The sequence below is a fragment of the Oryctolagus cuniculus genome, chromosome 16 (assembly GCF_964237555.1).
Source record: "Oryctolagus cuniculus chromosome 16, mOryCun1.1, whole genome shotgun sequence".
NCBI classification, from domain to species: domain Eukaryota; kingdom Metazoa; phylum Chordata; class Mammalia; order Lagomorpha; family Leporidae; genus Oryctolagus; species Oryctolagus cuniculus.
Window position 1 is genome coordinate 14884215 of NC_091447.1, and position 144179 is coordinate 15028393.

Below are 144179 nucleotides of genomic sequence, written 5' to 3' on the forward strand. Positions count from 1 at the left end.
TGATGGAAATGTAATTCAATTATGGTGCTTAGATAAGACCTGGTCAGGAGAGTCCACACAATGCAATCCTGATGACTTTATAAGAAGAGGGAGGAACCAGGCAGACCCTGCACCACCTTGGGACTCTGCCAGCAAGGCCATCACCAAGGTCAAGCCAGTGAGGTCCATCCAATCTTAGTCTGTGAATCACCAAAACTGTCAAAGTAAATGTTTCCTTTGTAATACAGGCTGCCTCACATATTTCATTATAGCAGCAGAAAGCTGACTAACATCTGGGAACAGGTAAGCCCCCACCCCAAGGAGAAGACACTGTATAAATGGACCCCTGGAGGAAGCTGTAGTTTTAATGGTGTAACTCGGGCACTATGAGGTGAAAGGGGTTGGAATTTTAAGTGGAAACTTTTTATCCAGAGCCCCTCAAATTTCGCCACAGTGTCCTGCTAATAGAAATCCATTATTCTCAGAGTTCCCTGAATTTCTATTTTTGTACTCAGAACTTGCAGGCTGAAATCGGGAAAGGAATTTGCCCTGTGCCTACACTTCAGCAAGTAGAACTAACAATGAGATGTAAATGATCCTTGTGCAAAGACATTTAATTAAGTCAATTGAAACTGGATTATATAGGCACTTTGTCAAAAAAAAAAATACTCTGGACTGTTCAGAGCAGTCACTAAAGCTACTGTATCAGTGTTAGTGACGTTCTCAAAAATATTCCGTGTAGATTGCCATATACACAGGCACACCTTTTCTTTTTTAAAGAAATTATTTTGAAAGACAGAGTGACAGAGAGAGAGAGAGAGAGACAGAGGGAGAGAGGGAGAGAGGGAGACGGAAAGAGAGATTTTTCATGTGCTGGCTCACTCCCCAAATAGCTGCAGCAACTGGGGCTGGGCCAGGAGCCTAGAATTTCATCCGGGTCTCCCAAGTGGGTGGCAGGCACTTGGGCCACCTTCCACTGCCTTCCCAGGCACATGAGCAGGGAGCTGGATTGGAAGCACAGCACCCAGGACTTGAACCAGCGCCCTTACATGGGATGCTGGCTTGACCCACCGCACTACCACACCAGCCCCACACTCTCCTTTCCTAAAGAACCATTGCATTTACATTAATCCGATGTCTGAAACAGCTTTGAACGGCCTACTCTTGGAATCTCCCTTTTAAATAAAGATGCTAGAGTTGTCTAAGACAAACCTCATTTTGGATAAGAGTTAAAAAGTCACATATCTATATATGGTACACATGTGTTGTGTGTGCACACATGTGTGTTTGCTGAACTAGCTTCTTTGGAATTGGAATTTGTTGCCCCTGTGGCTAAGACCATTCTCTGAATGTTGGAAAGATGAAGAAACGAAATTAAAACAAGTGTAACTTACTTTTTTTTTTTCTGATTGTCTTTCACTTGGAAATCATCCCTATAGTACTAGGTTAAGTTACAATTTAATTCTGCTGGAATTCTACTTTAGTTCTACTTGAATTTTCCTCCAAATTAATTAGCAAAAATTACAGAAATGTGGGGCCAGTTCTTGGGGACAGCAGGTTAAGCCTCCACTTGGCACGACCCTGTCCCATTGCAGAGGGCCTGGGACAAGTCCTGGCTATTCTGTTTCCAATCCAGCTTCCTGCTAATGCACACCCTGGGACGGGGTGGGGATGAGCCGATGAGCACCACAGAAATCATCTGGTCTGGCCCTGCCAGGCAGCCGCAGGGGAGACTTGAAATTAGGTAAATATATATCAGGCTAACCTTTCAGTTGCGCACCTTGTGTGGCCAGTGGATGACGTGATAAATCGCCAGATGGCCCCTTGCAGCAAAAGGGTCCCCGCCCTGCAAGGCAGGTGATGCCACCCACGTGGGAGACCCTGAGGGCTCCTGGCTCCAGGCTTGGCTCAGCCCTGGCTGTTGCAGGGATCTGGGGGAGCGAACCAGTGGGCAATCTCTCTCTCTCTCCCTCTATTTTTGTCACTCTGCCTTTCAAATGAATAAATGTAAAAAAAAAAAAAAAAAAAAACCAACAACAACAAAGTACAGAAATGTGAGAGCTGTGCAAGTGGTCAATGGGAAAGACCCAGTGCATGCTGGGAACCACGGGGCCACCCTCTGGGAGCCCAGCGCCGTGTGGGGTTGAAAGCCGACCTTGTGTCCCTGCTTTCAAACAGTGTTGAATTTCAACATCACCAGTGGCTCCCAGACATATTCTCACAATGTGTGTGTGTGTTGGGGGGTCCCTCACATAAACCTTGTTTGCCCAATAACCTGGAAAAGGTTCGTTTGGAGGCAGCCCTTCCATTCTGCAAGTCACACACAGCATCTGCCCAAATCTCCGCTGCTTCTGAACTGGCTGTCACAAGTCAGCTTCCCGCACTGTGGGAGTCTTGTGAGCTCTGCTATCTTTCTAACCGAAAACATGCAAAAAAAAAAAAAAAAAAAAATGATGTAGGCCAAGAAAGCACCCAGGGCCAGCAAGGCAGGGACGAGGGACACTGTCTTTATTACGATGATGTCCTTACATTGTACAGACCGCGACAGCCAGCGAGACAGGCTCTGTGGGTAATAATACATTTGAAGCCACAAAGATGTCGAGGGCTCCAAACTTGGCGTTCTCAAAGGCTGGCTTCCTCAATGTCTCTGCTTTAAAAAACAATCTTCTGACAATTAAGGTCATACTTAAATCGGCTTTGCAAATTCCAGCACGAAACAGTGTCCATATCACTCGCGGATCTATTCTGTCGGCTTCCCTTGCTTCCTCCTAGCCGAAAAGATAAGCCAGTTTTTAAAATGGTGTAGTTACTTTTTTTGTTGTTGTTGTTAATGTGTGAGGATTTAACATACAACTTGCTGGACTCACTGGAAGTTATGGTGCAGGAGAAAGTGACAAAAGGGACACAGTGACAAACCCTGCAAGGGGGAAACCGATGCACTGACTACGGCCGCAAAGCAATGGGAGAAGGCAAATTTTGCTGGGTGGACTACAATGCTGGCTGCTCCAGGGACTTCTGCTAGTTCTGAACTAACTTGGAATTAAATGTGTTCAAAATGACCCCCACAGAGCCGCTGTGCCGTGGCACGGATTCCTCTTAGACAACAATTAGGTAGCAAGGCCAAAGCATGGAGTTTGTCTATAGCCATGGCCTAGCCCAGGAAGAGGTGTGGGCTTTGCTTCCAGTCTGAGAGTTCAGGGTGCGAATCCAGCCCCGTGAGCTCTGAACCCTGGGGAGCCACGTGCATGTGGTGGCTGCTTCTTGAGCTCCCGCTGGCCAAGCGGTTCCCTGAGAGGCAGGACAAAGCCCTCCCTTCATAAGCTCCCGCTGTCAAGAAAGGAGGAAGGGTGGGTGGGAGGGGCAGAGGCAGCTGACAGAGTGGGAGGCAGCACCCGGAAAGGAAAGGAAAGGAAAGCAGGGAGACACGAAGAGGCGGGAGACGGAGGCTGTTTGCTCTCAGCCGCCAAGGACGTGTCTGCGGGTAGCAGGCTCTGATCAGAGACCCAGTGTGGTGAGCAGCTGAGTCCCACCTTGGGGAGAGCCAGCGATTTCAGGCTCCGGGGTTGCAACAAGCGAGAGCTGCTCTGAGAAGGCCACAGGGGGTCAGTGGGGGCCAGAGGAGGAGCAGCCCAGGCTGGGGAGGTGCACTGGGCCAGCTGGGCCAGGCACGTGTGCCCTGCACACCCCCAGGCACTTATTCAGTGCCAGGAAGCAGCGGGAGGGTTCTGGCAGAGGATGGACGTGATCTGATTTCATTTTGTAAAAATGACTCAGGTCGATTTTTCTTTTTTGTGCATGTGGGAATGGGCCCCATGGAGTAAACATGGAAGCAGAAAGACCGGGAAGGTGGTTACAATGAGGGCAGAGGCAAGGGATGAGGGCAGTTCACTAATGTGGGAAAACAATGGGAGCCATGATTGCCTGGCACCATTGGGGCAATCAGGGAAATGATAGGAGCATCCTTCAAAATGTTCGTGGAAAATGGAATGAAAGATAAATGTGACTGGGGCCAGCGCCATGGCGTAGTGGGTGAAGCCACCACCTACAGTGCCAGCATTCCACACGGGCGCCGGTTCGAGCCCCGGCTACTCCACTTCTGATCCAGCTCCCTGCAAATGTGCCTAGGAAAGCAGCAGAAGATGGCCCAAGTGCTTGGGCCCCCACACCCTGGTAGGGGACCTGGAAGAAGGTCCTGGCCCTTGGCTTCGGCTTGCCCCAGTCCCAGCCATTGTGGCCATTTCAGGAGTGAACCAGTGAGTGGACGGTCTCTCTGCTTCTGCCTCCGCCTCTCTGTAACTCTGCCTTTCGAATAAATAAATAGATATATCTTTTTTGAAAAAAAAAAAAAAGATAAACATTACTGCAAAATAATGTGGAATCCATGCATCCGAGGGGTCTTCAAAAGACCATGGGAAATGTGCATTATGGAAAAATCATGCTGATCAGTTTCAGAATTTTCTTGAACAGAAGAACTATTATTTTTAAATTAAACTTTTTTTTTTAAGTTTTATTCATCTGTTTGAAAGGCAGAGTGAGAGGGAAACAGTCAGAAAGAAATTTTTCATCTGCTAATTTACTACCCAAAAACAACTGGCAGGGCTGTTGGACCAGCTGAAGCCAGGTGTCTGGAACTCAACCCAGACCCCTGACACATGCAGCAGGAACCCTACCTGAGCCATCATCTGGTGCCCCCCAGGGTGCACACTGGCAGGAAACTGAATCGGAATTCTAGGAGCCGAGACTAGAGCCAGTCTACTATGGGATGTGGGTATCCCAAGTGGCGGCCCAGCTGTTATCTTTGAAGTCCATTTTCCACCTTTTTGGAAATCCCTTTATAAGTAAGTGTCTGCATAAGTGACTTTAAACAGTAAGAACTCGGTGTTAGCATTGTGGCTGCTATCATCCTGTTTATGATTTTGGGGGTGATTCTTCTACCCCTAACACGGCTCCTTCTCTAAGCTTGGCCACTCCCATTGCTTGAGGGTTTCTGAATACTCCTTATTCTCCCTCCAAACTCTTCTTGTGTCTGGAGAGCCTGGCTCGCCTAAAGGTCTATGTGTTGAGTCAAAAATGTTCCAAGTACCTTGTCAGGACGACTCTGATCCGCTGTGGTTGCAAATCCTGCCATTTATGACATCCCCGAAGCAGCCTGATGGCAAGTACTGATACAGCACCACTTCCCAGGGCATCTGGCCACAGCCCAAGAAGTCACTTTTGAATGCCACATGTCAGTGGTGCAGTGCTGGTGCTTAGTAGGCTAGGTCTGGAGGTGCTAGGTGGAATAGCCCTGCATGATGAATGATTTGCCCACCCAAATTTCCCTCTGGGAAACACGCAGATGACAAGGAAGTCTCCATGCAGGCTGCACACTGTCCAACTCCAGGGTGGTAAGTTGTACAACATGGGGGACCTGGGGACACTGGAACAGAAAAAGAGCAGGGGCTGCGGGTCGGATTCCAGCCTCGATTCTTACTCAGGTACTAAGCCAGTGACTTTAGATCTTTGCTCCGTTGTTGCTGTGTCTTAGCTGGCTTATCGGTAAAATGGGAGACTTTTTGCTCGCTGCAAATCTCTCGGGAGGTTAAGGGAGTTCAGTGAGATGCTGTGGATGTGTGCGCGTGTGTTAAATCACAACCCATGCTAAGGCTGGGTAGCCTGGTGCTCTGCACACACCAGCTGCTAATGGGATGGAAAATGGATTCTGTGCCCTGCGGATTTTCTAATCCAATCATCAGGAATGCAGGGCTGCAAGCTCCCGTTAGAGAGGAAAGGAGGAACCACGTTTTCAGAATCACGGGCCTGGCTGCTGCGAACTGAACATCTACACGGAAGCAAGCTTCACAAATGCCTCCCCTGGTTATGAGGACATTTGCCAGCCATATCCAGATTGTGTTAAAGCCCGTTAAGTCAAAGGTACTCAGGATACTACGTAGGCTTCTCAAAGCAAAATTGCAAGTAACACTGTTTATACCACCTACCTTCTCTCAAAAATGAGAAAGTGAACAGCGAATTAATTTTTTTTTCTGTTTTGCTCTTTTTTTAAAAAAAAATCGTCTTTGTCTCCTTTATGACAAAATAATATCATTGAGAGAAATTTGGTCTGCTAGGATGAAATTGAACCGAGTCCATGAAATTTCATTGCCATAGTCAGAAAATAGCTACTTCCGGGCATTCTTGTGTCATTCCCTTACTCACTAAGACACAGTCGTTACTGCCTACCATAGGTCAGCTTTGTATAAACTCAAAAATTTATTCTAAAGAACATCCCATCCCTGGTCCAAATAAGAAAATGAGAATAACAGGCCTAAAGACAACAGATATTAATATTTCATACTGCTCTTTAAAAAATACAGTTTTACTATTTTATAAATATAAATATTATTCAACTGAGACAACAGCAAAAATCAAGAATTATGTTGAAATGTGCTGAGGTTACAAATCTGGCAAACTAAGCCTATCAGATGGATAAATTCCTGTGGCACACGCTGACTGCTGTTTACCCTAAACTCACTCACCTCCCTGCTAACAAACCTCAGCTCTTTCAGGAAGCAAATGGAGACCCTTCTGTTTCAGTGTGGGTGGAGTCTTCCTTCAATCCCAGAATAGGAATCTTAATTTGCCTGACCCAGTGACTGCTTCGGGATAACGATTAGTCTAAAAGTGGTGAAAAGCCCAGCTATGGCCAAGCAGATGTGAACAGCCACCAGTGCGTGGGCTCCCAGGGTAGCCTTTGCTGAACTATATTAACAAGGCAAGCTCTGGTTAGGGATGCATATTGCAACTCCTAGAACAGCCACTGAAACGCTAATGTAAACAGTTATGACTAAAAAGCCAACAGATACAATGCAATATGCAAAATTTGCTTAAAGAGAAGTCATGTGAGAACCAAAAGGCAGAAGGTACAGACCGTGAAAGGATGGATGGTCGACCTCAATGCAGTCGTATCAATAATCGCATGAAATGTTAATGACCTAAAACAACATCATTTAAAAGGCAGACCTCATCAGAGTGGATAAAAAAGCAGGATTCAATTCTATATTTTCCAAAAGAGACAGAACTTTATTAAGAAAACACAGGTTTGAAAGTATATGGAATAAAAAAAATCATGAATTCTAAAAAGAAATGCTTAAACAACACCCATGAGGTCAGGAAAAAAACAAATGAACAAAAATGGAAACAGACAGAAAATAAAACACGAAATGAAAGCACTTAACCACCTATATGTCAATAATTATACTAATTATAAACACTGCAAACTCAGTCATTGGAAGACAAAGCCTGGTAGGGTAGATAAAGCACATGACCTAAACTACACGCCGTCTACAAGTCATGCATGTTACAGACTCAAAGCTTCTGTCCCCCCAGCATTCCATGTCGAAGCTCTAAGCCTCACTGAGATTTGGAGAAATCAATGAGACTAAGAAGGCTAGAGAGGCTATATTAATATCAGATAAATACTCAATATGCAAAGTATATTACCATGATGAAAGGGCACACGTCATAAGCATGAAAGGGGCAATTCATCAGGAAGAGAGGTCATTATTAATATGTACGTGTTAATTTGTGCTTAATAACAGAACCTCAAAACACTTGAGAGGGGCTAGTGCTGTGGTGTAGCAGGAAAAGCCACCGCCTGCAATTCCAGCATCCTGTATGGGCACCAGTTCGAGTCCCAGCTGCTCCTCTTCTGATCCAGCTCTCTGCTATGGCCTGGGAAAGCAGTGGAAGATGGCCCAAGTCCTTGGGCTCCTGCACCCCCATGGGAGACCTGGAAGAAGCTCCTGGCTCCTGGCTTTGGATTGGTGCAGCTCCAGCCATTGCAGCCATTTGGGGAGTGAACCAGAAGATGGAAGACCTCTCTCTCTCTCTGCCTCTCCTTCTATGTCTAACTCTGACTTTCAAATAAATAATCTTTAAAAAAAAAAACCACATTTTAAAAAAAAAAGCACAGACACAGTCAAGGAGAAAAAGGAGAAAAAGATAATCCCACAATCATAGCAAGAGATTTTAACAAACTGCCTTTAGCAACAGAACAACTAGTGAAAAAAATCAGGGAAGAATAGAAGATTTGAATAATATTATAAACTATCTTGATAAAATCAGTGTTTATGATAGTATGTCCAACAACTGCAAAATACACATGCTCTTCAAGTTCATTTACCAAGATAGACCATATGCTGAGCCATGAAACAAATTCCAACAACTCTTAAGGAACTGACAGCAGACAGAGTATAAATTCTGACCAAAATAGAACTAAATTAGCAGAAAATAAAAATAAGATATCTGGGAAACCTCAAATGTTTTCTAAATAATTGTTTTGTCAAAGAAAAAATTAGAAGTAAATTTAGAAATTATTTTGAACAGCATGACAAAAATATAACACATGAAATATATGAAATTCAGGTAAAGTAGTTCGGCACATGCTCAATCGGACTTACCCCTAATGTAGAGTTAGAAACGTGCCAGGGGATTCCAATTCAATCCCATCAAGGTGGCATGTACCAATGCCATCTCACTAGTCAAAGTGATCAGTTTCAGTTCATAACTGATCATAATGATAGGATTAAGAGTCAAAGGGATCACATAAACAAGACTAGTGTCTGCTAATACTAACTGATAGAATTAAAAAGGAGAGAACAATCCAACATGGGAAGCGGGATACACAGCAGACTCATAGAATGGCAGATGTCCTAAACAGCACTCTGGCCTCAGAATCAGCCCTTAAGGCATTCAGATCTGGCTGAAGAGCCCATGAGAGTATTTTAGGCATGGAAAGCCAAGACACTCTCGCAAAAAAAAAAAAAAAAAAAAAAAAAAAAAAAAAAAAAAAAAAAAAAAAAAAAAAAAACACCAAACCTAAATGAAAGATCTCTGTGAGTGAGATCCCAGTGGAAAGAACAGGCCATCAAAGAAGGAGGCACCTTTTCTGAAGGGAGGAGAGAAATTCCACTTTGAATATTGACCTTGTCTAAATAAGATCAGATATGGCAAACTCAAAAGGCTTCTATAGCCTTGGCAGCTCATGACAAGAGCCTAGGGTGATTACTGACGCCATAAATAAGAGTGTCAATTGTTAAATCAACAACAAGAGTCACCGTGCACTTACTCCTCATGTGGGATCTCTGTCCTTGATGTGTTGTACAATGTGAATTAATGCTATAACTAGAACTCAAACAGTACTTTATACTTTGTGTTTCTGTGTGGGTGCAAACTGTTGACATCTTTACTTAGTATATACTAAATGGATCTTCTGTATATAAAGGTAATTGAAAATGAATCTTGATGTGAATGGGATGGGAGAGGGAGCAGGAGATGGGATGGTTGCAGGTGGGAGGGAGGTTATGGGGTAAAAAACTGCTATAATCCAAAATTTGTACTTTAGAAATTTATATTTATTAAATAAAAGTTAAAAAAAAGAAATTCAGGTAAAGTAATGCTTAGAGGGAATATATACTTTAAATGATTGTATTAGAAAAGAATCGATCTAGAAGAAAGCTTAGAAGTCTTTGTGACCTGGGAATGAATGGAGTTTCTTAGATAGGAACATTAAAACGTGGACCATAAAAGGAAAAAAATGGCAAATGACTTCAGTAGTTACAAAAGATGCAGCAATAGTCAATAAGCACAGACAAATTTATAACATCGTCAGTCGTTAGAGAAATGCAAATCAGAACCACAGAAAGAGATCATCTGACAGAACAGAGAGGACAGCATAAAGGAAAGTCAGTTCGGAGGCACAGTGCTCCCACACTACCGCAGCCGCCGTGGGACCAATTCTGAGGTTCCCCAAAGACAGAACCGCGGGCTGCCGTGTAACTCAGCAGTTCCATTCCTAGGCGTCTAGCCAGGAGAAATGAAAACACATGTCCATGTAAAACTTAAACCCAAACGTTCGCAGCCGCTTGGAAACAAGCCAAAATAGACAAATGCCTTATAGAATCAACAAGAAAAAAGTGAGAGAAACCAAATGTCAAGAATTAGAAAGGGATTATAACTACAGATAAAACAGGCATTAGTAAGATGGTAAAAAGAATGTTATGGTGGGGCTAGCATTGTGGCACAGCAGGTCAAGCTGCCACCGGTATCCCCTGGCTTCTTCCTACATCAGAGCGTTGGTTCAAGACCAGCTGTTCCTCTTACAATCCAGCTCCCTGCTAATGCATCTGGCAAGGCAGTGGAAGATGGTGCAAGCATCTGGGCCCCTGCAACTCACATGGGAGACCCGGATGGAAATCCAGGCTCCTGGTTTTGGCTTGAGCCAGCCCTGGTGGCTGCAGCATTCTGGGGAGTGAACCAATAGATGGAAGTTATCTCTTTCATTTACTGGTTCACTCCCCAGATGGCCACATGACCGAGGCTGGGCCAGGCTGAAACAAGGAGCCAGGAATGCCATCTGAGTCTTCCACATGGGTGGCAGGGGCCCAAGCACTTGGGCCATCCTCCGCTGCTTTTCCCAGGCCGTCAACAGGGAGCTGGATCAGAAGTGGAGCAGCCAGGACATGAACCAGCGCCCATATGGGATGCTGGTGTCACAGGTGGCAGCTTTACCTTCTATGCCAAAAGAAGCCTCTCAAATAAATAATTTTTTAATATAAAACAAACTTTAAAAAAAGAATATTATGGGAATTTTTATGGCAAAAAACTTAGATGAGATAAATAAATTCCTAGAAAATACAACTAAAGATGATGAAAAACAAAAACAAAAAAACACCAGAATCTGAACAGCTTCAACTCTGTCAAGGGGACTGAATTTCTCATCAACAATCTTTCCACAAAGTAAACTTCACGTCATTTACTTTCACTGACGAACTGTATCAAACAAAGAAGAAATAACACTGATCTCATGTGAATTTTTTTTCAGAAAACAAAGCAGGGGGAAGCAGTGTCCACTTGTTTTATGAGACCATTGTAATTCTGACATCAAACTCTTAGCAAAACATCACAAAAGGAGCGAATTACATCACCATCCTCATCAATAGTGGCTCATGATTCTGCCTTCCTAGGCAATGTGTACCAGACTTTTTTGTTGTTGTTGTTTTTTAACCACCATCATTTACAGGGAGTGAGAGCCACTGAAAAATGATGAGCAAAGCACGAGGAACCAACATTTCTGTGATGGCTGAAAGTTTTAGTTATAAAATGTTGGAGGAAAAATCGTAGGACTATAATTTTCTTATACTCCAAAAAATTTCACTTTTACCTAGAAGTAGACAGCTACAACAATACTATAAGCATAATATTAAAGTTGATTAAACAAAAGTGAGATAATATCACAGCAAGACCGATGAGACAGAAATGTAAAAATTATCCAATCCTAGAGACCACTTAGTAATTGAAACCTTAATGAACACTGTCTAAGGGAATCCCTTAGGGCTTACTCTTGGAAAGCAAGGTAGAATAGAGCCTTACCCATCATACTTTCAAGAGGAGAGGGGCATAAGTCACATCTAAGAGGTAAGATTGGTATCAGCTCCCCAGGATGTATTTTGCAGCGCTGTTCACAATAGCCAAGATACAGAATCAACCAAGGCGTCCATCATCAGATGAATGGATAAAGAATACGTTATATACACAATGAACCATTATTCAGTCATAAAAGGAATGAAATCCTGACATTTGCAGCAAAACAGATGGAACTGGAAGACATCATGCTAAGTGAAATAAGCCCAACACAGAAAGACAAATAGCACAGGTTCTCCTTTGTGTTTTGGAAGCTAAAAAAAAAAAAAAAAAAAAAAAACAAAAAACACCTCACTGTGAGTACTGAATGGGGATTCCCAGAGGCTGGGAAGAGAATCGGGGAGCCCAATCCGAGTCAGATGGCAGGAGTGAGTTCCAAGTGTTACCCAACACAGTGAGAGACTACAGTTCACAATAACCTCGCATATATTTTATGGACAAACAGAAGATAGAAGCTCAAATCCTGCAATCAGAGAGCACAGCTAAAGAGGAGAGATGTTGGTTACTCTAATACGATCAGTACACACTGGGTACATGTGTGAAATGTGACATTGGAGCTCATAAAGATGCACGATTATTAATAAAAAAAGCCTTAAGACTTTATAAAAGTCATCCTGTTTACTTAATTTTTCTAAGAACTTAATAATATCTTTAAAGAAGAAATGTGCCAAAAAGGTGAAGAATATTACAATCTCCTAAGTCCGTCTTTTTGGATGTATAATTATTTCCCATCTTTCCTCAAATATGGATATATCTTTATATGGTCTCATGCATTCTGGCTTTTCACATAGATTAGCAGATATTTGTGCCTACTTAAGCTGTCCAATAAAAACGAAATTATTTTTGAGGATTTATTTAATATGGTCAACACTTTCATAATATAATAGGAAGTTTTTATTTACTGGAAAATATGATACTCTAATAAGAGGGGGGAAATAAACTTAGGAAGACATGTGCCTGTTCTTATGTGAAAGGAGTAAGGAAAAATATTAATAAGCTTGCTAAGTTAGATCACATTAATTGCCGGCTGCAGTCTCCAGCACACTGTCTTATCAAATTTATCGTCAGTTTATCTGGAAAGATGAGCAATGGTAACAGCATTACCATCTTAATGCTGGCAGCTGCTTTTCCAGAGCGGCAATGAACTCGGATCTGTCAATGTTTCCATGGCGATCGGCTTCTCAGCCACAAAGAGAAGATGTCACACAGCAATGTCAACATAGTAGTGGGGTAGGACTATTCAAGAGGAGGGATGGGAGGTATTTTACTTGATCAAGAACTGGTGTGCTAAAGCAGAAAGCAATTCCAAACAGGTAGCATTAAATCTTAAAAGCTACTCTGGAAAAAAAAAATGGATGGGTATATTTATTTCAGCTATGGGAAAAGGATATGTGACAAAACAGAGACCATTTTCAGCTTTTATAAAACATAAAATTTCTGTACTAATATGAAGCATTAAAAGATAAACAAAGAAATACGTCATACAGGACAATGTCAAACATGTAAGGCTAGTGCTTGATTCTGCTTATCTGTAGTCAGTGTGCACAAGTGATTTACATGTGCCGACCTAGCAAACTGTCAAATGAGAAAAGCAGCAACTTCCTGGGTTCTTTAATAAACAGATGGTCTAGGTCACAGGTTCACATCCATCAACAAGTGAAAGCACTTGTTGATGAGCGCCCGTGTACAGCAATGCAAATTCAATTGAAATCAGGAAATCTAGCAATGACACATGGAAGAGCGAATATCCTTTAACTTGCTAATTCCACCCAGGGGACTACACAAGTGATGATGTGAGCTGGTACACTCCTAGTTCTGCTACAACCCTGCACAAACTTCACTGCCCCTGGGTTTGTTGCTCTGTCTGCATTTTAAGGTTTGGCTAACATGCTGGTCATCACGTGCAGGACGCAAATCAAACATCTAGCCCCAGCTGGTCCAGGCTTCCATCAAAGAATAGAGGCATCTAGCAGGTGTGTGGACGCTCCTTTTCTCCTTATCTAAAAGCTCAGGTAAAATGCAGGTGGGTTTTTAAAAATAAACTTTTATTATAAAATAAAGATAAAGCATTAGCTCCTGGTCACATCTAGCACGAGGCTGGCGCATTACCTAAGATGCCTGAGTGACCTCAGCACAGACTCCCTCAGCCCCTCCATGTAGAACCTGGGATCTAAGCGATCTGCCAACAGGAGCGGGACAATCATCCACGAGCATTCACAGAGGCTTTCTTACACTTCACTGAGCCAAGTGCTTTCCCGGGGGCTTATTTCCACAATCATCAGAAGGAAATCATGACAAGCATGCAAACTATCCAAAAGGACTTTTTGGTGATGCAGATTGAGAGGTTTATGAAAGCACAGACTTGGCTGTTGAATCAGAGTCTCTGTTGATGGGACTGAGAAATCTACAGTTGGCCTGGAAATTTCCCTTAAATAAAACATGCACTTACAGGAGCCTTAAGCTCTCTCTCAGCAGGTAAAGCAGCAGCCTCCAGGCCGGCATCCCATATGGGCGCTGGTTCAACTCCCAGCTGCTCCATTTCCAATCCAGCTCTCTGCTGTGGCCTGGGAAAGCAGTGGAAGATGGCCCAAGTCCTTGGGCCCCTGCACCCATGTGGGAGGACCAGAAGAAGCTCCTGGCTCCTGGCTTCAGATCTGTGCAGCTCCGGCCACTGCAGCCATTTGGGGAGTGAACCAGCACATGGAAGTCCTCTCTCTTTTTCTCTCTGCGTCTCTGTAACCCTGCCTTTCAAATAAGAATAAATAAATCTTTTTTTAATCTCTCGTGTCCCTAAGTTCTCTGAATCTATGATTTTGTTTTTATAACCTAAAATAAATTGTTCAAGTGATGAAAAACAGGGAAATGCATATGGCACAGTGGTAGGAAGGTCCAGTCGACAAATCCCATTGGGAGAACCTCGTTGCTCTTCTGCTGGGTTAGAGCTGAAGAGCCCTTAGATTCCTTTCTGCACCAACTTCCATTGTACACTCAACTAAAGGGCCTGTCCGTGGTTAGATTCTTTCCTGGCCTGGCACTGCTGTGAAACACACACCCCACGGGCTCCAGCACACAAACACAATGTGGCTACTCTTTCACTTCCTCTTGTAGTTTTATTACTTCTATTACCTCTTTATGGCACTATGTGGAGGGGAAAAGTGATGAAATCCACACTCCTCAAATACACCTGTTAACACCATGCTTGTCTCTGGTCCGTGTCTTCCATTAATGACATCCACCGCACCTCCATCCAAAACTCCATCAGTGATTCTCCATCTGACCCTGTTCTCTCAAGCCTGGTATGCATTCTGCACTCCTGCCAGTCTGGACTCCCTAGAGCTTATGCAGTACAGAATGGATACTACGATAAGAGATGGCTGGCTTTGCCCTCGGCTCCTGGAAACAGGATGATCCCTAAGCCCCTGGGTGTCTTTCCTGAGAAAAGTCTCTTTTTTTACCTGAGGGCCTTGGGCCACTCCAGGTAATCTAGCAATGGAGCGTATGGTGGGGGTTCCTGGACGTGCAGTTTCATCTTGCCCTGCTGTGCGACTGGAGACCGAGAGTAAGGCTGTCAGCTCCTCTGTGTGACCTGCCCTGAGGGTGTGGGTGAGCTTTCCTGGGCCAATATTCCAAGCTCATTGTCTCACATCCTTGCTGGCAGAAGTCCCCGCTGACCGGGACTCCCCCGGCAGAGGATACCTGCAAACTTCCCAGTGGTGTCCCCTGAACTGTGCCCCAGGCATCTCTTCCAAGGTTCCTTTTAATCTGTATCTTTTCATTGTAATAAGCCATAGCCATGACTGGGGGTTATGCCAGTCCTGCTAGTGAATTTTGATGGGACCCGAAGCTGGCCCTGGGAACACCCCTAACTTTGCATGCCTTTCATTCTGCTCGGCTTTTCTGTCTGTGGTTTGTCCTAAGAGTCCTCTCTCCATGGCTCTCCTCCCCCACCCACCTGGCTGACTCCCGTGCTTACACCCAGCATGGTTTCACAGCACCTCGCCTGTGAGTCCTCACCACGTCCCTTTCAGACAAAATCCGTCACACCCTCCTCGTGCTTCCACGGTTCTCTCGGGACATCCGTAGCCACAACACCGTGTCCTTCTCGCCCTTACACTCCCTGTACCCGGCAGGGGGCTCCGCCCACAGCACATCATCCATACACACGTGTGCATGAATGAATTACAGATATGGGGACTTGAAATAAAAGGGGAGAACCAGATGAGAAAGTATGCACCAGTCAAACGCAATTCAGTGACAAATACGGAAGGCCATAAAAAAGCACCAGCAATCAATGCCACTATTCTCTACCGAACATTTAATGCAGCTTTTTGAAGCTGAAAAAGTCAGTATTCTTTGAACCTGAAAAATCAGGAAAAGATAGCGACAATATAAATTACTTGCTAAAGAGATTTGTGTATAATTGCAAGGTTAGGAATGTTAGAATACGGTGTTAAATGTTATTTAAATTGGTAATTTTTCATATTTTAAACTCATGAGCAGATCTTCTTCAGTGATCCAGTTACTTTTGGCAATAAAGTATATCATTACACTTTCCTCTTTTTTCCAGGCCAACTAATTTCAATTAACTTCTAGTGAGTTACTGTAAGAATGAATTTCAAGAACATTCTTACTAAGAAAAAAAAACTCTAAAAATCCACAGAAATTATGTTACTGTCATTATTTTATGTTAATGTTGAAATTTTATCACGTTAAAATACCTGGTTAATTAGGGCTTACCTTTTTGGACTTCTGCGTGTTTGACCACTTGAGCTTCAGTCTAAAAAGCCTATAGCCAATAAAATTTCATGACAAGGCCAAAGCACTAATTATGCAAAGTGCTCATTCATATGGATTTTGGCTTTAGGATCAGAGAGGGACACTCTCCTGACCTTCTGCCTTTGATTGATAGTATTTGTATGATAGTAAAATTGATAAAACCCAATCGTAGTGATTGTCCTAACCCTAAGAGATGAAGGGAATGAGGGCAGCCTTGTGTGAGTTGGGTTTGTTTCCTTTTTGCTTGCTTGTTTCTTGCTGATCACAAGCAATTGATCTGTAATAGATTTCTGCCTAGATGATCAGTCATGATATTCAAGGAGAAAACTTCAGCAAGGTAACTCACCCCGACCGGGGAGTTGGAGAGACCTAGCATTTATTATTCTCACACCTCCTAACTTCTTTGAAGTGTTGATAATTCCAGTACTGCACCTCTGAAGAGTATTCCAAGTAATGTCTCTCTGATCATGCGGCCCAGCTTAGCAAAGCAACACTACCTCCCTTTTGCAAAAGAGAATAATCAGTGAGATGCAAAGAGACAAAGCTATTTGAAGATGGGCCCTTGATTTGTTCACGAAGTGCAGGTTCCTCTGCTGGGGGAGGGGCAGGTCATAAGAAAAGAGAGTCCCTAGGTTTCCTCAAAGCAAATGAGCTTGTTTCAAACAGTGTGGGAGCATTCAAGGCCAAGGTTACTCAAGAAAATGACTCCTCTTAATTGATTATATCACACACACACACACACACACACCTCCAGGAAATGATTCAGAAAGAAGTAAGGGAGTTACGATGATGACAGAGAATATCAACAAAGACAGAAATACTAAAAGGAAGAGGATGAAAATTCTGCTGTTGAAAAGTAGAGTAACTGAAATGAAAATTCTATTAGAGGGGCTCAATTCAGTGGAAGAATTGTCAAACATGAGCATAGGCTGATAGAGATTATATGATCTGAAGAACAGAGGAAAAACAGAATGAAGAAAAATGAAGAGTTGCAGAGATATACAGAGAATCTTCAAGTCCAGCAACACATTCACACCACTGGGGGAGACAGAAAAGAAGGCAGTATTTCATGAGATTATCTGGAGAAGTAACAGCACGAAATGTCCCAGATACATTGAGAAAACCTTAATCTATACATCCAGGAAACTCAATGAACATGTGGAATAGATGCAGAGAAAGTCAAACAATACATGGTAGGAGAAAAGCTGAAAGACAAAGATAAAAAGAAAATCCCGAGAGCAGCACAGAAAAATATCTGTCACAGGCAAAGGAACCCCAGTAAGATGAAGAAACTCTCAGCAACCACAATCAAGACCAGAGGTGTTGGGAGAACATATTCTAGGAGTTTAAAGGAAAAATACATCTACTAATAACCTTATATTCAGCAAAAATGTCTTTCGAAAATGAAGGTGAAATCAAGGCATTCCCAGATAAATTAAACTTGGCAACATTCATTGCTTGCAGACACACCTTACAAGAAATACTAGAGAAAGTTCTTCAGGCTAAACACAAACCCAAATGGAAATTTGGAACTACTTAAAAAAAAAGTAGGAAAGCAGTAGAAGATGGCCCAAGTCCTTGGGCCCCTGCACCACAGGGGAGACCCAGAAGCAGCTCTTGGCTCCTGGCCTCAGATTGGCACAGCTCTGGCCATTATGACAACTTGGGAGTGAACCAGCAGATGGAAGACCTCTCTCTCTCTCTCTCTCTCTTTCTCTCTTTGTGCCTCTCTGTAACTCCACCTTTCAAATAAATAAGTAAAGCTTTATAAAAAAAACCCCTACAGTAAGTATGTTGGCACGCATGTATTGTTGAACCTGTACCATACAGAAATGTTATATGCTTGGCAGCAGCAGTACAAGGGGGTAGATTGGAACAAACTATGGGAAGAGGAGATGACACCAGATGGTAACTGAAACCCACAAAAACAAGTGAAAAGTAGCAAAATGGTAAACAAGAAGCTAAATATAACAAACACTATAAATGTATACCTTATTTTCTTTTTCATCTTCAATAATTATAAAATTATATAAACTAATTATAACAATTGTAGAATATAAACATTAAGTATGTATAACAAGAATAGCACAGAACGGGGAAAGATAGAATGATGTGGCCTTTTTATATCTAGTGGAATTAACTTAGTATAAATCTGAAGCGGATTCTGATTAGATCATATGCAGATGGTGAGCTCTGGAGCCAGCACAAACACTCAAAAGCCTTTAATGAAAAAAAAAAAAAAACCTTTAAATGAGTTAAGCATTTTGCACTAGACAATATTCACATACTAGAAAAAATGAGAAAAAAGGAATAGAGATGCAAAGAACTCGCGAGTTACATGGAAAACAAAAAGTAAAACGGCAAGTATAAATTCACTGTGGCGGTAAAACACGAAATGTGAGCAAGCTGACCAATGCAATCGCCTACTCTTCCACATTAAGACATGGAAATTCTGTCAAGAAGAATTTGTCCTGGTCTTTTGCAAGCTCTTTGGAAACGCAGATGTAGACACTCACTCCTTGAGGCCAGTATTATCCTGAAATACCACCAGAAAAAGCTATAACAAGAAATGAAAAAATGTACAGTAATTCCTTCATGAGTAGAGATACAAAAACCCTCAACAAAATACTAGACCAAATCCAGACACATAGAATTTTACACCGTAACCAAGTAGGTTTTACCCCAAGTTGGCAAGGTTGGTTTAACATTAAAAAAATAAATTAACATATTATGCCACTTTAGTAGAATAAGTGAAAAAAAATCAAATACATACAGAAAAACACTTGAAAAAAAACCAACATATTTTCATGATTTAAAAAGCTCAATAAATTATGGATATCAGGGAGTTTCTGATAAGGAACATGTATGAACCTCCAACACAACTTTATTTGGAAATGAGGTCCTTGGTGAAGAGAAGTCACACTGAATTAGTGTCAGCCCCAGATCCAACTACTGGGACACTTCTAAGACGGTGGCGTGATGACGGATGCAGAGACTGCAATGAGGCAGCCAGGAGACAGGGAATGCCAAGGGCTACAGGAGCCACCGGATGCTAGGAAGACAAGGAAAGGATTCCCCCCTCACTGCTCTAAAGGGAGTGCAGCCCTCCTACACTGCCATATTAGAGAGCCTGGGTTTGATTTGCAGCTCTAGCTCCTGACTCCAGCTACATGCTATTGCAGACCCTGGGAGGTAACAGTGATAACTCAAGGGACTGTGTTCCTGCCACCCATGTCGGAGATCTGGATTGAGCTGGCTTTGGCCCCAGCTAGGGGTCGTTGTGGATGTTTGGAGGGATGAACCAGTAGATAGATGGGACAGGTGTGTGTATGTGTCTGTCTCCCTCTCAAATCAGTTTATTTTTTAAAGATTTTATTTATTTACTTGAGAGGTAGAACTACAGACAGTGAAAGGGAGAGACAGAGAGAAAGGTCTTCCTTCCATTGGTTCACTCCCCAAATGACTACAATGGCTGGAGCTGTGCTGATTTGAATCCAGGAGCCAGGAGCCTCCTCTGGGTCTCCCACGTGGGTGCAGAGGCCCAAGGACTTGGACCATCTTCCACTACTATCCCAGGACACAACAGAAAGCTGGACTAGAAGAGGAGCAGCCAGGACATGAACCGGCGCCCATATGGGATGCTGGCACCGCAGGCAGAGGATTAACCTACTGTGCCACGGTGCCCGCCCTTCTAATTAGTTTTTAAATTTAATTTTAAAAAATTTAAATGACCTCCAGGCCTGAGCCACGGATGCAGAGAGTGAGGCCAGCACTACTGCAGTGTGCATGGAGCAACAAGCCAGAGGCTTTTGTTCTCAGACCTTAAGGCACAGTGGAACAGAAAACCTGCTGGGCTTGGATTCGCATGGTGTCAGTGGCCTCTTTTCTAACTCCTCCCTTTGTTTTTAGGAACATCTATCCTATATTTTGCCCATCATGGTATTTGGGAAACAGATGACTTCTTTTCTGATTTCACAGCGCACACATGGAGAGGGAGACTGCCCTGAGATGGAACATAGAGTCTCACCCGCACCTGATACAGATGAGGCTTACGACGTTCTGTGTCCACAATGTTTAGATGAGATTTTGAACTTGGCATTGAGGTGAAGACTTTGGAAGATGTTGAGATGCGGTAAGTATATTTTGCGTGTGACATGGATGTGAATTTGGGAGGCAGGACCGTTGGGGGTTGAATAGTGACCTTCTAAAATTCATGTCCACCTGGGACTACACAATGTCACCTTATTCATAAATATTATCTTTGCAGATGTGGTCAGTCAATTTGGAGCAGTGTCAGGTTAGAGCAAGCCCTCACCCCAGTGACTGGTGTTCTTCTAGGATCACAGGAGGACGTGGGAGGGAGCACTTGTGACAACAGGGGCGGAGTTGTGACGAGTGATGCAGCTGGAGGCACAGACCTGCTGGCAGCCATCACAACTGAGACTCTCTCTCCTTTTTTGGATTTTCCACCATTCTCCAAGCTACTAAAACATATATATTGAGATAGTAATTTCAGGTTTTGCATCTTTAAATTCTGACATTCCCATTGATTTTTAAAACAGATTTATTTATTTATTTGGAAGGCAGAGATACAGAGAGAGAGAGAGGAGAGAGAGACAGAGAGATCTTCCATACTCTCGTTCACTCCCCAAATGACCACAGCGGCCAGGGCTGGCCAGGCTGAGGCCGGGAGCCTCCCAGGTGCATTAGCAGGAACTGGATTGGAACTGGCACCCATATGGGATGCTGGCACTGCAGGAGGTGATCTTCCATACCACAGTGAGGGCCCCAACCCATTGATTTTGTTTGTTTGTTTAAGAAACGGAGTCTGGTTCTCAGGAAATTATCCATCTTGACTCACTAGTCAAAGCCATTTTTCCCCATAGATCTCTGATAATACTAACAACTGCCTTTCCTGCCCTTCTTCATGGTTCCGATTTGTAGCATTCTTTGATATGCTACCCTGTCCAGTCTCTGGGTGTGTCTTCCTACAGAAGGAGCACTCTCTTCATTTTCAGCAGGAAGGTAGGGGTGGCAGGCAGTCCACTTTAATCCATTCAATAATTCAATTGGCTTAAATCCAGGCGTCGGTTTTCCTAAGGTTTAATTTACTGACTCTCCCCCATTCCTAGGATGTGCATCAGGGCCTCTCCCTCTTACTGGGTCCTGAAATACAACTTTAGCTCCAGCTTTCTACAGGTTTCTGCTTTTTCTCCCCCTGCTCTGAGCAATCCAAGGATTCAGCAAATACTCAAGAGGAAAATCAGCAGAGTTCCAGGCTCATTTCTCTGAACGTTCTTTCTTAAAGGTTTATTTTTATTTATTTGAAAGGCAGTTACCATGAAAGAGGGAGAGACAGACACACACACTGAGAGAAAAAGAGAGAGAGAGACAGGGACAGAGAGAGAGAGAATCTTCTATCCACTGATTCACTTCCCAAATGGCTGGGGCTGGGCCAGGCCAAAGCTAGGAGCCGGAAGCCCCATTTGGGTCTCCCACAAGGGTGCAGGGGCCTGAATACCAGGGCCATTTTCCACTGCTTTTCCAGGTGCATTAGCAGGGGGCTGGATCAGAAGTGGAGCAGCCGGGACTCGAACTGGCACCCATATGGGTGCTGGCGTCACAGGTAGAGACTAAACCCACTGTGCCACATGCTGGCCTCCTTGCTCTTTGGCAGCTTTCCTCTCCCAAGTGCCAGTTGGTTTCATTGCTCTAAACTTTTTATCTCTTCAGTCCTGTGTGTTGCCATGATTTGTTTGCTTCCAATTCTTGGCAGCAAATCTGTTCCTGGGCCTTTTGCCCAGGTTTGTATCAAAAAGTGGGAAATCCAATAAAAGAAGAACTTGCTGCCGAATGTCTGCTCATTCCTCTGGTTATCTTCTGCGCTGGGAGTCCCCAAGGCCACATCACACCCCAAGCGCAGTGACTCAGCAGGACGCAGCACTCCCGTGGCTATGATTTGTCATGGTAAAACATCGCACAGCTCAATCACAAAGAGGCAAAAATTCATGGGATGAAGTCTGGAGGAAAGCATGCTGGCGTGCTCAGTTCCTTCACCACTGAATGGTGACGTGCTGTGAAATGCTGTCCGCCAGGGTCACTCAATGTATTGTCCAAAGTCTGTATCGGGAGCTGGTGACACAGGCACCCTCTGCCCAGCAAGGATCGCAGTTTCAGGCCTCCAGAAGGAAAGCAGGCATTCGGCATAAAGCCAGGAACTTCACTGTCATCCAAGTTCTCAGACACCAGCCAAAGCCCCACCTGCCACGCGGAGCCAGGACGGTGTCTCCGCCTGCTCTGTCAACTCCTTTCTGCACACCTTCTCCCTGGGATTTTGGCGACTGGAGAATTGGTTGGCTCGAAGTTCTCCAATGGCCTCATTCAAAAAGATGCTTTAGGCAGTTTCATCCGTAGCTGCTATCCGTTCTCAATGAGTGTTGCTCTGCTGTACCAGTATCCCGTTATTTTTTTCCTTTTCTGTTGAACGTTGTGTTTGAGAAGTTGTAAAACTGGAGGCATAAGACGATGGGGGCCCCTTGGCCCTCTATGGGGTGTTTGTTTATTCCCAGGCACCTAGAATCCAAGTTCGGGGGTTGGGATGATGTTAGGCTGTGTGGCAGTGCCTGTGTATGTGTGAGCGGGAGGGTTGATGTACTTTCAATTCACATTTAACTTCCTTTGCAGAGCGTTCTGGGGTCCCAGCCCCATGTACGGGAGTTTTCCAAGCCCTTTGATTTGGCGGGCACTCGTATCCAGGTTTTGTCCTCATAAGCACTGCTTATCCCCCTAAACACCATTTCTAAAACCAGTCGAAACCACTTGGGAGGAAGTTGTGCCAATGCTGGGCTCCCTTCTGGAGACTTGCATGTGCCACAGTTTGTCATTCAGATTATGTGGCTGGCCAGTGGAAAGTCTGGCATTAACTACCTGCTTTGCCATGGCTGGGAGCAGAATCCTACCTCCACTTCGCTTCTTACACTACAAATTAGTTCCTTGAGCAATATTTTGAGGGAAATCATGATGGCGAAAACAGTGCTGAGAATTCAAATTCATGTGACACAGAAGCATGGCCCACAGGGAAGGCAAATCCCAGTCTAGAGTCAATCTATTCCATGAGGACAAACAGCTGCCTCTCTGGGAGCGAAGAGATCTGATACAATCAGTCTGCCAGGAAGCAGCTACATGCACCTGCTGGCATGAGCGTTGGGGAAAGTCACTGCTGCTGCTGGCAGGCTGGGCTCCTGGCTGGGGCTGAGACCGCAACAGCCCTCCAGAGAGGAAGTCCAGGGCGCCCAGCTGCCTTGTTCCTAAGCTGATCGAGCAAGGACTGGGATTTCAAAGGGATCTGCTGTCATCCTGGCCATCGGATTACTTAGCACCGCCCTCACAATGGGGCTTTGATTAGCATTTAGCCCATCTTTAAGACGTCCGATCATGTGTTCCTCTCCAAGATTTTATCACTGCTCCTCCATCACCTGGCCAGGTCTAAGTGGCATAAATCTGAACCTTGGGGATGTCTCACCTTCCACACAAAGCAGACAAGAACTACTGCTGAAATCTATCCCAACTAGAATGCGTTCCTTTGCTCCCAGTCTTCCATAGCCACCTTCGAGTGGGGTTGTAATACCACAGTCTATTTCCCTCTAGTACCACACATGGTGCGGTTCTGCTGGTGTAACTCGGTTCAATTGTCTCCTCTTCAGTGACCTGGGGAAGGCGTTCTTTCCTACTGCAGGTACAGTTCATGGCTTTGCTTGCTCACACATATCCTACCTCCACTAACTCAACTTGACGGAGGTAATGAATTAAAAGGCTTACCCCATTAAGTGCCAAGTTTTCACGTCTCTGAGTATTTCAACAACATGATATTTACTTTAAAGTTACCACAGGATGTATATGCATTGCTCAGTTTAAGTCTTTATAAGGCCCTATAAATAGGAAGATGGGACATAATAAGTTAAGGAAAGAACAAATGTTAAAACAAGATTCTAGAGTGGAATAAGAAAAGTGGTGACATATTCCAGAGGTTTTCACTGCAAGAGATTTGGGGAAGAAAATGTTAGTAGAAAATTATTCAGCAGCTTGGGCAAGACAGAAGTAGAAACATGTTGGCTAAATGAAAGGGGAAAGTTTTTTTTTTTTTTTAATATTGATTGATTTGAAACACGGAGTTGCAGAGAGAGAGGCAGAAACACATACAGAAATCTTCCATTTGCTGGTTCACTCCCCAAATGGCCACCAACAGCCAGGGCTGGGCCAGACCCAAGCTAGGAACCAGGAATTCCATCTGGGTCTCCCATATGGGTGCAGGGGCCCAAGGACTTGGGCCATCTTCCACAGCTTTCCCAGGCACATTAGCAGGGAGATGAATTGGAATTCAAGCAGCCAGGACTCAAACTGGTGCCCATACGGGATGCCAGCATTGCAGGCAGCATTTTAACCCACCGTGCCACCATGCCAGTCAAGATAAACACTCTGTAGTCCTTTATTAGGTAGAAGTGGACCTAGGATTCGAAAGCTAAATATACTTGCGGGTTCTACAAAAGGAAGGAAGTGAGGCAAGAGTGAGAATTCATAGTGTGGAAGTTAGGCTGTTCCTGCTTGGTTTCCTGATAAGTCTAGATATCACTCATACGTACCCCAGGCCGACAGGAGAGAAGAATACGGCAGAAAAACACAAAGAGCAAACATCAAGAAACACTAGCCCAGAAAAGCCTTTGTACCACTCATAATCCTAAAGAAAAAGAACTATGACGCATCACAATTTACTTCCCACAAAACTTTCGCACAGACACACCTCAAAGCATTAAAGTGGTCAAGTTTTCCAACCCTCATCTTCCTCTCCGCTTGGGTATGCGTCAGAGAACCCAATGAGTTCACAGACTTCCCCTGAGCCGAAGAGGAGTAACACAGTCTCTCCTACGCTGCCAGCAGCTTCCTCTGTTGGATTCGTATTCTAGCCACTTAAGCAAATCTTCACTCAGCCCCATGTGTTAGGGATTATACTGATCTCCCACAGGGGTTCCAGTCAGGGAGGGAGACGGCCATGTGAGAAGATACCCACCAAGCAGTGCAATGAGTATCAATATAGGGCACTTAACCAGCGTGAACCGAGAACTTAGCGGGATCGGGAAGCTTTGCAAGAAACCTTAGACTTCTCCAGCAGAACCTTGGGAAGCACGAAGAACATATCAGTACACAACATAGTGCATAACATATACTTGCAGCCTCTGAATAGGGAGAGACACAGAGAGACAGAACCAAATCCCTCAGCATCAACATGGCTAAGACTGCAGTCCACCTAGGTCGACGTAAGTTAGTCATTTATTCCAAGAAAGCTGCTCAGAAAAGATAAGTTTATAAACAAACAAAAACACAATCCCCTACAGGCTGCAGAAAATAATCTGCTTACCGGGGCAAACGGTTGCTACTTAAACAACAGTTGACTCAATCAAGACCCTTCAAGATCTTTCTTGCTGTGTCCGCCAATCCTAAACCCTTGGCCAGTCTCAGACAGCTCCCAGCCTTGACAGACATGCCCTAAACCATTTGAGCACAGACCCCAAAGGCCTCCTTGGCCAGTCTCAGACAGCTCCCAGCCTTGACAGACATGCCCTAAACCATTTGAGCACAGACCCCAAAGGCCTCCAGCTTAGTGTATCCAGGTGCCACCCTCTTACTGCAACAAGCTGTGTTCGTTTTGCTTCCTTCACAGGTCATCTGATGCATTTTGGGGAGTTTAACATAAACACAGCCTTGTTGTTAAAGGACTGGTCACTTTGCAAATGTGTCCTCCTCTCACTAGAATCGATTCCTAGGTCATCTTTCGCTATCAGGTCTATGCTGCTGACGCTAATCAATGGAAACTGGCTTCATCTTACGGAGGCTCCTTTTAAAACACAAGGTCTCTCGGAAAACCAATTAATTGCAGTCGGTTTCTAGACCAAACTTTACGTTTGCATAAACAACAGCTGAGAAACTTAAGAGGTAGAGGTTTCCATACTTTATGCAGTGAATCTGATTCAGAGAATCTCCATTTCAAAAAATACCATTTTTCCTTACTGCATGCGGTGTGTAGACCACAATTTGAGAAACAATGCTTTCCTCTCCCATTACCAAGCATGTGTGTGTATTATACATATATTCACACCCATGTGAACCATTCCACACACGTGTAATTTTTAACATACAATCATGCCACATTTATACAAGGGCACCTTAAAATGCTTGCAGGAAAATGGAATTAAAAGGTCAGTTTATTTGGGTGCCAAAAATTGTGAAATCCATGCTTTTTTTTGGTGCAAAATATGCACTTTCCTTGGACATTGAGAACTACCCTCATATAGCTTCATGCCATGCCTTTTAAGGGGGAACATTTTTATTGTATAATCTAAATCATCATATATAGGTCCACATTTTTTAATGGCTACATCATATTCTACTATACATATGTATCATAAGGTTTCATTCCTCAGTGAATGGACATTTAGATCGCTGGGTGGTTTTTGGTTTTGTTTGTCTTGGGCTTTCTTCTGTTTTTGTTTTTTGCTATTAAAAGCAATGCTGCAACAAATGCCCTGCACGCTTACATTTAGAGACTTACACTACATCTCCCGAGGAACATGGAGAGGCAGAAACATGCAAGAGTAGGACTACTCGGGCAGAAGGTGCGTGGCCCCCTCTGCAGCTGCCAGCTCCTGCTGAATCGCCCACCCCTTCACAGCCCCACCTGCTGTTCCAGAGGCCCACGGCTTCCCCTACACCAATGCCAATACTATTACAAATCTTTTAAATTTTTATCAACCTGACAGGAAAGAAAAAAACTTATTTAAGTTTGCATTTCACTTTTTCATATGAGAATTAACCAGCAGTGTACCACTGAAACACAATCATCTCAAATTCTACAAAATACATTATGATTTAATTTTAGAAAAGTATTTAATTCTACTTTAAACCTTAACTCTATCACCTACGGGGTGAGTGAATTTCAAATAGATGTCTTTTAGTCAGTACTACCTAACTAGTAGCACCTAAGTAGTAGTACCTAAGTACTACCTAAGAACTGAGTACTTCTTTCACCACTTTCACTGAGCTATAGAAAAAGGAGAGAGAACTGTGGGCAATGCCTGGCTTTGCCACACGGTAGCAGTGTGACCTCCAGCAGGTCACCTACCTTCTTGAGAGCTTCAGGTTCCTCTTTTGCAAAATGGGGATTATACTCATTTTCTAGGACCGCTTTGAGGATTCAATGAGATAACAACTTTAGTTATTAGCTGTGACAACCACCACCACAATACAGCACCAGGAAAGTTACGAGAACTGTTTGTAGAGGCCTTCCTTTGCAATTATAAAGTAGTTACGTGGATATTAACAAAGTCTGGGTCTATTGGGAGAGTCAGCCATTGGCAGGGAATTCTGAAGGCACTAGATAAGCACACAGTTCACAGGGTGAGCACCTCGCTTACAGCATCGTGGCTCTGCTTGCCCACAATGCTCTTCTAAGGGTAGTTCAGAAAATAGTTGTGAAATGACTTAGTTCCTTAGATGACATACAGGGATCCAAATAGACAGCCAACCACACACCAGGAATTTTTTAAAGTTTCTAAGAGGGTCCTGATGCTAAGTACCCACAACAAAACAATTCCTGAAATGTCATTAAGATTTCCTAAGGCCAATGAATGAAATCCTAAAATTTTACTGTAGAATAACATACTAAAGATCTCATCCTTGATTCTTTCCCAAAGCTAACCTAATTCCTTCATTCATACTGACCAATCAGAAAGTCTTATCCCAAGAACTAGGGCTATTTAATCTCCACTGAAGAGATAAAGACTCATAGTAAAGTTAAAAAGGCAAAGCAATGTTATCTATATTTTCCTGTGCTTCTAGAACGACAATCAGTCTTAACTGGCCGGCCCATGGAGCTCATCTTCTTGGACAGACGCCCATGGACCTGTCACACAACTCATGCCTTCGCCGATAAAGCACAAAGCCAACAATGGCACTGTCCTACAGCTTACCCCCAAAACTCTCAATGGCTCAACTCACCTACGTCTTCCTCCTTTTTTCTCTTGCTCCACATCATGAGTTTTGCAAATTTTTATAACGACTTTTTTACGAGTAAAACGATCTGGAAAAAATATATATTTTTTTTAGTTTTTATTTCAATCAAGTAAGAGGCAACACTTGCTGTGTAAAGTACTGTATACGGAAAACATTTACACAAATATACAAAACTTCAGAAAAATGTAACTCCAGTTTGTTTCCATAGCCTTAAAAAGGTAGGGGACAAATAAAAATATCCAAAGTCAGAGTCAATTCTTTAGGAATGTAAACTCGTAGGAACACAATGAGAAACAAGTATACTTACTATGAAAGGTTTAGTATCACTACACGATTGGGAGTAAGGAAAAGAGGTACACAGCAAGCTTCATAGAAGAGAAAACCATACCAGGTAAGCTGTATCTTGAGTTTATCAGCAAAAACTTCATAATAAGATACAGGGGCTCTCGAATGCTGCTATGAAAACCACAAACATCTTTCAAAATATCCACTGCAAGTCTCCTTGGATACGTACAAGTTACAAAGTACACATGACAGCACACTGATGCTCCCTCATGAAGAAGTCAACAATATTAAACATAAGCCTGAATAACTCGCAGTACTGAGTCTCATTTTATGAAGCAACACATCTGAAAGTATAAATTCATGCTCATTAATGGACAGTTTTAATGTCTCATCCCAAGACTGGGAAGAGACTATTATACATTAATTTCTATTTACAAGATTTAATTTAAGTGCCCATCAAATTCTTTCTTTTTTAATGGCCTCCTAAAAATATTTTTCAGTTGCATGGTCTAACATTTACATTTCCTTAATGTGTTTCCCTTTAATATATTTATCATACCTACAGACTCAAACATTAGACTGCCTTATTTTAAATATTTGTTTAAAATTATGTATCAGAGTGCCTTTTTCTCCATAATTTAACAGTTTTAATATTTTAGTTCTTATTCTTCCAAAAGAGACAAAATCCCTTAAAACCGGGGTTATTTTGATCTATTTTGGCTTAAGATTTCCCTTTAATACAACTTGTTAAAACATTGTGTTTGTGGAGCAGCTGCTTCCCACGAGACAAAGGTAAGGAAACACTGGTCTTTGAAAACATGCTTCAGTCGTCATTTAAGGGATGAGTACTTCCACTCTCAGAGTCCGCAGAGCTTGGCTTTGAAAGTCCCACGGTGGTGGACAAAGGCCTCCAGGGAGCTTTCTGGAAGACAACGGCCCTGGGTGCTCTGGCCTGCTGCTCTGAAAAGTCCTCTTTGTGTCTCTCCCCACCTGGATTCCAACAGGCGACTGCTGAGTCCAGCTTGTCCCGTGCGGTAAGGTTTTCAAGAATGACAGGTTGAATGATTTCAAGAATCCTTCGAGATTTAAAATGAGGAAAAGAGCTGCAGTTTCTGCAAAGACTGTCTGAGCGACAAGGTGTGCAAGTCCCCAGTTTTGTGTGAAATCCTCCCCTCCGGGGGATAAAATGTATTGTTCAGGAGATACAGCAGATCTGTGACCAAGTGCATCATTACAGGAAAGTGACATGCAAAATCCACCCCAACTTTCAAACTTGAAAGGTGAGGGGGAAGAGAGAGTTAGGGATAATACCAATATTGTCACAGTTCATTCATAATTGCTAGAAAGTTGCTAGAAAAATTCTCATGTATAATCCTTATTTGAAATGGTATCAAAGGAACTATACAAGAATTTTATTGGTAACATAACTACACACCAGAAAAGCAGCGGTGCAAATCACTTGGAACAAAAATTCAGAACCACTCCGTTGAGCAAAACTTCAGAGCTTTTCAAAGAGAACACACACATGCAGATTTGCTGTGTGTCCTATTAAAGGCTGGTACCTCTGTCCGACTAAAAATCACAGGCATAATACAGCTTCGAGTCCATTTATGGTTAACAATAAAAATACAAAATGTTACTTTTTATTGCCAAAATGAGTGAAGATCATTAGAAACCTACAGGACTTGAGAATTCATATGTCAATATTATTAACAAATTAATACGCTGTCCAAAACACAAGAAAGATTGTAATGGTCTGGCAACCAGCATCTGACCCAAGGTTGTGAGACCACAGAGAATTAATTCTACCTCTACCACAAGTCAGTTCTGTGTACTCGGATACTCTCTTCTCCAACATTAATATGTATAAAAGTCACTTCAGCTTCCTGGTAAAACACAGACTCTGATTCCATCAGTCTGGGGTGACTCTGAAGCAATGCATTTTTTTTTAACAAGATGCCAGCTGATCTCAATGCTACCTCCCGGTCCTTGGACCACACAAGCACAGAGGTCTAGAATATCACCAAACCGCGTTCCGTTAGTGTGGCGCAATGGCACAATCTTACCTCTCATCTGCGCTGCCCTCTTTTTCCTAAAACTGATTCTACAACATCTCCTAAGCACTTCAGCTTGCTTAGAATGCCAATCTTTTAAACTAGTTCTTAATAATATCAATACTGTTAGAAACCATGCACAGGGAAAATTCTCCACCAAAGAATTACAAAAAAAAAAAAAAAAAAAAAAAAAAAAACAGGAAATTCACAGGGACATTTTACAAGTATTTTAAATTGTACACAGAATTCTTCGTAAACCAATACAATATCAACTTCCACTGTCCAGTTGCCTCACAATTTTTTTTTTTTTGGTTTTTTGTTTTACTACAATTTATGCCAACAGGTATTATTTCATTCTGTTACTGGAACTGAAAAAAAAAGTCAAATTCATTTATATTAAAATCCATTTTGCATTCAGGGCTAATTCATGAAAACTAGTCCACGCCTCTCGAAGAATTATGTTTAAACTGGAAGACAAAGCAGTCGTGGTCAAACTGTGTTCAGAGTGTAAATGCTTTGGCCTTCTTCAGGACACAGCTGGCTTCTGATGTCGTTGAGCTCTGCATGAGCAGCCACCAGAGGAAAAGACCAGCACGTCCTCTCTGTGCCCGCTGCTAGGGACCACGGATGAGGAATTCACCGTGTGCTCTAAGCCGAAGAGCCCAGGACAGGGGTCAGCTTCCTGAGCCTCCCTCTACCTCGAGTCTCGGTCATCCTCTCACTCCCAATTCTGCAGTCCTACACTTGCTTCACAGGAAGTTCTACCACACCTGCAAGGGCCAGCAGGCACCCACGTGGGCCCTGGGGCTACACACAGGCTTGTTCAGCTTCTGCTGCGTCACTCTCCACTTCTATCTTCTTTCTATATCATAATGAGAACCTGTAAGACAGGCCTCTTCATGGGCAAGAAACACATTTCACTGTTGTCTTATTTTAAGTCAAACACAAGCAATCTTTAGTGAATATGCAAATATCCTCTGTCCAAATTTCACCATGTTTATTTGTTTTCTGTGGCATTTTACAGGTTAAAAGGATGATCTGATGTCCTTCACTTGCAGACATACAATTTGATAGCATATTGTTGGAAGTGGGATCTTGAGAGCTGTGCTGCGAGATTTAGTGATTTCCGGAGAATCTTCGGTACTGCTCTGAATGAAAGGAATCCACGCTAGAGAGGATTCCCAAAGTTGAGTGGCAGGGTAAATCAGCTCTATGGCCTCTTATACCTTAGGAATTCAAAGAAATTTCCACCTGCTAAATCCAGATCAAACACTTCAAAACAACCAGCAATCTGATTTTTGACATAGAAGTATTCCAATGGTGACAAAAGCAATGTTCCTCGCCCGGGGCCCCCAGAATTACATTATGTTCTAGGAGCTGAGCTACCAGGCATTCTCCGGGGCTTTGAACAAACCACTCGAATCTTAAAGATGATGTGGCCACACACATTCTTACTGGGCACTTCTCATAGACGTCATTTTTTTTTTCACGTGCCTGCTGTCTGGGCCAGCTCTCTGAACACGCCACCGGCTGCAACACTCCTTGAGTGGCATCTCTGCCCATGCGGCACAAACAGTCCCCCTGACTCTGACGGCCAAGCACACAGCTATCAAGAGAGAAGTTACTAACAAACAAAAAGACCAAAAAAAGATGAAAATCAACTCACAGCCTCACATGAGACACAGCCAACATGATCCAGTGTTTTAGCTAACTTGCTACAATTTATTGTCACACTGACACTCCTGGGGGAAACAGTCACGAGAAAAGAAATTTTAAAAGACTCAAACCAAAGGGGAAAAACAAAACACAATATAACCAAGAAATCACAAAACCGTATTTCCACGTACTGCCGTCTAGATAATATTCCCTTCATAAAGTCATGGGAGCCTTCAGAATCTACGACATCAGAACTTGTGTCAGGGGCAGGCATCAAAGACGCAGGGTGCTTTTGTCAAGAAGCCACGTCGCATGGCCAGAGTGACTGGCCACGGGAGAGAAACAACATGACAGACTAATCTGTGGACAGGGTAATGCTAATACTAGGCGGTCTCTGTGGACCCGACTGATGCTTTGTTGGAAGTTCGGTTCTTTCTGAAACGTAAACCAGCTTTTCTTCTTGCAAACTACAAGCTGAAAACCTGTTGGCGTCGGTCCCAGGCCCACAAGCAACAGCAGGTGGTGGGTTTGGGGGCACGGTGACACCACTGACTTGTTCAAACGATTTGCTAAACACTGTTGTGGCTGTTTTAGCCAAGCCATGGCTGCTGGGCTTCGGCAGGGATTGGCTGGTGGTTAAAGTCAGTCTCTTCAGAGACAGAAGCTCAAGATTCTCACTCTGGGCTCTCTGAGTTTGTTTTCGAGCAAAATGATCTTTGCAAGTTTCCCCTGTCATTTCTTTTTCTCTTCCTCCAGGTTTGCTTCCTCCCGACCGTCTCGGGTTCTTCCCTACACTTGTCTTGTTACCACAATTGTGACTACTGTTGGATAAACCTGACTGGCTGGTACCAGACGCAGCCCTCGAATAAAACCCCTCGTCAACTTCCGATATCTCCATCAGTTCTTCTTGACCCATTAGTTCTGTATCTCCTAAACAAAGAAATGAAAAAGATTAATTAACATTAAGCATTTTAAACAATTCCTTTAAAATGATTAATGTCAAATCAGTTAATTTTAAATAAATTATGCTTTAGCGTAATTTCAGAAAGCAACAGATTACAGAACAAAATCAAAGAATAAATCACAACATTCTATCAAATGTCACAAATACTTCATTGTAATTAAATGACAGTAATTTAAAGTGTATTAGACAAAACGCATGCCATAAACCACACCCCACTGTGTTTTTAGAAAGAGTTCTCCCATTATTCATGCAAAAGATCAGAAACAATTAGAAAAATTACTGCACAGTAAACAGTATAAAATCAAAGCTCTTACCAAGGAACTTTTTGAAAAAAAAAATGGTATCAAAATATTTGAGAGTTTTTTAGAAGGTTGCATTCTAGATCATATTACTAAATTTTAAAGATGTAGACTGTAAATATCACAAGCTCAAACTTGTTAAAATTCTACATACAATATCCTTCATATCAAAGATGGCAAAAGTGAGAAAATAATTTTAGGTCACAAAACATAAGCAGAAAATTGTTTGGGAAGTAGTTTTCTGCCTCAGTGTTTACGACAGTGTACTCAGAGACAACGTGGGTATGAGCGTTCCAAAGAGCATTAAGAGTCATGGAGAAGGTGTGTGCATCACTCATGCATTCTGATTATTAGATGACATGCAGAATTGTTGTGACTGTGCAATTGTGGCTGAACATGCATCGGTGGCCCTTTGCCTTGAGATACCTTGGAGTGCAGCTATACAGTGCTCTGCTAAAACTGCACTCTGCCAGGTGGGTTTATTCCATCCTCCATCATTTTCCTTACAGATTTTTGCCTCCTGATCTCTGGCAAGCCTTTGCTCTCAGTTCTAGGATCTGTGGGGGTGTCCTGCACACCCTGCATATGCTGAGCATCAATCTCTCCTAGTGCTCTGCTTTTTTCCCCATTCCCGGTTCTCTCTCCGGCCACACTTGTGACACTAATCTCAGGAATGACAAGGATGCCCAATTCAGTAGTATCATTATTGTTGTCAGGTTGCTCTAGAATTAAAGATGATAAGACAAAATGATGGCTGAAAACAAAACAAAATAAAAATGCAAGACAAGAAAAACAAAAGACTCAAAATAAAAATCAGATGACTGAATGTTACGAGTTAAGCCAAATATTTACACCATAGAAATTTACATGATGTTCAATACTTTGACACGCTGGAGACAACAGCCACATTCTTGGATTTTAAAACGACCAAGAGAAAACTCACAGAGCAAAATTCATGTTCTGCAGTTTTTTACACACATATTTCACATGGAACAGGGAACATAAATTCTTTTGTAAATCAGAACAGAATTTTCATTCTTTTAGAGACAATGCTGCGACCACCTGAACTTATGTTAAGCTTTAGGCAAATGCTCAAAGAAGCGCAGCCAGAAATCCAGCTTTGGCCAACAACAGGAACCACTAGCCACTCGATTCTCTTATTACACTACATTGAAACTCCCTGGTTTGGGAGGGGAATGCTCACTCTCTTTGATGCCATGGTTAGTAATGCCACAGGTACAATTTTTGTCTCATACATCCACTGCCACTGCCTTGTACGAGTATATCAGAAAATATTAATTTGGCTGTGATACAATGAAGCAGTCAATTCCTTCAGACTCAGACTGATTCCATAAATTTAGGCCAGGGTGCCATGGTTCATTACTATGCTGGAGAAAAGAAAACATGAATTTGGGAAAACAAATTGACTGTCAATCCTGTATTCTGAAAAGAAGTCATTATAATTTTAACAAAGGAGGAAAATTCCCAACTAGTTAATGCTTGGAAACATGATTTTATTTTGTGTCTTCATCAGAGTCATAATTTTATTTAGAGTCATCAAGGAATTATCTGTACTAAACAGGGGGGAAAGGACATAAATATATTTACAGTGGGCTAGTAGTAAAACTTAGAAGTTGAAAACAACCAAGACCTACATAAAACAGCATTACTCTCTAAAATACATAGGGGGAAGGCATCGCAGCTCAGCAGTTTAAGCTCTTGCCTGCAATGTCAGAGTGCTGGTTCAAATCCCGGCTACTTGGCTTCCAGTCCAGCTTCCTGTTAACGCTCTAGTGCTTAGGTTCCTGCCACCCAAGTGGGTGATCTGAATACAGTTCATGGCTCTTGAGTTTGGCCTGGCCCAGACCTGGCTGTTGTGGGCATTTGGGGAGCAAATTACTGATTGGAAGATCTCCCTCTCTCTTTTTCTCTCACCCTCACTCTCACTTTGTCTTTCTGATCGTGGGAAACAAGTAAAATAATGAGCATTAAGACATAACCCCCAAATCTGCTTGAGGCACAAAGGTTTTTAGAGAAAGGGCAGCCAGGCTCTCACTAATGGCACTAGAGTCTGAGGGACATTAATGGGCAGTAAGAGCAAGGAAGCCAGAGTCTCAGATCCCGCTAGTTCCCTAAATTTGCTGCACGCTGGTATCACCTGCCGCCTGGCTCCCCACCCCTGCCCTCAAGACGTTCTGATTTATAATTACGATGAAGTATGACCTGGGGATGAGGAATTGTTTAAAGCTCCCTGCTGGCCAAGGAACCACTGCTGTAATCAGATTCTTTCCAATGCTGAAAACTTCAGCCAAAGCTTGTGGAGGGTCCCCTGGAGACCCCACACCTGTGTCAGAACTCCCTTCCGGAAGTCCTCTCCTCAGAGCTGCAGGCTACCCTGTGCCATGCCAATGTGCTGGTATAACTACGTCCCCTTAACTTAGAGCGTCATCAACTTTTGGCTAAAGGTTCTCTAAACAAAAATTTTATTTCTCAGGCCAAAACACATGGGCGTGGCAGTAGTACGCTGCAGTTTCCACGTGCCCTCTAATAGAGGCTTAATGAGACCACAAAGTTCAACCGAGCCTACTCCCAAAGGCTAAGCACTGTCCTCACATCAGGGCTAACAAATTCTCACTGCCAGAGGCCACTGCCACCTCGAGTAAGATGACCACAACACTGCTGTGCGATGGCCAAATTTACCCATTTCCATCTTAGACACCATTTCACAAAAGAGCTAACAAAAGGACATTCAATCAAAAAAATCATAAATGTTGTAAATTATCCAGACATAGAAAAACAATGAATATTAAAATTCAACAAAACTGTTAAAGATAAGCATGGATAGCCTAATAGAACAGAACAAAACTACTTACACTGAATGGTACTAAATAGGTTTTTTGAGAGCATTCACATACATTATTCAACTATTCTCAAAGTGATACATTAGTGAGCTTCTGAAATAAGCAATTTGGTTTACAGTCAAGGAAACTGAAGTGTAGAAAGAGCTATGCAAGTATTCTATGGGGAAACTAAACAATATCTCTTGACTTTCCATGTCCACAGGTGGGCATTTGGCTTAACAGTTAAGACAACACTTTGGGACAGCTGCATCCACATTGGAATACAAGGGTTCAAGTCCTGCCTCAGCTCCTGATCCCAGATTCCCACTAATGCGTACCCTGGGAGACAGCAGGTAATGGCTGAAGTTGGTGGGTCCTTGCCACCCACTTTGGAGATCCGGATTAGATTCTTGGCTCCTGACTTCAGCCTGACCCAGCCCTGGCTGGGTTGACATTTGGGGAGTGAACCAGTGGGTGAGAAATCTCTCTTTATCTGTCTCTTTCTCTCTGCCTTTCCAAAACAAATTTCCATTGCAACACATACAATAAATTCTAACTTTTCAATTTCATTAGGGTCAATTTGAGTTAAATATCCTCTGATATCACTCAATTAGTTTCAATTTACTTACTTAGATTCCCGATCACTTAATAGAAAGCCAATAATTTACTTTGGCTGAACAGAAAGCCAAGGAAAAAAAGTCTGGAAGAAAATCTAAGAAGTAATAATTGCCAAGGTCAGGGTGTCTGGATTGTTTTTCTTGTAATTGGATTTTATTATTTTTAAATGTCAATGAAAGTTAATCATTTAAAGTGGTGCTTCAATGATGGCCATTTAAAATTTTGCAAGGAAAACAAACAAACAAACAAACAAACAAAAAAAACCAGGAATAATGTTATATAGAGCAACATTAAGCAACTGAATTATTAGTAAATATCTTAAGCCTAAGATTCAATCATATTAATTTTTTATTCATAAAATTAAATGGTAAATCAAAAAATTAGACTACGTTTTCCCAGAAGCACAAATTTTTGAGTAATTAACTGATGTATGTTATCACTCAAAATGGTAGTAACAGTATATTTTTTATTTGCTTATTAAAATCAAGAAAATAATGTAATTCCTCACAGAGCCAGAAAGAACAAGCACATAACTCTCAGGAAAATTACAGAATAAAAAAAAATAATTGTATGACCCAAAGAAATATGTGTTGTGTGGTCTTGTGCCCTATCACCCCTTCGACTTCTGCCCCCGTATAACTGTGCCCCGTCTGTTTACACACGTGTTCTTATTGGTCTTTGCGCTGTCATCTGGGCCTGCAGTGCCCTTCCCGGGAAAGTTGAAGGGCTCATTTCCTTACTTCTCTCAGGTCCCCTCAAAAGTTTCCTTTTCAGTGAAGTCTTCTCTGGTCAACCCAACACAGTCTCAGTACTCCCATATTTCAAATACCCTTCTTCCTGTTTTCTTTTTCTGAGAACTTAGTACTCTTAGTACTCTATAGTCTAGAACTTTTTATCTTGTTTACCAGATGTAATTTCCATGAAGGCCAAGAATTAAAAAAAAAAAATTTTTTTTTGAGAGGCAGAAAGAGTGAGACAGAAACAGAGCTTTCATCCAGTGGGTCACTCTCTAAAATGCCCACAACAGCATGAGGCTGGGTTTGCCAAAACCATGAAACCACAATTCAGTGCAGGTCTCCCCTGTGGGCGGCAGGAACCCAGTTAACTGAGCTATTGCTGCCACCTCCCAGGGCCTACCTCAACAGGAAGCTGCAGTCATGGAGCCAAGTGTGGAACCCAGGCATGCCACTATGGCGCACGGCTGTCTTAGTTGCTAGGCCAAACATCCACCCAAAGGCAGAGATTCTGTGTGGTCACTGCTGCATACCTAGTTTCCAGAAAAGCGGCTTATATATACAGTAGGCACACAATGAATATCTGTTTAACTGCACAACTCTCCTCCTTGGAGATGGAATTATTACTAGAATAAATAAAGTAAGCTAGGGCCGGCGCTGCAGCTCACTAGGCTAATCCTCCGCCTTGCGGCGCCGGCACACCGGGTTCTAGTCCCGGTCAGGGCGCTGGATTCTGTCCCGGTTGCCCCTCTTCCAGGCCAGCTCTCTGCTGTGGCCAGGGAGTGCAGTGGAGGATGGCCCAAGTGCTTGGGCCCTGCACCCCATGGGAGACCAGGAGGAAGTACCTGGCTCCTGCCATCGGATCAGCGCAGTGTGCCGGCCACAACACGCCAGCGGTGGCGGCCATTGGAGGGTGAACCAACAGCAAAAAGGAAGACCTTTCTCTCTGTCTTTCTCTCTCTCACTGTCTACTCTGCCTGTCAAAAAAAAAAAAAAAAAAAAAGTAAGCTAGGGATGTGTTACTTGTCCTTATAAAAGGAAAAAGAACACAGGCTTATACTAATAAAAATATTTACATGACAAAAAAGCTTTTTGTTTTTTAAAATGAAGTAGCCATCTCTAAATGCAGATTTAGTAAAACGCTTAGTAATGTTAAACTATCTTTTTTTAAAAAAAAAATCTGTGTATTTTATTTGAAAGGCAGAGTTAGAGAGAGACAGAAAGAGACAGAGAGATCCTCCATTCATTAGTTCACTTCCCAAATGGCCACAATGGCCAGAGCTGGGCCAATCCAAAGGTAGAAGCCAAGAGCTTCATCTGGGTATCCCACATTGTGTGCAGGTACCCAAACACTTGGACCATCTCCCACTGTTTTCCCAGGCCATTAGCAGGGAGCAAGATTGGAAGTGGAACAGCCAGAACTTGAACCAGAGCCCATATGGGATGCCAGTACCACAGGCACTGGCTTTCCTCACTATGCCACAGCACAGACCCCCAAAATGATCTTTTAAAAAAACCCATAGCTTTGTTTTTATTATGTTAGCCAGAGGATAACTATATAGCCAAGGACAGGAAGTTACTATCTTCTTTAAGAAAACTACATAGAAGATGCTTTAAGGGAATATATGCATAATAAAATAGAATTTGTTTTCACCCAGAACTTAAAAATCTATGCAAATATTGTCATGATTAACTTGTCCCTAAATATAAAATAAAAACTTACATTTGGCTTCAAATAACTTGAAAAGTTGAAAGAAGATCCACAAAGAAACTTCTCAGAACATTTTATTTGTGTAGCTTCTATGGGTACAAACAGGTAACTTCTCTCCATGAACACAAATGAGGAGAGTTAAAGGATGCTTTTAATAGAGAATTCCAAACTGGTTCTCAAAGGGACTCAATGATTTCTCCCTGAAAAATTTCTTTCAGGTTTCAGAAAAAAAAAATGAAGCAAATTGCAAATGTCACTAAAACTGATCATAAAAAGTTCTGATTTCTCTCAAATATAATTTTATGTAATCCCAAATATCAAATATCTATTTCATTATGTCACTTCACTCATGAAACTATCCTAGCTTTTATTCGTTTTATGGCTACCATATTATACTAAAAGTAACAATTTCAATGAAGGAACAATTTATTTTTTCATAGAATTTATGCATCTCTGAACTCAGACTAATTTATGAGTCCTAAAAAACGTGGCTATAGCATGAAACACAAACTTATTTGTGAAAAGAATAAAATAATCTGAAACATTATAAAGAACTGTACTTAGAATGTCTGTTCATACAGTTTTGACACTATTTAGGAAAAGTATTTAAGTAAACCTCAAAAGAAAGTCATACACATTCATTTACAATTTATTAAAAATCTACCCTTTAAACCAAGGATTTTATGTTTCTAATTCATTCCAGTCAATGGACTAAAATGTTATCTATATTCATTAAGCTATTCCTTGTAATATTATTTATAATAACAAAAAATTAGAAACAAATTACTTAACATATTGGGGACATGGTTAAGTAAATGATGGAATATCAAATCAATGTAGTAGTATTATGTAGCCATTAAAATGACTGAATTTACTAGGAGAACTTGGGAAAATGTTTAACAATGTTAACTGAATGAAAGCAAGGTAACCAAAAAAATTAAATAAGGAACAACTATGAAGAATGCACACATATACAGAAAAAGCATTAAAATGAAAATTCCTTAAGCACTAGGATGTGCAAGCTTACTATGTTGTTACATTGGTTTTTAATCAACAGAAAAGATGGAACAAATTTCTCACCCTGTGTTACAAACAATTTTGTCATTCATCCACTCATTCAGGCATTCAGCTACAATTCATTGATCTCTCATAATGTGTCAGACATTGTTTTAGATTCTGGGGATACATTAGCCAACAAGGTATCTGAGCTCACTTGTGATTTGGGAACCAGATAAACAGAATTTAACCAGCAAAACATGCAGTGAAGAAAACAAGATAATGAGATAGAGTAAGCGGGGTGGGGGTGGGGGGAGCTGCTGCAGACGGGTTGTCTGAGGAGACCTCTTGGAGGAAGGGATATTTGAGCTGGGATCTGATGATGCGAAAGTGCAGGCTACATGAAGATCTGCAGTTAAGAATTCAAGCTGGCACCCTTTCATCATTCAAATTTCTGCTCGCATATCCCAAACAATTAGACAAAACCCTTTACACAGGAGAGGCTCAGTCTGTGAAAGTGGGAAGGGAGGAGTCCAGTGAGCCAGGGGGAGCACGGTCTTCAGTGAGGTCAAGGCAGTAGGCCAGAGGTTGTATCACCAGGGTCCTGTATGCTATAGCCAGGAGTCTCGATTTTATTCTGATTGCAGTGGGCAGCCATTGACAGGTACACAGATCAACTAGTTGCATATCTTACAAACACTTTTCTTTAATCAACAGAAGTCACACTTGTATAAAACAAAATATTGAGCATGAAGTGTGTCCCGAGTTAGAATGCACAGCACTATAGCAATGCTTACTTGTGGGCAGTAATTTGAGAGGCAGATTAGAGGAAAGGGAGGCTGCCGCAAAACCACAGGAGGAGGACCAGGCACACTCTGAACAGAGACACAGACACTGAGGCAGGTGGGTCTTGAACCAGAAGCAGACTTCCCAGTAAGACAAGAGCAGCTCTGGCCACACAGGAACACACAGTCCAGACCACAGTGGGTTACCCAGACGCACTGGTCAGGAGCATAGTATCAGTTTCCTTAAGTTAAGAACAGCCAAAACTCAGCACATGTCGTTCATTTAGTAAAGGACAGAATTCTCATTATCCAGGGTGATTCTCGGTTACCCACAATAACTTCTTTTGTCATGTTTATTAAGTCTCAAGTTTTTAAAAAAAGAATCCCTTTAAGCCGGCGCCGTGGCTCAATAGGCTAATCCTCCACCTTGCGGCGCCGGCACACCGGGTTCTAGTCCCGGTTGGGGCGCCGGATTCTGTCCCGGTTGCCCCTCTTCCAGGCCAGCTCTCTGCTATGGCCAGGGAGTGCAGTGGAGGATGGCCCAGGTGCTTGGGCCCTGCACCCCATGGGAGACCAGGAAAAGCACCTGGCTCCTGGCTCCTGCCAGGATCAGCGCGGTGCGCCGGCTGCAGCGGCGGCCATTGGAGGGTGAACCAACGGCAAAGGAAGACCTTTCTCTCTGTCTCTCTCTCTCACTGTCCACTCTGCCTGTCAAAAAAAAAAAAAAAAAAAAAAAAAAAAAAGAATCCCTTTAAGAAGAACTAGAGCTTAGAGTGGCTGCCACACCAGGTGAATTCTTCATGCTTATTAAAGAGCCTCATGACCAGACAAAATTGGGGAGGCAACACCTGTTACAGAACAACCCGTAAAGCAGTATTTCTCCTTCAGTGTGCAGCACACAGCTAATGCTCACAGAAAGCTGGGGGTGGGGCTGTCCAATCATAAACAGTAAAAACTTCTCAGTTATGATGAGAATTTTCTAAGAACTCCTTGGTAAACATGCAGAACACAGTAATTTACAAACAAGCACTTTGCCCCGTCCGACCAATCATCCTGAAACACCTTGCTTTTGTGAGTGGGAAATACTTTTACTTAATTTTACCTAGAAATAGAGGAAGATTGTTTTGTTTTCTTCACAGATTGGCTAAGCTAATCTTTCTTCTTTTAAACCTAAAGTTCACATGTGTCTCACATATTATATAACAACCCAGTGTTACAGCTCCTTAGTATGTTCTTTTTCTTTATCTATTACTTCCTAATATTTTATTTTACCCTCTATGCATATAAAGTTCCATTTCAAAAATGCCAGTTAAAATTCATGCAATATTCACTGAGAAGGAAATGCTTTATCCCTGCTCCAAATGTTTTATCATCTACATTGACAAAGGAAAATGTGTTCCTCAAATAGCATTTTATAATCTGAAAATAATTAAACTAAATTGAAAAGAAACGAAACTAAAAACATTCAAGGCTTTTTATGCAACTGTCAGATAATATTTTTATTTTCTTATTTTCTGACCTTTGTTAACAATGAATATAGCCAGCTTTCAAAATAAAAATATAAGTATTACCAACTGCAGATACAGAAATTTCTTCAGCAGCCAATTCTTTGCTACGTTGGAGTTTTTGTTTTGTTTTGTTTTGTTTGTTTGTTTGTTTTTTAACAGGTAGAGTTATAGACAATGAAAGAGAGAGACAGACAGAAAGGTCTTCCTTCTGTTGGCTCACCCCCCAAACGGCCACTACGGCCAGCGCTGGCTACGTTGGAGTTTTAAAACATACCTTTTCTTTATCAAAATGTTTCTGTAATTCTTTGAAACATTATTTCTCCTCAAATACTTTTCTCATAAAGTCATAAAATCAGATTCACAAAATAAATATTCCATCTCAAAGTTTATGACAGTTTACTTTCTGCAGTATTGTATAACCTTAAAGGTCTTGAAATAATTATAAACATTATAATTTTTCACATTTGCCAACAGAAAGCTAGTACTTTCCTGCTTCATTAATGTTATTATGATAGAAATTTAGTGACATTTTCCAAATCAATAACCAGTTTTAAATAAGCTTTTTTCCAATATTGATTGCATATTTTCTTTGTTCCTTTTCTCATTAATGACTTTGTGCTAAATCACTAATCAAATTCTGAGACAAATCCTTGGGTTTTGGTTATTTTTTAATAAAATAATCACAAATTTCTTTGAATTTTCTTATAAGCATTTAGCTTTACTTAAACTCCAAGGTACCCGCTACATAAAAACAATTATTTGGCATGCTGAAAAAGCAACAAAAATGCTATAACAACATGAAACTGCACTTTCTTTGGATCTGAGTTAAAGAAACTGTATTTAGTTTGATTTTTCACTTAAACATTTCATATAAGAAAATATTCTAAAATACTTAGGGTACGTATTTTGTGTCACTAAGTGAAAATACTTTATGTAGAGATAGATAAAGATTGTGTATAGAGTTCTCATTTTCAATTCTTTTTTGACTACTTAAAAACTTTATATTCTTGGCTCCCCTGAGTCAAAATAACTAAATACAATTTTTTTTTTTTTTTTTTTTTTTTTTTGGACAGGCAGAGTTAGACAGTGAGAGAGAGAGAAAGGTCTTCCTTCCGTTGGTTCACCCCCCAAAATGGCCGCTACGGCTGGCGCGCTGCACCGATCCAAAGCCAGGAGCCAGGTGCTTCCCCATGGTCTCCCATGCGGGTGCAGGGCCCAAGCACTTGGGCCATCCTCCACTGCCTTCTCGGGCCACAGCAGAGAGCTGGACTGGAAGAGGAGCAACCGGGACAGAATCCAGCGCCCTGACCGGGACTAGAACCCGGTGTGCCGGCGCCGCAAGGCGGAGGATTTGCCAATATAATGTTATTAAAAGTAAGCCATTGGCCGGCGCCGCGGCTCACTAGGCTAATCCTCCTCCTAGCGGCGCCGGCATACCGGGTTCTAGTCCCGGTCGGGGCGCCGGATTCTGTCCCGGTTGTCCCTCTTCCAAGCCAGCCCTCTGCTGTGGCCAGGGAGTGCAGTGCAGGATGGCCCAGGTGCTTGGGCCCTGCACCCCATGGGAGACCAGGAAAAGCACCTGGCTCCTGGCTCCTGCCATCGGATCAGCGCGGTGCGCCGGCCGCAGCGCGCCGGCCGCGGCGGCCATTGGAGGGTGAACCAACGGCAAAGGAAGACCTTTCTCTCTGTCTCTCTCTCTCACTGTCCACTCTGCCTGTCAAAAAAAAAAAAAAAAAAAAAAAAAAAAAAGTAAGCCATTAACGTATACCATAACCAAAATAGGGCAAAATTCAAAATGTCTAATTCCTACATTTTTGCCTATGGAGGCCAGCACTGTGGCACAGTGGATTAAAACCCCAGCCTGTAGCACTAGCATCCCATATGGGCACTGGTTCAAGTCCTAGTTGCTCCACTTCCAATCCAGCTCAGCGGAGGATGGCCCAGGTCCTGGGGCCCCTGCACATGTGTGGGAGACCCAAGAGAATTTCCTGGCTCCTGGTTTCAGATTGGCTCAGCTCCAGCCATTACAGCCATTTAGGGAGTGAACCAGCAGATGGAAGACCTCTCTCTCTCTCTCTCTCTCTCTCTCTCTCTCTGTCTCTATCTCTCTCTGTAACTCTGTCTTTCAGATAAATAAATCTTTAAAAGAAGTTATTGCCTTTGTTATTGACACCTATCTGTTTAAACAGTTATAACTGTTCATAAGTGAAAAACAGATTCACATAACTTCTATTTACAAATATACTTAGGATTAAGTAAGACAACAGGTAGTAAAATGACATTTTTTAAAAAACAATATTTGAAAAATCCGGACTATCGTGATGACAGAGACGTCAGATTGCAGAGGAAATAAGGCTGCAACCAGAGACAAAGGAAGGAAAGCAGACCCCCGACACTGACCTTGGAAAGTGGCTGCTCCCTGTTATCTGGTGAAGCAGCTGTGAGCGATTACCTTTTCTAGGAAGGGAAGACGTCCTAAGCTCTGCTTCTGGAATTCCAGTCATAAATCTGTCCTATAAATCTGCCCCTGGTGTCTCTTTTATAAATATACCAGACCCACTGACCATTGGAAGTGTGGTCCTAAGTCACCTAAGCTGCAATTTAAATACAGCAGTGCTGTAATTGTTAAGGTGATGCTGATGAACCTATAAATAATTGTAAGAAACTTGGGTTTAATGCTCAGTTCTCAGGAAATGATTCCAGCTGAGCCTGCTGGCGTTAATAAACTGCTTTGGATCTTCTACTGTCTCTGGAGCCTGTCTGAATGAAGTTTTCCCACCCCAGGTTTCCATAACAAGATAATAGAGTCCTGTACTTCGGGGCTACAGAATTTTGTAAAAAATTGAACTGATTGCTACTATTATATAACATATGTATACTTTTGTGTTTGATACTACAAACTAAACAAGTTCATCTTAAATTGAGAAAATCTAAATCATAAATTTCAAAAACTTACTATTTTATGAAAGAATTAATCAATCATATGGCTATTTGAATAGCACACTAAAAATTTATCAGGAATACAATCACTGTGTAGCTAGTAAAACAAATAATGCATTTTTTGATTAATCAACAATCTGCCTTAATGTGTAGTGCTGTAAACTGTAACAAATGCTTCACATCTACTTGCCCCATTATCTCACAAATACACAAGCAGACAGAAAGGCAGGCTGCAAGAAAGAGTTAGGATTTCACCAAACTAATCTTTTTATTAGACTTTGAGTTGGCAAAAAGTATAAGCATTCATTACTTGCAGCCATGACTTAAGAAGGTTTTCTACCAAATCAAGGAATGGTATTTCGATAACTATTTTAAAAGAAAGGGAAGTTGTTGACATTGTTCCAAGAACACATCACTTTGTTAAAGTGGAAGAATGAGTCATAATGCTGCTGGTGGCTGGGAGGAGGAGAGTGCAGACAAAAAACAGCCGTGAAGAGGGGAGGGTGGAAAAATGCAAGGCAGGGAGTGCAGAGCAGCTCCTAGATGCTATTAGAACCACTCAGGGACTTAAGAACAGGGGCTCTGAGAGCTGAAACAGCGGATGATGAAGGCAGCTTCCGAAGCAACATTCGAGGATCGAAGCAAAATTATAAAGCACTTTCTGTTTTCCATCTAGCTACTGTGTCCATTTTTAAAGGAAGTAAATATTTAAGTAAAACTGTGTTTTTATCATTAATTTAACAGAGTAAAGACTATTTCACTAAATTTTATCTTATTTTTCTTATTGGAAGTTTCAATTTGATCCTTGTTATATAGTCATAGTCTAGTCATTCTTCTCAATGCTTTTTCAAGGTTATTCTATTATTATCATTCTTTAATCGCTTTTCATTTTTATTTTATTATTTTCTCTAAGACTTTATTTATTTGAAAGGTAGAGTTACAGACAGTGAGAAGGAGAGTAGACAGAGAGAAAGGTCTTCCATCCACTAGTTCACTCCCCAAATGGCTGCAACGGACAGAGCTGCACCGATCTGAAGCCAGGAGCTTCTTCCAGGTCTCCCACTCGGGTGCAGGGGCCCAAGTGCCTGGACCATCTTCTACTGCTTTCCCAGGCCATGGCAGAGAGCTGGATCAGAAGTGGAGCAGCCGGGACTAGAACTGGCACCCATATGGGATGCCAGAGCTGCAGGCAGAGGCTTAACCTACTGCACCACAGCACCGGCCCCATTTTATTTTTATTTTTTTACAGGTTTATTTATTTATTTGAAAGTCAAAGTTACCAAGAGAGAAGAGAGACAGAGAGTGAAACATCTTCCATCCACTGGTTTACTCCCTCTGGCTGCAACTGTCAAGGCAGGGCTAGGCCAAAGCGAGGAGCCAGGAGCTTCATCCAGGTCTTTCCCATGTGGGTACAGGGGCCCAGGCACTTGGACCATCTTCTGCTGCTTTCCCAGGCACATCAGCAGGGAGCTGGATGGGAAATGGAGCCGCTGGGACTCGAACTGCTGGGACAGTGTCCATATGGGATGCAGGTGTCGTGAGCAGCAACTTTATGGGCTCTACCACAATGCCAGCCCCTAACTGCATTTTACTTTAAAATTATGACTACTAGATAGCTCTCGATTGTAGATGGCCTGAAGATCTAGGTTCGCAAAAATACACCTTTGCTTTGAATTATTCACCATCTATAAACTAAATAAAACACAATGTGCTGAAAAGAATTAGTAACATATCAATACAGCTATTAAAATTCTGAAGTCAGAACCATTACAGTTAAAAGCAGCAATTCCACACTGTAATTTTACTTTCCAAACATATATATTGACATGGAACTATAAAGTCATTAAAAATTTCTCAAATATTTAAACACAAAGTTGAAAAGTCTGAAAAATACAACATTAAGCCATGTCAGTACAATGTTAAAATAATCAAGTAAAAAGTAGCAAGAATTGGGCAAACATGCTATTTGTAGTCAAACAGATCTTGCCAAAATAATACATCGGTTGAAATCAACGTCTTTGACTAGTGAGTGATGGAGGTTAGTTGCTGTGAGGACGCACCATGTGGTCACAATCTGAATTACAAGGCCTTCCACATGTACCACTCTCTTTGGGGTGCTCTCAGCAGGGAGACTGTGTGTCTAGGAGTTGGGGGATGTCAGGCAGGTGTAGGAAAACTCTGTAATTGTCAACCTGAAACTTCTCTTAAAAAGTCTAATAATTAGGGGCCGGTGCCGTGGCTCACTAGGTTAATCCTCTGCCTGCGGCGCCAGCATCCCATGTGGGTGCCGGTTCTAGTTCCGGTTGCTCCTCTCCCAGTCCAGCTCTCTGCTGTGGCCCGGGAGGGCAGTGGAGGATGGCCCAAGTGCTTGGACCCTGCACCCCATGGGAGACCAGGAAGAAGCACCTGACTCCTGGCTTCGGATCGGCACAGCTCTGGCCATTGCGGCCATTTGGGGGGTGAACCAACAGAAGGAAGACCTTTCTCTCTGTCTCTCTCTCTCACTGTCTGTATCTCTATCTGTCAAATAAATAAATAAAATCTTTAAAAAGTCTAATAATTAAAAAATTACAGGACCAACAATAATAGAACCTAAAAATTCGAGTTGTTACTCGACAATAACCAGATAACAGCAAAGGATGTGTGCTCTGAAACGTGTGGAAATATTAAGGCAAAACTTCCCACTTTGCATTAGGACGCCTTCCACTAAAATGTCAACTGTGCAAAACTCGTAACGCTGAGAAAGGAATGGTAGATCCATGAAGCTTCAGAGAAACCTGAAATACATTCCAGAATACTTCTAAAATGTTTTTATAATGTGAGACAATGAGCTGAAGAGAAAAGGGCAGAGCCACAAAGGAAGACGGAGAGGGAAGGAGGCAGAAAAAGAAAGGATATCCTCACGCTTCCTGTCCCTTCTCCTGTTCCTACTGTTTGATGAAGTCAAGATTGTGGGAAGAAATCCCCCCTCCTCAGAGGGCTGGTGGGGTGGGGAAGAGGGACGGAACAGGAAACGCTTAGGGTTCCATCAAATACAGGGATTTCAGAAGTGGGCGCGGGGTCCCACGCTGAGCTCACATTCTACAGTGCACTGCTTCAGAAGTTGAAGTGGCTCCAAAGGTTGTTGTGGGTCACCCTGAAACCTACAAACCCTCTCATGTTATTCCCAAAGAAGGGTACACATTAAATGCTGTCATAATCCATATATAAACATAAGATCACAAAAATAAGGTAATGAATAAAATTATATATGCAAACAAAATTAAATTTAAAAATCTCTTTTCAGTTTGAGAACTGTCTATATGTTTAAGATCTACAGCAAAGACGCCTGTCTGCCCTCACCCGAAGCCAGAGCTCATGAGAGAGCACAGAACCGTGATGTGCTCACGTAGGAAGCAGGACAACGAAGACGGAAAGTGGGAAAGGCTCTAAATCAGCAGAACGTGGTAATGCAAGGAAATCCAAGATACCCTAAAAAGGGGGAATGCAGCCCACCCATGGAGGCCAGTAAGCAGGGCCTGGGACCAGGACCACCTCAGGGTCTGCTGAGTGAACAGGAATGCACATCACAAATGGTGAAGAAGGTGGGGCTGGATGCCGTCCCTGCTCCAGGTGCACGGCTGGCTCTCCACCCTCGCTCTCTTCAGTACCCTCACTGGGGACTTTTAGTTACTGTAAGCAGGAGCTGCTCCAGTGTTGGAGATGTGAAGTGGAATGGGACCAGACAGCTGGTAAGAAGGCTACTTAATGAGCTAGCAGCCCTATGGGAGCACAAACCCCTCGAGTGCCAGCCAAAGGGAAATCCAAAGATAGGCCTAAGAATCTAACAGATAAAATATAGATTTAAGTAATCTTTTCTCTTGTTTTAGCAATTTTTTCCTACAAAATATTTCCGAGAAATAGATTCTACTTGATTGTGGGGTATGTATCTCCTTTTGTTAAATGCACACCTGTACACATACACACACACACACACACACACACCACTCTCTTTCTCTCTCAACACATGCACAAACACAAAGGAGTTAAAGTTTCACAGTTCTGACTGTAGGATCCACGTTTCACCTGGCCCTCAGTGTGCTGGGACTGCAGGTTTTAAGAAGGCAGCATGACTGACCTTGCTAACAGCAGACACTACCACCTCTTTTACGGCTTCCTGGAGGACTTCTGAGAGTTGTCACACTAACTTTAAAATAGTAAAAGGTTAACCTGGATGATTTCATCATAGTTCTTTATGACATACAATCACTTCACTTCCCTGCGTGGACAGGGCAGCAACTGTTTTCACCTTCAAGTTTCTATTTCACCAGGAGTAACCTCATTCTTCTCCCATTCTAGTTTTTTTCTATAGAGATCACAGAGACAACTGGGACCAAATACACCAAAAGGAGCTACCATTTTCTTCCCAGGTTAAAGGACAACGAAACAGAGAATGGATTTTGTATTCCCCCTACTACTCATGTTTGCCTGGGGCACAGTGCCTTGCTGTTTCCATCCAATGGTTACCTTCCAAGGAAAGTGACAGTAATCCTCTTCTTAACACTGATTCTTGCCACTACAATAACTTCTGGATAGGAAGGAAGTTATAAAATGAGTAAGAAATTAAGCCATGAGTACAAAATTAAAAGAGAAGGGAGGGAAACTGGAAGGGACTAAGAAGGCCATGGTGAATGAAATTAACCTCTAGAAAAATATTAGGATAATAAAAATGAAGTGGACAAGGAAGAACATTAATGCAAATAATCCTGAAAGAAAATTTAACTTCAAGAAAACAGAAATGCCGAGTGTTGCAGCAATATTATAACATGCTTTACCAGGAAGTCAGACAAAATGTTTAAACTCCCTGCAGTTTTTCAACTGCAGTATGAAAGTTCGCTTGCTAAACAGTTAATTCAGCAATGAGAAATAATAAGAATATTTGCAAATACTCAGGAATAGAAATCCAAATAAATCAATAAACTATAAATGCATTTTTTTCTTGCTCTCCTATTGTACAGAAATGGTATTCAAAAGGTAGCACAATTTTTAAATAAATTTCATTCTTATAATGTAAGGGGCTCTGTATCTTCCTTCCTGCCTACTGTTTCTGGAGAATGAAATAGGAGCTAAAGGCGACTCAGCAACTCTTCCTTCCAAGCTACTCTGGTAACTTTTACTAAAGTCAGCAGCTGTAGAACCATTAAGTGCTGAGAAAAATGTGAACGCACTGTCAGGGCTCTAATCTGAAGGGTCCCACGTTTCTTACCGTGTCTTTTCCACCTGTGACCTCTTATTGACATGCTGGTTACTGCGTTTCTTGATATCCTAGAGGCAGTTGGGGTGATTTCAACTTGAATACACCGTGTACCTTCCTTACTAGATTTCATGGCACCATGAGGCAATGAAGCCTTTATTGCATTGGCAACCTAAGAAGGAAAAATGAAGGTTAAGACTGACATTAACAGATGTATTATTTCACCTTGAGATAAAGCATGGTGCTAAATAGCAATAGGCTTATAAAAGAATACTCCTCTACAATAAAGAGTAATAGCTCAGAGGAAAATTTATGGCTAAAAATAATGTGAGGTACTCAAAAAAAGTTTGTGAAAAAAAATGGAATTAAATGATAAATTTATTTTAGTGCAAAAGTTCAAAAAAATACAAAGTTTTTAAATAAATTTTCATGATTTCCATGACTTTTTTGAAGTATGTGATAAGATTGAAAATTTCAAAATATTAACTTGGATTTACAAATGCCTAATGCTAAGTAATAAATGCAGCTAAGGTATGTTAAGGAGACCACACTTATAAGTTAAAAGGATTATTTATCAAGTATCTGGGAAATTAAACTAATGACATTTTCAGCTGTATATATATGCCTTCCTAAGTGTAAAATTTTCCAAATATAATAAGAACATGAATCACTAAGTATTAATGAGATGATTAATGCACTATGAATGGCTAATTTTCAATTTATAGTTGCAAAATTTACATATATAGGTGCAACACCTACCAGCAATGGCTCTGGATATAACTCTAGCTGGGCCCGGTATATAATATCATCCAGTGCTTTTTGAGCTAGCTCCCATTCTCCATTATATCTACAAAATTAAGTGAGTGAAATAATGTAATTAATTATGTATAATTAAAAAATACAATGAGAAACTATCTTCACTGAGGAAAATAACAGATCATATTAGCACACTGCTTAATATCCTGCTTCTATTATTAATATATTTTTAAATCTTTGAATTCCTTTCCATTGTATTTGAAAGCCCACTAATAGCAGGGAAATTTTATAGATGTACATTTCTTCTCTAAAGAACATGACTATTTATAGAACAAAAATCAAAAAAGGCTATGATAATTTCAAAGCACTTTATACTTTCAAAGCAAGTTACAGCATAATAAATTATATACCTTAAAATACTGTTCAGAACACTTTATGGTCAAATTACCCTTTAACTCCCACAGGTTTTCTATGAGACTCTACAACTACTGTGACTTGCAGTATCCTGAGTAGTCATTTCTTTCCATTCTGAAAGTCATTTAGATGCACACATGGTGTATGCTGCAAATATCAGAGAGATATGAGGGGAAAAATGTGCATGTGTATGCACAATATTCAAGGATATGCCAGACCCTTCCCAGAAATTGGCTAAAAGACAAAAGTGAACAGATTTATTGGCTTGACCCCCTGCCAACAAAATAAAAAATATATGAATTGCATCAAGAGTGCAAGTGAGGCCCAAAGACTGGAAAGCACTGCCCTACCCTCAAAACAAAACCAATCCAGGTAATCTAAATCATAAATTCTCAGAGCAGAGCTCCTGGGGCAAACAAGTAGCCTGAACCCTAGGAGCGGCGGGCAGCAATGCAAGCAGTGAGAACTCAGCTAAACCTTCAGACAACAGCCTGGAAGCCAGCTGCTCAAAACCAGCACAGGAGCTAGCAAGAGCACATAGAATCCCTGGAGGCACACGCAAGCGGAGCCCACGCCATGCTCCCTCACGGCGTGTCCTCCTGGCCATAAACCTCCCTCTGGTGCTCAGGAGAGAAACTGGAATCAGGGCAGGAGGCCAGAGAAAGCTGCCCTTGGCAGCACAGGCCTGATGAAGAGCGACCACTCAGTGTGGGAAAGGCAGCAAGAAGGAGCTGGAACCTTTCCTCACGCGGAAGAAACGCTCTAAAGTCTTTAAGGGGAAGAGAAACAAACCCTGGCCCCTCAGGGCACAGAAGCAGGTGGACTGTGGCTCAGAAGGAAAGACAAACAGTATCACTCTCTGCTGAGGCCACTGGAGGAGGCGCAGCACCACTGAGAAACGCCCCGCCCTGGGGTTGCAGGGGCATGGGGTTAGCCGAGAACTGAGGAGGACAGAGGTGGCCGCCGCCCACCCTCACTTCCTTCCCTCGCGCCCAGACTAGTACACACCTGCAAACAATCGACAGCACCCTATCGCCGGAGGAGGGGCAAGAACAGGGAGAGAGACCCTCTCCGAGGCGCAGCCAGACCAGGAAGGCTGGACGCTGAGGATGCAGCAGCAGTACTCAGGACAACGCGGCGGGCAACCAGATCCAAGCCTCAGGGCCAGGTGGTGCTCCGAAGGTAACCATAGCAACAGCACAACCCCCAAGCCCAGCTCACTCCTGCCTAGGACTCAAGAGGCACGCCAATTCCAGGTGTAAATAGTATTTACCTCTGTCCCTATCATCCTGCTCCTGAACAAAGTCGCAAACAATCCAAAATTACAGTGCACACACACAAAAAGCAGAGTGGGAAACTAAGGGGGGAGGGGAGAGGTGGGGAAAAAAAATCAGAGCAATCAGTAGAACTACTGAATTCAGAGACGACCCCAATGTTGAAGTTATTAAGGAAGCTGAAGTTAATATGACTAGCACATTAAAGACGAGTGGAAAAGATGGACTACATGCACACACAGATGGAAGTCTCAGCAGAAAGATGGGAACCATCAGAGGCTACTGCAAGGGAGATGAAGAACGCAGTCACTGGCCTCACTGGTAGACTAGACACAGGCAAGGGAAGAATGGCCAACGTGAAGATGGAGCAACAGAGACTACTCCAAATGAAGCGGAGAGAGACAATAAAATAGCTCAGACCATCCAAGAGCTGTAGGACAGTATTTATGGCTGAACACAGCAATCAGAAGAAAAAAATTTTTTTAATTTGACAGGTAGAGTTATAGACAAAGAGAGACAGAGAGAAAGATCTTCCTTCTGTTGGTTTACTCCCCTAATGGCCCCTATGGCCCGCACTGTGCCAATCCGAAGCCAGGAGCCAGGTGCTTCTCCTGGTCTCCCATGCTGGTGCAGAGACCCAAGCACCTGGGCCATCTTCCACTGCCCTCCCAGGCCACAGCAGAGAGCTGGACTGGAAGAGGAGCAACCGGGACAGAATCTGGCACCTCAACCGGGACTAGAACCCAGGGTGCCGGCAGCGCAGGCGGAGGATTAGCCAAGTGAGCCACGGCACCGGCCCAGAAAATTATTTAAAGAGCCAGACAACAAATCCTTCAGGCCTGTGTGTCAGTCTCTACTTCAACTGTTCAACTCTGCTACTGTAGCACAAAAGCAGCCACAGACAATATGGTGTGACTGAGTTTCAATAAAACTTTACCTATAAAAGCAGGCAGAGGGACTGGCACTGAGGCACAGCGGGTTAACGCCCTGGCCTGAAGAACCGGCATCCCACATGGCCGCTGATTCAAGTCCCAGCTGCTCCACTTCCGATCCAGCTCTCGTCTATGGCCTGGGAAAGCAGTGGAAGATGGCTCAACCCCTTGGGCCCCTGTACCCATGTGGGAGACCCGGAAGAAGCTCCTGGCCCCTGGCTTCAGATAGGCACAGCTCCGGCCATTGCGGCCAATTAGAGAGTGAACCATTGGATGGAAGACCTCTTTCTCTCTCTCTGCCTCTCCTCTCACTGTGTAACTCTGACTTTCAAATAAATAAATAAATCTTTAAAAAAAAATAAAAGCAGGCAGCAGGCCAAATTTCCTCCACAGACCATAAATTGTGCCTCCAGTCAAGAAGGGGTCTTGTAGGGATAGATCTAGTAGGGATAATTAAGGTATCAGGTGGACACAATACAAAGTACAGTAAGATGTGTAATTAAGAGAATTACAAAGTTAAAGGCAGGGTTCAAAGAAAAATGCTGGGATTTAAGTCATTAGGTACAAATGAACACCCAAATGAGAACTCAACAGTCAATTAATAATCAACTATATCTGATTAAAGAGGATTTAATGCAGTGGAGGATGCCCCAGGTCCTTGGGCCCTGCACACATATGGGAGACCAGAAGGAAGCACCTGGCTCCTGGCTTCGGATCGGCACAGTATGCCAGCCACAACGCACCAGCCGTAGTGGCCACTTGGGAGGTGAACCAATGGAAAAAGGAAGACCTTTCTCTCTCTCTCTCTCTCTCTCTCTCTCACTGTCTAACTCTGCCTGTCTAAAAAAAAAAAAAAAAAAAAAAAAAAAAAAAAAAAAAAGAGAGAGAGAGAGAGAGGCTTTAAAACGTTTTTGAAGAGGTAAAATTTCAGTGGAAGAAGATATTCATTGTATTCATTGGAGAAAAAAACTGTTTGGAAATGATTGTCAAAAGAGTAATGAAGAGAAAGACCAGGTATATTTTAAGTCTTACTGATTGTCATTCTGTCCTTGAATTAAAGAAAAATGGTTAAATGTTTTAGCTGGTTACAAGTGCTTCAGAACGTTAAAAAGATGTTTTAAATAATAAAGGTATTATCAAGATCTTCATGTTCTTTCACAAAAATATAATTTTTCTGCAAGTACGGAGATTATAATACAGTAACAACAGACTAACAGACTATAATTTTCCAAAGAAAGCAAAAATTGACTTGCACACGAGATGAACTTACAAGGCAAAATAAATCCCTGTTAACATTTGCACCATGAATCCTGAAGAAACTGGTATCCTGCTACTGACACCTTTGTATTTTCTTACATGTTGTCGAGGATATCCACAAACACAGATTCTAGAGAGACCGAAAGAAATATATATGGTAAAATTGGTAAAAATTCAGATAATTTATTTTTTAACATTTGTAAAACAACAATCTAGTAGGTATACTCTCATAACAAACCCAGTATCTGTGAAACGAAGAATCCTTCCAAGGAGAGCATTCAGCTGTAACATTTCTCTGAGTAAATTAGGCCGAGAAAAGGATATAAAAGGTTACAAAGCCTAAGGACTCCTCATATATAGCAAGTGAACGGGTTCACCAATTTTGGTCAATTCAATTATTACTAATTTGTGGCTACCACAAAGCCCATTACATGGACCTCGGTAACTTGTCATAAATTCACCTGGGATGTGACCCTAATTCCTGACAAAGTCCTTGACACAAACTTCTCAGTCCAAAAGAATACTGTAGGGGGCTAGTGCTGTGGTGTAGCAGGTAAAGCCACCGCCTGCAGTGCCAGCATCCTATATGGGTGCCAGTTCAAGTCCCAGCAGCTACACTTCTGATTCAGCTGTCTGCTAATGCCTGGGAAAGCAGCAGAAGATGGCCAAAGTCCTTGGGCCCCTGCACCCACGTTGAGAACCCGGAAGAAGCTCCTGGCTCCAGGCTTTGGATCGGCCCTGATCCAGACGTTGTAGTCATTTGGTGAGTAAACCAGAGGATGGGAGATCTCTCTCTCTCTCTCTCCTCTGTGTGTGTGTGTGTGCGTGTGTGCGCGTGTACCTCTCTGCCTTTCAAATAATAACATTTAAAATTTAAAATAACATTTAAAAAAATTTTTTTAAAAAGAATACTGTAAATTAGACTCATGGGCCAGTCTTGTGGCATAACGGGTAAAGCCTCCACCTTTGACACCTGCATCCCATATGAGCTCCAGTTCAAGTTCTGGCTGCTCCAGTTCTGATCGGCTCTCTGCTAATGGCCTGGGAAAAGCAGCTCCACACAGCCTGCCTCCCTGTGGAGACCTGGATGGAGCTCCTGGCTCCTGGCTTCTGCCTGGCCTGGTTATGGCCATTGAGGCCATCTGGGGAGTGAACCAGCAGATGGAAGATTCTCTCTCTGTCTCCTCCTGCCCCTGTAATTCTGACTTTCAAAAAATTAGTAAACCTTTTTTTAAAAAAAAATTAGACCCACATCTCATACAGTATACCATAATAAATTTTGGATTAACTGTTTTAATATTTAAAGCTCTAAAAGAAATAAACATAAGCAAATAGTTGTACATTCTTTGCATGCTGCCTAAATAAGACACCAAAGATAGACTCCTAAAGAAAGATCAATAGGTCTTAGTGAATTTTTAAAACAATTACCATACACAAAATTGAAATGCAATGAAATAGGGACTATAATGAGAAATATTTAGGGAATACTGAAGTTGAGGAGTATTTATTAGAGTGAATAGGAAACTACCTAAAAGGTGTACACAGGAACCAGCTATATAAATCATCCAGAGAACACTCTGAAGCTATAAAGCATGACATTGTGAAAGTCTAATTAAATGATGGGAAAAACTGCAAAGAGATATAGGATGTGTCTCACTATGAAAAGAATTATAACATGGGAAGCGGGATACTCAGCAGACTCATAGAATGGCAGATATCCTAAACAGCACTCTGTTCTCAGAATCAGCCCTTAAGGCATTCGGATCTGGCTGAAGAGCCCATGAGAATATTTTAGGCATGGAAAGCCAAGACATTCTGGCAAAAAAAAAAAAAAAAAAAAAAAAAAAAAAACCCAACCCACCTAAATGAAAGATCTCTGCAAGTGAGATCCTAGTGGAAAGAACAGGGCCATCAAAGAAGGAGGTACCTTTCTCTGAAGGGAGGAGAGAACTTCTACTCTGACTACGACCTTGTCTAAATATGATCAAGAATCGGTGAACTCAAAAGGCTTCCATAGCCTTGGCAACTCATGACAAGAGCCTCGGGTGATTACTGACACCATAAACAAGAGTGTCAATTTGTTAAGTCAACAACAGGAGTCACTGTGCACTTATTCCTCATGTAGGATCTCTGTCCTTAATGTGTTGTACAATGTGGATTAATGCTATAACTAGTACTCAAACAGTACTTTACATTTTGTGTTTCTGTGTGGGTGCAAACTGTTGAAATCTTTACTTAGTATATACTAAATTGATCTTCTGTATATAAAGATAATTGAAAATGAATCTTGATGTGAATGGAATGGGAGAGGGAGCGGGAGATGGGAGGGTTGCAGGTGGGAGGGAAGTTATGGGGGAAAAAGCCATTGTAATCCATAAACTGTACTTTGGAAATTTATATTTATTAAATAAAAGTTTAAAAAAAGAATTATAATCTCTAATCTGTGGGAATTTATATTCACACATGTTTTCTAAATTTTCTATTATAACATGAATTGCTTTTAAACAAAACAATAAATTTCTATTCTTAATAAATCAATTTACTAGAAAATAGCTTCATTCTCCCAATATGCTGTGGTTGATATAACATAACTTTACTTAGTGTAGTACCAGCCAATAAATTCTAAGGGTTTGCCTATTGTTCCACAGTAGTCAATACCTAGAACTTAGTATTGGGGCCGGTGCTCTGGCTTATCAGGTAAAGCTGCCACCTGCGAAGCCCAGCATCCCTTATGGGTGCTGGTTTGAATCCCAGCTGCTCCACTTCTCATCCAGCTCCCTGCTAATGCTCCTGGGAAAGCAGCAGAAAAGACAACTGAATTGCTTGAGTCCCTACACCCACATGGGAGACCCGGAAAAAGCTCCTGGCTCCGGACTTCAGTCTGACCCAGCCCTGGTCATTGCTGCCATTTGGGGAGTTAACCAGTGGATGGAAGATCTCTCTCTCTCTCTCTCTCTCTCTCTCTCTCTCCTTCTCTCCCTCTCTCTGTAACTCTGACTTTCAAATAAAAAAAAATCAAATCTTAAAAAAAAAAAAAGAAGAATAGGGACCAGCGTCATAGCACAGAAAGCTAAGCCTCTGCCTGTGGTGCCGGCATCTTATATGGGTGCTGGTTTGAGTCCCAGCTGCTCCACTTCTGATCCAGCCCTCTGCTATGGCCTGAGAAAACAGTGGAAGACGGCCCAAGTGCTTGGACCCTAGCACCCATGTGGGAGACCTAGAAGAAGCTCCTGACTCCTGGCTTCAGTCTGGCCCAGCTCTGGCTTTTTAGGCTATTTGGGGAGTGAATCAGCAGATGGAAGACCTCTCTCTTCTTTTTCTGTCTATAACTCTACCTCTCAAATAAATAAATAAATAAAATTTTAAAAAAAATTTAGTATTGCCTCTGCTTTGTGAATCTAGGCCTTTGCTTTAAAAATCCCAATGTACATCACACAGACCATTTGAAACATACCTCTCTGAGAATCTCATTAATACCAAGCAACTGCAAAGAATAAATATAAATTCATTCGACATCAAGAGGATCTCAGAATGTGTTAGAAACAAGCGTAAAAAGCAAGCAGGGAAACAGAAAAACTAGCTGCTCATGAAATAAAAGCCACTTAGAGTTTATTTGAAATTAAAAAGATTTACTCCCAAAGTAGAACAGGGGCTCCTTTACTATTTACAGAGGCCAGCATAGAGAAGTTTACTTTCTTATACTTTATGGAACGGTAGGGGTGGAAGTAAATAGAGAACCAACCATGTGTGAGAGGCAGGAATTTTCGTGAACTCCTTTATCACTCAGTCGATGCTTATTAAAGACTGATGCTGCGTCAGGCAGCAGAGACGGAGCTGGCAGCTGCAGTGCCCCGATCACAGAGACTGGGTAGGAATGTGTATGTGCTTGAATGACCCAGGCCAGAGGTGGCAAGAGCAGAGAGTGCCGCGGCGCGGTGGCAGAAGTGAGGGGTCAGAAAGGGTCTCTCAGAAAAAGATCCCTTTGAACAGCATTTTCCTCAGGGCGAAGGCAGAGGCGGGACGAAAGAGCGGGACGCTGAGGACGCTAGGAAATGATGGAGAAACTAGCTGGCTGGGGTCAGATCCTGGTGCATCTCACAGCCGCTAGGTATGACCACATGGAGAATGGGAAACCGCTAAAGGCTCCTGTTGTTTGAAGCCAGGGAGTGACAGGTTCCAGTTGCTCCTTTGATGGTATTACTCTGCACGGGAGGAGCTCACTGGAACTGCATGGGGAGGGAGCGGTGGGAGCCTGGGTGGTCTCAAAGCATCCCAGGATTGAGAAGAAGGGGTCCCGAGCTAAAGAAGTCCTGGTGGGAAGAAGGAGGAAGGGTGGGCTTGGAGCCACATCTGGGAAACACAGTCAGGCGTGAGAATGAAGGAACAAGAGAGGTGAATAATTATTCCACACTTACACTGGACAGCTCGCTAGATGCTAGTATCTCTAAATCGGGACAACAGGACGCACTGTGCTGAAAGACGTGGAGGTTCAGGCTTGCTGATCTCTACACAGATTACATGATGTCAGCTTTGCCTTCCGTGTCTATTAACACCACCGCCATTCCTCTTACCTTCAGGAATTAGTCTCCCACTGTCAAGTACAATCACAGGATTGTAATATATCATATTCAATATATAAGGCACATTCCCCTCCTCTCCCTGCCATGAATTTTAGCTAGAATACTGGCCACCCTGTCGGAGACTACATTTGCTAGTTTTTCTTGCAGCTAAGAGACCATGTGCCTAGTTTCTGGACAATGGTACATTAACTGGCGTGGCAAGCCTTGAAGAATCAGCTGCGTGCCTCCCCCCTCCTCCTCCCTGCTTATGGAATAGAAGGCAGATGTAGTAACAGTGGCCCACCTCCCTTTAACCTGAAGAATGGCAGAACCCCACAATAGAAGGAGTGGGAACACACTGGAAACATGATCAATCTAACCCCAGTCCATCTACCAGCTTGGACTTTCATGTGAGGGAGACCAAACCAAGAGCTACCTGATTCCTTATTCCTCCAGTAATACTACCCAACATGGCCCCAGAGGGGTACGTAGAAGCCTCAGACTAGAACTGGGTTCTTTGCTGGATTGTTTTCCATACGGAAGCTGAGAGAGAACATGTTCTCTCTACTGAAGTCACCACAGGTAGACCAATGAAAGCTTTTGGCTACCTGAGGTCACTGTTCTTATCACATGGATGAAGCCTATCTTCAAAAAGAAAGTACAACGCCAACAATGCAGACGATGCAATGGGAGGAAATATCCTTAAAACATCTGAGCCTCCAGCTGACCCTGGGCCACTTCCGTCCCTCCTCTTCCCAGATGCAACAAGCCCAGAAAGGCTTCCTGTGGAACAACCTAATTTAATGTAGGTATCAGCGGTAACAGGGAGAGTCCTAATTCTGAGAAGGGATCAATGGAACACTTGATGGAGATAGTAACTAGATTAGACACACACAGGTTTAGAAACCAGCAAAGAGGGATAAGATTCAGAAAAGATGCTAGGGTCAGATTAAGTTGTTGCTGTTATTAAAGACTTAAAAAAGAGTCATGGTTCTAGAGTAGTCAACCAACTTTTAAATTCACTTAGGTAAGAATTACTGAGACAATTCTCTCAAACACCAACACACCTGAAAGATTTACAAAGGAAATAAGATTTCAGTTTTCCTCATTTTCTCTACTAGCTAAGCGTAAGGGAAGAAGCACTTATCTACGAGGAGCTGAATGAACTAAAACCATTTTTCAGAAATGCAAAGGGTTAGTTTTTCTATAACTCCTAAAACTAAGACTGTGGATTTTGCATTCATTAACAAAAGATCCTTTAAAAGTAAAAAGTTATTTCCTTTAGTCCTAATTCTACTTACAGAATCATAAATATGAAGTAGAAGAGATCATCTATCATTCATTCATTTGTTCAACAAAGTTATTAAGGTTCTCCTGAATACCAGGCACTTCTCTAAGTTCTCAGGATACAAAAACAGCCAAAGTCCCTGACTTCCTGAAGTCGTTAGCAGCTGACAGACCATACCAAATAAACAAGCCAGGCAATTGCAGCGTAACAAGTGCTATAAGGAAATAAACTCAAGTGGCAAGGTGCTCCTTTAGAATAGATGGTCATGGAGGGCCTCACCAAGGAGGCAACATTTGAGCTGAGAAGCAAAACAGTCCAGACCTGGCCAGCTGCATCATTAACTTTTTTTTCCATTCATTTCTTTCAGTACTTACAAATTCTGAGCTACTCTTCAGTTTCACTTCACTATTCAAAGACAGCCTGTTCTCATACACCCTTCACCGAATATAAACAAAATGCAAAACAGAATACAAGCAAGCAATGAAGCTACCTGCCACATGGACGTTTGACTCCCCTATTCATCAGGGCTCTATCCTGAAATTGTCTGGTTCCCTCCTCCAATCCAAAACCCAATGAACACCTTCTTCAATCACATTCAAAGAAAATCCTTTTTGAAAAACACATTTTGTCAATAAATTTCTGGGAGAAGTTCTGAGTATCGACTTGTAAGTGTGGAAGATTCTTTGCTGTGATTCTCTTTCTCTGTTGAGAAACACTGGTCTTATTTTTAGAGTAAAGGTGAACTTTGGAGATCGCTATTAATATATTCTAAGTTATAACCACAAGATAATTAGAAGGCCCATTCTGGTACTGGCGTTGTGGTGCAGCAGGTTAACCTGCCACCTGGGACACTGCCATGCCATATGAGCACCGGCTAGAGTCCCAGCTGCTCTGCTTCCAATCCAGCTCCCTGCTAATGCGCCTGGAGAAGCAGCCAAAGCTGCCCCAACTGCTTGGACCCCTGCCACCCATGCAAGAAAACTGAATGGAGTGCCAGGCTCCTGGCTTCAGCCTGGCTCAGCTCTGGCTATTGTGGCCATTTGGAGAGTGAACCAGCAGATGAAAAATATTTCTCTAACTCTGCCTTTCAAATAATTCTTTAAAAAGGAAGGTGGCCTGTTTCGGTGAGGTTATGCACTGTCTTCTGTCCTCATGCTTCTGCTTTTTGAATTTAGGAGCTTAACAAAGGTTTCCTCTTCTGTCATTTTCCTCAAGTGATGAACATGCACAAAAGCCATGCTCAAGTAGCTGATGGAAAGATTATCTTTCTTGGGGTTGTGAAGGATGGACAAGGTTTAAATAGGTAAAAATAAGTTTCCAAAGAAAAGAGTAAGAAATTAAAAAATCAGCCACAGGTTCTCTCAACAAGGAATGCCCTAATAATATCAGTTATGCTCTAGGACTGTTGGTATGAGAATAGCAAACAGGTGAGGAGGAAAGAAAGTGATTCTGTGCATACACTGTGAATGTGAATGTGTGTTCATTACTGGGGTACAGCCATATGATAACTGTCACTTGTAACTGGTTGTGTGTGTGTGTGTGTGTGTGTGTAAGGAAGTAACTGGAATAGGAGAATTCACTACTCATACAAGAGTGCCCTCAATGGACAGAAAACAAGAAGAAATGCGTCCAGGTGGTCAGGAACACTGGTCCACAAGTGAGGAGAGGGGCAGGCTTCATTTATCACAGGAACAAATACACTAATGAGCATTCACAGCAGTCCATGTCCCAAGTTGGCCAGCAGCATGACTAACCAGGGGTGTCCCTCGGACAGCGAGAGAGAATTCAACTTCATGGCCTATGATGGCTTCATCTTTGGTACTTTCATTCCACATCAAGAGGCCAAGATTAGCCATCTGTTAAACAGCCTTGCATTATCAGAGGTGGCCAACGGTAACTTAAAAAAAAATAAATAAAAGAAATCCATCCCACAAACCTAGAGGACTCTGGGATATACTAACAAAACCTACAGGGAGTACTGATGAGTATATTCCTTTATGTAGTGCCATATATAGTGGTTAGTGCTAGCAAAGAATACAAATTTGACTATAACGTCTTCAGTCCAGCTCTTGCCCAGTTTGAGACGTCTTCTTCAGGTTGTCCGCGCACACTATGTAGGAAGAACACACACCACCAAGCTAGCCAGCAGGCTGATTCAGGAAGGCAAAGCACACAGTAACTGAAGATTCCTCCTCAGTAGATGGGATTTGTGTGCCAGAGACTGGGAGGGAAGTCTTCAAACACTGTTTTAATTATTACCCCAATGCATTACAATCAGAAGATTACAGAGAATTGACACATTGTCACTGATCCTAGTTCAGATGTGCACTGAGCTTTTTCTGGTTGTATTTATGTAGCCTTTTTCCTAAATGACCTGACTGGTAATTGTGAAGCAAAATGAGCAGCAACTGAAAACAAGTGGTGCGTGGCCAAACGGATTGGTTTAACCAAAAAACAATGTGATTACTTCCATCTTTATTTATAACACACTCATCACCACAGCTCTGGAACCAGCTTTCTTTCCATAGACATAAACTAGGCTTAGCAAGATTAGGAAGATGTGTTTCACTACCCTTTTCTAGTCATTAGAATATATAAAACTTTGTAATTTGAATATTTGATAAACAAAAGATACAGGAGTTAAGAGAAATAACTGGATTTTATCATTGAGAATACAATAGCAGGAAATTTAAAATAAAAATAAAAAACCTAAAAAATTAAGAGACAGGAATGACAAATTTGATGGAGTTACTCTTATACCATATCTTGTAGGTGAAGAATCAGCATTACTTAAATAGCTTAAGTCTTCTGAATTACTTAAGTCAGCTCTCACCCACCTCCTCAACACACAAACCCTTGTTTTTTTTTTTTTATGTTGGGGAACATTTATATAGAATTCATTTCTCCTGTGCACAGATTAATCTAATATATTTCTTCCAAAAATCTTCCTTAGCCAAAATTCTACAGCTCATTTTTCTTTTTTTTCTTCTCTCTTGTTTTCTTTCCTTTCCTCCTTCCTTCTTTCCTTTCCTCTCTTTTTCTGGTAAAGATTTATTAATTTATTTGAAAGTCAGAAAGAGCAAGAGAGATACCTCACCAAATGACTACAACAGCCAGGGCTGGGTCAGACCAAAGCCAGGAGCCAGGAGCTTCATCCTGCTCTCCACATGAGTGGCAGGGACCCGAGCATTCTGGCCATCTTCCACTGCCTCCCCAAGCACATCAACAGGGAGCTGGATAGGAAGCAGAGAAGCTAGGACTCAGGGTATCACTGTGACATGGGACATCAATGTTGCAAGTGGCACCTTAATCTCTGAGCCACAACACTGGCTCCTCTTACAGCTATTTTTTAAGTAACTTCTATTGCAGCTGGCTTTCAAAACCAGTTTCTGCCTGCATTCTGTGTTGAAAAATTATCCAGTTCCCTGGTTAGGTAACATTAATACACTATAATTTTTTACCTACATTATAAATGTGGTTATATTAGGAGGCAGTGCACCGGAGTTCCACAGGACAAAAACCAGGGACACATGTTCTTCCCTGGTTTTCCCATGAGTAGTTTCAGGGCAGCATCAGCAGTGATTGTTATTAGGGCACTGTATGAGAATGTGGAGTCTCAAAGATAGTTATGTACATATCCATAAACTATACAAACATACATGCATACATGCGTATGTTCATCAACACACACGTATATGAGGACGGCTTTAATGGAAAATGTGTATTATGAAAAAAAATGCATGGGTTTCAAGGTTTCTTTGCATCAAAATAAATCTTTCAATTCTATGTCCTCCCAACTTCCTGAAGTACCCCAGTGTATGCATTCCTGCGTCCTACCATCTAAGCAACTGCTTCAGAGCACGCCCTGGCCTTGGCAGTGTTTCGAGTTCTGGAGTTCTGTGGTTCTGTGGTCCTGTAGTTCTGTGGTTCTGTGGTGTTCACCCTTTAAACTAGGATTTCTGAAGAGTGGTCCTTAACCTCCTTTCAGTCCCTTACAAAGTCTTCCGTGGACCACAGTGAAGTGAGAAACAAGGAAGGCCAGACTTACTCCATTCTTCTTTTACAAATCACTGTCCTTCCCTTCACTCTTTCCCCATTTTTCTTGTGAAACAGTCTCCTGCTTGTTAAATAATGTCATAGTAGAGATCTTTAACACAACAACTTGGCAAAATAAAAAGTTGGCTCTCTTTCTATCCGTTTTGAAACTTTACCAATTTATGAAATTCAGAAGTCTGGAAAAGCTCTTCCTTTAGATGATTTAAAGCAAGAAATGTATCAGAATGACTCAGTCAGTGGTACAGAGAGCACATTGGCACCATCTTTCAAAATTAGGAAATGTAATTATACTCTGACTCAGGAATCATCTGAAATTCTCTCTCTGCAAGCCCCCTGCCTGTTAACTCCATTCTCCACTGCTTCACATGGTCTTCCACCTAGCCAGTACCAGATTCACCTTTACTGTTTTGATCAGTTTGACTTTTAAGTATTGCTCAATGGACCTCCCTCTGGCTAAGTTGCATTTTCTAAATAAGTTCCCCAATACAAATTCTTTTTTTTTTTTTTTTAATTTGACAGGTAGAGTTATAGATAGTGAGAGGGAGACAGAGAGAAAGGTCTTCCTTCTATTGGCTCACTCCCCAGATGGCTGCTATGGTCGGCGCTGTGCCAATCCGAAGCCAGGAGCCAGGTGCTTCTTCCTGGTCTCCCATGCGAGTGCAGGGGCCCAAGCACTTGGGCCATCATCCATTGCCTTCTCGGGCCACAGCAGAGAGCTGGCCTGGAAGAGGAGCAACCGGGACTAGAACTTGGCACCCTATATGGGATGCTGGTGCTGCAGGCAGAGGATTAACCAAGTGAGCCACGGCGTTGGCCCCTCAATACAAATTATTCTATAAATTCCTTAATCATACAATTTCCCTTATTCACCTGAATTATCAAAGGAATAATTTCTGTCTTTTTTGTTTTATTTGTTTAGAAAAAAAGTAATATGTTTCCCAGTGAAACTGTAAAGAACCATAGAAAATCACAAAGGAAAAAATTAAAATAAATCATAATTCCATCTACTGGATATAATCATCATTAATATTCCAGTCATATTCAGCAAGCACAGGAATCATACAATATATAACTATCACTTAATGCTCCTTTAAATTAGGATTTTTTAATGTTTCCACAATACATTAAAGGATATTATAATTTATTTAACCACCTCCTTGCCTCCATTTTTTTTTTAACAAGAAAAGCTTTAAATTCTGTATCTCTTACTTATTCCTCGGCACAGAAAAAATAAATAAGTAAAAGTAAACAAAAAGAAACCAAACACATGCCCAAACTTGAAAGGTCATAATAGTTCCACCACTTTAGATACACAGTATAATACTTTCCTGGTTAAATATTGTATTTAAGTGTTGTTACGCTCTATATTCTTCATCATGTCTTTTGTGATTGTCATTCATGGGAAGCTTCCTAGGAGTTGGGTAGGCTGAGATTTATATTAACTTAATGTTTTAAAAACATGATTGCATAAAACAAAAGCCATTTAGGTAATGCAACAAACCAGCAATCCTAGATTCATATATTACAACATTAAAAACATTTGAATTTTAATTTACCTTGAGCAAATTTGACACAGTGATTGAAGAGAAACACCGGGCATATAGGTTAAGGCAGCATTATAACACAACAAAAGGAATGTCAACACTTCAAACCTAAAGACAAACCAAAAGAATAAGAAGAGATCTTTAGAATGCTAAGAAGTCAACCATAATAGGCAGGAGTGTGACCACAGGGGAGACTTATGTTATAGAACAGACCTGCATAACATAAGGATCCCAATAATGGTAAGAAGCTAAAAAGGAAAAAGACTTTCCAAGGAACAGCCATGCAAACTTATCTTTAAAATTGAATGTTCCAGATGACACACGAAGCAAAGCACAGTGACAAATCTAGATGTGTATTTCTCTTGCATAAGATGACTCACTATTCAGATAAGTTGCCATATATAACTGATTAAACAATACTATAAATCTACTGAAATCACTTTTTAAAGTCAGTCCCAATGGTATACCTATTCTGTGCTGTCAGCATCTCCCTTTGAGGATGAGGTCCACTGTACACAACTTTGGACAAACCGTGCTGGGAGAGTGCACTTTCAGTCAGGGCCATGGACCCAATGCTGGAAGGCTGCAGAAAAGACATTTGAACAAAGGGGGAAAAGCTATTCCATTGAAAATATGGTATTTTCAGTACATACACCACTAAGAATGACTACCATGAACATGATATACACTAAAAATATTCAGACTAACTACCAAATTTTCTGCTAAAAAAGAAATAAATAATTTAAAACCAAACCACAAAGGATAAATAAGAAATGATTTCAAAAAATTCTGCTGTGGAAATACACAATTGCTATATACAAAAACAATCAGATTAGACATCTCTCAGGAGCTGAGAAAACAGACTACTTTCAACGGATCTTTTACTATCAAATTTTAATTCAGAGTTTAATGATTTTGATTATTCATTTTATTTTGGAAACAGTAAATACTTTGGTAATTTATACTTTTTAAGGTACTAATAAATTCATCAATTTTGTTCGCCTCGATAACTAACCCCTAATTTAAGGCAATATCAAACCTTAGGACTAGTAAACTTACTTTGATAAAATGTCACTTACTTCATGATACACAGATGGTTTGGATAAAGATGGAATCGTAAAACTCAATACTTTGCTATGTCCCTGTTTGTCAACTATTTCCTACAAAAGTGAAAGAAAATATCTTGACATATTTACCTTTTTTACACATAAATTCATTTTGTTAGTCTAAATTTAAAAAAAAAGACCTGAGTAGAAAGGAATCTTAAAGTCAATTATAATCTTAAACCATGAGACTCTATTATCAATTATTCATAAATAGCAATAGTTAAAATGCATATCCTCTTAGTTTTAAAATATAAGTAACAAATAGCTTTGAGAATGGCTCAGACACAGATACAATGTCTTAATAAACACTGATCTTTCTAATAAAGCCAGTTACATTTTCTAAATCAATTAAGGATATAAATAAGAATGGGTCTTAAATTTCTTTTCCATTTTTAAAACTATAAACCATAAGTATCTAGAACATCATACTAATTGATATATAAACTCTATTAGTATTGAAAATTCTAAGTAATGAAAATCCTAAATCAATGGTGCAAACCCTGGAGGTGATCCACATTTTACGGGACTATGCTGAATATTAGATGAGGTTTTTTCTAAACTTTTTGTGAAGGTCAGAAACATCATTTAAGAGCAGTACATTTTAAGTTCAAAATTTAAAACACAACAATCATATTTTTTGGGTACCTCCTTAAAAGAATTGAAATCATTTGATTTCTAGTCTTCAATCAATCCATAAGGGTTTTTTTACATAATTACATGTATGCCTGTAGAGTCTCTAACCACATACAATCTTTTTCTTTTTTTGAGAGAGAATGAACTATGAGTCATTTGATATATGAAAAACAAACATAAGCTTTACCAAAAAAAAAAAAGTTGCAAAGGTTATGGATTGGATTTTGCTAAAAAACACTGTGTTAACTACATTAAATACAAACCAAATTGTAAACCCCTAAGAGAAGAGCTTCGATGCATCCGCTGCTGTGCACGTTTCTGCTGGCTGAAACTGCGAGGTAGCACCAAATCAGTTCTGGGAGAAACTGCAGGGTGAACCGAAGCAACTGTTCCTCCCCACTGCGATAGAACTCAAAGAGCTGGTGACAGACAGGTTCTAGCAACTGGAAGGAAAATGAAACGCATTTGAATGACATTGTTATATGAAATGTAAAAGGTTTTTCTGGATTGGTGACTAATGAAATATATAAATATTTTAATATTTTTTGAAGCAAAGCTATTCATGACTAAGCTATTTAGTAAACTTTTGGAACCTTGGGGGATGGGCACACAGTGCAACACAAGTATGAAGGCAGAGTGTAAACTTCAAGACCATCTTGAACTGTTAGATAGTATAGGTATGAAAACCATGTCTTTTTAACTTCTGAAAATAGCTAAGTTGTCGGAAGTTTCTTCCTTAATATCCATCACTGCTGGTTAAATACATGACAATATAGAAATGGCTTGCCATGGGGTCAAGGAAACTAGGAAGTCACTGCCACATCTCCCTTCCGAGCTGTCTCTAACAGCAGTGACTAGCATGTACGATAGCTGAATAATTACAGAGCCCCTGGGTTGAGATTCTGATTGTAACCATGGTTAATTGTCCCCCAGATAATCTAAATGTCCCTATAATTTTTTAAAAGATTTATTTATTTACTTAAAAGTAAATTTATTTACACAGAGAGAGGAGAGGCAGAGAGAGAGAGAGAAAGAGAGAGAGGTCTTCCATCCGATGGTTCACTCCCCAGTTGGCCACAATGGCTGGAGCTCTGCCCATCAGAAGTCAGGAGCCAGGAGCTTCTTCCCAGTCTCCCCCACAGGTGCAGGGGCCCAAGGACTTGGGCCATCTTCTACCACCTTCCCAGGCCATAGCAGAGAGCTGGATTGGAAGTGGAGCAGCCGGGTCTCGAACCAGGACCCACATGGGATGCTGGCACTGCAGGTGGTGGCCTTACCCACTAAGCCATAGCACCAGCCCCAATTTTGTTTTAAACCTAATTTGGAGGCCGGCGCCGCGGCTCACCAGGCTAATCCTCCACCTGCAGCACTGGCACACCGGGTTCTAGTCCTGGTCGGGGCGCCGGATTCTGTCCCGGTTGCCCCTCTTCCAGGCCAGCCCTCTGCTATGGCCCGGGAGTGCAGTGGAGGATGGCCCAGGTGCTTGGGCCCTGCACCCGCATGAGAGACCAGGAGAAGCACCTGGCTCCTGGCTTTGGATCAGCGCGGTGCGCCGGCTGCATTGTGCCAGCCGGGGCAGCCATTGGAAGGTGAACCAACGGCAAAAGGAAGACTTTTCTCCCTGTCTCTCTCTCTCTCTCACTGTCCACTCTGCCTGTCAAAAAAAAAAAAAAAAAAAAAAAACACACCATAATTTGGAGCCATCTGTAACCGTCTCCTTTCCCACCATACCCCCACCACTACCCAGTTACTAGAGCGGCTGTATCTTCACAATAGACTGTCTTTTTTCAATTCAGAAAGGCAAGATAAAAGACACTCATAGATAATATTATTTTACAGTATACAGAACAATCACACACAAGTCAATATGTCACAAGATTCACAGGGTACTGATTTTTCAAGGAAACAATCCAGCTATTATATTTTCAATGAACTATATACTTCACTAGTTTACATAATGGATTTAACTCATTTTACTAAACAGATTTTCTACTGCCAATAATTGAAATGAACAGAAACTAATTTAAAGTGGGTGTTTTGGTTTCAAATAATTTAAATATGTAAACTGAAAATTAAAGTCAACATTATTTAAATAAGATTTAACAAAAGTCACATTTCAGTAAACATTGACTAAATCAAGTTAAACTTTCCTATCAGACAAACTACCTAACTTCTGACAGTTACTCCTCATAAGGAATGTTTTCCCACTCTCTAAATGGTCTTTAGAGGGCGACAGGTGTCCACTGTGGCTATGGGAAGGCAGCAGGAAACTGGAGGGCAGGAGGTGAAGTAACCCCATTTACAAACAAAAAAAGATCTTAGAGTAGGAATTTGGAAGAAAGACATTAGAAATGATAAGAAGAAGGAAAGACTGGTTAGCTTCCAGGATACAGTTTCTAAATTTCCTTGTGTACCAGCCTCAACAATCTTGCCTGTGGCACCTGCATCCCATTTGGGCACCAGTCTGAGTCCCAGCTGCTCCACTTCCAATCCAGCCCCTTGCTAACGCACCTGGTAAAGCAGCAAAAGACGGCCTGAATGTTTGGGCCCCTGCACCCATGAGGCAGACCCAGAAAAAGCTCCTGGCTCCTGGCCTCAAACCAGCTCAGTTCTGGTCATTGCAGCCATTTGGGGAGTGAACCAGCAGATGGAAGATTTCTCTCTGTCTCCCTCCTCACCTCCTGTAACTCTGACTTTCAAATAAATAAATAAATCTTAAAAAATAAAAAGAAAACTTGTAGGATGATACACTTCATCTCCAAATCCCTGGGAAAGCTTTGACTAGATCAACTGGTAAGACTTGACGCATCTAGCAAATATTTGCAAGTTATAAAACCTTATTAGAAAATGTATTCAAGACAGTCTGCAAGAACACAGAATCAAACTTAATCAAAACACACTCAAAGGCCTTATAACCAGCTTGAAGTCCAACATTTAAAGGGTCGTTGCTTTATGAAAGCAGGACCAAATGAAGACAGACTCAAAGGGGAGGCAGAAATTACATGTCACAGAAAGATTAGATGAAACTGTTTGAAACCCACACCAACACCAGTATCTGTGCAGTGTTTTACAGTTTGCAAAGTACTACTTTTCCATATATGAACCTCATCAATTCCAAAACACTGTAGGGTGGAATATCATTACCCACACTTTCCAAGTGAGAAAATAGAGACAAAGAGGCCAATATCACAAAGGTCAGAACTAGACTCAGGCCTTTTAACTACTTTATAAACATTCTGGAGTTTTGGAAAAGAAAATAGTAACATACAGGTTGGGAAACACAGGCAGTGTCTGACAACCTAACTTGAATATATTTGAAGCAATGTTCATGGAGCATTAGAACAGGCTGTGCTCCCTGGAGTCTGGGTTGAAATTCTGAGTGTTCTTTCTCAAGGAAACATTGTCATGTATGGTGGTTAGGTTATCCAGTACTATTAAAAAGAACTGTACCTCAAGTTTATTTTTTATGTGTTAAATAGGCTTTTTATGAGTCTGATGAGAACCTAATCATGTATCTTGTCTCCATTCTAAAACACATCCAGAGCTCTAAAACAGTAAGCTACAAAGGGACATTTACAACAATTCGTTCATAAGTTAAGAAGTCTGTATCCAAGACACATTTCTAGTGGTAGAAACGGTTCACAAAACATGCTCTTTAATAACTAAGTAGGAGAGCTGGCACTGTGGCCAGTAGGTTAAGTCCCTGACTGAAACACCTGCATCCCATATTGGAGTACAAGCTTGAGTCTTGGCTGCTCCACTTTCAATCCAGGTCTCTGCTAATGTACCTGGGAAGGCAGCAGACAATGACTCAAGTACTTGGGCCACTACCACCCAGGTAGGAGACCCAAATAGAGTTCCAGGCTCCTGGTTTCAGCCTGGCCCATCCCCAACTGTTGCTGGCATTTGGGGAATACACTAGCAGATGAAAGACTCATTCTCTCTCTCTCTCTCTCTCTCTCTCTCTCCCTTTTACATAAATAAAAATAAATCAGAGGAAAATAACTAAACTGGGAGAATCAAGCTTGCGTAAATTTACTAGGAAAACCTTGCAAAATGTTTGTATGAACAACCACTGAGGAACACAGGTAGGGAAGACAGAGCAGTTGGAAGGACTCTGCTGCTCAGGCGCCAGCAGCCGCTGGTAGCGGCCTCTCTCATTCCAGGATCTCTACTCCTAGAACCCCAAAGAGGCATCCCATGACTCTCAAAAAAGAGCTAATGTCATGACAGACTTCAGCATTCTTAGCCTCCAATTGTATGCCTATCTAAAATTGCACTCAGTTAAAAGCACCACTCAAGCAAACAACACCATACCCATACACACTGTCTCTATATCTGTTTCTTGACACAGTACATACACCTATCTCAGGGTCTTCCAACCTATTTTTCCCCCTCCAGGAAAGTTCTTGCCTCTGATTTTTGTCTCTCTTGCTTACTTTAATTCATTCAGATCTTGGTTCACCTCCTTGGTCCAACACGTACCTTCCCTACTCCACATCTTTATATCCTCATAGCTTTATCCCTGACAAAGTATTACACATGAGGTCATAAACCTTGCAATAACCGATCTCTCTCTCTCTCTCTCTCACACACACACACACACACATGCACAAACACATACATAGAATGCTCAAAGATAGCTTTTGGAATATGTTAAAAAATTTATCTATTTTTGCTTGACAAATGGTACATACTGGATTTCATTTCATATTGCTCTTTAAACATATATATTTTCTTACCCTTTTATATGCGTTACACTTCATAATAAAAATAAAAATAATCAATTGAATATAACAGCATCATAGGGGCCAGTGCTGTGGCACAGTGGGTTAAAGTACTGGCCTGAAGCATCAGCATCCCATCTGGGTACCGGTTCTAGTCCAGGCTGCTCCTCTTCCAATCCAGCTCTCTGCTGTGGCCTGGAGTAGCAGTAGAAGATGGCCCAAGTGCTTGGGCCCCTGCACCCGCATGGGAGACCTGGAAGAAGCTCCTGGCTCCTGATCGGCACAGCTCCAGCCATTGCGGCCATCTGCAGAGTGAACCAGCAGGTGGAAGACCTCTCTCTGTCTCTCTCTCTCTCTGTAACTGTCTTTCAAATAAATAAAATAAATCTTTAAAAAAAAAAAAACAGCATCATAAACTGTAAGAATACTTACCTCACTTTGTGGTTCCTGGATAACTTTATAGAGAGATGAAACTAAAGAACTCTTGTCTTTCAAATTTGTGGCATAATTTGGTAAAGATGCTTCTGGTAGTGTCTAAACAAATTAAAAAAAAAAAAACAAGTTATATTTTTATGAAATTTCCAAGATAGGAAAATCCACAGAATAGAAAGGAGATCAGTTGTTGGCAGACACTGGAGGAGGAAGGGGGTGGATTGAGAGTGACTGACAGGTAGAGTGTTTGGGGGGTGATAGGAATGCTGGCTGCACTACATTGCAAATCTGCTAAATAAATAAAAATACTGTATTTCATATTAAAATGGTGAATCTTCTATGAATTATATCCCAACAAAAAAAAATAAAGCAAAAATATATTCTAGCCTCTGCCCATCATCAGGGACATAAATTAACATCAATACTTCATCTTTGACCACTTTGAGGTTAAAATTGAGAATGCAAACCCCGTGTGAAGCTAGTGATATTTTTTGTGGTGGTATATAAATTATGAGTCACGTTATCTATACTGATCCTGATTCTTCCGAAACATGTTATATACGGCTCTGATAATGTTTCAGAGCTGAATGTCATAGCAGACCGTTCGATCCAAATGTCTCCTGAGCAGTATGTTGTGAGTAGTAAGCTCTGTAACGCTGTTCTACTCTAGGAACTGGTGGGAAAACAGACTTCTCAGATGTTCTCACTACCAACCATAAACTAGTTTCCCCAGTGCAACTTAAAATAGGAGCAACTAATCATAGCTTGCCAGCACCACCCACACAACAGGACATGCGACCAGAGAAGAATGTGAACGGATTAAGCATTAAAAAAAAAGTGGGGAAGTATGCAGAAGACACCGATGTCATGATAACGACGATAAAATTGGCCTCTGGAGTCATTATTCTTTCTCTCCCAACTAAGTCCTCATTTCCTCCAGTCAGTGCTAATCCTGTAGTAGACACCACGCCTCAAGGTAGTCCTAAGCGTCACTCCAAAACACGTGCTACTTTTCACACATTCTGCATCCTAGTAGTTCATGATTTACACGGGTTTTGGTCCTACAGATATATGTGTACATAAATAGACATGTAAAATTCAACAGTGTGGGGCTGGCGCCATGGTGCACTAGGTTAATCCTCCGCCTGCGGCACCGACATCCCATATGAACACTGGTCCTAGTCCCGGTTGCTCCTCTTCCAGTCCAGCTCTCTGCTATGGCCTGGGGGGGAGGGGAGGCAGTAGAGGATGGCCCAAGTGCTTGGGCCCCTGCACCCATGTGGGGGACCGAGAGGAAGCACCTGGCTCCTGGCTTCTGATCAGAGCAGCTCTGACCATTGAGGCCATGTGGGTAGTGAACCAATGGAAGGAAGACCTCTCTCTCTGTCTCTCTCTCTCTCAGTCTGTAACTCTGTCAAATAAATAAATAAATCTTTGAAAAAAATTCAACAGTGTAGCTTTTCATAATAAGGATATGATGTGACGCGATTTCACTTTACAGTGAGCTCCTGGAGGGTAGGAGCTGTCTTACCACTTCTGCATCCACACCACTCGGCACAGGCTCCCGCGCAAACCTTTGCTGAGGGAACTTATCATAGATAGAAGAAGAAATGAAAACTGCCACTGCAATTCCTCAGCAGATTCTTTAAAAATAGGTCATATTTCACCTTAGGATATAAAAGGGAATAGATTTCTTAAATCTAATACATGAGTTTTGTTTGCTAGAATAGTAAGTAAATGTGAATTATCTGAGAACCTTCCACCATCCTCCAGAGGAAAAACAAGCTCACTGCACTGCTTACATAAACAAGAGAGGAGATTAGGGCATGCTTCAATATTTCAAAAGCACAGAACAAAAGATCTCCAGGCAACATTTCATTTCCGTCATTTGATCAAGAGTAACTTAACACTAGGGGAATTTATATAAAAAGGGATTAACAGTCAAATAAATAACAGATTTCTAACCCTCTGAAAAGAAATGAACCTACATATTTTATATTCCTAGTTTTATATAATTAAAGCACAAATTAAAAATTATATAATTAAAATATATACATATATAGCACACTATATATGTATCTAATATAAATGTCTATAAAATTTAAGAATAAGTGAATTAAAATATAAATATCTTAGAATTAGTGGATAGAGAGATAATATTGTAATATACTACCTAGGCTAAAATTAAAACAATGACTAAATTTTTTAGTTTATAACTCAGTTAACGCTCGTGAGGTAAACTATTTTTATGAAACAGCCAAAGGCAGAAAGACACCTCTTTTCTGAAGAGATAAGCTCTGGAAAATCAGTGCTACTACTACTAAATGAGAAGAGGGATAGCCTAAAAATTAATGCAGTAATTCTTATATTTTATTCAAAATTCTGTCATTATTTCACTTTGTGAATGTGGGAAAAGTTACTTTTGCACGCAAAAGGGGAGAAGATACAGCTGCTGTGTGTATGAATGGTGCTTGAAAAGCTTAAGATCTGAGAGGTCCAAATGAATTTAAAAACTGTTAGAGCCAACATTTATATCTCCCTGCACTATACTAATTCAAAAGTACTGGCCTTCTTAATACCATTTAAGGCTTCTCATACTTCAGACGGCAGAGGTGAGGATGAAAGGCATCAATGAGACATTATGCTGGGAAATTTTTCTGGGAAAAATTTGAAGACAGATGCTTCATACTAAAGTATCGTCTGCCAGATGGCTTTTTTTTTTTTTTAATGTAAGGAGATAATATGGGTTGGGTGCAAAAGAATTAATGAAGACGGACAGATGGGAGAAGAACCAATAAATAAAACAACCTTTTCAACAACATCACACATAAGACTGGATTTGAATCACTTATTAAGATTCAGTGGCTATCAGAAAATTGAAAAAGTTAGGAGTCTAGAAATCTATTAGATAAATCTACACATAGCAATCATAAAAACACAATATAACCTGAAAGAAATGTTTTACAAATAAATCTTAGAAAAGATAAAGATTGAACTTTTCATGAAATCTTGAAATGAAATCCTAGTCTAATCATTTTGTCGGTATATAAAGACAAGACAAATATGAGTCCAAAGCTAAAGCACACACCCAAGTTTTTACAAAGGGAAAAAAATTTCTTTAATATTTAAAATTTTAAATAAAAGATGCTCACAAAGCAAACTGTCTCTGTGCTTTGAGAGGCTGCTGAATGAGGTTATGAGGCTGGGAGTTCAGACTGTGACCATGAACAGTGTACAGCTAACACCATCTTCACTGACCACCTGCTTTGGTTTTCTGATGAAGACACTGAGACCTGCAGAGCTTCTGTGATTTGCCCAACATAACACAACAACCAGCAGGAAAACTGGGATTTGATCAAAGGATTTCTGACTCAGCCCACTTGACCAAGCACGGTGACCTTGGCCTGATTAGGACTATGGTTATTATTTTAACAAATGTCATTTAACATCACAAATCACTTCAAAAGGCAGGTTACTCAAATTTCAAATTATCTTAATTTTAAAAGTACTTACCAGGGCCACCATTGTGGCACGCCAGGTTAAGCCGCTATTATGATACCGATGCCAGCATTTCCCTATCAGAGTGCCAGTTCAAGTCCTGGCTATTCCATTTCCCATATAGCTGCCTGCTAATGCGCCTGGGTAGGCAGTGCAAGATGACCCAAGTGTCTGGTTCTCTACCACACTGACAGCAGACTAGGATGGAGGTCCTGGCTCCTGGCCTCAGCCAGACCCAGATTCGGCTGCTGTGGTCTCTCTCTCTCCATAACACTCTACCTTTCAAATAAATAAATCTTTAAAAAAAAAAAAAAAGTACTTAGCAGATTTCTGCCAAAGCACAAAAATTTAAATCCAGGCATATTTCTCCTAATACACATTTAACATGAACTTTTTTAAAAAAAGATTATTTTATTTATTTACTTGACAGAGTTACAGACAGTGAGAGGGAGAAACAGAGTTTTAGAAAGGTCTTTCATCCACTAATTCAGTCCCCAAATGACCACATCAGCCAGAGCTGGGAAGCCAGGAGCTTCTTCTGGATCTCCCAGGTGGGCACAGGGCCCCAAGGACTTGGGCCATCCTCTACTACTTTTCCAGGCCATAGCAGAGAATTGGATTGAGAGGAGCAGCTGGGACTAGAACCGGTGCCCACATGGGATGACAGTGCTGCAGGCGGAGGATTAACCTACTGCGCCACAGCGCCAGCCCCACCATGAACTTCTGAAGTCCTCTAGCATTCCCCCTGGTGTGCTGCTGATTTTGCCTGATAACCTTACTTTTCTTATCAAAGAGCTGAATTCAATATACAGTAACACAATTCAGAATCATACTCAAGACAATTTCCAGGAATTCCTCCTTCCAAATAAATGAAAACAAATAAAAATCTTAAAATCAATATCAAATTGAGTGAAAACTGGTAAGTCTAATTGTGGGGGAGACGGGTAGTCAGAAACTAAATTAAATCACTTTTTATTTCACGAGATCTGTGCGTTCACTCCCTTCTCCCAGTGGAAAAGTTTCCCTAGCCTTGTATTAAATTTATAAATAAAAACTTGGTAAAATATTGTGATCCAGGTACCATGTTAGATTGGCTATTTATCTGTACTCTGGATTCTTTTAGTGGAAGATAGTTAGGAAAAAAGATCTGTGTGCTTCGTATGCCTGTCACTCATTGCTTCTAAGTCCTCTCAGTGAACAGGGCTAAGAAACACACACGTGCATTAGAGCATATTTCAAAACAGTCAGGGAAAAATTAGTTTCTCTCTTAATTCCATGTTTCCAAAAACATCTTGAAGTTAACTGCACCTATGCGTGAACAGACACACAACTATCACACACATTTAAAACCCAGGAGTTCATAGATTCTTCTTACTCTGTCCAACACTTTAGAGTTCTTTCTTGCCTTTCCCCATCCCAAGTTTGTCATTTCGTGATCAGATGGAGGAAGAGAAATCTCACTCCCATTACGCTCAATATGTTGACACATCTGCTTGGTTCACTTCTCTGGTCAGTGGAACCTCTCTGGCTGACTCTTCACATGCCACCTCTGCACCCCTTCACCCCAATCCCCAGCTCTGCTGACATGAAAGCACACCAAAGCTGATCCTGCTCCCTCTCAGTGTCTACATACTCAAGACAGGAAGGGAATAGAATGAACAGACAGACGGGAAAGGAAGTGCGTTAGTCATGATTTCCACTAGCTGGTCCTTCCCCTATGACCCACCCTTTAACATACCCTCTTCCCACTATTCCCACCTTAAAGGATGGATAACTCTAGGTACTTCTGACTTCATCATTAAACAAACAGATATTCAAAAAGAAATAGTACTCAACTGTTAAATTTGACAAATGGCCATCAACCTACCCCTTAAAATCATGATAATATAGAACAAACCACATCAAACATTTTTGAAGCAGAAAAAAAAAAAAGCTTAAAAACATTTGAAATGCCTTATTCACAAGGTAATATAAACTGGGGTGGGGGTGGGGGTGGGAGTGGGGGTGGAGAGCACATATAAGATCTAGCCAAACTATTGAAATACATAGGAAGCACTATGGACAGCACACCTTTGCAACACTCTATACCACTTCATTACTTAGGGAATCCATGGAAGGATGCTCAACACATGACTATATAAAAGATGAATCTGCCCAGCCATTCAACAGGATTAGGTAACAGAGAGATAAGGCTGGCTGTTAGCAGGAAACATTGCTCTACCAAGGACACACAGCAACTCAAGTGTCCCAACAACCTTTGTACTTGAGAGACTCACTGACAAGCTTTGGTGTCTAAAATCATAGATTATCAAAAACTTTGCTGTTTGAATATATTAGGAAGAATGGGACATCCCACTCTTGCCTGGAAAATCTAAGTGGCTTTGACACATGAAAACAGCCCTGATTTCCAACTTGATCTCCCCGTCAGTGAAGGGGCTTCTGAATACAACTTTCCAAATCTGTGTCACTTCGCAGTTTCTGAGACAACTGTGAAGGCCAGACAAGGCATTAAACTCATTACGACAGCCCAAAATACTGCTTTATTTAAATTTCACCTAAACTCTACCCTTCCTCCAAATGGTATAATAATTTTATTTTTCCCACTTTCTGGTGAGAGGCCCCCATGGTACCTGTTGTATAGTCTTTTACTGCAGCAAACCAATAAACTCAACTCTGAGTTTTCCCTTGAAGATGGGCTGGATAAAAATCAAAGTCACTACTGCAGTCTAAACCCTTCACTCTCATGGTTCATCATAATAAAGTGCATAAACAAACTTATGTGTCAGTAAGGACAAGAAAAGATAATTAGTTGGTTTAAGGAACACCGTTTTTGTTATAGAGAAGAGTCCATGAGGTATGAAAACATAAGTTTTATTTTCTTCATTAACTAATCAAAGGTTACACATTCCTTATAGCTAACTGGAGAAAGATCTACTAGGACAAAGTTGGGCTCACGCCTTCCCATTTTCTCCTCATTGCTGGTATGCCCAGTTTCATTACTCCCCACCCCAAGTGAAGGACGACAATGAATCATCAGTGGCCCTTGGAGAGCGACATCAGCATTCAGAGACTTCACCATTCGTTGTGGCATTGCCACAAAAGGGAAAAACAACAAACAAAAGAATAAATTCGTTGAATCACTTTATGAGAAAAATGGAATACATTTTCTAGAAAATATTATTGCATGTAAATAATTCCATATTAAGATTTATTAGATCATACTTATTCCATAGTTATTTAGCTTTTCTGTTATATACAAAAAAATTCAAAGCCAATGGAATTTAAACATGAGACAAATTTCTTTGGAATATAATAACTATATTAGATCAATAAATATTACCTTAAACTCTGACAGCCATTCCTCCACAACACCTTTCTCTGAAGTGAACATCTTTCCACATCTGCTCTAGACCTTCAACCTGAAAATTAACATAGGAAAACAATACAATTTTGAATATATTTCTTTTACAGTCAAATTACTATGAAAAGGGGTAATCCAACACAATTAAGTTACTTAACACCTTATTTGTGAAATTAAAGTAGCTCCAAATTACTAGACTAATTTCAAACCAATGTGCATAAAACCAGCATTAAAATACAAGCATTCTGACTAAAGTATAAATATCACAACATGATGAAATGGGCTCTGCAATTTTCAGTCAGCTTTCAGGAATGCCAGCTGCAAAACATACTGGACACCTTCCCATTGTAGCAATTAAACAATTTCAAAAATATCACTCATCTTAAGAAAACTGCATAAGATGTTTCAAAACTGTGAAAAGACAAGAAGATATACATCCAAAATTGACTTTATAGAAAGCAACTTAATTTGATTATATTTTGTTTCTTTTTTTCAACAGTAACTATCTAGGTTAGCCATCTGGATTCTTGAAAGATTAATATTCATCTAAAAAAGTAAAAGTGATAATATCCAAGATAATGACCTGTCAGCCTAAAAAAATGAGAGATTCTCCAGTGACTAACATTTATGGCTTTATGGGGACTAGCAGAGCATCGCAATGGAACTATGCATCGGTAGTAAGCTATAGGCATATTCAAGTAAGCGCAGGCAAGGCAAAATTTTCAAAGGAAAAACTGAGAAGGATTGCATCAGGCATTTTGAAACACAATCTCTGGCCACAGTGATTAAGAACCAGAGTGATGCTGGCCTGAGGGTACAGGAACAGCTGCTAGGCAGATGTCCGTCCTTTGCAGAGTGCTTTTTGTATAAGGTCAAGTGGCCTCCGGGCAAGCTTGTGGTTCTGGCAGAGTCTGGATACTCACCACGTGGCAATTAGGCATGAGAACTCTTTCTTCATAATTGCTCGCCTTTATTTATTTATTTTCATTAGGGTTGACACAAGCAACTCCATTTTGATTCTAACAACTTCCATATTATGCTCACAGACCATATTCAGGAACAGTTACTCAGAAGATTGGGTTTTAATTAAACATAAAGAAGAAACAAAGCAAGCTAAAGGAGATGTAAAACAGTTTTACATGGGCAAAATTTTTGTCGAAGTACTATATTTTCCTCACCCATCCATCTGTTCAGGAATAGACTTAGAAATTCTTTCCTAAGACTTTGCCTAAGGGAAAATTTTAGCTCTGTTTAAACTTCCTAACCTCCTAATTCAGGAACAAATGTATTAGGCTTCTTAATTTTTTTTTTTTTTTTGACAGGCAGAGTGGACAGTGAGAGAGAGAGAGACAGAGAGAAAGGTCTTCCTTTGCCGTTGGTTCACCCTCCAATGGCCGCCGCAGCTGGCACACTGCGGCCAGCGCACCGCGCTGATCCGATGGCAGGAGCCAGGTGCTTCTCCTGGTCTCCCATGGGGTGCAGAGCCCAAGCACTTGGGCCATCCTGCACTGCACTCCCTGGCCACAGCAGAGAGCTGGCCTGGAAGAGGGGCAACCGGGACAGAATCCAGCGCCCTGACCGGGACTAGAACCCCGTGTGCCGGCGTCGCAAGGCGGAGGATTAGCCTAGTGAGCCGCGGCGCCAGCCTAGGCTTCTTAATTTTCAACAGCAAAATAATGTAGCAAAAACTGAGGCAGATTTGCCAAAAACTGAATCCTTTTTTCTTCTTCTTTTTTATTTGAAAGACAGTTACAGAGAGAGGTAGAGAGAGAGAGAGAGAGGTCTTCCATCCGCTGGTTCACTCTCCAGATGGCCGCAACGGCCGGAGCTGCGCCGATCCAAAGCCAGGAGCCAGGTGCTTCCTCCTGGTCTCCCATGTGGGTGCAGGGGCCCAAGGACTTGGGCCATCTTCTACTGCTTCCCCAGGCCATAGCAGAGAGCTGGATTGGAAGAGGAGCAGCTAGGACTAGAACCAGCACTCATATGGGATGCCAGCACTTCAGACCAGGGCTTTAACCCGCTGGGCCACAGTGCCGGCCCCCAAAAACTGAATCCTAACTCAAATACTTGTAGTATAAACTTGGGCAAGGTGTTTGCCTTGGTTTTTTTCAACTGTGAAACAGGAATGACCACTGTAAGTCTTTCCAAGGGATTAATGTGAGGATTAAACCTTAAAATGCAAACAAAAATACATATAACAGTATCTGATGATAAAGTATTATTACTATGTGATATTATTAAAGAATATTGCTAACTCATCTAATCTTTGCTCAGCTGTCTATCAAAATACACAGATGAACAACACAGCTTGCTAAAGAATACATCCTGGGGCCCATGTTGTAGCATAGTGGGTTAAGCTGCCTGGAATGCTGGCATCCCATATGGGCATCTATTTGAGTCCTGGCTGCTCTACTTCCAGCCCAGCTCCCTGTTAATGCGCCTGGGAAAGCAGCAGAGGATGGCCGAAGTGCTTCGGGCTCTGCACCTACGTGGGAGATCTTGAAGAGGCTCCTGGTCCCTGGCTTCAGACTGGGGAGTGAACCAACAGATGGAAGATATCTCTCTCTCTCACTTTCTCACTCTCTCAGTAACCATGCCTTTCAAATAAAAAAATCTTTTAAAAAAATCCTAAAGTTTTTGTTAATAAGTCCCCATTTAAAATATATTTAAGAAAAAAGAGTATATATATACATACACATATACATAATATATTCATTTGTATATACATAAATATACATGAGGTACACACATATGAGGGGTCTTCAAAAAGTTCATGGAAAATATATATTATGAAAAGACTATACATGGCTTATAATTTTTTGCAACCAAAATAGGTTTATCTATTAATTATATTTTTCTATGGTTTATTTAGTACCCTACAATATTCACTCATTCACAAAGAATCATTTGAATTATATGTATCTCATTTTTTAGAATAAATGATATTCCAATTTATCTGTGGATCAAGTCAAACTATCAGAAAGCCACATATCTCTACCTTATTACTGATTCGTTTTAACTATGTATTCAGATAAACTTTGGAATTACATCCAACATACTATCCAAAACACTGTTGGGTCACATATTATCCCCCCAAAAGTCAATAAGGAAGAAAATTTGCATTCTCAGTTTTCACTACCAAGAAAATCTCTCCTGCAGAGTAACGCTAATTTTTTATTCTATGGGTACTGTGAATCTCATAACTTTGCTTTGACTCTAATAAAAATGGGGGCCACAGCTTCGGCCTTGCCCAGAAAAAAAACAAGTCTAGATGAATCTTATCTACTGCTTTATTTTATATTCCTACCATTATTTTATTTCTGTTTTATTTTAAAGATTTATTTATTTATTTGAAAGTCAGAGTTACATAGAGAGAAGAGAGGCAAAGAGACAGAGACAGAGAGAGAGGTCCTCCATCCACTGGTTCACTCCCCAATTGGTCACAACATTCAGAGCTGTGCCAATCAGAAGCCAGGAGCCAGGAGCCTCCTTCAGGTCTCCCACATGGGCGCAGGGGCCCAAGGACTTAGGTCATCTTGTACTGTTTTCCCAGGCCATAGCAGAGAGCTGGATCAGAAGTGAAGCAGCCAGGACTTGAACCGGAGCCCATATTGGATGCTGGCACCACAGGCAGCAGCTTTACCCACTATACCACAGTGCTGGCCCCTCTTTCTGTCTCTTAACAACTTAGTCTTATCCTCTTCTATGCATTTGTGAAGTGAATATAAATATACATAAATTTTCTTTTGTATACATTCTTCTAAATAAATTTAGGAGAGAAAGTTATCAAAAATAGAACCACCCTACATCATATTACAAGGAATTGGGGAAGTAACATTTTTATAAAATTGAAAGTAACTTTGTAGTTATAATTAAAGCTACTTTTAAAATATTCAAGGCCAGCACCATGGCTCACTAGGCTAATTCTCCACCTGGGGCGCCAGCACCCCGGGTTCTAGTGCTGGTCAGAGCACCGGATTCTGTCCCGGTTGCTCCTCTTCCAGTCCAGCTCTCTGCTGTGGCCCAGGAGTGCAGTGGAGGATGGCCCAGGTCCTTGGGCCCTGCACCTGCATGGGAGACCAGGTGCAGCACGCCGGCCATAGTGGCCATTTGGGGGGTGAACCAACGGAAAAAGGAAGACCTTTCTCCCTGTCTCTCTCACTGTCTAACTCTGCCTGTCAAAAAAAAAAAAAAAAAATTTAAAAAAAGATTCAAAAGAATCCAAAGGAATATGCAAAAGATCAAGAATAACTAGAGCAATCTTGAAGAAAAACAACAAAGCTGGAAGACTTGGACTTCCCAATATCAAGACTTTTTACAAAATGTCCTAAGCCTCTAGTAATTAAGTCAGTGTGGTATGGTCAGAAGGGTAAAAAAGACAAACTAATGCAACAGAATAATCTAGTCAGAAACAAACCTCCACAGACATAGTCACTGATTTATGATGTAAGCAACATTGAAATTCAATAAGAAACTATAATTCCTGGGACTAGGTCAACTGGATGGCTACCCTGGAACAAGGGAAAGAAAGAGCCATGACCCCCCTTAGCCCACACTGCATGCAACAACCAGTTCCAGCTGAATCACAGACCTAACTAGGAGTGGCGAACCATAAAGCTTTTAGAAGAAAACACGAGCGAGTACTTTCATAACCTTGGGGTAGGCAAAGATTTCTTAAACAAGAGGCACAAAAGCACTCATCATAAGGCAGGCAGAGAGGGGGAATAAAACGACCTTCATTAAAAGTGAGAACTTGTGTTCATCAAAAGACATTACCAAGAGAATGAAAAGGAAAAGTCATAAAGTGGGAAAAGATATTTGCAATTCATATATTTGAGACAAACATCTGATAACCAGAAAAAAAAATCTTACAAATGATTAAGAAAAAAGCAGACAGCCCAATTGGAAAAAACAAGACCATCATTTATCCAAGCAGAAACTATAAAAGATGAAAGGTGCTCAGCTTTGCTAGTCATCAGGGAAATGTCAAAACTCAAAATGAAATACAACCCCACCACTACCACCACACACACACACACAAACACACACACACAGGTATGACCAGAATGAAAGAGAGGTAATATCAAATATTGAAAAAAAAAAAGATATGGTGTAATCAGAATATTCAACACAACTAGTGTGAATACAAATTGGTATAATATTCCAGAAAGCTCTTTGGCAACAGTCAGCCTCTAAACTTGAATGCACGCATACTCTATGCACATAGCAATTCCACATAAAAATATACTCCACAAAAATGCAAACATATTTTCTGTAAAGGATACGTTCAGGAATCTTCGTTAGAGCAGCAGTTTTTTTTAAATAGTCAAAAACTAGAAATAAATTAAATGTTCATCAAGAGTTGCATGCATAGATTATGGTATACTATACATGGAACTCTATTCAACAAAATATAACTTTGAATAAACAACGTAAGAGAGCACTCTCAAAAACTCTGTGGAGGGCCGCCACTGTGGTGCAGTGGGTTAAAACCCTGGCCTGAAGCACCGGCATCGCATATGGGCACCAGGTTCTAGTCTTGGCTGCTCCTCTTCCGATCCAGCTCTCTGCTATGGCCTGGGATAGCAGTAGAAGATGGCCCAAGTCCTTGGGCCCCAGCACCCGTTTGGGAGACCCAGAAGAAGCTCCTGACTCTTCAATGGCCAGAGCTGCACCTATCTGAAGCCAAGAGTCAGTGCAGCTCTGTACTGGGAGTGAACCAGCGGATGGAAGATCTCTCTCTGTCTCTACCTTTCTCTGTAACTCTGTCTTTCAGATAAATAAAATAAATCTTAAAAAAAAAAAAAAAACTCTGTGGAAACTGAATTTAAGAAAAGGTAATTTAATGCAAAAATATTTTTAGGGCCTGTGTTGTAGTGCAAAGCCACCACCTGCAACTCCAGCATCCCATACAGGAACCAATTGAGTCCCAGTTGCTCCATTTCCAATCCAGCTCCCTGCTAATGCACCTGGGAAAGCAGTGGAGGATGGTCCAAGTGCTTGGGACCCTGTACCCACAGGGGACGCCTGGATGAAGCATCTGTCTCCTAGCTTTGATCTGGCCCAGCCCAGGTGGTTGTGGCCATTTGGGGAGAGAACCAGTGTCTCTCTGACACTCCATCTCTCTCCGTAACTCTGCCTTTCACATTAAAAAAAAAAAAAAAAAAAAAAAAAAAAAAAAAAAAAAACCTTAAACAAAAAAATTTTAATCCGTGCATGGTTTTTTCATAATACTCATTTTTCATGAACTTTTTGAAGACTCTGGCATCTATATGAATGCCAGCTCAAGTCCTAGCTGCTCCACTTCTAGCCAGCTCCCTGATAATGAACTTGGGAAAGCAGCAGAAAGATGGCCAAGTGCTTGGACCCCTGCACCTACATGGAAGACTGTCGCTCCCCCTCTTCATGGAGGAACGACACTAAACCCTGCCTAGGCTTCATATCCGAGTCACGGCACCATTATGTCGCTCCCCCTCTTCGTGGAGGAACGACACAGGACCCTGCGCTGTTCTTTTGTCTGCTCGGCCCTCCCCGGGTTTGCTGCTGGTTCTTCCCGGGTTGGCTACCGTCCCTTCCACCTCCATGGAAGGGCGGTTCCCCCTGCCACTTTCCCCACTTCCGCGGGGGAGCGGCACACCGCCGGCCGGCTCTCTCGGGGGCTGCACAGGTGTTCCTTCAGATAGATGTTCCTGGTGCATGTTGTCTCTCTCCTCCTTTATAGTCCTCTTTCACCAATCCCAACTCTGCTACACACACGCCGAGTATGCTGTTCTCCTGCAATCAGGAGCAGGTCCTGCTGTTTATTGGTTGAACTGGAGGCAGCTGTGTAGAAGCTGTTTCCTCCTCTCCCAGCGCCATATTGTGGGAGAGCAGATGCATAGAATAAGTCTTAATTCCAGTAACTTAGTCTAGTCCGAGTTGCTCCCCACAGAAGACCAGAATGAAGCTCCTTGCTTTGGCCAGGCCCATCCCCAGGAGAGGTAGCCATTTAGGGAGTGAACCAGTGGATGGAAGATATCTCTCTCTTTTTCCTTCTCTCTTTGTAATGATGACTTTCAAATAAATAAGTAAGTCTTTAAAAAATGCATCTTCACACCAAAATAAACTTATCTTTTAATTCCATTTTCAGTTAACTTTTTGAAGTACCCTCATAAAACAGGGTCACAATCATGGGTGAAAGGTTGTAGACGGGGCAGGCATCGGGCCTGGCAGGTCAGAAGCCAACAGAGATGTGCTTGGGTTAGAGTCTGCGCTCCGTACTCCAGCTTCCTGCTGCTGCACATCCTGAGAAGCAGCCCCGCCCCCTCCCTCCCCTACATTTCTAGATGATCACTGTCACTCTTTCAAACTACTCCTTCTCAAATTTGTGATGATTTTTTTTCTTGCATACTGAGATAATAATTCCAAAATCTCTCTTCCAACAGTGTTTTCCCCAGCTACTGAGTCCTGTGATTATATCCCCATGATTATAACCTAAACCAGCTGTTCTCAGACATTTTGGTCAAGGGCATTTTATAGTCTTAAACAACGAGCCAACCTGAAAGAACTTGCAATAGCCAAGGCTGGAACAATTTGAGCAAGCAAACAAATACAAGCATGAAATTATAACCCAAAGCATAAAATAAATATCTATGAGGTCACACTAGTGTAAGTGATTACATAAGTAAATAAGAGACATATATTCCTTACAGAAGAATTCCCAATAATGAACGTCAATCTCTTTCCTTCAGAACGTGGAGCTCAGTCCCCATCTCCCCACTGAGGGTGGGCTGCACATAGGAATTTGCTGCCACAGAAAAGAACATGGATGGGGGAAATAGCAACTACATAATAGGGAGAAAAATGGCCAACAGTGTTGACATCAGCTGGGATGTGCACTGAACGTCACATGCCATCCAAAATTACGTGATGAGAAGGGCATTTAATCTCTGATATTCTTTCCCCGAAACTATAAACACAATGTAATCATGGAAAAAAAAAAAAAAAAAAAAACGAGAAGAAACTCAGGCTGAAGCATGTTCTACAAAATATCCTACTAGTGCTCCTCAAAACTGATGAGGCCATGAAAGCCCAAGAGGGGCTGGTGCTGTGGTATAGCATATAAAACTGCTGCCTGTGGTGCCAGCATCCCATATGGGCACCAGTTCATGTCCTGGCTGCTCCACTTCTGATCCAGCTCCCTGCTGGTGACCTCGGAAAGCAGCCAAAGATGACCTAAGAGTTTGGGACCTGGCCCCCAACATGGGAGTCCCAGATGAAGCTCCTGGCTCCTGGCTTCAGCCTGGCCCAGCACAGGTCATTGCAGCCATCTGGAGAGTGAACCCATGGATGGAAGATCTGTCTCTCTGTCTCTCCTTCTCTCTTTCTGTCACTCTTTTTGTTTTTTTGTTTGTTTGTTTGTTTTTACATATAGACAGTGAGAGAGAGAGAGAGAAAGGTCTTCCTTCCATTGGTTCACTCCCCAGATGGCCGCCACAGCCGGCACTGCGCCGATCCAAAGCCAGAAGCCAGGTGCTTCTTCCTGGTCTCCCGTGTGGGTGCAGGAGCCCAAGCACTTGGGCCATCCTCCACTGCACTCCTGGGCCACAGCAGAGAGCTGGACTGGAAGAGGAGCAACCGGGACTAGAACCTGGCACCCATAGGGGATGCCGGCACTGCAGGCAGAGGATTAACCAAGTGAGCTATGGTGCCGGCCCCTGTTTTGTTTTTTGTTTTTAGATTTATTTATTTATTTATTTGAAAGTTATAGTGACAGAGAGAGAAAGAGGGAGAGAGAGAGAGAGAGATCTTCTATAAGCTGGTTCACTCCCCGAATGGCAGCAATGGCCGGAGGAGGGCCAGTCTGATGCCAGGAGCCAGGAGCTAGGAGCTTCTTCCGGGTCACAGGGGCCCCAAGCACTTGGGCCATCCTCTGCTGTTTTCCCAGGCACATCAGCAGGGAGCTGGATCAGAAGTAGAGCAGCCAGGACTTGACCCAGTACCCATATGTGATGCTGGTGTCACAGGTGGCAGCTTTACCCACTATGCCACAATACCATCCCCCACTCTGACTTTCAAATAACTGTGTGAGAGAGAGAGAGAGAGAGAGAGAGGAACAAAGGAAAAAAGAAAAAAAAAAGGAAAACCAGGAAAGACTCTCACAGGACAAAAATGAAATGCCAATTAAATGCAAGATGGTATCCTTGATTGGATCAGGAACAGAAAAAGGACGATAACGAAAACCGTTTTGAGAGTCTGAGCATGAGATTTGGTTCATGATGATAGTAACGGCAAGCATACAACAGAAATGTAGGATGGCAGCACTAGGGGAAACAAACTGGGAGCAGGGTATAAAGATATTCTCTGCACTGTCTTTGCAACTATGTGAATCTGAAATTGTTTGAAATAAAAAATTAGTTTGAAACGCTATTGTGGCCCCAAAAGAGCTATTTATTTCTGTAGGTTTACATCTACCAATATTTCTGTATCAAAGACTATAGAGTGGAAAAATTCAAATGGCGTCCATACAGTTTTAAATTACCAAGTCAAGGCCGGCGCCGCGGCTCACTAGGCTAATCCTCCGCCTAGCGGCGCCGGCACACCGGGTTCTAGTCCCGGTAGGGGCACCGGATTCTGTCCCGGTTGCCCCTCTTCCAGGCCAGCCCTCTGCTGTGGCCAGGGAGTGCAGTGGAGGATGGCCCAGGTGCTTGGGCCCTGCACCCTATGGGAGACCAGGAAAAGCACCTGGCTCCTGGCTCCTGCCATCGGATCAGCGCGGTGCGCCGGCCGCAGCGCGCCAACCGCGGCGGCCATTGGAGGGTGAACCAACGGCAAAGGAAGACCTTTCTCTCTGTCTCTCTCTCTCACTGTCCACTCTGCCTGTCAAAAAAAAAAAAAAAAAAAAAAAAAAATTACCAAGTCAAGCAACTTCCTGGAGGATACCATGCTAAGTGAAACAGGCCAGGTACAGAGAAGCAAACGGTACAGGTCTCATTTCTCTGTGGAATCCTAACAACTCCTAGAAGCAAAGAGCTGAACTGTGGTTGCCTGGGACTAGAAGGGGTAGGGAGGGGTGGAGAGATGTTAGTTCAATAATATGAGTAAGTTTTGGAAATCTAAGTACAGCATGGAGACTATAGTCAATACTAATAATGTTTTGTGTATCTGGAAATTGCCAAGAGTGTAGACCTTAAACATTCTCACCAGACACAGACAGATAAGTATCTAAGGCAATGGATATGCTAAATGCTTGATTTAAGCATTTCACAATTATACATAGATCAAAACATTATGTTGTACATCAAAAGTTTATATGATTTTGTTAATTATATCTTAATAAATCTAAAAAACAAATCTACATTTGATAAAACTTACAGAATCTTTGCAGGTGGTAAGTTTCTTTTAACTCATAAAAATAAAGGTATCTTATGAAGAAAAAGTGTTAAAATACTAAAAATCAGGGCCAGCGCTGTGGCGCAGCGGGTTAATGCCCTGGCCTGCAGTGCCGGCATCTCATATGGGCGCCGATTCTAGTTCTGGCTGCTCCTATTCCAATCCAGCTCTCTGCTCTGGCTGGGAAAGCAGTAGAAGATGGCCCTGCACCCACGTGGGAGACCTGGAAGAAGCTCCTGGCTTCGGATCGGCACAGCTCTGGCCATTGCAGCCAACTGGGGAGTGAGCCATTGGATGGAAGACCTCTCTCTGTCTCTCTCTCTCTGTTTCTCTCTCTGTCTCTCTCTCTCTTTCTCTGTAACTCTGACATGCAAATAAATAAATAAATCTTAAAAAAACTAAAAGTTGAATATGAAATATTAATGCTGTACATATGAGGACAACAGAATTCTATAAAGGGTTGGATACGTATTTAAAGAAATACAAGATGAAAAGCAAACAGTGTTTGCTAGTTGAAAGAAACTTTCTTTTTGTCCTTACCACATATCATAACAGTTTTAACAAAAAACCTTTCCACTAACGTAGGCTGCAAGATGAGTAATACCTGTGACTAATGGTATCACTAAAGGCTAGGTAGGGCAACAAGCTAAGTGACCACGAAACAGAGGCAGTGATTTAAAACACGGTTCAGGAGGCCCTCCACAGCCGCCAACCCACCTCCACCTTTCAGACTTCACATGAACCTGGTTATGTAACTGCATACTTTACAAACCCAATTAGATATTAAGTAATCTTCAAAATATGTCTCAGGTTTAAAAAAAATCTTTATTCCTCTCAAAGGCAAAAAGAATAAAATTAAAATAGGAGTTTCCTGCTGTGTAATTAACTTCCTATTTTTCTCAAATTCTGAAGCAGAATGTTTTAAATTATATTACAAAGTTCACAAGGATACTAAGTAGCATTTCAGAGAGCTGGTACAGATAAAATTAAAATTTTTTAAAGATTTATTTATTTATTTGAAAGGCAGAGTTCCAGAGAGAGAGAGAGAGAATCTTTGATTCACTGGTTCGCTCTCCAAATGGCCACAACAGCCGGAGCTGGGTCAATCTGAAGCCAGGAGCCAGGAGCTTCTTCCGTGTCTCCCATTTGGATGCAGGGCCTCAAGTACTTAGGCCACCTTCTGCTGCTTTCCTAGGTGCATTAGCAGGGAACTGGATCAAAAGTGGAGCAGCCAGGACTCAAACTGATGCCCATATAGGATACTGGCACCACAGGCAGCAGCTTTACTCGCTATGCCGCAGTGCCAACCCCAAAATAATTTTTATGTTTTCAATATTTAACAAAAGCTTTCTAAATCTAGTATCTTATTCTTCAATTCCCACATCATATTCTTACCTTCACCCTAATAATAATGATCAAATTTCATCTTGTAAATGTTGTCATCAGAGATGCTTGTAATTGTTTTATTACTATCCAATTAAGGAAGTTTATGAAAAAAATGTGTGTATAACTTTCCCTGAAGGCTCTAAATATTTCCTTATTCCAACAATATTTCACATGAAGTATTAACTATAAACTATAACAAAAGTTGTTACAGCCATTTGCTTTAAACATCATTTTGAAATTTGAGTTTCTATAAATTTATAGAACAACACAAATTTCTACAAATGGGCTGTGATACACTGTGAAATTTTAAACTTCTGTCCTAGGCAATGAGACTATTACAGTAGCTAAGTTAAACACCACAAGAAGATTGTCAAGATTCTTAGTTGGGCATTTGGTGCAGTGGTTAAAACATATGGGGCACCCACATCCCACATCAGAGTGTCTGAGTTAGAATTTCATCGCCACTTCTAATTCCACTTTCCTTCTAATATGGATCCTGGAAGGCAGCGATGATGGTTTATGTACCTGGGTTTAAGTACTGGATCCACCCACATGGGAATCACAGACTGAGTTCTGGGCTTCTGGCTTCAGCCTGAAACAGCCCTGGCTTTTGCAGGCATTGGGGAGTAAACCAATAGATGAAGGATGCCTCTGTCTGCATGTCAGTCTCTCTGTATTTCAAAGAAAAATGAAAGTAAAAAAATACAAACTTAGATAAAATTCAGGAAAACAGAGCAGAAGGAAACGCTAAAATTATCTTACAGAAAAAAATTAATTTAACCTTAGGGATTTTACTGCTTAGAAACTGACCAATCAACTGAAGAATACTATGAAACAGTAAAGTATCTATGCTGTTCCTTAAAAGACGTATTACTGATCACTTCACTGCCTATCTGTGTTCCCAGGTGAATAAGGCACAGGGAGAAGGAATAAAATTTATACAGCCAGTAAGAAAGGTGTAGGAAGCCTTTCCAAAGGCCCATGGCTTAGACTTATTTTCCCCATAAATTACAAAACAAATATCTGGTTATCAAGAATCAAGCATAAACTGTTTTTTAATTATTTATTTATTTGTTAGCACATGCTCCCATCTGCTGGTTCACTCCCCAAATGCCCACAATAGTTGGTTGCGGACCATGCCAAAGCCAGGAGCCAGGAACTCAATCCAGGTATCCCATGCGTGTGGCAGGAACCCAATTACTTGAGCCATCACCACTGCTTTCCAGGGTCTGCATTAGCAGGAAGCTGAGTCAGGAGTCAGAGACAGGTATTAAACCTAGGTACTTCAACATGGGATGCAGGTGTCTTAACCAGTAGCTTAACTGCTGAGCTACTCATCCACCCCCAGCAGAGCTTTCTTACTCAAGGTAATGTCTGTTGACTAAAGGATCTTTGCCTACTCCAAGGACAAATAAGATCACGTTGGGACATCAGTGTGCTATGGCAACCAGTGTGTTTCTGCTGGAAAGCTAGGACAATAGAAGGAAAGATAAAAATCCCTCTTCTTATTTCCTGTTTCCATTCTCCTATTTTTTTCAAATCCTCTAGAACTTTGGAATAATATTTTGTCCACTGAAAAGATCTCTCATTTGAACTCCGGTAAGAGAAGTTAGAACTTTTTGTAAACAACGGTGTTGATTTCTGGACTAGTCCTATTACTTGCTCTGACCACAAGAATGCAGCACATACAATACTGTGCAACTTGTAAGGCCAGGCCTTAAGAAGTCTGTAGCTTCCACTTTCATGCATTTGGAATCCTCTGCGTCTATAAAAGACCACAAAAATTCATTATGTCCAATACCCATGCTGTCTGGCAGCACAGGATGAATACATATGTGGCTTTGATAATGTCAACGTTTTCCAAAGGGATGGTTTTTATTTATTTGATGGCAAAATCCAGAGCATAATTCTATGAAAAATTATTTTAATCCTGAATATTGGAGCTTACAAACTCTTTCATTCTAGAAGAGAAGGAGGAAGAGAGGAGCAGATAGAGACAATGAAAATTCTAACCCTGTAATAAAACCACCAAGAAATACATGTTCAGGCCAGCACGCGACTCACTAGGCTAATCCTCCGCCTGCGACGCTGGCACCCCGTGTTCTAGTCCTGGTTGGGGCGCTGGATTCTGTCCCAGTTGCTCCTCTTCCAGTCCAGCTCTCTGCTGTAACCCAGGAAGGCAGTGGAGGATGGCCCAGGTGCTTGGGCCCTGTACCCACATGGGAGACCAGGAAGAAGCACCTGGCTCCTGGCTTCCGATGGGTGAAGTACACAGGCTGTAGCGGCCACTTGGGGGGTGAACCAACGGAAGGAAGACCTTTCTCTCTGTCTCTCTGTCTCTCTCTCACTGTCTAACTCTGCCTGTCAAAAAAAAAAAAAATACATGTTCACTCCATCAGGAAACCACAGGTCATAATGTCCATCACAAATCATGGTATGGAAGAGAACGCTCAAAAAGAATGTTGAGCTACTAAGACACATCTTAGGTTTGTATCAGTAAGAAGCGCCCAATTCACCATCCTGGCAGCTCTTCCCTGAAAGAAATCTAAGTTGTCAATAAATTGCCCAAGATTTTAGTCAGGGCTATTTGAATGCTAGCTCAAAAAAGAATCTTGCAGAAATCCAAAGGCCAGGCCTATAGCAGAACACAGCAAGTCTTAAGGAAATTGGAAATAAAACTGGAAACTAAAACGTAGAACCCTATCTTCTGAAGGAAGTCCATCCATTGTGACTTCTCCACTTTGCTCATCTATTGCATTCTTTATTCACCAGCTGACTTCCTAACTTACCCTACCTATGTCACATGATGGCTATTCTAACCCTACCATGGCCCTTCTGCTCCTGGCACACACTCTCCTCTGCCAAATCTCCAGTTCGCATTTTACCACCCCCAAATGCTTTAAATAAACTTCAGAGTGTGCCAGTTCCTTATCTTCAGCCTGACTTACAACTCACTAACCAGCCCAGAAATTGGCTGTCCTTGGGACAGATGTCTCCCATGGCCCAACAGCTGAAACCAAGAATATAGACTCATAGAGATACAGTTTATTTAGAAGCAGCTTTGCATGAGCAGAAATATAACCTCAATGAATTGGCTCACAAAAAAACAGATACTTGAACAGTTGCCTAATGAATGAATAAATGAGCAAATTTAGGAAATTGCTAGTTTGCACTCTAAATTCCATTCTGAGTTTTTAATATAATTTGCCTTATTAATTAACCCTCCATGGCAGTGGACAACATAGCATGTAATAAAAGTCATCCTGAGGCCGGTGCTGCAGCTCACTAGGATAATCCTCCGCCTGCGGCGCCAGCACACCGGGCTCTAGTCCCAGTCGGAGCGCCGGATTCTGTCCCAGTCGCTCCTCTTCCTGTCCAGCTCTCTGCTGTGGCCCCGGGAGTGCAGTGGAGGATGGCACAGGTCCTTGGGCCCTGCACCCGCATGGGAGACTAGGAGAAGCACCTGGCTCCTGGCTTCGGATCAGTGAGGTGCACCAGCCGCAGCAGCCATGGGGCGGGGGGGGTGAACCAATGGAAAAGGAAGACCTTTCTTTCTGTCTCTCTCACTGTCCACTCTACCTGTCCAAAAAAAAAAAAAAAAAAAAAAAAAAAAAGTCATCCTGAGAGAATGGAACATTGTACCAAAGAAAAAGCAAGGAATCAGAGCTAGAGATTGGTTGTAAAGCCATACATGTGTAAGTAATGCTTACTGCAATAACAACACATGACATAGGCTAAGTACAGGGGGTCCAAACTAAGTAAATATCCATGAGATAAATCTATTTTTAACGTGGTTAGCATAAGAAAGGAAGAAGGGTATATCTGAGGAAAGTTGCAGATAGGCCAATTAAAAAAACACTGTGAAACATATAATAGGAGAAATGTCAAAAAAGAAAATGGTAACCATGGATAAGAATGAATTACAACAAAGAATCTGATGATTGTCCAGGAATGCAAAGAACAAAAGAGTTTCAATGGAATAAAATTATCAAAAGCCAGGGCTTTCATTGAGATCTATTGGGGAGAAAAATGAAAGCAATGATATAGGCAATAGTTTACAATTATAAGGGTAAGAAAAAATATTTTTCTTGCTGTAAATGAATATTAAGAATGCTGATTTTTCAAGTTTAACTTTCTCATCAACAAACCAAAGTATAAATTATTTATAACATAATGACTTGTACTTCCCTTGCCTCACTCTGCCTTATACTCTAACACTCAAACCATTATATATTACCAACATTGTGGTTCTTTGAGTGGATTCATGCATACTTTAAGTTACTCACTTTAACTAGAAAAAGATGACCTTGAACTTACAGAACTTTCCAGATTCTTTTAGTTATCTAACAACCTACTTAAAGAATCACTTGATGTAGAAGTCATATTTACAAAATTCTTAAAAACAATACAAAGTGGTGGTAGGCATCAAAAGGCTGCAAACAAATGACTTTTTTACACTCTAGAACATTCGTAATCATTCAAGAATCTAAATGTAAGATTTCTTGAAAAAATGAAGCCCTCTGGTGAAGAAAGTTCCGTTTGCTTGCTGGAGAATTTCCTACATGTGTGACTGAATAGCTGCCTTTCAGTTTGTGAATCAAATATGAACAAAGTACTTCGGAAGATTAAGGGGGCTGGCACTATGGAAGTCAGTCTGGAGATTCCTCAGAAACCTGAATATAACCCTACCGTTCGACCCAGCCATCCCACTCCTTGGAATTTACCCAAAGGAGTTTAAATTGACAAACAAAAAAGCGGTCTGCACCCTAATGTTTATTGCAGCACAATTCACAATAGCCAAGACCTGGAACCAACCTAAATGCCCATCAACGGTAGACTGGATAAAGAAATTATGGGATATGTATTCTTTAGAATACTATACCGCAGTAAGAAACAACGAAATCCAGTCATTTGCAACAAAATGGAGGAATCTGGAACACATCATGCTGAGTGAAGTAAGCCAGTCCCAAAGGGACAAATACCATATGTTCTCCCTGATCGGTGACAACTGACTGAACACCAAAAAGGAAACCTCCTGAAGTGAAATGGACACTATGAGAAATGGTGACTTGATCAGCATAGCCCTGACTGTTAATGGACAACTTAATACATTATCCCTCTTAGTATTTTTTTTGTCTGTTCTACTTAATATGACTGGTTTAATTCTGTAATTATCACACAGTTATTCTTAAGTGTTGAAAATTAACTGAAATGTGATCCCTGTTAAACATAAGAGTGGGAATAAGAGAGGGAAGAGATGTATAATTTGGGACATGCTCAAGCTGACTTGCCCCAAATGGTAGAGTTAGAAACATACCAGGGTATTCCAATTCAATCCCATCAAGGTGGCATGTACCAATGCCATCTCACTAATCCAAGTGATCAATTTCAGTTCACAATTGATCATAATGAAAGGACTAAGAGTCAAAGGGAGCACATAAACAAGTCTAGTACCTGCTAACACTAACTGATAGAATAAATAAAGGGGAGAGTGATCCACATGGGAAGTGAGATACTCAGCAGACTCATAGAATGGCAGATGTCCTAAATAGCACTCTGGCCTCAGAATCAGCCCTAAAGGCATTCAGATCTGGCTGAAAAGCCCATGAGAGTATTTCAGGCATGGAAAGCCAAGACACTCTGGCAAAAAGATCTCTGTGAGTGAGATCCCAGTGGAAAGAACAGGTCTTCAAAGAAGGAGGCACCTTTCTCTGAAGGGAGGAGAGAACCTCCACTTTCACTATGACCTTGTCTAAACAAGATAAGGGTCGGAGAACTCAAGGGGCTTCCATAGCCTTGGAAACTCATGACTGGTGCATAGGGAGATTACTGATGCCATAAACAGGAGTGTCAATTTGTAAAGTCAACAACAGGAGTCACTGTGCACTTACTCCTCATGTAGGATCTCTGTTCTTAATGTGCTGTACATTGAGGCTTAATGCTATAACGAGTACTCAAATAGTATATTTCACTTTGTGTTTCTATGGGGGTGCAAGATCCTCTGTAAAAAAAAAAAAAAAATTATCAATTCCCAACTTGACTCTCACTGGGATTAAACATGACAATAGGTCTGATCTTATTTCATCATCATTTAAAAAAAATCATCTATTATTTTTCACTTTATGTTTCTGTGTGGGAACAAACTGTTGAAATCCTTACTTAATGTATACTAAGCTGATCTTCTGTATATTAAGATAATCGAAAATGAATCTTGATGTGAATGGAAGGGGAGAGGGAGTGGGAAAGGGGAGGGTTGTGGGTGGGAGGGACGGTAACCCTAACCCTAACCCTAACCCTAACCCTAACCATTGTAATCCATAAGTCGTACTTTGGAAATTTATATTCATTAAATAAAAGTTAAAAAAAAAGATTAAGGGGGCTGGCAAGGTGTGTGACATTAGTTATTTCCAAAATTACAAATCAACCGAAAACAGAATGCTAAGGACTTTACCATCAGTGTACAGAATCTTAAATTTATCTTTTTGAAGCCATACATGTTTCACACAGAAACTGTATAACAATTTCAAAGCTTCAAATTGTGTTGGCAACTGCATGCAAAATTCAGTCTAGATATTATAAGCATAAATGCATATAGTATCTAATAAATATTTGTTGAATAAAGGAATTAATTTCACCCTTCACAATGCCTGCCAAATTTACCACCCGCTTGGCATCTCTGGGGCAACACCCTCAGTCCAGGCCTTTATTGTCTCAGCATGTGCTGTTCCCTCAGCCTCCGGGCTCCTGGTTTCTTCCCTTCTCCAGTGTCCCGTTTGTGTCACTGCCACACTGATCTTCCTGAAGCACAACTTTTCTCCTAAACATACAGATCAGATTTTCCACATCCAACTCCCCCTAAAATACAACCACAGCTTACCTATCTTCATTGTAACTCATCACTGGTCTCCAAAACACTCCACTCTGCTCCTCCTCTCTGTCACTCCTTTTACTCCCGGGCCATTCACAGCCCACCCAGGAGAAACTCATGTGTGGCCTAGCAAAGCAAACTGTCAGGAGAGAACTCTGGCCCTGCATCTGTTAGCTGGAACAGCATCTTAGGACTGTTTTAAAGGTTGGTTGATTGATGTAGACAAACTTGACTTAGAAAATCTCTTATTTCACAAGACATACAGATTCTGAGAATTTTATAAGGATTATATTGATGTAACTTACATGTTTCATTAAGTATAAAAATATCACAAATGAATAATTTTAAAGATAATGTTGGGTAGAAAACCACAGGAGCAATTATGCTGAACTAAGATTTTCCAAAATGTTTGTACCATCTTTTCTAAGTGTAATTATAGTATATATTAAATCATTCAGGTATTACCTCAGAAAATCAAAGTCCATGAAGCCTTGATAACTAACACACAAACTGCAAAGTTTATACTGATTTTGAGATTGGTGTAAACTTTTTAAACTATAAAAATTATCTCAATAACATTCATTGACTTGATTACTGTGAATGGTGAGTACAAATCAAAGTCCACCGAGCCCTAATAACTAAAACACAGATTGTAAAGTTTTTTTATGTTGACAGATTTTAAGAGATCAGTGTAAAAATTTTAAACAATAAAAGTCATCTCAACATTATTCACTGGCTTGGCTACTGTATAATTGAACAACATTTCTTTTACAGTCACTAGCCCATGACCTAAAACTGGTAACTTATTCAGACTGTAGGCTGGGCAAGGCCAGGGTGGAAACAAGGAAAGAAAACAAGACTTGCAAAAGCACTATTGCTATATATTCAGATGCATTATCAATAATTCAACAAGCCCTTGAGTGCCTGCTCTGTAAAATGCAAAGTGTTTCTATTACTTTGTAGTATTGGCAAAAGAATAGGAACGTATGTCCTGGGTCTTTAAGGATCCTAAAGTCCACGTGGCAAAGGAAGAGAGGAGAATGGAGGAGAAAAATGAAACAAGGTCCACCCTGCATTTTCCAGAGGAACAATCACAAGTGTTGGAACTGTGATAGAATTATGAGAAATACACAAAACCAGCAATGTGGAGGTTACAAGAAAGGTTCTGCTTTATTATGCAATTACAAAATTTCCATCAAAAAAGAAATTTTTAAAAAATGAACACTTTGGTAGAACATTGATCTCCCATTTCTGCTAATATTTTTCTTTATTGGAGACTTTTTAATTGCTACACTTTTTCCACATAATTAAAAAAATGTTCACCCTTCTCATTACTGCTTTCCCACTCTTCAAAACTAAACGCTGTTAACTGCATGTTACTTTTTTATGCATATACTATATAATCAGCAGTTCCCAAAACTCATTAAAAGTTATTGAGCTTATGATGGTTATATTTACTGATATTTATCATACTTCAAATTTTTAAAGATGCAACTTTATTCTCTATTACACGTCAGCATAACATATTTTGATTTAAAAATTTCCTAAATAAAAAATTGGTGAGAAGAGTGGCAGTTTCACATTTTGCAGGTTTCTTTAATAACTTGACTCAGTAGCACACAGTTAGATCCTCCTAACTACTTCAGCATTCAAACAGACATGATTATTTTACTTTGGTTGAATATATGTAATATATATCTGCTGTTGGCAGTCAAATTGAGAACTATGGGGTTATAGAAAGAACATACTAGGGTACTCAAGAGAAACTCTCCCATTCATGGTTAGACCCATGCTCTGCCAGAAATTCTGAAGAAATTCTTGGTTTTTTTCTTTTGAAATGAATGAAAACAAAAAGGATGAAAAAATGGATCACTGGTATTTACTCCAGTGCCTACATACAAGGGTGTGCCTGACATTTAAATGCCAAAATCAGAACCAAATCTTGACTTCCTACAAGTTGGAGTTTCTTCATTGGTTTTGCTCTGCTTTATGATGAACATAATTTTTTAAGAAAGATTCATTTATTGGGGCTGGCCTGGTGGTGCAGTGGGTTAAGCCCTCATTTGCCATGCAGGTGCCCCATATAGGAATGCTGGTTCAAGTCCTGCTGCTCTGCTTCCGACCCACCTTCCTATTAGTTTATGGTTAAAGCAGTTAAAGCGTATAATGAAAAAATGCTGAAAACAGCTACAGCAATTCAGTATTGATTGGCTGATAAGCAGAGGGTATGACAACTATGAAAGCTATGGGCTTGAGCCAAAATACACTGACTTGCCCCGTCGGTTGCAACACTGGCTAAATAATGTGGTTAATATCTTGCACAAGCAATTAGCTCAAATTAACATCATACTAAAAAGTATTTTATTCAGTCTTCCTCTCCCAGTTCTTACTTTGAAAAAGCAACCAGGTCTGTTGGCAGAGGCTCTTGAACACTTAAGAACACAAACACCCCATAAACACTCTCTTCTTGCCAAACCAAACAAATTCAGTTGAGCTAAAGAATTAGCCAGCTGCTCACCATTGGCTGTACTGGGGGAAAACCGGGGAGGAGGCGACTGGTTATTACTTTCTCCAGTACGCTATCCAAATTTCTCTCTCCTATGTCTGAAGGTTTTGGCACTGGGCTTGGCAAACTGTTCCTGGAGAATAGGCAGATTAAGGGTGTTTGAGACTCCCCTGTATCCCAGCACACAAGCCCTGGGTATTAATTAATTAATCTGCGAGGGCTGCTGTAACTAAGCATCCCCACATAGCCGGCTTCAACAACAGACATGCACTTTCTCACAGCTCTCTAGGCTCAAGGTCAAGAGGTCAAGAGGTCAGTGGGGTTGGTTCCTTATGAGAGCAATGAGAGAAGGATCTGTTCCAGGCCTTTCTGCTTGGCTTGTACATAACCATTGCCTCCCTATCTTCACGTTGTCTTGCTTCTGAAGAGTCTTGTCCAAATTTTCCTGTTCTTACAAGGACATCAACCATGCAGGATTAGGGCCCACCCTAATGACCTCATCTTAATTACTTCTGAAAGATCCCATTTCCAAATACAGTTATATCCTGAGGTGCTAGGGTTTAGGACTTCAACATATGCATTTTGCAGGGGACACAATTCACCCTTTAACATCACCAAAGCTGCATTAAACTAGGATCCAGCAATTAACCATTTCCTTTTCAAAACATTAATTTATTTGTTTGAAAGGCAGAGTTAGAGAAAGAGAGAGACAAAGAATCTTCCATGTACTGGTTCACTCTCCAAATGGCCACAAGGGCAGAGCTGGGCCAGGCCAAAGCTGGTATCCTGGAACTCCATTTGAATCTCCCATATAGGTGATGGGGCCCAAGTACTTGGGCCATCTTCCACTGCTTTCTCAGGTGCATCAGCAGGGAGCTGGATGGGAAGTGGAGCAGCCAGGAATCAAATTGGGACCCATATATGATGCCAGCATCGCAGGCAGCAGCTTAACCTGTTGTACCACAACACTGACCACAATATTTTCTTATACTAAAGGTACTTAAATATCATCCACTCATTAATAAACTGTTAAATGTCTATTTGTCCTAGATGCTAGATTTACAAAAGTGAATATTGTAGAATAGCTAACTTAGGGATTCGGTCTACTATGGGAGACAAGTAAACTTACAACACAGCCAAAAGAAGAATCCCTTAATCTCTGTTGAAATCAAGGTGAATCAGGGTAGAAGCAAGAAAATAAAATAATAAAAATAAGTGCTATGGGGAAAAAATGAGGAAGGATGTACAAGAAAACCCACTGTAAACATTATCCCTGCCGCAATCATCCCTTTCCACTCTTTTTCCCAGATACAATGGCATACAGAAATACACTTTCTAAAGCACAGCTCTACTTAAATCCTTAAAGCTTTTTGTATGCTAAGTGGCAGTTTTCCCTGCTGCAGTGTTGGGGACAAAGGAAGAGAGAAATGTCAGGAGAACCAAATTCCAATTAACTTGTGGGCTGACGTCTCAGGGTGAGTCACTGCCCTTTAATAAGCTGGAACGAGACTCAACCATTAACGAAGTCTGCCAATAGAAGCTCAGATGTTCAATAAAAACTGCAGGGCAAAGAGAGAGGTGCAATGAGAAAATGCAAATAAACACAGTTAATGTTAGGAATGTGTACTAACAGGGCCATCATAATAATAAAAGCAACAGATTTTGACTGTATAAAATTCTCTTTGATTCCTTCCAATCAGAATTTCAGTAGATCTTACTGAGTTGTTTTTCTTGGTTTAATATATATATATATATATATATATATATATATATATATATATGAACCCCAACAGAAATAAGTAGTTCAGTATGTCCTTGTTGGTTCACATTAACTGGGTTAGCAGACAGCTGGCTGGTTTTAGCAGAGGCTGAATTATAAAATTATTTTTAAAATACAGTTTTCAATAATATTTTCTTACACCAGTGTAACAGAATGTAACCTAGAATTGCTTTGTAGCTGATTATGGGACTAAAATTAGCAGAGCAAAAACTTCCATCTTGGTGCTGGCGCTGTGGTGTAGCAGGTTAGGCTGCCGCCTACAAGGCTAGCATCCCATATGGGTGCTGGTTCGATTCACTGCTGTTCCACTTCCCATCCAGCTCCCTGAAGAAGGCCCAGGTATCTGGGCCCCTGTACTCACCTGGGAGACCTGGGAGAAGCTCCTGGCTTCAGTCTGGCCCAGTTCAGCCATTTTTGGTCATCTGGGAAGTGAACCAGCAGGTGGAAGGTCTCTCGCTATCTCCCTTTCTCTGTCTCCCTCTCTCTCTCTTTCTCTCTCTCTGTCTTTCAAATAAAATAAATAAATCTTCACAAAAAAATTTTTTTTCCATCTTGCTGCCTCCCACAGTACTTCAAAATCCTATCAGAATGCTTAATCCCTTAAGTATTTTAAGCATTTCTTTTCAATTATGCATTGTTTTTGAAGAAAGAGTTTATTACAGAAAACCAAACATCTGCTTCGGCCCTTTAGCCAATTCGTGATTGATGAAATCCAAATTCAATAAACCACATTATGTTATAATAACCTCTTTGTGGCTGTATTGTCTAGTGACCTGGTGAGTGAGTGCTGATTACCATCTCGTGACCCATTCAACACAGCTTCCATGAAGAGGCTGGCCTTTCTGAGGAGCTACCTGAACTTGCATACACATTTGAAGTTCTTTTTCTTCTTTTTTTTAAAGATTTATTTATTCAAAAGTCAGAGTTACAGAGAGAAAGAAAGAGAGAGAGAGAGAGAGAGAGAGAGAGAGAGAGAGATGTTCCATCTACTGGTTCACTCCCCAGATACCTGCCAACAGCCAGTCTGGACCAGGCCAAAGTCAAGAGCCAGGAGCTTCATGAGGGTCTTCCACGTGGGTGGCAGGGGCCCAAACACTTGAGTCATCTTCTGTTGCTTTTCCCAGGCCATCAGCATTAGGAGCAGGATCAGAAGTGGCACAACTGAGACAGGAACCAGTGCTCCCCTATGGGATGCTAGCATGACAGGTGGCGGTTTCACCACTACGCCACAACAATGCCAGCCATGCTCCTTCTTGGCCTATGCTTCCCTTCCCCTCAACCTGTCATTACCATGGGGAAAAGGAACATCTCATCTCCTAAAAATAGCATCATCTGCGAAAAATCAGATATTAATAGATAAAGCTGATTAATATGATTCCTCTTATACAATATTTTAAATTCTTATTTTTTATTTATTTCCATCAGTTTGAAAAGCAGAGTGACAGGGAGAAATAGAGAGATTTCTTCCATCTGCTGATTCACTCCCCAAATTCCTGGAACAGCCAGGGCTGAGTCAGGCCAAAGCCAGGAGCCCAGAACTCCATCCATGGCCCAGGAACTTAAACTATCCCATCTTCTGCCCCTCAGGATTCATTAGCAGGAAGCTAATTAGCAGAAAAACAGTACTGGGACTTGAACGTGCACTCAGATGTGGGATGCAGGCGTCACAGGCAACAAACCTGCTGTGCCACAATGTCCGCCCCTTTTAAAAAATGTTTAATTTTTATTTATTTTCATCAGTTTGAAAGGCAGAGTGACATAGAAAGAGAGTAAAACATTTAAAAGTAAACACAAATTAGAGCAAGGACAAGTAAAAGTCCTCATGCACTCCTTTCTGTAAGAGCAGCAATCATACCTTATATTCTATTCCTCTTACGACCTCCAGAATGTGCTAACACGGCTCAGCACAGAGGAGGCAACAGGGCACAATGAAAAGAAGGCTGACTTTGGAACCCAAAAATCACACGACACCTTCCAGCAAGCAAGCCACTTAAATTTCCAAGTCCTTATTTCCCCAACTGTGAAGGATAGGCGATAGCACCCACCCTACAGGAAAGGTTTAGGGAATTAAAAAAAAAAATCACAAAGCAGTGGCATGCAGTAGGTGCTCAGTAAGATACCTCCATCTCACTTGAGATTGCGTTTGAGAATCTCACAGCATGAAGGAGGTGGGGGCAGGGGGACTGCTTCCTCAGACTAATGCCCGCAGGGATGTCCATTCTTCCCTGTTCTTCGCTGATGGCCCTCCTGATTGAGATGTCTGTCTACCGCCCCTGCCTCCACGTGCTCACCATCAGTTTATTCCTCAGCCTCCTTCTCAGGATAAATCCATGCCTCTTCATACACTCTCCTTGACTTCATGTTGACTTCATGAATTGGCTATTTTTTTTAAGATTTATTTATTGGGGCTGGTGCTGTGGTACAGTAGGTTAATCCTCTACCTGCAGAGTTAGCATCCCATGTGGGCACCAGTTCTAGTCCCAGTTACTCCTCTTCCAATCCAGCTCTCTGCTATGGCCTGGGAAAGCAGTAGAAGATGGTCCAAGTGCTTGGGCCCCTGCATCTACGTGGGAGACCAGGAAGAAGCTCCTGGCCCCTGGCTTCAGATTGGCCCAGCTCTGGCCATTGCGGCCACTTGGGGAGTAAAACAGCAGTTGAAAGACCGCTCTCTCTGCCTCTCCTTCTCACTATCTATAACTTTACCTCTCAAATAAATAAATATTTGTAAAAAAAAGATTTTAAAAAAATATTTATTTATCTACTTGAGAGGCAGAGTTACAGACAGAAAAGGAGAGACAGAGGGAGAGGTCTTCCATCCATTGGTTCATTCCCCAAATGGCCACAACAGCTAGAGCTGGGTTGATCCAGAGCCAGAAGCTTCTTCCAGGTCTCCCACGTGGGTGCAAACACTTGTGCTATCTTCTACTGCTTTCCCAGGCCATCAGCAAAGAGCTGGATCAGAAGTGGAGTAGCTGGGACTCGAATCAGCACCCACTACTATACCACAGCGCCAGCCCCTTGGCTCTTTCTTTTAACCCTATGGCAAATGTCCTCCCTTCTGAAACTGTTTCTTGACCTCATTGCCTCTGCTATTCCTGTTCTATCATCCATGGAACCATCCTCCAATAGCTTATTCCCTTTACACATTCCTGCCATTCCTACCAATTGATGCTTCCCCGCCCCACAACCCCCACCCTGGCGTCTCTAAGACGTCTTCCTTCCTCTCCATTCCCTTTTACAGAACCCACTCAAAGTTCACAATTTCCCACAACAGTCTCTTTCTTCTCAGCTACTAAAGTGTGCACTGCCGTGGGGGCCATGTCATCACTCTAACAACTCAGCAGGAACCTTGAAATTGAGACCCACAGAGCATATACAAAGGGACCTCAAATAGCTGGCAGAAAACTGGAATTAAAAGATAAGTTTGTTTTGGTCCAAAAATGCTTGTGAAATCCAAGTGTAGCTTTCTCATAAGGTGCATTTTCCATGAGCTTTTTGTAGACCCCCTTCATTTGCATGAATTTCAAAACTTTTTTTGCACAAAATAAACTTGTTTTTTAATTCCATTTTTCCATGGACTTAAAGAGGTCTGCTGGCAACTTTTTATGCCCCTACAGGAAGGATGTGGGGAGTGCAGACTGCATGTGCCAGTTAGAACCAATACTTTAAGAGGATTCATTAAGTGTTAATTGACAAATTGACAAAAAACACAAGAGAGTTCAAAAGAGATAACAGTAAAGTTCACAGTTGCTCACCTAATCTAAGCATTTTTAAGGCTTACATTATTCTCCTAAATTTCCAAGCCTATACAGCACTCAATAAAAGAATAAATGTAAATCTTCCAATAACTGAAATCTAAAATAATATTCATAGTACAGATTAAGAACTCAGAAACAATGTTTCACTGAGAGCAAATGACTCAATGAATCCTTATTCGTTTATATGGGAAAGCAACTTGCGTGCCTCATCTAATGAAAAGACTCTTTGTTCAAGAAAATACACACCAAACAAACATCACTTAGCATTTACTACCAAAGGCTACCCTTATGGAAGGCTCCACAATGACAAATATTTAAACTAGAATGGAAAAGTACCGGGATTTCCAACACTCCTTGATCTCTTATATGTGGTACCATAAGGTCACATTCTTTACAGGGTATGAAATAGACTCAAGAACACAAACTGATCTTGAACACTCAACAGATTAAAATATGAATATATAAAATATACAGATAATACTTTAAATTCCCATCATCCTATCCCCCATAACACTCTGGGATCACCTATCACAACTATATTGGGCTGTATTTATAAAAATAGCAAAAGATAGGATACCAACACAGAAAAGACCAGTAACATCACACAAGGGTTACCAAAAATTGAAACTGAGCAAAGAGGAAAAATAGTAAGATGGCTCTTTGGTTTAACTTGGTTTAAATCAAGTCATTTGATTGAACTTGCTACTCGTTAACCGTGACAGAAGAGTCCTAATCAAGTAAATATTAGGGTACTGATTTAGAAACATGTGTTGTAGCACCAGGCAAGAATTGACTTTAAACTCTGTACTCCACCTCTAACTAGATGTTGATTTTGAGCAGGCATCTCAACCTCTGAGTCTGTTTACTTGTAGAACACAAATAATAATCCTTATCTCATAGAGTTGTACAGGTAGGAAATGAAATTAATTATGCAAAATATTTGGAAACTACTTCAGCACATATTAAGATCTCAGTAAATTGCATTCAGTTTAAAAAGATCTAGACTTTTTAATTTTTTTAAATATTTATTCATTTATTTGAAAGGCAGAGTAACAGAGAGACAGAGACAGACAGAGAGAGAAAGAGAGAGATCTTCCATCTGCTGGTTCATTCCCTAGATGGCTGCAACAGCTGGAGCTGTGCCTATCTGAAGCCAGGAGCTTCTTCTGAGTCTCCCATGCGGGTGCAAGAGCCCAAGCACTTGGGCCATCTTCCACTACTTTCCCAGGCCATAGCAGAGAGCTGGATCAGAAGTAGAATAGCCAGGATTCAACCAGGTACCCACTGCAGGCACTGCAGGTGGCAGCTTTACCCACTACACTATAATGCCAGCCCAATCTAGACATTTTTACAGATAAGCTATTTCAAACCTTCCAAAAGAGGGATTAATTATTCTCTATACTCTGTCCTTCAAATAAATAAATATTTTTATTTTTAACAAGAGGGCATATGAACAGATTTATATTTATCTCAGTTTCAAAATATAAAACTATTTCCTTAACGTGATAAAAATTGTGACTACAAACCATGAAACCATAACAGATTCTCATTCAACTCAGAAATGAGACAAGGATGCTTACTGTCCACTACCACAATTGAACATTATTCTAGAAGTTCTGATGCATGTAATAAGAAAAAGAAATAAGGATTAAATGTTGGCAAGATGAAAACATTATCATTGTTTATAAATGCTAAACTGAATTATTATGAAATTCAATAAAAACTATTAGAATTAAGAGTTTCTTAAGATGGTTGATAGAAAATAGCATAGGAAAATCACCAACTTTTCTGTTTCACTGGATAGATATAATCTTCTTTATAACGTAATGAAAAAAGATTCCATTAAAAATAGGATAAACACATTTTAAAATACCAAAACTAACACTTTATATATGGTCAGAACCCACTTGAAGAAAACTCAAAACTACATATTTGCATTACAAAGGATAAACTTTCTCTGAAGGGAGGAGAGAACTTCCACTTTGACTATGACCTTGTCGAAATAAGATCAGAGTCGGCAAACTCAAAAGGCTTCCATAGCCTTGGCAGCTCATGACAGAGCCTCGGGTGATTACTGACACCATAAACAAGAGTGTCAATTTGTTAAGTCAACAACAGGAGTCACTGTGCACTTATTCCTCATGTAGGATCTCTGTCCTTAATGTGTTGTACAATGTGAATTAATGCTATAACTAGTCCTCCAACAGTATTTTATACTTTGTGTTTCTGTGTGGGTGCAAACTGTTGAAATCTTTACTTAATATATACTAAATTGATCTTCTGTATATGAATATAATTGAAAATGAATTTTGATGTGAATGAAATGGGAGAGGGAGCAGGAGAGGGGAGGGTTGCGGGTGGGAAGGACGTTATTGGGGGGAAAAAGCCACTGTAATCCAAAAGCTGTACTTTGGAAATTTATATTTATTAAATAAAAGTTTAAAAAAAGGATAACTTGAAGAAATGATGATAATAATGCAGAGACAGCACAACTATCTGTAGAAAGTTAATACATATTTTCCAGTGAATCTCTTTGGGATATTAATAAATTACATTAAAGATAATCTGAAAAATATAGAAGAAATGCTTTGAAAAAGATAAGAGGGGCCAGCACCGTGGCTCACTTGGTTAATCCTCTGCCTGCGGCACAAGCATCCCATTTGAGCACCAGGTTCTAGTCCTGGTCCTCTTCCAGTCCAGCTCTCTGCTGTGGCCCGGGAGGACAGTGGAGGATGGCCCAAGTGCTTGGGCCTCCACACCCACATGGGGGACCAGGAGGAAGCACCTGGCTCCTGGCTTCGGAACGGCACAGCACAGGCTGTAGCGGCCATTGGGGGGTGAACCAACGGAAGGAAGACCTTTCTCTCTGTCTCTCTCACTATCTGTCCTCCCCCCCAAAAAAAAGATGATAAGAATTCACATGCCATATAGGATGTTGTATCAAAAAGTTACAATGATAGGGACAGTTTGGAATCACTGGAGCAAAAATAAAAAGTCAATGAAACAGAACAGGACACCTAAGAATAATCATATGTCCACCTCAACAGATGGAAACAGATGTAGCAGAGATCATGATTACATATGATCTGGTATTCAAAACCTCTAGAAAAAGATTGTTCTTCTAAAAAAAGCATTCAAATAATTGTCTTATCACTTTATATTAAAATTCATTATAAAATAATATAAAATGTAATGTAAAATACATTACAAATAGACTAAAGGATATGTGTTTTTTAAAACTATGAAATTAATATAAGAAAATAGAGGTGAGCAGTTACATAATTTGGAATGTGAGAAGGCCTTTCTAAGTAGACAGATACCATAAAAAGAAAAATGTGACTGATTTAATCACATTAAAAATGTTAAAAAGTCCATACCAAAAACAAATTAAGATGTGAGGGACAAACTGAGGAAAATACGTGCATTATAATTTGACAAAGCCCCAATAGATTGTATAAACAAAGAGCTCCCATGACTCAGCTTTTAAAAATCCATATCATAATTGACAAAGGCCACTAATAAATAAACAAGAGGGATATGAATATTTAACGTCACTAATCCTGTGAAAAACATTTACAGAAGATACAACTTTCCATGTCGAAACAACAATCTTTCAGTGGCTAATGCGGAACAGGGAGAGTACAGGCACTCTCAAGCACAGCTTATCAAAAGTAATATTAATTACAGGGCCAGTGCTGTATAATATCATAGCAAGTTAAGCCGCCACTTATGATGCTGGTATTCCATTTTGGGCACCAGTTCGAGTCCCAGCTGCTCCACTTCCAATCCAGCTCCCTACTAATGTGCCTGGGAAAGTAGTGGAGGATGGCCCAAGTGCTTGGGTCCCTGAACCCACACTAAGGAGGCAGATGAAGCTTTTGGCTCCTGGTTTTAGCCTGGCCCAGCCACAGCCATTGCCGTTCCAGCTATATGGGCAGTGAACCAGCAGATGGAAGATCCTCTCCCACTCTACCAACTCTCTCTTTTTAAAAATATTAATATTAAATAAACCTTTCAGGAAGACATTGGTTAATATATTTATTACATATTGATTTTTATTAAATCATTAACCTATGTATACCTTAGACTTCAGAATCTATACAAAGAACACAAGATATGGGCAGTGATTGATCTGTCAAGAAGTTAACTGCTATCTTCTCATTCAAAATTACAGGAAAAAGCTAAATTTTCAACTGTTGAAATGGTGGCTAAATAAACTAAGGTAAATCTACATACTAGAATAGGAGACACACATCCAAATGATGTGATGCTATAAAGAATAGTATTTTATTGACTCAGGTAAGCATTCATCTCCTAGTAAGTGAAAATAAGCTAATGAAAAATGGCTCTTACCAAAATTTACAAAAGAAAAATACCAGTATGGTTTCTTTGTGTTAAAGAAATAACTAAATACTCATTTAAAAGGACCTATAAGGAATCCATCAAAATGTTAGCAATAAATATTTCTGAATGGAGGCATTATGTTATTTATTTATTATTTATGCTTTCCTGAATTTTCCAGATTTCCTACAATGATCACGCATTACACTAGTAATCAAGAAAATACAAGGGGGGCTGTCATTGTGGCATTGCAGGTAAAAGCCACTGCCTGCAATGCCAGCATCCCATATGGGCACCAGTTCAAGTCCTGGCTGCTCCACTTTCAATCCAGCTCTCTGCTATGGCCTGGGAAAGCAGTAGAAGATGGCCCAAGTCCTTGGGCCCCTGTACCTGCCTGGGAGACCTGGAAGAAGCTCCTGGCTCCTGGCTTTGGATCGGTACAGCTCCAGTTGTTGTGGCCATTTGGGGAATGAACCAGTGGATGGAAGACCTCTCTCTTTTGCCTTTCAAATAAATAAATATTAAAAAAAAATACAATGGTCCAGGACTGTGATACAGTGGGTTAAGCTGCCACCTGTGACATCAAATCCCATATAGTTGCCATTTCCAGGTCCTGCTGTTCCACCTCTAATCCAGCTCTCTTAATGCACCTAGGAAAGCAGCAGATGGCCCAAGCACTAGGGCCTCTGCTACCCACATGGGAGACATGGATGGAGCTCCTGGCTCCCGGCTTCTGCCTGCTCCAGCCCTGGCTATTGGCAGCTATTTGGGGAGCGAATTAGCAGATGGAAGATCTCTGTCTCTGTCTTTCTCTCTCTCCCTGTAACTCTACCTTTCAAATAAATAAATCTTTTTAAAAAATGTTTAGAATATTGCTGTGGCTATAGTAACAACAGTATCCCAAATTATGCTAACACTTATATTCCCACTCCTATAGGCTGTGCCAAACTTAGGGAGGCCTTCTCGCTCTAGGTCCAGATCATATTTTGATTCTTTAACCACAATGAAAGAAATCTGCAGAACTCTCAGAGACAACCAGACAAGTTTTCACTCTGCCTTTGTTAAAGTACTTGGACTTTAGCTATTTTGATTCCAGCCCTCTACCAAAGGTCAGAGAGAGAGGTGAAGAATGATCCCTGGACCTCAGCTTACTAACACCCAAAAGAAAGTCGTGGAGGGAGCACAGGTCTCACCTTTCTGACGATGTTTAACTACAGCTCTTCTCCATCTCACTTGGGAGGCAGAGGGATGATTTTCTCCTCCAGTGATGTATCAGGCGCGAGTGAGCAAAGGGCAAGTGTGCAAAGAGTTCTGAGTAGAGATGCTTTAAACAAATTCCCAAGTGTTCCATGTTCTCTTTCCTCAGTGCAGATATGCAGCCTAACTCTAACAGAGCCAAAAAGGAGTCTGGTAATAGTTGGCTCTCAACAAGAAGCAATGGTCAAACAGTTTATTCCAACTGCTCCCCTTCAGAAAAAAAGACAAAGCACTACACAGGGATGCCAGGGGTCTCAGGCTCCCTAGAAGTAGTTTATCTGAGGGGTGCCTGCTTTCACAATATTAAGACATTACTGATTTTTTTTTTTTTTTTTAGTACTTCAGAGGTACTTCACAGAACCAATCTTGATTCTACATGGCAACTATGGAGACAACAAAGAAGTATGCTACTTTTAACACCACGGCTTTTGTTAGAGATCTTGCTTCCAGAACTGTTTTCCTTTCTTACTGATCAAGGCTCTGAATCCACTTCCATCTTCACAAGCCCTTAATTACAGTAATTATCTCATCTCTCCCAAATCTCTAACTTCCTTGTCTCTTACTCTCACTTTCCTTATGCATGTAAACAGACGTTCTTTCAATCTACATTCTTCCGCACTGATTTTTAACCATGCCTGTATACTGGAATTACCTAGGAAGTCATATTTTAAATGCCAATACACGGCCGGCGCCACGGCTCAATAGGCTAATCCTCCACCTAGCCGCACCGGCACACCGGGTTCTAGTCCTGGTTGGGGCGCCGGATTCTGTCCCGGTTGCCCCCCTTCCAGGCCAGCTCTCTGCTGTGGCCCCAGAGTGCAGTGGAGGATGGCCCAAGTGCTTGGGCTCTGCACCCCATGGGAGACCAGGAGAAGCACCTGGCTTCTGCCTTCTCTGCCTTCGGATCAGCGCAGCGCGCCGGCCGCAGCAGCCATTGGAGGGTGAACCAACGGCAAAAGGAAGACCTTTCTCTCTGTCTCTCTCTCTCACTATCCACTCTGCCTGTCAAAAAAAAAAAAAAAAATGCCAATACACATAATCTATAGTGACAGAAAGTAATCTATAGTGGCTTCCTGGAGATGAGCAGGAAAGATTACACATGGGTGTGAGGAAACTTCTGGGGAGTGATGGGTGTGTTCATGATTTTGACTGTGGTGGTGGTGGTGTTACAGGTACAAACATTTGCCAAACATCAGATTTTCACATTGTATATGGGTTAATTTATCATATGCCACTCAAACTTCATTGGGACTTCTGAAATAATTGTTGATATCTGGGTCCAATCCATACCTCAAAAATTGGTATGGGGGTTGGCCTGGAAATCAAAAGCCTTAAAAGCTCCTTCAGATGACTGTAACTGTGTAGCCAGGACAGACAATCCCTGCTTTGTAGCTACCGTTCTCTCCCTTCGTTTGTATTTTAATTTTGAGAGGCAGAAACAGAGATCTTCCATTCACTGTTTCACTCCCAAAATGCCTGCATCAGCTGAGACTGGGCCATGCCCATAGCAAGGAGCCCAGGATGCAATGTGAGTCTCTCACATGGGTGGCAGGGACCCACGTACTAGGGCCATCACCTGCAGCCTCCCAGGGTGTCCACCAGCAGGACGCTGGGACTGAAAGCAGGGCAGTGTGGCGCAGGGTGAGGTTTCTGAGCGGTCACACTGTTCCTCCCCGAGATCCCTTAAATGACAAGGAGCAGCAGTCTCCCCTCCTGACGAGCCCCTCCCCACCCTTCGGGGAGACTCCTCATGCATTATTTTTATCAGTCTCTGGTTTCTGGCTGCAAGTTGCCCCCGTATCTGCCCTGGTCATTCTTGCAGGGAAAAGGATGACAAACAGCTTCCGAGCTTCAGCTTTCTTGATAAGCCTCACTGAAGACTTTCTGCCTCCTCACCATCCGTCTTTGTCTGGTTTCTGAACCACCACTCCGTTACAACTGCACTGGCTGAAGTCCCTGACGGACTCTTGACCAAGCCACTGGTCACTACGGTCCTCTCCTCGTCACCTCTCTACAGCACTGAGAGCTGCTTACCTGTTCACTCGCATTTGAAAATCCCTTCACCCCTAGCATTTACCCTGATGCCACTCCACCTTCCTAACCAATACTCTTTCAGGGTGTTCTTCTACCTATTGCTGCTACTTACCAGAGTGTGTCGTCTGGCAGCCGCCTTTATCACACTAAAGGCTTTTCCTGAGTCATTTTGACTTAACCAAATCAATACAACTTCAATTCAACGCCCAATCTTCTCTCTAATCCTGATTTCCACATTCTGAGATCCAGCCATCTGTCTACATTTTCACCTGAATGTTCCACTTCCTCAAATTCAAAAAAACCCCAAAATAACGATGGGTGTCTGGCATAGCAGTCCAAGACGCTGCTTGAGACACCTGCATCCCATATCACAGGGCCTAGGTTCAAGGTCCTGCTCTGCTCCCAGTTCTAGCTCATTCGGATCCCTGCCACCCATGTGGGAGACCTGGACTGCATTCCCAGCTCTAGGCTTCAGCCTGGCCCAGTCCCCACTGTTGTGGGTGCTTGAGAAGAGAACCAGCAAATGGGTGATCCCAATCTCTCTCTCTCTCTTTTTAAAAAATGTATCCAAAATATATAGTTAAATAGGACTAAGGTGTTCTATTGTACAGTACGGTGACAATATGGTAATATACCATATATTCCTCAAAAAATAAAAACCCAGACAAAAGGATTTTGAGTATTTTCATCATAAAGAAATGCTAAGTGTTTGAGAAGATAGGTTTGCCCTGATTGCACATTATATAATGTATACATGTATCAAAACATCACATGGTACCACATAAATATATATAATTCTTAGGTAATTAAAATGTTTTCAGTTATTTTTTTAAAAAAAGAAAGTAAGCCAAAATTGAATCTCTCATCCTCATTCCACATCTGTGTTCCTCGTTTCCAGTCAATGGAGCCAAGTCCAATCCTCAGAGTCCTGGTTCCTCTCTCTCTCTCTCCCCACAGATGACCAGGGTCCATCAGATTCTACCTCGCTGAAATAGGCGGCTTCTCATTTACCACCTTCAATTCAGTCACGTCAGCTAAGGACACAATGCCCCGGCCTGGCCTCTGTTGCCTTCACTATCCTCATTGCCTACCACTTCCCTGGGAGCCCCTGCATCCAGGCCACGTCAAGGTCAATGTTACTGCCTCCATCAACTGACACTGGCTTGTTGCCATCAGTGACGTCCTTGATTGCCTTGGTCTCTCCCTCCTGCCTGCCTTCTCATTCATTATATCCTCCTCCTGGGAAGTCATTCACTCAACCTCCCAGGCTGGGCAAAATTCTCTCATCCGTAAAACTCCACCTTTAACCCAGGTCAATTACGACACCATCACCACCATCCAAGGTCCCTTACTCCACCAGGCATATACCTAACCACACTCACTACATGGTATTACCATAATGTTACCAATATCTTATCTATCTGACAGTAAATTCCTGGAGGACAAAAATCTTTGACTTTCATTTCTGTACTCCTGGTAACTACTCAGCCTAGGGCAGCACAAAATAAATTTGTATTTGATGTAATTGTGTTTATTTATAAAATGTAAATTTGATACACCAAAAGTCTTGAACACTAAGATTGTTTTAAGAGTTCTAAGGGGAGGCTGGTGCCGCGGCTCAATAGGCTAATCCTCCGCCTGCGGCACCGGCACACCAGGTTCTAGTCCCGGTTGGGGCCGGATTCTGTCCCGGTTGCCCCTCTTCCAGGCCAGTTCTCTGCTGTGGCCCGGGAGTGCAGTGGAGGATGGCCCAAGTGCTTGAGCCCTGCACCCCATGGGAGACCAGGAGAAGCACCTGGCTCCTGCCTTCGGATCAGCGCAGCGTGCTGGCCACAGCACCCATTGGAGGGTGAATCAACGGCAAAAAAAAAAAGGAAGATCTTTCTCTCTGTCTCTCACTGTCCATTCTGCCTGTCAAAAAAAAAAAAAAAAAAAAGAGTTCTAAGGGGGCTGGCACTGTGGCATAGCAGGTGAAGCCGCCATCTGCCATGCCTGCATCACATGTGGGCACCGGTTCGAGTCTCATCTGCTCCACTTCCAATCCAGCTCTCTGCTATGGTCTGGGAAAGCCGATAGCCCAAGTCCTTGGGCACCTGTACCCACGTGGGAGACCAGGAGGAAGCTTGTGGCTCCTGGCTTCGGATTGGTGCAGCTCCGGCTGTTGTGGCCAATTGGAGAGAGAACCAGTGGATGGAAGACCTCTCTTTCTCTCTCTCTCTCTCTCTGTGCCTCTCCTTCTTTCTCTGTGTAACTCTGACTTTCCAATAAATAAATCTTTAAAAAAAAGATGTCTTAGAATTCACCCTAAAATATTAGGCAAAATGATGATGAATAAAACAGTTGGGTATAAGTTATATATCAACTCAAAGGATGCTGAATAGAACATTTGAATATAGAATATATTTAAACTCATAGTCTAAACTGTACCACTCTAAAATAAAAATGTAACCAAGGGTAGATTTCATAAACTAGAACTACCACCAAGAGAGAGAACATAGCAGGTGTGCTGACCCGGCCAGTATCTCCCTGGGTGCTCTCATCCACCCATGTAGTTAGTGCTGATAACCAAGTGTATTTCTTTTCTTTTTTTCAGATTTTTTAAAATTTGGTTTTTTTAAAGATTTATTTTATTTATTCGAAAGACAGAATTAACAGAGGTAAAGACAGAGAGAGGTCTTTCATCTGCTGGTTCACTCCCCAGATGGCCTCAACAGCCGGAGCTGTGCCAATCCAAAGCCAGGAGCCAGGAGCTTCTTCTGGGTCTCCCACGTGGGTGCAGAGGCCCAAGGACTTGGGCCATCTTCTACTGCTATCCCAGGCCATAGCAGAGAGCTGGATCGGAAGAGGAGCAGCCGGGACTAGAACCGGCGCTTCAGACCAAGGCTTTAACCCTCTATGCCACAGCACCGACCCACAGATTTTTAAAATTTGTTAAATAACTCCATTTCCTTGGCCAACAGAAGAGGTCATAGTGACAGTGAGGCTTCAGCAAACAGCAAACAAAGCAGTGGGTTTCCTAGCCGCTTCCCAAACAGCACAGTCCCTGATCAGGAGGCTCCAGCCACCCCAGGTCAGAACGTCCAAGAGCCCATGAACCCCAGGAATCCAGGACAAATTTTGTATGTGTATGTTTTTATTCACACAGAGAATTCCCATTTGCTTGGTTCCAAAGTGTATTTGTAATCCTTCTACGGTGATAATTTTAATAAAGCAAACAGGATAAAGTGAGCCAGACCCAGGATGTGCTTTCTAAATATGTGATGGTTGAGATGGCATCCATTATTTGAATAGCTAACTTTGGAGCTATTATTGGTCAACCAGATGTTAACGAATTTTTTCCTTTCTTGCCTTTATTTGAACTCCAAAAATTTGATGCTTCCGACTAATAGTCATCTTGTAAACCTTAAAATATATTCATCTAAAGGTGAGAAAAAATGCTGAGAAAGAGAGGAGGTGAAGTTTGGCCGTCAGCAGCGGAACACCCTCCTGGGAGAAGCAGCTTCCAAGCGCTCTCCCCAGGGACTCAAGGTTATGCCACTCTTGAGGACTTCATGCCAGGAGGATTTCAAAACCTCGAACTGTAAAGCGCTTTACCTGAGCCACAGACGTGGCCTACCAGCTCCCAAAAAACTACCGTGTGACCCCCTCAAGGATACACAGTTTGCAAAAAGCGCCTGCAGTCGGGTCTCTGAGATCCACAGAGGCTGCCAGGGGACAGCGGCAGGCTGGCTGGGGCTGGGCGTGTGGCCCTGTGCGGCGAGAAGCCACCGGGCAGCAGTGTCTCAACTCCGGAGCTGCAAAGCAGACAAGCGCACGGCGGAGGGCTGAAGCCTGCAAACTTGGGGTCTCCTAAATGTGCAGACTTCCAGCCAAGCCCCCGCACGGCCCCCGCCCCCACGATTCTCCCGCATGCTAATCAAAATCAGCCTCGGAGGAGCGATAACCGACAGAAAGCAGGCGGCGAGGGCTGAAGAGGAGCCCTCCGGGGAAACCACCCGGGCAGGGCTGGCGACTGCTTTCCCAACCTCTCCGCCCTGCGCGCGACCAGACACGGCGCCCGAGGCGGCTTTCCAAGCGCAGGGGGAGTGGACACGGACCATCGTGGCCCCCAGGGCTGCCCGGACCGCGGCGGCCTCGCCCGAGGGAAGAGCGAGGATCCGAGGGGTTGCAGAGGCCGAGGCGGGGCCGACCCTGCCTCCCGAGGGGCGGCGGCACCCGGCTCACGCCCGGAGGCTGGACCGCTCCCCGCCAGGAGGGAGCCCCGAGTCCGCGCGCACTCCGCTGCTGCCCAGGCGGCCGGCGGGCTGACCCCAACTTCGGGGCGAGCAAGGGTCGGCCGCGCTGCCCACCCGGCCGGGCCTCACGCCCCCGACGCCCAGCGCCCCCTCGCGCCCACCCGCAGAGCCTCGCGCGGGAGCCGTTACCTTCAACGAAGCCGCCACCCCGGGGACAAAGTCCCGGTCCCCTCCCGGCCGCCGCCTCGCCGCGGCTCCTCCCTGACAAAAAAGTTATCGGTGGCCGGACGCCCTGAGGGGCGGCGTGGGCCGCTCGGCCGGACTCACCAGGGCAGCTCCCGGAGCGCCTGCTGCAGAACCTCCACTCGTACCGCCCGCAGCGACGGCGACGGCGGCTGCTCCGCTTTCTCCCGAGTGGCAGCACCACCTGCCCCTCTTCTTTCTAGCAGAGCGGGTCCCGGCGAGCCATCTTCCCCTCCTCTCACTGACTGACAACCCAGCCCCGAGAGCCGCCACTGCCGCCAGCCACTCTGACAGGCACGACCAGGGACCCGTCCCCGGGCAGCCAACCACCACCGCCCCACACAGGTTCAGCCTATCGCGGCTCCAGGGGGCGGGACCAGAACAACTTCTTCACCAAACAGAATCTTCCGCTGCTGGACCTGGGGCGGAGCGATAAGGTGGGAGGGCGGGCCACCGGAGTGGGCGTGGTCTGATCCGTGGGCGTGGCCGGGGATGATTGACTGTGGGGTTTGCGGCCGCAGCTAGGCGATAGAGATCAGCTACGGTCTCTCCGACGCTAAACCCTCAGGGCTCGAGGCAGTTCTCAGAAGAAAATGAGCCCTACGCAGGCGATGAGAAGTGGAATCAGAAAAAACAGGATGTGCTAATTTATTGCACAAGACCATTTACTTCCTGGTAATTAAATTCAAAGAATTTTTTTCAAAATATCAGAAGGAAAAGATATGCACATTTTTGCAAAATTAATTAAAAACTCTTCCCCTTTTACCCTATCGTTGCTTTGGCCTTGCCTTGGAAATATTCAAATAAATTTCTCCAGTTATCTTCCCATGGGCTCCATCGCTCCTCCTTTCTTTTTCTCCCTAACACACGCTAAATACTGCATGTCAGACTGGCTCCTGAGCACCGCTAAGCCAACTCCTGCGCACAGTTACATTCCCACCAGGTCTGACCTTGTGCACACCTCCTACCACAACCCTTAGAAGTCCAGCCGGACCTCCTTACAAGAAAAATGGATCCCCAACCTTGCTTCCTTCTAGGAATGGAAAGAATTTCCCCAAAGCACCAAGTCTTCTTTCAAACATGCGGCACACATCAATAACAGCTACAGAAATTAAAATACACTCTACTGATATCCGAAGGGTACCAGGCAAGCAATCTCAGCGAATCATTGCTAAAACAATCAGACAGGATCCCCGCCCTCTCCCAGGGTATAATCAGATTTATCAGGACATAATATCAAAATGCATTGGTAAGGGCAACCGTCCTGGGTTCAATGAGCAAGGACAATCAACACAGGGTGTTTAGGAAAGCTGAGGAACCTTGTGAGAAGGGTGATGCTGGAGCCGGATCTTAAAGGGCCAGCGAGCCTTTGCAGAGAAGAAAAATCGAAGCCCTCTTCAGGAAGAGGGAGTACCATGCTCGAAGGTGTGGGGCTGTGACAGAACATGCCGTGGTGGAGGAACACTGAGAAAATGAGCAGATGAGAAGCAGCCCAACACGAGGCTAGCAATGAAATTACACAAGCCCGCGAGAGCTGGTGTAAGGTGTTCAGATGAGCGCTGTCCGGTAACGCTCTCTGCAGTGATGGAAAGCGTCTTCTGTGTCTGTGCTGTCCAAAAGGGGACCCACCAGCTACTACCAGGCTGCCAGCCAAATGTGGCCATCCAGCATGGATGCGCGGTGTGAGCGAGACACACAAAGTTCTGCTTCGCTTTCATCATCTCCGACTGGACAGTTTTGTTTAGATTTTGTTCTATGGGTCACAAGGGACCAACAAGTTTTCCATATGGTCAAAACAGATTTATTTAAAAGAGTGGGACTTCGACCAAGAACAACAAAAACCAGAGTAGAGTGTGGTTGTGAGGGGATGCTGGGAAGCTCAGATCAGGTACTAACAGAAAAAGGACCCTGGGCTAAAGCCTGGTGAGCGGAAATGTTTCCCCACAGGAACAGGGACAGAAGGTTGGTCTTCCCCTGACATCTTACAACACACATGGAGTCAGAACCCAGGAGGCTGAATTCCACCACGAAGTCCTGGGCATGGGAAAGACAGGGGCAAGAAAGGAAACAAAGTGAGCGGATCATAAAACAAGGAAAGAAATAAGCAAAGGAGTGTGCACGCGCGTGCACACACACACACACACGATCAATTTTATAAGCCATTGGCTGTGTCTTGACCTGATTTAAAGAGCAAGGGTGTCCAGTGGCAGAAAAGCCAGTCAGGACCAGGGCAAGATTCTTGAAGCGAGGAGGCCGGACTCATCCTTGTGGTGGTGAGGATGGCAGGAAGGAACAAACAGTGGCTTCCTGCTCTGTGCAAAGCAGTGGATTTGTGAAGGGTACAAATGAATGCTAGCAGTTTACAACACAGATAGCTGGGAAGCAAGCAGGTGAAAAGTCCAACAAAGCTTAGTCATTCAATGCAACAAAGAGATGACACAGGCAGTGCAGAGCCGGCTCCTTGTAGATCTTCCCGAGGAGGGTGATCAGGGAAGGCAGCGTGGAGGAGGTAAGAGCTGAGCTGTCTTGAAAAATGGGGAAGAATTTCAATCAGAAAAAATAATGTGTGAAAGGAGACCCCCGAAATGCCTGAAGAAGACGAGAAGCAGCAGCAACGTTCAGAGGCCCCAGAAGGCCATCGAGACCACCTGGAGCCAGACCAGCCCTGGCTGTGAGCAGATTTAACCAAGAGCCTTGATTTCAAGTTCTCCAATGTTTTGGAGGAAAATATTCCTCCTTTTGCCTTCATGGCTTTTCTGTCTGCTTATCAGAATCACTTCAGATCTCTTTTTAAAAAAATATTAGGGGCCAGTGCTGCGGTGCATAGGTTAAAGCCCTGGCCTGAAGCGCCGGCATCCCATATGGGCACCAGTTCAAGACCCGGCTGCTCCTCCTCCGATCCAGCTCTCTGCTATGGCCTGGGAAAGCAGTAGAAGATGGCCCAGGTCCTTGGGCCCCTGCACCCACATGGGAGACCCAGAAGAAGCGCCTGGCTCCTGGCTTTGGATCGGCGCAGCTCTGACTGTTGCGGCCATCTAGGAAGTGAACCATCAGATGGAAGACCTCTCTCTGCCTCTCCTCTCTCTCTCTCTCTGCCTCTTCTCTTTCTGTGTAACTCTTTCAAATAAATAAATAAATCTTAAAAAAATTAATGTCTAAACCACACCCACACCAAATAAATCAGAACATTGGGTGTGGGGTAGAACCTGAACAAATGAATTTTTTAAAAAGCTTCTCAAATGATTCTAACAGAAACCCAGGGCTAAGAACAGAGACGGGGAGGGTGACATCACACTATTTCACTGAGGTTAAACCAGGCCTGGGCATAGATTGGATTGAGTGGAAAGAAACTGAAGTCGGCCTGTGTGTGTTTACAGTTTGTTTCCTTCCTGCAAGAAGACAGGAAGCAGTCTGCTGCCAGATTTCACTTCCCCTTTTGCAGTGGTAAAGTGACATAAAAGGCCTTTTAGGTTACATCTCCCCTCGAAGAGTAAAATGAAACACAGCTTTTTTGTTTGCCTGGCACACTCCTTTGCATCACAATCTGTGCATATACAAATAATTTCCAATAATAACGATCCGTAGTCAACTGTCACACATAATCACTTGGGTTTTAGTAGCAAAGTCCTGGGAAAATGCCTCCAAGAACATTCCGTCTCCAGAGGGAAATGCGTGTGAGCTACTTTATGAAAGTCAGCATGTTCCAGAACTTCCCTCTCCGTCTTTGCTTAGTCTCTGATATCTGCAGTCAGAGGTTTACATTAACTAATTAAAAGGCATTTACCGTCTGACAAGCAAGTTTATGAAAACCTTATGAAACACATTAAAGAAATTTGATAATGAGAAAGCATGAATGTCATTTCTATGAGATGAAATTTCAGAAACTTTAAGAAGAAATTAATTCATATTTTTATCAAAATCAGCTAGAAAATAATTTGGTGATTTGACTATTGTAAATGAAACAGGAGAATTTTGTTATGAAAAATACATCAAACTGTTACTTTAGCCACATGTTAAACATATTAAAAGTGAAAAAAAAAAACAATCAAAACAAAATGTGCCCAAGAGATCACTCAAGGGTTTGAAGAGTCAGATTCCCTTTCTTTCTTTTTTTTTTTTTTTTTTTTTTTTTTTTTTTTTTTTTTTGACAGGCAGAGTGGACAGTGAGAGAGAGAGAGAGAGAGAAAGGTCTTCATTTGCCGTTGGTTCACCCTCCAATGGCCACCACGGCGGGCGCGCTGCGGCCGGCGCACCGTGCTGATCCGATGGCAGGAGCCAGGAGCCAGGAGCCAGGTGCTTCTCCTGGTCTCCCATGGGGTGCAGGGCCCAAGCACCTGGGCCATCCTCCACTGCACTCCCTGGCCACAGCAGAGAGCTGGCCTGGAAGAGGGGCAACCGGGACAGAATCCGGCGCCCCAACTGGGACTAGAACCCGGTGTGCCGGCACCGCTAGGCAGAGGATTAGCCTAGTGAGCCATGGCGCTGGCCCAGATTCCCTTTCTAAGAGAACTTCCCTGGGCAGTACCCCCAACTGAGGCAGCCATACACCTGTCTACACCATCCAACCCTCTGGGTAGAACCAGGGAAAATGAGGTCAGCCCAGCTGAGGTGAGCACTCTGCCCACACGGGGATGGGTGAGCAACAACACCCATTCTCTTTCAAGAACTTGAAGCAGAAAGAGGAAATCCACATGGGGGAGTGGAAGCCGCAAAGTCAGTAGAAAGAAGCCCTGAGAAGAGGGACGGGTCCTGGGTCAATGGAAGCCACTTGGGAGAGAGGAGACACACACAGCAGGGCAACAGTAACCAAGGAGCAGCGACAGTGGAGACACAATTGGATGAGTCATTAGCGAAGTTGCCAAGGGGAAAGTGAGATAATCCACTTCCTGCAGTTGCACTGGATCGAGCCAGCCCCCTGTGTTTGCTTCCCAAGTGCAGCTATTCGAGAGCCCCATAAATTCCTAGCACCGCCACCTAACGTATCCTAAGTGAATTGCTGACTTGTTCATCCCTGAATAAACCAAGAAGCAGATTTCCAGAATCAGGGACTATGATGCCATGACACGTCATGCTTGGTTTTCATCCACGGTTCCTGGCTTATAACCCCCATAACCTTTGCTGCTTCCCAAATGACTAGAAGAGTAACTTATACTCTGCTGAAGTTTGTGTCCTTCTGCCTTTGGTACCTGAAGCAGCTTTAGAGCGGATTGAGAGCAATAAAAATGGAAGCAGATGATGACCTTTTGTTATTATGTTGGGCACTTCTGGCCTCAGAAAGCAAAATCTCTCGCTCTTACCTTTTCCTGCCCCCCTTTCACCTGCTTGTTTTCTCACCAAGGCAGGCCGTAGACATTAGACATAGGCTCTGAAGGCCGGCATGGTGGCTCAGCGGGTGAAGCTGCAGACTGTACTCCAGCATCCCATATGGGAGTGCCAGTTCCAACCCAATCTGGCTCCTTGCTAATGTGTCTGACAAAGCAGTGGGAGATGGCTCAAGTTTTTGGGTCCCTGCCACCCATGTGGGAGACCAGGCTCGGCCCCAGCTATTGTGGCCATATGGGGAGTGAACCAGCAGATGGAAAATCTCTTTCTCTCTGCATCTCTCCTTCTCTCTCTGTCACTCTGCTTTCCGAACAATTTTTTTTATCTTTTTTTTAATTAATTATATTGTAATCTTTCCCTGCACTTCCATTTTGGAGCTGGCCATAAAGAAATTCTCTGATCCAGCTGGCCTGATCGTGGATCACGAGACCACATTAGAAGGGGTCCGGCCCCAACCCCTGGAGAAAGGAATGCTGCCCAGAGAGGCCAGGAAGAATCTGCACAGACAGGCCTTGCTGTCTCTCCACTCAGCCTCTTGGCATGTCATCAGACCACTTCTTGTCCAATCCCATCTCTACGCAGGAAGCCAAGCTTCCTTCATGCTTATGCAGTGAAGCCTTCTTTCAGACCCAGGAAGACAGAGGTCTAGAGAGCTCCTGCAATCTGAACACGTGGAGACCCACAGAAAGGTGAATAAGAACCCATGCAGGCGCCAGGAGTGGGGTGCACCCCAACTCTGCAGGGGTGGAAGCTCCCGCCCTGAAGATCCATCCTTTCCCTATGTGTCTCTTCCTCTGGCTGTTTCTTTGTAAATATTCTTGACAATAAACAGGTAAATCTAAGTCGTGGTTCCCCAGGTTCTGTGAGCTGCTCTAGCAAATTAACCGAGCTCAATGAGAGGGTCCCGGGAGTCCCAGTTTGCAGCCAAGTGGTTGGGAGTTCAGAAGGCCTGGGTAGGCAACAGGTGTCTGAACTGAGAACTGGTGTTGTACAACCAAACCTCAACCTATGGGCTCTAACACTGTCGCCAGGCAGACTCAGAACTGAATTGAATTCAGGGATACTCAGCAGGCCCTCTGCGGCACAGTTGATTGCTTGCTGTCCCGAGAAGACCCCACACACTTGCAGGTCACAGAAGTGATGTGCATTGTGGATGTACAGCAGGAAGAGACTGAGTTTGCTTTTCCTCTGTCGCTTCAAACAACCTTGTGAGAGAAGCTGAACCAAGTGAATTTTGCAAAGATAATTTTACCTTCAGGGTTGGTTATGGGTTTTTCTAGAATAAACGACCCTAAAAAGAAGAAAATATTCTCTGTGTCTTAAAACAAAGACTCTATACATTAAAATTTAACAGGAAACTTAAGGAATAAATAGCCTTCTATGACTTCTGACAGCTACGCCAACCTGGCTCCTGTGTATACGCAAGCCATCCAGATAGCCACCCTCAAGTGACCAGAAATCAGAAATCCTCACAGCTGTCTTCTAAGACATTTATTTATTTATATGAAAGTCAGAGTTACGGCCGGCGCCGCGGCTCACTAGGCTAATCCTCCACCTTGTGGCGCCGGCACACTGGGTTCTAGTCCCGGTCAGGGCACCGGATTCTGTCCCGGTTGCCCCTCTTCCAGGCCAGCTCTCTGCTGTGGCCCGGGAGTGCAGTGGAGGATGGCCCAAGTGCTTGGGCCCTGCACCCCATGGGAGAGCAGGAAAAGCACCTGGCTCCTGCCATCGGATCAGCGCGGTGCGCCGGCTGCAGCACGCCAGCCGCAGCGGCCATTGGAGGGTGAACCAATGGCAAAAGGAAGACCTTTCTCTCTGTCTCTCTCTCTCACTATCCACTCTGCCTGTCAAAAAAAAAAAAAGAAAGAAAGAAAGAAAGAAAGAAAGAAAGAAAGAAAGAAAGTCAGAGTTACACAGAGGAGAAGCAGAGAGAGAGAGAGAGAGAGAGAGAGAGAGGTCTTCCATCTTATAGTTCACTCCCCAATTGGCCACAATGGCCGGAGCTGTGCCGATCCGAAACCAGGAGCCAGGAGCTTCTTCTGGGTCTCCCATGTGAATGCACGGGCACAAGGACTTGGGCCATCTTCCACTGCCTTCCCAGGCCACAGCACTGGATCAGAAGTGGAGCAGCCAGGTCTCAAGCCAGTGCCCCGTATGGGAAGCCGTCACTTTAGGCCATGTTGTTAAACCGTTACACCACAGTGTCAGCCCCTAAGGCATTTTATTAAACAATGTCTTCTAGAACTATTGTCAGGATACAATTATTATGCAGCTTTTAAAAATCACATGTTTGAAAAAGATTTAGTGACATTTTAAAAATCGCATATTAGAAAAATATTTTGTGAGAAGACATTTCACAGCCTGTTAGATGAGAAGGATGGCTGCAAGACGTCACAGATGACATGGTCGCTGTTTGACATTTAAATGTTCCTATGAGGAGGATGGATCAGCAACACACGAGCATGGAGAAATCATGGGTGAGTTCTATCCTCTTATTCGTACATGTTTGTAATTTACCAAAGGTTCTACAATAAACAAATGTGGGTTTTATAATAAGAGAAGTTCACTTTAAAAAAAAAAAAGATTTATTTGTTTGTTTGAAAGGCAGAGTTACAGAGAGAGAGAAAGGAGAGACAGAGAGAGATCTTCCACCCACTGGTTAACTCCCCAAATGGCTGGGTCAGGCTGAAGCCAGGAGCCAGGAGCTTCATCCGTGTCTCCCAGGTGAGTGGCAGGGGCCCAAGAACCTGAGCCATCTTCCACTGTTTTCCCAGGTGCATTAGCAGGGATCTGGATCAGAAGGGAAGCAGCCGGGACTCGAACCCAGAGCCCATTTGTGATACCTGCATCGCAGGTGGCAGCGCTACTGGCTGCACCACAACGCCAGCTACCACATTATTTATTAAGAGGGAGAGGCCGGCGCTGCGCCTCAATAGGCTAATCCTCCACCTAGCGGCGCCGGCACACCGGGTTCTAGTCTCGGTCGGGGCGCCGGATTCTGTCCCGGTTGCTCCTCTTCCAGGCCAGCTCTCTGCTGTGGCCCGGGAGTGCAGTGGAGGATGGCCCAAGTGCTTGGGCCCTGCACCCCATGGGAGAGCAGGAGAAGCACCTGGCTCCTGCCTTTGGATCAGCGCAGCGCGCCAGCTGCAGCACGCCAGCCGTGGCAGCCATTGGAGGGTGAACCAATGGCAAAAGGAAGACCTTTCTCTCTGTCTCTCTCTCTCACTATCCACTCTGCCTGTCAAAAAAAAAAAAAAAGAGGGAGAAACGGTGGCCGTGCTTGGCTCACTGCTAATTCTGCCCAAGTGAACCTCGGTTAAACATGATTCCTTTCACTTTTAGCCAATACATTACTCAAAATTCTCTAAAATGTTCTCATAAATCCCACAGAGAAGTTGTTGTTATTGCTGGCAAGCAAAAGACCTCGCCAGTGAGTATTTAGTTGAGAAGGACAAACTTGCACATAGATTTTTCTCTGTCAAGTGCTAGGGAACAGAAAAATCACACAGGAAAGATATGTGGGTGATGGTGATCAGCAGGGAGTCCCCAGAGGAAGCTGAACTAGTAGTGAAGCACTAGATCCAGGGAGGGACTCCAGAGACGCAGATTAAAGGAGCGCATGAACAGAAGGCAGTGCTCCTTCCGTCTGGGTTTGATTTATGAATCTAAGTCTGACTTGGTGCATCTACGCCCACCCAAGTGTCGAAAGCTCTGACTTCTCCCCTCTCTGACTCGCTGAGTTCCTGCTTTGCAATGTATTTCGGCCGTATTCAATTGAACACCTCATTGTATACCATCGGCCGTACTTCCAAAATCGTTTCCTGTGGGAAACAGGGAGCAGAAGAGGCCATGAGGCCACAGGCTACCATGGTTCCCTGCCGAGCGGTGCCTCCACAGCCGTTCACCAGGCACAGGCACTGGGTGAGGGGTGGCTGGGGCTGGGACCACAAGGCCCATCTGCTAAGAAAGGGGTAAAAGGAATGGCAGAAAGAGGCACCCCCCCGCCAAAGGCTTGGGCAGGTCACCATCTCTGCTTCGTCACACCCAGGCTAAGGGAATCCAGCATATGAATAATACTTGCATTTTTCATTTTTGTTCTCATCTACTTAGTCATCATCACCACACCCTGGTATTTATGTCAAAAAAAAAAAAAAAAGGAAGGGGGAGGGGTACTGGGAAAAGAGTGCAATATCGTCAGTATTCAGTAAGAATAAGTCTGGCTTCCACTTCCTCCACCATGAGGAAGTGGCCCAGCCCATCAGGGAAGTCTCTTTGACCCTCACTTGCTGAGTCACAGCACATACCATTCTCTCATCTTTTTGGCTGAGCTGAGGCAAGTCCCCAGCACACACATGTCCAGAGCCTGCTCCCTTGGGTCATTTAAGGGGATTATCAAAAACAACACAAAACAAAACAAAAATTCTATCCTCATGGATTGGACCAGGTACTAAACTTTAAAAGTCACTCGATTTTTTTCAAAGTTGGATTACAGCAAGAGGAGAAGATGCCTCAGTCATCAAAAACTTAGAAAAGGTGAATTGACCAAGTCCCTAAGAAAGAGCAGAGCTTCGGGAAAGAACGTGGGGAGACCAACGAGGTGGAAAAGAGAGAGCTGCGTCAGGTAGGGCTCTAGAGAGGGCTCAAGCTCTGGGCATCATGGACAGGAAGATGTGCCAGGTGCTGAGAAGAATGAAGGCAACTTGAAAGAAATAAAGTGAACCGACACAGCCAAGGAAATTCTGCAATTTTTGCAACATTTTTTAAGCTAAAGATCAGTGGTCCCTCCAATCTTATTCTTGGGGGACATTTCCAAGACCCCCCACTGAATGCAGATAATACTGACCCCTAGATGCACTATGTTTTTTCTCATACATATATACCTATGATAAAGTTGAATTTATGAATTACCCACAGAAAGAGATCAACAATAATAACTAGTAATAAAATAGTATATAAACAAAGTATAACAATACATTTGTTATAGAAGTGCTAACCTCAGTACTCTGTACACTAGGGCCAATATTAAATAAAATCAGGGTTACTTGAACACAAGCACTGCAATATTGTGACAGTCCGAGTGATAACCAAGAACAAAGCAACTAAAAGTGGAGAGCGGATGCCGTATGCAGACGCCAGATCAAGGAGTGATTCACATTCCTGGAGGCACAGAGTGCAAGTGCACCAGATTTCATCATGTCACTCAGGACGGTGTGCACTTTAAACCTTAGGAATTGCTTATTTCTGGAATCTTCCATTTAATATTTCAGACCACAGGTGACCAACTGTAACTGAAAACTACAGAAAGTGAAGCCACACAGAAGGGGAACTACTGAACAACATGGAGGGGGAAAAGAAGAGAAAAAAAAAAAAAAACACAGTGAGCCCAGGGCATTGTCACAAGGCACACATACAACCAGATCAAGGGAGAGAATACTGACGCAATGCAGAAGCTGCCTTATGGGGCCGGCACTGTGGTACAGCGGGTTAACGCCCTGGTCTAAAGTGCTGGCGTCCCATATGGGCACCAGTTCTAGTCCCGGCTGCTCCTCTTCCAAGCCAGCTCTCTGTTATGGCCTGGGAAAGCAGTAGAAGATGGCCCAAGTCCTTGGGCCCCTGTACCCACATGGGAGACATGGGAGACATGGAAGAAGCTCCTGGCTCCTGGCTTGGGATGGGCACAGCTCTGGCCATTGCAGCCACATGGGGAGTGAACCATCAAATAGAAGAAGATCTCTCTCTCTCTCTCTCTCTGCCTCTCCTCTCTCTGTGTAACTCTGACTTTCAAATAAATAAATAAATCTTTAAAAAAAAAAAAAAAAGAAGACGCTGCCTGTGCCCACTCCCAATCCCCATTCCCTCCCTTCTCCCCAAAGTCAACCTGCTTTGACTCACTATGCTATGGTTTATCTATGCTTGTGAAATTTCATCTAAGTGGAATCATGGGAAATACACACTTTCGTGTCTGGCTCTTTCTCTTGATGTTGTGCTTGTAAAGTCCATCATGTTTCTTGTAAATATAGCTGATCTGTTTTTATCATATGATATTCTACTGGATGGTGCACTATGATTAATGTGACCACGCTACAGCTGATGGGCATTGCATTTATCTCTCTTTTTTTTTAAAGATGTATTTATTTATTTGAAAGAGTTACAGAGAAAGGGAAAGAGAGTGAAAGAGAGAGAGTCAAGAGAGATTTCCATCTGCTGGTTCACTCCCCAAATGTCCACAACAACTAGGGCTGGGCCAGGCCAAAGCCAGGAGCCAGGAGCTCCTGGCTTCATCTGAGTCTCCCACATGGGTGCAGGGGCCCAAGCACTTGAGCCATCTTCTGCTACTTTTCCAGCAGCATTAGAAGGGAGCTGGATCAGAAGTGGAGCAACTGGGACTTGAACCAGTGACCAGATGCGATGCCGGCACCATGGCCAGTGGCTTTACCCACTACACCACAGCGCCGGCCCCTGGCTGTTTCTAGTGGTGGGGCCGGGGGCATTACAAAGAATGCCACTGGGAGCGTTCCCTACACTACTCTTGCGCACATGTCCATGCCCTTCTGTGGTACACATCCGGGGGTGGTGTTGCTGAGAACAACCTCCGCACATGCTCTGCTTTCCATGATCCTGCCAAATCATTTTCCGCAGTAGACGCATCTCTCCCACGTCCACTGGTGGAATATGAGAATTCCAGGCGCTCTGCATCTGTGCCAATATTTGTATTACCAGTCTTTTAAATGCTAGTTCTTCTGGTGGGCGTGTCACACTAGCTCATTCTGGTTTGAATTTGCATCTCCCTGATGGCTAATGCAGACCTTTTCATTCTCTGCAATGTTGAAACACTTCTGCCTGTCTCAGGGCAAATCACTGCTCAGCCACACTTAGATTCAGCATCAGCAATTATTTATTAAGCCCCTTCTGCGAGTCAGAATTTGCATGTGTTAGCTCCTCCACGTGGGGGTGAGGTGTGTTTCCTAGGATAGGTGGCTTCTGGTCAGTTACTGCTTGCTTACCTCTGGGTTATATTATCCCCGACACTGTGGAGAGAACACATTGGGGTAAAGAATTTCCCAGTAGAGATTGGAGTAGAAGAATGAGAGTGGGGTTGAATGTGGAGAGTCAAAACCACACTTTCCAAACTTTACAGCTTAAAAAGACTTGATGACAGTTTCTACAACTAAATAATGTAACCTAGACCTATCAGCCATAAAATAGGATGATGATTAAGAAATTCACGGACAGGACCAGCATTGTGGTGCACAGGGCTAAGCTGCCCCCCTGTGACACCAGAATTTCGTAACAGAACACCAGTTCAAGTTCCAGCTGCTCTGCTTCCAATTCAGCTCCCTGATGATGTGCCTGGAAAAGCAGCAGAGGATGGCCCAAATACTTGGACCCCTCACCTATGTGCAGTCCCAGGAGCTGCAGCCTCCTGGATTTGGCCTGGACCAGCCCAGTCCTTGTGGCCATTTGGGGAGTAAATCAACAGATGGAAGTTTTCTCTCTCTCTCTCTCTCTCTCTTCCTCTCTCTCTCTCTGTTTCTCTTTCTCTCTCTCTCCCTCTCTCTCTCTTTCTCTCTCTCTCTGCCTCTCTCCCTCCCTCCTTCTCTCTCTGTTACTCTACTTTTCAAATACATCTTTTTTAAAAAGTTCATGAAAAATGCATATTATAAAAAAATTGTGCATGAATTTCAAAAATGTTTTACACCAAAGTAAACTCACATCTTAGTTCTACTTTTCTACCCTCTGACTGATAACAGATAACACTAGTCCTTACAAGTAAGGGGGAAGTGAACTTTGATAAGTGCTTGGTGGTGTTGTGAAATAAAAATCTCCCAGCAAGATCTTTCTCCATACGACTTGAAGAACCGGATCCTCTGAAAATGTGAGTGAACCTCTGATGAGTTGGATGTTTTCTGAAGGTCAAAGACAGGTTTACTGTGTCTCAAGCCCACCTGGCAGTTTTGTACAGGCGTGGCCATGGGGGGCAACAGGAGCTCTCTGCTTTACAAAAAGAGGTCCTGATTCACCTTCCTGTGCATCTCAGCCAAGAGGTGGCAAGAGGTGGCAGCCAGGCAAGGCTGCCTCTGTTCCAGTTTGCCTGGTGAAATGAACGTGCCATCTCAAACTCTGCTTAGCAGATTGAAGTATAAACACGGAGACAGTGGCTAGGAATGAGAATGTGGGGAGAGCACCTGGGAGGGGTAGCACAGCAACATGCTAAGCACCAACACTGATGGACAAAGCATACTTGAACAGATACCCTGTTGAGCTTTCCTAAGCGGAGAGTCAAGAACAATCGGAAATGCTGGGCCACGTTCAAAGAAGCCAAATCCAAGGAGGTGGGAGAGTGGCTTTAGGATAAACCAGGACTAGCAAGAGGTGTGAGGTCACCTTCCACTGAAGTCAACCATTCCCCTGGGGCTGCCCTGAAGCCCTGAAACCCATATTCCTCGGGTGGCCACGGGCACCACTGAACCTAACAGCACCAGCATTCTGACTTCGCTCATCACCACACAGCACACCTGTGCTGCATTTGGGTTGATCAAGTGGACCTCACCTGGGGAACCAGTTCTTCGGCTCCATCTGGCGTGGCCGAAGGGATGTAACTGGGCTTCATACAAGCATGTTTTCACTTCTGTGCAATGTGCACGTTGGTGCGTTCACAGGAGCTGCAAATGCCTTCCTGATTCAGGTGCAGAGCCCAGTGTGGTGGCACAGGCCCACCTGGAGGGGAAATCGTCCTCTCTCCTTTCCCTTCCCTGGGAGACAGAGGGATCAAAAGACTGAATTTTGAGAGAAAAGTAAGGTGATGTGTAGACTCAGGGGGATTAGAAAAGATGCAGCGTGAGTTAGTGAAATGGATTCAAAGTCAATATTGAGCTGAAACTTTCTATTGATTTTCTGAGATTTGTGATCTTGGACAAGTTACTTACGCTCTTAATTACTTATGGATCTTAGTTTTCTCACCTGTAAAATTCTCTTTTCTCTTCTGCTCTCTGCCTAATAAGGCTGAAGCACTCCTCCTCTCCAAGGATGGAGCACTCAGGGACCTGGGAATCAGAATTGTCAGCCCTCCCAAAATCTGGACATTGGGCTTCCCAGCCTCCCAGAACTGTGAGCTGATATATCTCTGTTCATTATAAGTTACCCAGTCTGTGGTATTCTATTCTAGCAGCACAAATAGACTAAGACAGCAGGGTCTACATGCCCCTTTGGTTATCCTACATCCGCAGTCCAGCGTCTACAAGGTAGGCCCTCCTCCACCTGTATTCTCCTTGCTAGCTCTGCCTACAAGTGGTAACAGCTTCCCACTGCCTCCAGACCTTGGGTTCCTCTGCACCCCTGCTGACTCCCTCAACTTCACCTCTGTAAACAGATCCGATATGGAATCAAGCTAAGCGACCATCAACAGATGACTAAAGAAAATGCAGTTAACGGAAAAACTGAACTAAAAAGTAAGTTTATTTTAGTGCAAAAAGCTCTTTTAAATCCTTGCATAGTTGTTTCATAATATGTATTTCCCCAGAACCTTTTGAAGTACCCTTGTATATACACAATGGAATGTTATTCAATCCTTCAAAAATAGATGAAATCCTGTCATTTGAGACAACATGAGTGAACCTGGAGGACATTCTGTTAAGTAAAATAAGCCAGGCACAGAAAGACAAACACCTGCCTGACCTCATTCACATGTGGAATCTAAAGAAGTCGCTCTTAGAGAAGCAGAGAGTAGAACAGTGGCTGGGGATGAGATGGGGATGGGCTAGGAAGAGGCTGGTAACTGTGACAGTTACCATGGCACAGACAGGACGAGCGCACTCTGAGGCTCTGCAAGGAGACTCCAACAATTTTGTGGAAAAAATAGAACTAAAAGGTAAGCTTATCTTTGCACACAAAATTTTTTTTAAATCCATAGTTTTTTCATAATATGCATTTTCCATCAACGTTTTGAACGACCCCTTGTGTTACAGATTAGGGTGATTATTATTAATAATCTATTGCATATTTCCAAATAACTAGAAAAGAGGGTTTTGAATGTTCTAACCACCAAGAATGATTATGTTTAGGGTTAATTACCCTGATTTTATCATTACACAATGTATACAAGTATCAAAACTTCATACTCTACAAATACAGACAATTACAATGTCATTCCAAAAAGAGAAATAAAACTTACCAAAAAACCCTTCAGTTGAACCATTTTGAATGGAGAATTTGGTTTCTACCAGCACTCCAGCTACTATGAGAGTTTTCCTCTTCACAAAGGGAACTACACACTTACAAGTTCTGTAACTCCCCCGCCCCATTTGAGACTCTAGCTCTGCTTCTCGTTTCTGAGTGGTGAAGTCTCATGAATTGGGTTACTGAGAGGAGAAAGAAGCATGCAGAGCCAAAGGGTTTCCTTTTTTGGTTTTTATTTATTTTATGTAAATGTTTACATATTAATTTATAATATTTATTTATTTGAAAGAGTTACAGCGAGAAAGGGAGAGACACAGAGATCTTCTGTCTGCTAACCTACTCCACAAATCAAGGCAACAGCTGGGGCTGGGCCAGGCCGAAGCCAGGAGCCTAGAACTCCATCCGCAGGTCTCCCACATGGGTGGCAGGGATCCAAGCACTTGGGCCATCTTCTATTGCCTTCCTAGGCACATCAGCAGGGAGCTGGACAGAAAATGGAGCAGGGACCAGTGCTGTGGCGCAGCGGCTTAAAATCCCAGCTGCTCCACTTCCAATCCAGCTCCCTGCTAATGTGCCTGGGAAAGCAGTAGAAGATGGCCCAAGTCCTTGGACCCCTACACCCATGTGGGAGACCTGGAAGAAGCTCCTGGCTCCAAGCTTTGAATCAGCTCAGTTCTAGCCATTGTGGCCATTTAGAGAGTGAACCAGGGGATGGAAGACCTCTCTCTCTCTCTCTCTCTCTGTATCTCTACCTCTCTCTGTAATTCTTTAAAATAAATAAAAATAAATCTTTTTTTAAAAGGGAGAGAAAGTGAAGCAGTTGGGACACAAACCAGCCCTCATATGGGGTGTGTTATCACAGACAGTGGTTTACCTGCTGCACCACAACACTGGCCCATGTTTTTAATTTTTTAATTTATTTATTTTCTTTATATATACAGACATAGAGAGATCATCCATCTACTGGTTCACTTCCTAAATACCCGAAACATCTGGGGCTGGGCCCGGCCAAAGCCAAGAGCCAGGAACTCAGTCCAGGTCTCCCACAGGGATAGCAGGGAGACCCAAGTGCCTGAGCCAGACACTCCTCCCCAACCACCATTCTACGCTCAGCTTCTATGAGAGCAACTTTTTTAGATTCCACATGCAAATAAAACCATGCAGGCATTTGCCTGGCCTATTTCACTTGGCATAAATCCCCAAGCAGAGATTTAACAACTATGCCAAAAGCCCTCCTTGGGTTTCCTTCTTTATTACTTATCGTTTCCCAACTGAACTTGCTCAGTGGAGTCATTGACAACCAAATACAGCTTCACCCAGAAGAAATCCTCTTTGGAAGTGGCCAAGTTATTTACCCAATACAAATGGCCACACTGCAGGACCCAGGGTCCAAGGACCATTCTCTCCTTCTCTATACCTCCTCCGGCCAGAACGATCGGACTTGGCTTTGAGATGTGACTGGATTAAATAGACAGTTTCCAAGTTTTCTCTTCCATTTTGCTTCCCAAGATAGACATGATCTGTGACTTTAATTTGAATGCATTGTGCTTTCAGTTAGGAGTTGGCAGCTTTTCCACAACCCTCTGCCAAGTTTTCATTTATTTACTGCATTTTTCCATTTTCCATTGCTAGTTAAAACTTTCTCTTAAGTCCACTCCTTCTGCCTCCCCCAGTTGTTCTGCACTGAAACTGCATCATCCAGGAACTAAGGGACTTGAGAAGCTAAATGGCAATCCTAAGAGATCCCAAATTTGACTGGAAATGTCTGTGAGGTCTGGAAATGAGATATGCTGAAGACGCAGGAGACTGGCGGGGAGGTGGTGGGTTTGCAGTTGTATGGAATAAAACCTGGAGGTTTTTAGGGCATGAGAGAGCTTGCATGTGGAGGGAGGCATGAAAAATAAAAGCTTTAAAAGTGAAAGTAGCTTGCATCAGTCATTCCTGCAGTGTGCGCTGTGGAATCCCAACACTGGGAGGCCGCTCCCTGGGGGGCAGTTGGGACAGGAGAAGTTGTGATCTGATAAGTTTGGGAAACAGCACGTAATGTGGCTCCTTCTGAGACAGCCCCCAGAGCAGTTGTATGGTACAGACTGCTGGTGAATGACTGACTCCCCACGTTTCGCTCCTCAAAATTTTTAGCCATGCAAACCAAAATAACACCTGTCGTCATTATCTTGTTAAAATGCCAAGGAATACCAGGGGAAACTGAAGGAATAAAAAGTAGAGAAATGGATTTCTACCTTCTCCATCTCCTACATCCTGACTGGGTAATACGGCTCTTGCCCTGAAACCCAAAACCAGATGGCTGCTCTTCTCCATCCAGAAGAACCTTCCGTAAGACAATAGTCTATAGCCCCAGACTGGCGAATGCTAGGGATTCTGCAAATGTTCGTTGAATGAGTTCATGAATGGGATGATATGGAAAGCACTGGGAAGCACTTAGTACAGTGCAGTAGAGGAGCACCAAGTGTTACTACCGCTCTTTAGCTTAGGGGGAGCAGGAAAACTCAGACTTGGTACTGGTCCCCTCCAAATGACTGACAGACTTAGACAGGTTCTGGGCTCAGGTAATAAGCACTTGCAGAAAGAGAACCAAATGATCACATCCCAAAGTGATCTTTCTCACAGAGACATCCTACAAGGAAATGTATCAGAACCACAGGCAACAAATGTTGTTTGCTTAACATTCATAAACAATGAGGGGCATATTTCTTTTTTTTTTTTTAAGATTTATTTATTTATTTGAAAGTCAGAGTTACACAGAGAGAGGAGAGGCAGAGAGAGAGAGAGAGAGAAATCTTCCATCCGATGGCTTGCTCCCCAGATGGCTGCAACGGCCGGAGCTGCGACAATCTGAAGCCAGGAGCTTCTTCCGGGTCTCCCACGTGGGTTCAGGACAGGGCATTAACCCGCTGCGCCATAGCGCCGGCCCCGAGGGGGCATATTTCTATATGAAAAAAATAACTGGGATTAAAAATACCTTGTCCATACAAGTGCTCTGGTTCTGCGATACTAGAAGGCAGATCTAACAGGTTATTAAAAAAAAGAGTTTTTCTTTTTACCTTCCTCATCATAGCTGTACTTATTTGCAATAACAATATAAAATCATGCAGCAGTTGAAGTCATCAATTTCACTTGTGATTCTATCTGGACTTACAAAACAGAGCTGAGGTTTTAACAAGCCAGCAATTGTTAAGATGATGTGGATCGACTTCCTTAGAAGGAATGTATCTTGTCTAAGAATTTCAAGTGTTTCCTAATTTAGTAGTGTACTGGAGTATGTTTCTCACTGACAACTACTAACTAATCACATCGAACCTCTTGAAAGAGAACTGTTTTTCCTGCCCACAGTACATTAAGAAAGCATTAAGAATAGCTTGGTGCTTGTATTGAGCACTTTCTGTGATTTAAAGTGCAGGAATAGATTGGTATTTATATATGTATTCTTGCATACAAGAAAGATAAGGTCATCAGTTATTTAGGAGAGGGAAAGTTGACGTTAAATAAGGACATTTATTTTCAATGTATTGACTCTTAGGAATTTGTCTGACTTTAAGTACCTAAGAGTGGCCAAAATCATGGAAGTTCTGACCTGAACTAGCTGGGCAACCAGGAGAGCCGCCACCCTCACAAACCATGAGGGGCGGAGCAAGATCAGGTCTCCAGCGTGGATGGCTCGGGGGCTCAGGGATATTAGCAAAGGCTTGGGCTCTGTCTTTCTGCTCTGCTGTCTGCAGCACTGGCTTTTGCCAGAGGCTAGCTTTCTCCTCAAGGTGATAAAAGGGCCACCAGCAAAGGCTGAAGTAGTATTGTCCATGCACAACAGGGTAAATCCTCCAACCGAGGGATCTGAATCTTGCCTTTAGTCTGACTGGACCAATGCACTACACTTGCCCATCGCAGAACAAGGGAATGACACTGACACTTGCAAACCTGTGATTCTCAAAGCGTGGCCCCCAGACCTGCAGCTTTAGCTGCTAGGAACCATTAGATAGGCAAGTTCTCAGGTCTCACCCTATATCTGCTGAGTCAGCAATCCTGGAGGTGAGTTCCCCCGAAGGTTTTAGCAGGTCCCCCAGGTATTCTGAAGGTGAGGAAAGACTGTTTTAGACAAAACAGGATCCATCCCTGGTGACGGGGAAAGAGTGGACACATGGACCAAACCAAGTTTCCATTAGAAAGGAAGAAGAAGGGGCTGGTGCTGTGTCACAGCAGGAAAAGCCACCACCTGCAACGCTGGCATCCCCTATGGGCGCCAGTTCAAGTCCCAGCTGTTCCACTTCCAATCCAGCTTCCTGCTAACAGCCTGGGAAAAGCAAGAGAAGGTGGCCCAAGTGTTTGGACCCCTGCCACCCACATGAGAGACCCAGATGAAGCTCCTGGCTCCTGGCTTCACCCTGGCTCACCCCTGGCTGTTGCAGCCATCTGGGGAGTCAACCAGCAGATTGAAGATTCTTTTTCTCTCTCTCTCTTTCTCTTTCTCTTCCTCTTCCTCTTCCTCTTTCTCTTTCTCTTTCTTTTTCTCTTTCTCTTTCTCTCACTCCGACTTTCAAAATAAATAAATCATTTAAAAAAAAAAAACAGGGAGGAAGGAAAGAAGAGGAAGTCAATGCCTGTTCAGCTCCTGACAGTGCTCACTGCCTGGGTTTTTCTAGAACAGCGCTGGTTTCAAATAATCTGTTCCACAAAGTTTGTAAAACATGATGACTATTACAATGGCCATCTTGAAATCCTCTTGCAAAGGACAATGCCTTAGAAAGACAGCGAGGGTCCAGCACTGCAGCTCACTAGGCTAATCCTCCACCTAGCGGCGCCGGTACTCTGGGTTCTAGTCCCGGTCGGGGCACCGGATTCTGTCCCGGTTGCCCCTCTTCCAGGCCAGCCCTCTGCTGTGGCCAGGGAGTGCAGTGGAGGATGGCCCAAGTGCTTGGGCCCTGCACCCCATGGGAGACCAGGAGAAGCACCTGGCTCCTGGCTTCAGATCAGCGCGGTGCACCAGCCGCAGCGCGCCGGCCGTGGCGGCCATTGGAGGGTGAACCAACAGCAAAGGAAGACCTTTCTCTCTCTCTCTCTCTCACTGTCCACTCTGCCTGTCAAAAAACAGAAAAACAAAACAAAACAAAAAAAACAAAAAACAAAAAACAAAAAGACAGCAAGGGGATACTAAGAGCTGAGTCCCAGTTTTAGTGCTATCGCTGATTAGCCTTATGTCCGCAAGAATTCTCAAAGACTCTTGAGTTTTCACTTCTGTGAAGGTATTGTATTCTTTTTAAGATTTATTTATTTATTTATTTATTTGAAAAGCAGATTTACAGAGAGGCAGAGGCAGAGAGAGAGAGAGAGAAATCTTCCATCTGTTGGTTCACTCCCCAGATGGCCACAATAGCTGGAGCTGGGCCAATCCTAAACCAGGAGCCAGGAGCTTCTTCCAGATCTCCCACGTGGGTGCAGGGGTCCAAGGACTTGGGCCATCTTCTATTGCTTTTCCAAGTTCACTAGCAGGGAACTGGATCAGAAGAGAAGCTGGAACTCGAACCAGCTCCCATATGGGATGCTGGCACTGCTTTACCACTACACCACAGCGCCGGCCCCTCTGTGAAGGTATTGGAATTGAGTCTTTAAGTTCCTAAAAATGAAAGCAATTGTAGCCAGTACTTACTGTATACTTGCTAGGCACTGCCAAGGACTTTACTTATCACTCTATTGTTTGAGATTTAAAAAATATCCAAAGTATGTGACTTGCCTAAATTCAGTGGGCTGCTGGGTGAAGACTGGGATTCACATCTGTTGGACCCCACTGTCCATTTGCCTAGCCACTACACCACACTGCCCCACTCTACCTGGCCCCTGTCACAATCGTGATTTTGTCATTCACTTGGTCTCCTGTGGTTTGCCTCATTATACACTTTGGGAGAGATCCTGACTGGTGTAATGAAAAGAATGTGGACTTTGAATTTAGACTATAATTTGAATCTTGGCTTCACCACTCTCTTGACCTATGATTTGGGGAAAGTTACTTCATTTCTCTGTACTTTAATTTTCAATCTGTAAAAGAAGATTTCATACGGCATTGATAAGAATTAAAAGAAGTAATACAGGGGCCGGCGCTGTGGTGCAGTAGGTTAAAGCCCTGGTCTGCAGTGCCAGCATCCCATATGGACACTGGTTCAAGTCTTAGCTGCTCCACATCTGATCCAGCTCCCTGCTAATGAGCCTGGAGCCCCGAGTGACCTGGAAGAAGCTCTTGGCTCTTGGGTCTTGGTTGCAGCCATTTGGGGAGTGAACCAGAAGATGAAAGAGCTCGCTCTCTCTCTTTCTCTCTCTCTGCATATCTCTACCTCTCTCTGTAACTCTTTCAAATAAATAAATCTTTTTTATAAAAGAAGTAATACATATATAAATATTAAAGGAGTTAATACATATGAAGGGAAGGTGTGTGTTTTCCACCTGGGAGTATTGCGGCTTGCTGTCACAATACTGGCTCCTGATTCCAGCTTCCTGCTATGCAGATCCTAGAAGGCAGCGGTTCCTGCCACCCAAGTGGGAGACGTGGCGTGAGCTCCTGGCTGCCAGCTTCAGTCTGGCCCCGCCTCAGCTATTGAAGGCATTTGGAAATGTAACCGGTAGATGGGAGCTCATTCTCATGCTCTTTCCCTCCCTCCCTCCTTCTCTCTCTCTTAAATAAATAAATAAATAAATACAATTTTGAAGTGCTTGGCAGAGCGCCTGGACTATAATAGGTGTTCAGTAAGCATTCACTTCCTCCTCTGCGTATTGACTCATGGGCAATATTATTTGCTGGACGAGGGGGAAATATTTTGCAGCATTTATTTATTACCCAAAATAAATATTTCCATTCATAAGTGACCTCACTAAGTACGACAAAAATGGAAAAATCCTGCCTATGACTTCTTGGCTAGAACTTTTCTCAACATAAGAATACAGACAGAGGAGCTTGTCCAGACAGGAACAACCCTGGCATCTTCCATTGCTCTCTTCACATCCATTCTCTCCCAACCATCTCTTTCCAGGCTTCTTCTCAAGTGTCTATATTTGAATCTGGGACAGCGTTGATGACCTGTGTCAATTTCCAAGTCACACAGCCTGAAGCGGGTGAGGAGTCTGCTCCTTGTTTTCCTGGCCCCTCTGCAGTGGAGGAGGCCCTGTGTTAGACAAAGGCTCAGGAAAACTCTTTGTTTCAGGACAACAGAGGCCGAAAACGCCAGCCTCAAAAGGAAAGAGTTTTACTGCACGGGCTTGCAAGAGTACGTTGTATAAAACTTTCATGACTCACTCCCACGGATGTTGAAGGATTGTTCAGCAAAATGTATTTATGGCTGTGTCATCACATCGTGTTTAATGGTGAAAAGTAACAAAATCAGGAAACATCCATTTCAAGGGCTTGAAAAGTAAGCTGCTCCTGGGCCTGCTTTAAATTCTAATGCTGCAGTTGGTGGTGGACTATTTCATTTTGTCATCTGGAAGAATAATAGACACTTCGGAGTAAATTTACAATAAGTGGTGTCTGAAGTTATTTATGGCTTATACTTCCTTGCAGCATTATTCAAGCAGAGTGGACATTTATGGCCTGGTGCTTTCCAAGGTCATGACTAATACCCCTTATAGTCAGATTTTGAAGCAAGTGTCTGACATCAGATAATCCAGACTGAAAATAATCCTCTAAAAAGTCACTTTCTTATAAGCGGGAGACAGTAATGGGCCATGAAGATGAATGTGCGTTATCCTGCTGGTTGGTATAGAAAACACAAAATTATAAAAGTTTGTTTTATGGCTTCTTTTTATCTACACAATGTCAGCAAACCCTTTAGCCATGTTTCTTATATCTTTACAAGCAGAGGAGAATATAAAATTGTGAAAATATCTAAAACTATTTGTAGTCATTGTTAATAATTCAACACTATATTTGGATCAAATCTTTCTGTATGTTTTAAAATACACTTATTATATATGCATACTTACATAAGAGGCAATTATTCTAATGCAACTGTATGAACATATATTTTAATTAATAGCACCCTGAGCTGAATTAATACCCAAGGATCTTTAGACCCTGTAGAGTGAAACCCAGGCAGCAGCATTTTGTTTGAAGTTCCCTAGGGTGTTATTGTGCAGGCAGGATTGAGGATTACTCATCCAAAAGGTTCTACCAACACACACATTTTTAGCTTCACTGGGAACACTTACTACTAGCAATATACTATTGTAGCACACGCAAGTTCAAGGGCTTGTGATTTGCTACCTGCCTGCGCACACTCTTTGTTCTCTTTCCAAATTAAGTTTCCTTCGGATTTAACAAACGATCTGAACTAAGCAAAACTGACAGAGCTGAAGTGGGAAGGGGAGGGCCTCGGGCCCCTCCTGCCCTCTTGTTCTTTCTCTGTCATTGCCAAAATCCATGACTTCCCAGAACACTGTTTAAAAATCTTCCGAGCCTAGAGAACTTCACCGTGTCACGGGTTGCCGAGAGAAGGCTGGAATTTTCAGGCAATAGAAAAGCCCAAGGACAACTCCTGCAACTGGTAGCCCCACCCAGGAAGCCCTGGAGCTGCCTCCACTGGACCATGGCCACACCTGACACGCCACCAACTGGACGTTCAGAAGACTGTCCTGCCGTTCGCGGTGTGAAAAGTTCTGAGCAGAGCCTTTTCCAATGGGTTGAAGAATGAAGCCCATTATACAACATGCTCTCCTCCCTCTTACGGGCTGTCCCTCTGCCTCCAAATCGGGTTCACAAGGGACCTAAAAAGGGACAACCAGTTATGAAAGGGCAAGATGTGGGCTGCAGGGGGTGTGAAGAACAAGGGAGTGCAGTCTGATTCAGGTGACTTGGGAAACGGGGTGGGCAGGTGGCATAGGAGTATGTATTTCTGTTAAAAACACAGCAAAACAAAGGACGGCTGATTGACAGCAGGTCTTCTTTCAGAACACCTCCAGGTCTCTAACTTTGGATCCACCGGGACCTCCCTGCAGGGCTTGGAACACAATCTCATCACACAAATGGGAGCTTGGATGAAGGCGCTAGCCAGCACTGTAGAAGATGCCAGCTGCCTTGTATGGTGTATACATAAATGCTTCTATGCCTTTGAACAGCACAGTGGTTAACCTGATTGTTTTACGAGTCAGTAAATCAATGCTTTGAGAAG

General features: G+C 42.7%; 1 protein-coding gene across 7 annotated transcripts; it reads right to left on the minus strand.

The window, feature by feature from the left end:
- Nucleotides 1-2466: 2466 nt before the first annotated feature.
- Nucleotides 2467-119740, minus strand: HYCC1 (hyccin PI4KA lipid kinase complex subunit 1). Of its 7 annotated transcripts, none has more exons than XM_051852811.2 (13): nt 119602-119740; nt 80718-80796; nt 73880-73981; nt 68984-69163; nt 68061-68141; nt 67449-67564; nt 66994-67089; nt 55548-55664; nt 51661-51748; nt 50914-51073; nt 28264-28345; nt 6887-6950; nt 2467-2747 (listed from the first exon to the last, which is right to left on the minus strand). In XM_051852811.2, exons 2-13 carry the CDS (start codon nt 80766-80768, stop codon nt 2505-2507), a joined length of 1380 nt encoding a protein of 459 aa, XP_051708771.1. In that variant the 5' UTR covers nt 80769-80796; nt 119602-119740; the 3' UTR covers nt 2467-2504. The 7 variants fall into 7 exon arrangements, 6 of the variants coding, with proteins under 6 accessions (XP_051708771.1, XP_069915750.1, XP_008259743.1 ...); XR_007922101.2 differs by lacking the exon at nt 6887-6950 and adding an exon at nt 5063-5398 and having other exon boundaries at nt 2611-2747; XM_008261521.4 differs by lacking the exons at nt 2467-2747; nt 6887-6950; nt 28264-28345 and adding exons at nt 28671-33203; nt 33963-34258.
- Between the last annotated feature and the right edge of the window lie 24439 nt (nt 119741-144179).

What these genes read in the sequence shown, in the direction of transcription:
- HYCC1 (XM_002713711.5), bottom strand. Translation starts at nt 80,768, where the DNA reads ATGTTCACTTCAGAGAAAGGTGTTGTGGAGGAATGGCTGTCAGAGTTT. An exon ending in TCCAGGAACCACAAAGTGAG is followed by an intron (nt 69,164 to 73,879) that starts GTAAGTATTCTT and finishes TTTTCCTTCCAG; the next exon opens with TTGCTAGAACCTGTCTGTCA. An exon ending in ACAGGGATTTATTTTGCCTT is followed by an intron (nt 51,749 to 55,547) that starts GTAAGTTCATCT and finishes TTAATTTTGTAG; the next exon opens with ATATAATGGAGAATGGGAGC.